The sequence below is a fragment of the Elaeis guineensis genome, chromosome 14 (genome assembly GCF_000442705.2).
Source record: "Elaeis guineensis isolate ETL-2024a chromosome 14, EG11, whole genome shotgun sequence".
NCBI classification, from domain to species: Eukaryota; Viridiplantae; Streptophyta; class Magnoliopsida; order Arecales; family Arecaceae; genus Elaeis; species Elaeis guineensis.
The window spans coordinates 54,983,742-55,127,920 of record NC_026006.2 but is presented as its reverse complement, the minus strand read 5'-3'; the positions used below and the strand labels follow the sequence as shown (position 1 = coordinate 55,127,920).

At 36.5% G+C, this 144,179-nt stretch overlaps 8 protein-coding genes and 1 long non-coding RNA gene across 13 annotated transcripts; 6 read left to right on the top strand and 3 right to left on the bottom strand.

The window, feature by feature from the left end:
• The first annotated feature begins 25,404 nt into the window (after positions 1-25,404).
• On the top strand, positions 25,405-27,331 carry LOC105057661 (protein CHLORORESPIRATORY REDUCTION 42, chloroplastic). The gene is made up of 3 exons (XM_073248803.1): positions 25,405-25,633; positions 25,998-26,441; positions 27,067-27,331. Exons 2-3 carry the CDS (start codon positions 26,167-26,169, stop codon positions 27,167-27,169), a joined length of 378 nt encoding a protein of 125 aa, XP_073104904.1. The 5' UTR covers positions 25,405-25,633; positions 25,998-26,166; the 3' UTR covers positions 27,170-27,331.
• Positions 27,332-29,702: 2,371 nt separating this feature from the next.
• LOC105057660 (acyl carrier protein 2, mitochondrial) lies at positions 29,703-33,612 on the top strand. 2 transcript variants are annotated; one of them, XM_010940333.4, is made up of 2 exons: positions 29,703-30,012; positions 33,244-33,612. In XM_010940333.4, exons 1-2 carry the CDS (start codon positions 29,806-29,808, stop codon positions 33,418-33,420), a joined length of 384 nt encoding a protein of 127 aa, XP_010938635.1. In that variant the 5' UTR covers positions 29,703-29,805; the 3' UTR covers positions 33,421-33,612. The 2 variants fall into 2 exon arrangements, with proteins under 2 accessions (XP_010938635.1, XP_010938634.1); XM_010940332.4 differs by having other exon boundaries at positions 29,717-30,027.
• Positions 33,613-53,715: 20,103 nt separating this feature from the next.
• Positions 53,716-55,140, top strand: LOC105057659 (uncharacterized). The gene is made up of 4 exons (XM_010940331.4): positions 53,716-53,866; positions 54,264-54,344; positions 54,436-54,469; positions 54,559-55,140. Exons 1-4 carry the CDS (start codon positions 53,798-53,800, stop codon positions 54,738-54,740), a joined length of 366 nt encoding a protein of 121 aa, XP_010938633.2. The 5' UTR covers positions 53,716-53,797; the 3' UTR covers positions 54,741-55,140.
• Positions 55,141-65,749: 10,609 nt separating this feature from the next.
• On the top strand, positions 65,750-77,851 carry LOC105057658 (uncharacterized). 3 transcript variants are annotated; one of them, XM_073248678.1, is made up of 6 exons: positions 65,760-65,977; positions 66,203-66,529; positions 66,962-67,090; positions 76,957-77,078; positions 77,221-77,342; positions 77,472-77,851. In XM_073248678.1, the coding sequence occupies exons 2-6, from the start codon at positions 66,388-66,390 to the stop codon at positions 77,776-77,778; spliced, it is 822 nt and encodes a 273-aa protein (XP_073104779.1). In that variant the 5' UTR covers positions 65,760-65,977; positions 66,203-66,387; the 3' UTR covers positions 77,779-77,851. The 3 variants fall into 3 exon arrangements, with proteins under 3 accessions (XP_010938632.1, XP_073104779.1, XP_029124076.1); XM_010940330.4 differs by lacking the exon at positions 66,203-66,529 and having other exon boundaries at positions 65,750-65,977; XM_029268243.2 differs by lacking the exon at positions 65,760-65,977 and having other exon boundaries at positions 66,424-66,562.
• A 3,596-nt stretch (positions 77,852-81,447) lies between these two features.
• Positions 81,448-84,585, bottom strand: LOC105057657 (uncharacterized). Its single transcript, XM_010940327.4, has 2 exons — positions 81,763-84,585; positions 81,448-81,676 (listed from the first exon to the last, which is right to left on the bottom strand). Exon 1 carries the CDS (start codon positions 84,345-84,347, stop codon positions 81,774-81,776), a length of 2,574 nt encoding a protein of 857 aa, XP_010938629.2. The 5' UTR covers positions 84,348-84,585; the 3' UTR covers positions 81,448-81,676; positions 81,763-81,773.
• A 5,155-nt stretch (positions 84,586-89,740) lies between these two features.
• Positions 89,741-92,397, bottom strand: LOC140853626 (uncharacterized). Its single transcript, XM_073248278.1, has 5 exons — positions 91,998-92,397; positions 91,628-91,721; positions 91,236-91,513; positions 90,548-90,724; positions 89,741-89,889 (listed from the first exon to the last, which is right to left on the bottom strand). Exons 1-5 carry the CDS (start codon positions 92,395-92,397, stop codon positions 89,741-89,743), a joined length of 1,098 nt encoding a protein of 365 aa, XP_073104379.1.
• Positions 92,398-95,150: 2,753 nt separating this feature from the next.
• LOC105057656 (uncharacterized) lies at positions 95,151-102,172 on the bottom strand. The gene is made up of 4 exons (XR_012136646.1): positions 101,111-102,172; positions 96,588-97,036; positions 96,330-96,439; positions 95,151-95,453 (listed from the first exon to the last, which is right to left on the bottom strand). It is a non-coding gene; the product is annotated as an uncharacterized lncRNA (long non-coding RNA).
• Positions 102,173-110,900: 8,728 nt separating this feature from the next.
• LOC105057654 (probable calcium-binding protein CML15) lies at positions 110,901-114,803 on the top strand. Of its 2 annotated transcripts, none has more exons than XM_010940326.3 (2): positions 110,901-111,631; positions 114,496-114,803. In XM_010940326.3, exon 1 carries the CDS (start codon positions 111,057-111,059, stop codon positions 111,624-111,626), a length of 570 nt encoding a protein of 189 aa, XP_010938628.1. In that variant the 5' UTR covers positions 110,901-111,056; the 3' UTR covers positions 111,627-111,631; positions 114,496-114,803. The 2 variants fall into 2 exon arrangements, with proteins under 2 accessions (XP_010938628.1, XP_010938627.1); XM_010940325.3 differs by lacking the exon at positions 114,496-114,803 and adding an exon at positions 112,687-112,947.
• A 10,370-nt stretch (positions 114,804-125,173) lies between these two features.
• On the top strand, positions 125,174-129,463 carry LOC105057653 (triacylglycerol lipase SDP1). Its single transcript, XM_029268244.2, has 4 exons — positions 125,174-126,091; positions 126,730-127,596; positions 128,033-128,176; positions 128,297-129,463. Exons 1-4 carry the CDS (start codon positions 125,540-125,542, stop codon positions 129,293-129,295), a joined length of 2,562 nt encoding a protein of 853 aa, XP_029124077.1. The 5' UTR covers positions 125,174-125,539; the 3' UTR covers positions 129,296-129,463.
• Positions 129,464-144,179: the final 14,716 nt, after the last annotated feature.

Below are 144,179 nucleotides of genomic sequence, written 5' to 3'. Positions count from 1 at the left end.
ATTGACAGATCCTCCTCAACCTTGGCAAGTTTTTTCAGGCTGACTCGAAGCTGCTCGCGCTCACCCTCGAGTTCGGCGGCAACACCGTCGCGTTCGCACCACAGACGGTGCACGGTTCGACCCTTGCGTTTGGCTTCTTTTTTGGCCGACCTTAGCTCGGACCCGAGGCGGGAGACTTCATCCACCAACTTAGCCTCCCGGTCGGCCGACTGCTTCAGGTGGTCGACCAGCATTGCCCGATCGGCTTCGGCTGCTGCCGACCTTTCTTTCCAAGCCGCCCGGACGTTTTCGAACCTCCGGTATCCGGCTTCGAGTTCCGACATGGTGTAGATCAACTGTCGACGCAAGCATTTCGTCAGAAAAATAAAGTAACAAAAATGCTAAGTAAAAAGGAGGAGAAACGAAACTTACTTCGACCATGGTCGGGGAGAATGAAGATAACATCTCGGTCACTTGCCGAGACCTTAGCGCCTCCACGTCGGCTGGGAGGAGGATTCTCTGGCACAGCCTCCTGGCCAGGTTGTGGTCGGCCAACGCCGATGCCCCTTCGGGGAACTGTGCGCTGGGCGGCACGGTGCGACTCCCCGACCTCGTGTCGTCCGCGGGGTCCATCGGGGCCTTCCCTCGATCGGCCGCCCCGACCGACGGAACCGGCAGGGAGGGGATGCTCGAGTTTGAACCGGCACCCCCCGCTGCGGCCGCAGACGCCGCCGGATGGTGTTCGGCTTCTCGAACGTCATCTGGCGCCACCCCCACCGGCGAGGCCGCCGATGTTCCTTCGGTCGCTTCTTCCACCGGCCTCTCCTCCGGATGCGCTGCCGGAGCCGCGAGCGCTATCACCGGCTCCGATTGGTCGGTCGTCGATGCTTCGACGGTCGGCGTTGCTGGAGTGGGCTTCTTCGGTGGACGCGAAGGTCCTGCCCCCGATGCCGACCTCTTACTCGCTGCGTACTGCCGAATCTCGGCGTCAGTTGGCCGCATCCTCGGAGGTGTCCCTGCGGTATCGACAGAAATATTAATCTGAGAACCGGAATAAGGACCGAATGAAAAGAGGACCGGGGGATCGGGCGATACCTAGTCGGGGGACCAAGCTCAGGCCGGCATCATAGAGAGCTTGTTCGGTAACAAGCTCCCTCTGCTTCGGAACCGACATGTCTTTAAGTCGGTGGATGTCCTCCCGGTCGTCCACCTCCACCCGACTGTTGTCGTTTGCTTCGGTTCGGGGCACGCCCCAGTGGGAAGGGAAGCCCCAAGGAGAAGGAGATGAGATGAAGAAAAACTAGTTCTTCCACCCGTGGATGGACGATGGAAGACCAGTGATGAAGGAAAGACCCTTCCGGGGGTTGAAGAGCCACCACCCTCGGGCCTTAGGGTGGGGTCGGAGCACAAAAAATGCCCGGAAGAGCGAGATGCGAGGGTTGGTCGGCAGAAGCTGACATAACAGCGCGAAGCTGATTATCAGTCGGACGGAGTTCGACGCCAGTTGCGCCGGACAGAGTCCGTAATAATCTAGCAGATTTCGGACGAACTCCGGAATCGAAAGCCGAAGACCCACGCGGAGATCTTCGACGTACAGCGCCAGTTGGCCCGGCGGAGGGTTGTTAACCCGACCGCCGGCCCCTGGGGCGGAAAGTTGAAACTGCTCCGGGATGCGGTACTGCTTCCGAAGCCGATCAACGTTCGGCCCCGAAAGCGAGGAAACCTCAACTTCCGGAGTCGATCGAGAGTCATCGGTCGGATTTCCCGACCGAGCTCCCCGAGATGGATTTTCGGCCATCGCACCAGAACCGAAGGAAAAGCAAAGAAGAAGTGGAAGCAAAGAAGAAGAGGAAGCAATGAAGAAGAGATCACAAACCGGAAATGGATCCTTTGGGGAGCGGGTGGAGAGACGACTGCCGGCGATGATGGAGAAATCGCCCGGACAGAGTCTCTGCAGCAAAAACGTCAAGAATGGGGTCTTGAGTGCGGATGGTCCTATATATATAGGGCCGTCCGACGGCCGAAATGCCCCCGCACCGACCAAGATCTCACGGATGTGCGACACGTGGCGGCCTCCGAGCCCTCCCTTCGGCCCGATGATTCGGCGCGCCCATCCCGGGATGGCCGCACCGCCTTCATTTAATGCGAGGGGCGCCGGCCCAACCACCTCCGACACGTGGCGAAAGAGGCCACGGTTCCGAATTAAAGTGTCCGCGGCGATTTGCGTTCCCGATGGGACGCCTGACAGCACCCCGCGCTCCCAGAATCGGCGCTGGGCGACGGTTTGCGTTTCCCAGAAGGCGCCGGACATCCGATCGTCTGACACCGAATCGTCCGGCACCCGACCTCCTGACACCGACTGGACGCCTGACGCCAGCGGATCACAAGGCATTCATAGGACGCCTGACATCGCATCAACCCGTGGTACGGTCGAAATTGGGCACATAGTGATTCCACTCCTTGTCGCCCAGCATCGCTGTCCAAGCAATGGCATCGGCCAGCTCATCGTCCGACTCAGGAGTGGAGGGGGGCAACTGTTGGAGAATACCGACCGACCGACCGACTGTCGGAGGGACCGACCCACCGACTGACCGACCGACGGCCGGAGGGACCGACCCACCGACCGACCGACTGCCGGAGGGACCGACCGACCGACAGACCGACCGACCGATCGACTGCCGGAGGGACTGACCAACCGACCGATCGATTGACGGCCCCTTTCCGTCCGTGGGTATGTCGATCGGGTTTCCACTCTCCGGGCCGACTGAACCAGAGAGTCTGATGACCAACTCTCGCAACATGACTCGCTGACCAACAAAGGGGCCCGAATCTCCACTCGATGCCACACAGATGGCCACCGACCTAGGGTCGGTCGACTCCTCCGATCTCCGTACAGCCGCCAGAGCTTGTCAGTCCTGACAGCAACATGCGGCACTGCCACCTAAGGGCATTATCCCGCCTAGGGCATTGTCAACCCTAGTGATTTGACAGTCCCACGACGATATGACACTTTTACGGCGACTCTGACAGTCTACAGTGAGTTGACAATTCCTCAATTGTCCGCGTCATTAATGACGGCGCCATACCACGCTCCACTATATAAATCGGAGAAGGCAACAGTGCAGGGCACCTTCACTTTGACGGGAAAACCACAGGCTTGCTCTCCCTCCCTCTCTCTCTCGATTGAGCTCTTTGTCTTCATTTCACTGTTGCCCAGTCACCTCTCTGACTTGACCGTCGGAGGGTCCCCGTCGGAGCTGCCTCCGGTCAGTGTGGACTTTCTTTTCTGCAGGCGCTCGTTCCCGGCGATCAGGCGACGAGGGGATTGGCCGCAACAGAACCCATCAAGCTAGTGTCACAACTTGTTGGCATCTATCTTTTCAAATAAGAGATCCTAGGTTCAAGCATGAGTAATAGTGAATAATCATTATATTCTCTAAAAATAATTGAATTATATCCCAAATCCTAACAATTGGGATGAAGAAAAGATTAGTACGTATTTTGCTTAGCACTAAATAATTTAATTTTGGATAATTATAATATGAACGGGTATTCCTTCTTTCTTAAAAGAAGAAGAAGATAGTTTAGATCTAGCTTGAGGGAAAAAAAAGAAAAAAGGGAGAGAATTGCTTTGGTTTAATTAGAGAGCATAGAGCATATAGATAAATAAAATAGCCATAGACCTCGGTGCTTTTCATTCTTTTATCCTTGATCCAAGGATAACATCTACTATTTATATAATTTAATAAAATTATGGGAAAACAGTATATTGCATTAGGATGATTAAATTTTGGTCAATAAAACAGCTAAAATTGAAGATTCATCATCAACTTATAGTATATATATATATTTATAATTATGCAAATGGGACAAAAAGTTTAGGAGAGACAATGAGTTGCAATAATATGATCCGTCGATGGTTCAACCATAGCTATTTGCCTTTAATACTCACTCTATTCTATTTTATTTCTTAGTATCACAACAATAATAAACCATCAATATATAAGTCCAATTTTATTTTAATATAATCTCAAAAAATTGATAGTGTGATTATTATGTTCAACTTCCAAAAACATCTCCAATCAAATAAAAGAAACTGTAAAATAGAGATAATCATTGTATTACTCTATTTTTTTTTTGGTAAAATTAAAATACAATAGGAGCAGAATTTGCGCCATACAATGTATCTCCATAACTTAATCTAACCATCTCTAAGTCCTAAGATTTCATGATACATGATAAATCCAACTCATCAACTATTCCACCATTTGTCATGGAGTGATGGATCAGAATCAACAACATCAACTCACAAATAGACGAAAGGATAAGGAAAAAAAAAAAAAAAAAAAAGGTAAAGAAAAGAAAAAGACTGTTGATAGTGATGGAAGCTAAGAGAGCATCGAAAACGCGTCTGATCAGTATCGCAGGTGCAGTGCACCGTTGCCCACCGTGATTTTTCTCTTTAATCGCCATCACGACCATCCATCAACCCGTACTTGACGTCTCAATCAAAACTTACAAATTGGTGCGTTAAGTTATACCTTTTTCCGGATAAGTCACCATGGGCGTACACCGGACAGATCTCAGCCGTTGGATGGGCCAATGATGGAGATGGCACGATGGCGATTAAGGCCAGAAAGCTTGGGTGGGATTGGAGACGTCAATCTTGACCCCGTCCAGTTGACTCCCGATCCTTCATGTGCGGCTCCGATGGTGGGGCCCACGTTGCGACCACCTGTACTCCATTATATATATATATATACAGACGTCATAAACAAAGTTTGTTTTGAAGTTTAATTTTAAACTATTGATTTGGTTTCCACACTTCTTCGTGGCATGTGCCTGAGTCCGGCCCTGAGGCTTGCAACGTGGCAACTTTGGCGGGTCCCACGCTTGCGTTCTTCGGATAACTCATGCAACAGTATTCTATGGGTTTTGCGGTGGGTGAAATTTGTCTGGTTGGATGCCGAAATATGTGATTGATTATGTAAAAATTATGTTACAGACTGCTATATCGGATTTTTTTTTTCTATATATATATATATATATATATATATATATATATATATATATATATATATATATATATATATATATATTTAATTTATATAGATATATTTTTTTAATTAATATTATAAATTTGATTTTATTAAAAAAATTGAAATTTATATTATCATTTTTCTTATCTCATTATTTTTTTTTCTTTTTTTCTTTTTGCCACATGAGTGGAGCTCACTGCCATTTTGTGTTTTTGTTCTCAAAACACCACATTAAAATTGTTGTTGGGGTAGCATCATTATGATGATCTTATTTTTACTTTTTATAGGAAAGTAATAAATAATTTACAATCAAAAGCCCTTATAATTTCTCAAATAATGTAGAAAAAAGTTATATATATATATATATATATATATATATATATATATATATATATATATATATATATATATATATATATGTATGTGTGTGTGTGTGTGTATGCGCGCACGCGCGGGCGCGGCGCGTTAAGTCTAGTTTAATTTTTATTATAATTTTAAAATAAAAATGAAAAATAAAAATGGTACCAAATGGGTCGTCCATGTTTTTTTTATATTTTTGACTGAATTATTATGATATAAAATATCACAAGACTCGATGTGGATCATTTTGACCATCATAATTTATGTTGAATAAAGTCCAAGAGTGAGATCCATTATATTGGGAGATTGAATTGCGAGCCAAATTTTTGACTTGATCACATGATCCATGATTGAGATGATCAATTTTTGAAATCAAAAGAACTTTAAAATTTATAATGTGACACCCCCAAGGGAGAGTGCGTCTTAGTGATCAAACTCAAATTTTATTGTATAGGTCTTGAGACTTTTCAATTAAATTAAAAATTTTAATTTTAGAAAAAACTTTGATTGAATATATCTTCTAATTCAAGAAGAATTTGATGGAATGATAGAAAATAAAATTGACGTGAAAATTGAGATATACATTCTATAAAATTTTAATTTTTTTCGAGTTTATTTCTACTAATTATATCTATTTTAGAAAAGCGAAACCTATTAGAACTATGGATGGAATCTGATATAAATTATGTTGCAAGGGCAAATCTCATCATTATGAATAAAGGTTATGTATTTTAATTTTATAATTATTAATGAATAAAATATATAAATTTTATTTTTAAAATTTTTAATTTCTTCTATTTTTTTAAGATAATCGGGTTGATGGAATGAGAAAAAAAGACTTCACTTTTCTTTCCATCCTTGTTTTAGAAAAAACGTTATGCTGCATTAATGTTTAGTCTCTAACCTCTTCTTTCTTCCTGCCTAAGCCCATCCCTGATGGCTGCTTCGGCAGGCTCAATCACAGCATCCTACTTCGAGCATTGCACCAATACTTAAATAGATAGAAAATTTTTTCTTCTCTCCGATCGAATCATACCATTATATACTTGATCCTATCATGTTTGCACAATAGTTTGATAGAAGTTGATACAATAGTTGTGGTTTTCTTTTGGTAGAGGATGCAATAATTAAGGATTAATTGCATAAATTTGCTCCACCCAAAAAAAAAAAAAGCATAAATTGATACTCAAAATGCAAAATCAGAATTGGTTAAGATGTTAGAGATTGAATAAAATGCACATAACTCTTGATCAAACTTTATGGTCATCAAGATGTTTCCATCCACAGCATGGGCCAACAAATTATGAGTTTCTTTATCCTCTGGAAGCAGTAGATACTGATCGGGCAATATGACTACCCTTCTCATAGGTAAACGTAATAATGCCATTATAATGTTTATAGCAACCATATATTCATAACTATTGATACTAATTAAGATCATATGTTCGTTGTGCAACCTAATGGTGACTTATATGATTTTATCTTCATTTTTTCTGCAATACTTTTATTTAAGCTCAAGATGTTGCATATTATCGTAAGAAGTCATAATAAATTATTCTAGAATGTCAAATTAGCATAATAATTGTTGTTAATTTTTTGATGAAAATAATTGTTGTTTAATTTTATGGCAATATATCACTACTTGTTTAAGCTCCTCACAGTAAATAAAAATTCTAAAATTCTATCAAAAAAATAAAAATTCTAAAAATTATTGTTATAAATTATCAATTAAAATTTTACAAGTGTACACTGCCAAAAAATTTGTAAAATCATTCTAATTATGTAACATCACTATAATTATAAGGCACGCTATGTGATGGTTACTTCCATGCTGCCATTTAGCTCTGTAGTGTATAATGATAGAGAAAAATTACATAACTAGTGCACATCATGACCGCATCGGATCAAATTTAGCCCGACCCAACTCAACATGATTTTTGTGGGGCTCAAGCTCGGGTTTTTAGTTAGTTGGGACTAGCCAATTTTCTAACCTGATTAAAATTGAGTTGGGGATAAGTTGATACTTTTTTAAGATCTAAACCTTTGAACATAATCTATACTACTAGCAAACAAAATTTATATATTATGACATTCTCTAACATTTGCATCAAAGTTTGGATAATAAAATGATATCAATTGCACTAGTATGGTAACATACACGATACACACAAAAATCAAAAATTCATTCTATAGGTCGTAATCTACCCATATGAAAGCATGAATAATTTTGTATTTATTAAATTTTGATTCTTGAATTTGGATTGTCTATTGAATCATCAATTTTTTTTTTTTTATACATGCAGGTGCTCATACCACTCTAATGTGAGAGCAGCTCATAAAGTTAGAGTATACAAGATTTCATAGGGCCGACGGGCATGTCTCATCTTGTCTCTGGACCTAATCTCGAGAATGTTCTACCATATAAGATGCAATCTAGTCTACTTTGCTCGTCTTTTGGTAAATATGCCGAATCGATACCGTAGTTGAAAGATGAAGAGCAATCTAGATGTTACGGAGCAGTGGATGGGCCTTTAGCTACTTCAAATTGTCTCAAATTCATTCAATGACGGTGGCAAAATTTTTCTCGATGAAAATTATTTCCGTCCAAATTTTTATCTGGTATAAATAATATCCGTCCAAACAATATGAAGCTCAATTTTCAAGATCGAAAGCTGAAAAAGATAAGAACCTCCTGCTGCCACCAATCTGATATTCGGCCTCAAATGATAAAGTCTGCACCATCTCTACCATCTCGGATGATAAGCAATCAATTTTAATTTTTAAGAGAGAAATCTCACAATATTCTTCCATGCAAATTCCACCAGACCTTCCAACCTAGGATGCCCTTTCCTTAGGAAAAAACAAAAAGAAAAATCAAAGTACATACTAAAATATGTTGAAAGCTGTGGCCTTGATGGAAATCAAACAGTTATCACAGTATTATAGTGGTCCAAAGTGGCCTTACCCTCCTTATAGGTGCCCTAGAACACAGGAAAGTTGCTTGCACATGGTAGGTGAGCATGACTAAAGCCTTGCGAATTCTTTATTTTCTTCTCCTCTGTGGATGATAACGATAGGATTATTAAAGCTTCCCATCAAAATACCACAGCCGTCCAGGTGTGTCAAAATCTTTTATTTTTTAATGTATATGAACATTGAACATGAAGCCATAATAATGGTAAGTGGATGAGACGACTCCAGCATACTTTAGGTATAAAATAATAATTCTTCTGCATACGCTAGGTATAAAATAATAGCCATTATAAGACCACAACTACCGTTACATAGCTGTTTTTGTTAGCATAGAATATGTAATATTGCATAAATAATCAAAATTATTTAACGTTTATTATTCATCCTAATAAAATACTACATCTGCAATGAAATGTTTATGCTCAGCCGGAAAAAATAATGATGGATCCGATGAATAATAAATTGATATAAGTGACATTAATCTCAATCTTTTTTTTTTTTCAACATTATCATCAATTATTTTGTGTCACAATGAGTGCCATGGCAGCTGATGTTTTATTCAAATTGAATTGTGCTCGTAACAACCTCTTGAAAAATTTATTGAAATCTCAATAGCCGTTAATGGTGATTAGATGGTTATCAAACCTATTTATTTTTGATAACCTTTTTTTTGTTCGAGAATGATCCCTGCTCTATTTTCTAGCATATATTTTTAGAAAAATTAATGGTGCTGTAGATTAGGTGGTGAAATTTGTAATTAATCATATAAGAACTATTTTATGAAATACCATATCGGATATTTTTATTAATTTTTTATATTTTACTCTGATGCAATTTTTTTAAAGTTGGTATAAATAAACCTATAATTTAAAAAAAAAAAGTAAAAAACTTAACACTACTTCCATGTCCGATGAACTATGGTATGGTCACTATCACTGATACGGTTCACTTTCAAGTCATCCTCTTGGCAATGGCATCCGGTGATCGTACTTCTGTCCCATTCTTCTTAAATATCAAGCAGTGACCCACCACCAGAGGCAATTAGGTGGACCTCTGATCATCACATGGAAGTTTGTTGGAATTGGAGCTCTTTTTTCGAATAATACAAAAAAAAAACTTTTTTATCAAAATATATTCAAATCAAACTTATTTATCAAAGTGATGTGAGAGGGAAAAATGCCATTTTGAATGGCGTTTTTTCCCCTGCCACGTCACCCCCCATTTCCACGGTGGCAACGTCCCAAAAGAAGAAACGCCATTTGGAATGGCGTTTTTAAAAACGCCATTTCAAATGGCGCTTTTAAAAACGTCATTTTGAATGGCATTTTTAAAAACGCCATTCAAAATGACGTTTTTCAATTTTTCCACCCAAAAATAAAGAAAAAAATCGTGGAAAAATGAAAAATTATGTTTTTTAAAATTTGAAATTAGTAAATAAATTAAAAATTTTAATTTTGATTGAATTTTAAAATATAAAGATTTGAATTTGTAATTCATTAAAAAAATTAATTTAGATTTTTTATTTCAAAATTTTTTTAAAAGATGTCCAAAAAAATCTTAAGAAATTAAAAAAAATTATCATAGAAAATAAAAAAAGAGAAAAAAATATGAAAGAAATAAAAATTTGAAATTAAATTGAAAAATATCATTCGAAATACTTGTCTTCAAAATTTTTAAGAAAATTAAAAATTATAAAATTTTTAAAAAATAAAAAAAAAGAATTATAATGTAAAAATAAAAAAGAATAAAATTTTAAAGATAAATTGAAATTAAAATATTATTTCAAATTACTTTCTCAAATAAAAAATAATAAATTAAAAAAAGATTCAAAAAAATTTTAAAAATAGGCTAAAAAAATTTTATAAAAATAAAATAAGTCTTTAAAAATGCCATTTTGTAAATTAAACTTTAGAAAAAATAATAATTTTTTAATTAAAGAAAAAGAATAGGTAATAGAATGCTAAAAAGAAAAAAATGGAAGAGAAATGAAATTATAATTTCAAATGATAACTATTTTAAAATAAATAAAAAAAAGTATCATAGGAAAATAAAAAAATAACAATAAAATAAGAATTATAATTATAAATTTTAAAGAAATTTAATTTAAATTTAAATTAAAAATTATCATTTAAATTATTATTTTCATTATTTCATTTAATTTATTTATTAAAAGATTACAAATACATAATATAAAAAATTGTAAGAAAAGTAGATTTATATTTTTTAGTCGACCCCATGAATCGACTCATGGCTAAAAGAGTTTAACGGCACGCAAAATTTTTGACTGCGACACTCTGTGAGTCGATCCCTTGACTTTCTTTCTGGTAATTTTTATTTTTTAAATTTTTTAAATAGAGGAAGAGGGAGAGAGGAGGCAGCTCACCGTCGTGCTGTCGGAGAGACGCCGGAGTAGGGAGAAAGAAGAAGAGGGAGAAGGAGAGAAGAAGGGGGGAAAGGAGAAAACGCCGTTTCCTTCGGTGTTTTTTTATTCTTTTTCTTTTTTCTAAATTTTTTAAATTTTTTTTCATAATTTGTTTAATTATTTTTTTTAATTTATTAAATTTTTTAATGAGGATAGTAATTTGAATGATAATTTTTAATTGAAATTAAAGATAATTTTTTATTTTAAATTATAATTTCTATTTTATTACCATTTTTTATCTTTTATTTACTTTTTTTATGATATATTTTTTAATTTAATTTGTAATTTTTATAATTTAAAAATATAATATTAGTTTTCTTTCATTTTTATGATATATTATGTATTCTTTTCCTTTACTTAAATTTGTAAAGGAAGAAGGAGAAGATCGAGAAGGGAGAAGGAGAAGGGAGAAGGAGGGGAAAAAGGGGTTTGGGGAGGGGAGAGAATGGCGTTTTCTCTTTTTTTTTATTTTTTATTTTTTTTAATATCTTTACTTATCTATTTATAATTATTTAATAAATAAATTTAATTAAATAATAAAAATTTTTTAAATAAAAAAATTTATTAAGAATTTATTAAGAATTTATTAAAAATTATTTATTTAAAGAATTTTTAATAAATGATGTTAAATAATTAAAAATGAAATTTAACATAATTAAAAATGAAATTTAACATAATTAAAAAGTGAAATAATTAAAAAATAAAATTAAAAATGATGTTAAATAATTAAAAATGATGTTAAATAATTATTTATTTAAAGAATTTTTAATAAATTCTTTTTTTTTTATTTTTTAAAAATTTTATAATTTTTAATTTTCTTAAAAATTTTGAAGACAGGTATTTCGAATGATGTTTTTCAATTTAATTTCAAATTTTTATTTCTTTCATATTTTTTTCTCTTTTTTTATTTTCTATGATAATTTTTTTTAATTTCTTAAGATTTTTTTGGACATCTTTTAAAAAAAAATTGAAATAAAAAATCTAAATTAATTTTTTTAATGAATTACAAATTCAAATCTTTATATTTTAAAATTCAATCAAAATTAAAATTTTTAATTTATTTACTAATTTCAAATTTTAAAAAACATAATTTTTCATTTTCCCACGATTTTTTCCTTTATTTTTGGGTGGGAAAATTGGAAAACGCCATTTTGAATGGCGTTTTTAAAAGCGCCATTTGGAATGGCGTTTTTAAAAGCGCCATTCCAAATGGCGTTTCTTCTTTTTTTTTTTTTTTTGGGACGATGCCACCGTGGAAATGGGGGGTGACGTGGCAGGGGAAAAAACGCCATTCAAAATGGCGTTTTTCCCTCTCACATCACTTTGGTAAATAAGTTTAGTTTGAATATATTTTGATAAAAAAGTTTTTTTTTGTATTATTCGAGAAAAGAGCTCTTGGAATTGCTTGTGATTGATGTGAACTTTTCACTAACCTTGGATGCCATTTCTCAGCTTTAATTTCTAAAGATATTTCATATTAGTCAAATTCTTAAAGAAAAGGTTAGATAATGGGTTAGCTGAGAGGAGGTGCTAGGGCTGAAAACGATTTGGATATATATTGATTGATCCAGTTCCGGATCCATGCAAAGTGAGATTTGGATGATTTGGATATGAATTCGGACATGGATGCTTCGAATATTTTCGAACTTGGATATGGATTGAAATATCTGCAGGGATCTGATCGGATTCTATTACATTGAATCTACTTTTCCAACAAAAAAATCTTTTAATGTATTTTTGCCGTAGGTCTCGTTTGATTCACGAAAAGAATTTTTCTTAAGAATTTTTCTTTCTAAAAAGTAACTTCTTAAAAAATTATTTTCGAAGAATATATAAGATTTTGACATATTTGATTGACCATAAAAAAATGACTTATTATAAAATAGCTTATATTTGGTTAAGCATCAATTTTTCTGAAAACTATATAAAATACTTATTATATCCTTAATAGATATAAGAACATATCTTTTTTTTACTCATAAATTTTATATAAATATTAATATTATATTTATATAAATATAAATATAATATAAATATATTATAATATAGTATTAAATTATAATAATTTATTATGTTAATATAATATTAATATATATTAATATAATAAATTTATTAATATAGATACAAAAATATAATATTAAATATAATATTATATTTGTCACGCCTCCGATACGAGATTGTGAATCGAGGGTCATGGCAACCGCCGCATACTCATAGAAAACTCTTTCCATAAGCATGCAAGGCATCTTATCATGCTATTCTAAAATAACAGCGGAATAATTAGTCAATAATTTAAATCCAAAACATAACGATCTAAATTTTTTCTTTAATATCTCAATAAATTCAACAACAATTCAAAGGCTTTGCATCAAATTCAATAAGCCTTTCAACCTAAAATAAAAGTATGAAGATTCTGCTTCTGATCACTCTTCCATTCATATCTTGTACCATCTTAATTCTTCAACATCTGTAAAAACAGTAAAATAGGAGGTAATGAGCTAGACAGCCCAGTAAGCAATGATCACCTTCAACAGATTTTATCAGGCATTTAAGTAAATAATCATTTATAGAAAATAAGCATATAGAGTTTATCAATTCGAAATCAATTTCAATTATGCAACATAATTCATGCCAAATTCATTTCTTTTTCGAAAATTCAAGTTTCTTTCGAGATTTTAATTTCTTTTGTTCTTCAATTCTTTTCGTCAACCATGAGCTATGACCATATTTTTTCTGTGGCAGGGTCATAATACCGCGTATCTGCTTGCGGTAGGCTGCGAATCATCTGGCAGCCATGTCCTTTAGAACCGCTGGTCTCACTGGCGGTTTGTCGCTGGTCTCTCTGGCGACATGTCGCTGGTCTCGCTGGCGACATAAACCCTCAGGACAATCAATTGCCAACGTATATGCCCCCATTGGTAGGGTCCTTTACATAGTCAGGTTGTCAATTCATCATGTTTCTTATATCATAATTTTTCATAAATCATATTTCATATTCTGATTTCGATAATAAAACATATAATCATGTAGTATCGAAATCAATTAATATAATACATCATGAAATCAATATGTTCAAACATGCTTCATCATAACATTTCAAATAAGATATTTTCATAACAAAATACCATTCATCCAATTCATGCATCGTTTCACAAATCATGTCAGAAAAATATATTATAATTTATCGATAAATCTAGAAAAAGTGAAACATTATTTACCTCGAAGCATTCCAATAAATCCACATAATTCTATAAATTTTCTTTCAAAAATTTTGTTCGTAGATCATATCGCGATATCCCATGATCAAACATCCACAATCCTATACAGAATCAATTTCAATAATTAGAAAGAATACGAATACCATATTTCAATGGTTTAGATTGGGTCCGATCATCTAATTTCATCTAATCAAAATCTAATTAGGACCTAAACGATCCAAAGTTTGACTATCAGATCAAATCAGATTCGAAGTGATAGGACCGAGGTTTCTTCATCGATTGCATAAAATCAAGTAGAGAGAGAAAATTAGAGGAGAGAGAAATCAATGAGGTACAATTCGAATTGATCAGGTGACACAATCCAATATTACGATTGGTCCAATATCTCGATTAGTGAAATCAACATGATCAAATCAAGTCATGGCTAGATCAAAATTATGGATGATCAAATCTAAAGATTCATGGTCTGATCAAGGTGGGTGCCAGTACGCTGTCTGACAATCATGGATCAAGGTTCTTCATTAGAATCAGATCAAGACTATTAAAAATTTTTTTTTCATTGACTAACCTTTTTAGAGAGAGAATCAATCAAGAGATAGAATATTTTAGAGAGAGAAAATTTTAGAGAGAAAAAATCCATCTTGGATTCTTCAGACAATATGATTCAACAAATCCTGATCGATCGGATCAAATTATGCTGAAATTATTATGTGAACAATTCAATAAAATCATGAGAAATAAAATCTAAAAATACCTGACCTGATCAAAGTAGATGTCGGTGTACCATCCGACGATCATAAATTAAAAATCCATCACGAGGATCATTTAAATTCATCATCATTCTTCTCAAAATTTTAGAAATCTTAGGAGAGAGAAATAATCTAGAAAGAAGATTCTAGAGAGAGAAAGTAGAGAGAGAAAATACTAGTTCAGGCTGAAGAGAGAGAGGAAAGAGAGAGAAACTCTCTTTCTCATATTTTATTATTTATATCATTATTTATTAATTAATTTAATGATTTTTTTTTCTTTTCTTTTTTCTTTTCTTTTCCTTCTTTTTCTTTTCTTTTTCTTTTCTTTTTCTTTTCTTCTTCTTTTTCTTTTCTTCTTCCCGTGGGCTTGTTTTTGACCGAAACAGGGGATCTTTGATCCCCTCATTAGTTGGCCGGCCGGCGGTGCAGCCAGTGCGGGGATGGTCGGCAATCGAAGGAGAGGTGATCCGACGGCAAGAGGAGATCAAACCGGTGGTCGGCGGTGACCACCGGCGACGAAAAAATGGCAAAAAGGAAGGTTCTTCCGCAACAAAATTCGGTGACTCCGATCGCCGACGAGTGTGCACATCGGCACAGAAAGGAAGGGGGAGGAGAGAGGAAGGGGAGGAAGCTTACCTCCGACGCCGGCGAAGCTTTTCCGATGAGAAATTGGATGGCACAGTGACGGATCTCCGTGAGAAATTTTCGATGATTGCCGCCATTTTGCCCCGAGATTCTTTGGTAGGAAGAAGGGAGAAGGGTCTCCCCTTTAAATAGAACCGGAGGAGAGGAGTTTGACTCCTCTCCGATGAGGTTTCCGACTCCGATCAGGAGCCAGTCGGGAGAAGAAGACTCCCTGTGGGAGTCTTCTTCATTTTTTTTTTTGTTTGGGCTTTGGCTGGGATTCTGGTATGGGTTGGGCCATCACATTCTTCCCCTCTAAAAGAAATTTCGTTCTCGAAATTTTTTTTGCTTGAGTCTTCATAGTTTTCTTATTTGAATCTCATCCACAAATTTTTCAATAGTCTAATTCTTGATATGAATTCATTCTTAAATCATTTCATAAGGAAAAAATCGATATATTAATATCGATCTGAAACGGAACCATTCATTTTCTTATTTATCAAGACCAACATCTTAAAGATTTTTAATATTTCAAGATTTCAAAATTATGATCTCATTTTCTGTAAAAAAAATTATGTTCAATATCTCATGACTCAAATTAAATCTATCTCTTATGAATAGAAGAAGGTCAATGTCTCTATTCTTGCTTAAGAACTTCATTCATCATCATTCATTTATTTATTTATTTATTTTAAAATATTAACCACTCTTAATTTCAACCCATCATAAGATAGGAAAACATACTTCTATGAATCATATGATGACATCCTAATCAATCAAAATTTAAAAATATTTTCTCTTATTCGTACTTTCAAAGGTTGAAGATTTATCATTTCAATCTCATTCTCGAACTTTTGATATTTTAATTCTCGATACAACTTTATCATTAAGTTATTTCATAAAGATCAATATCACCATTATTGATTGAATCAATATCACTATTTCTAGTCATCAAAATTTTCTTACTCAAACCCTCAAACTCTTAAATATTTTAATTTTTGAAGTAAATTTTATCATTAAATCATTCCATAATGAAAATCAATAACTCAAAAATTGATCCAAATCAAAACTATATTTTTCTTATAATCAAAATCAATGTCTCTATTCTAAGTAAGTATATTAATTTTCTTTATCTAAACATTAACAACTCTTAATTAATCGATTCATTATCAAATTAAATTATAAATAACTCCAATCCATCTTTTGTAGAACAATCGTCAATATCAATAGATAACCTCAATCTTTTTCATTCAGTCAGAGAAATAATAATAATAAAAAAAGTTTAAACTTTAAATTTTATTATACTCTGAAGATAAATATTTGAGTATAATAATCTAAGATCGAAATCATCATTCGATGAATAATCTCAAATTCTTCCTAATAAATAGAGAATTATAAATTTTAATTTTAAGATAGAGAAAATTTATCTCTAAATATTCTAAATCTAAAATAAAAAAAATCAAAGGTCCACTCATCCTAGAATTAGGATGCTAATTATTTTTGTAGCATAGTAGGTGGAAGCTCTACTTTTAAAAATCATATTAGGATATCTAAAATAATTTAAAATTTTAAAATATTATTCTTTCTAATATCCATGAATTTTTTGTATCAAACTATATCATTTATCATAATTTTTTAACTTAAAGAGTCAACATTCCTGACTTACTCAAAGTAATCCAGATTACCATACTTCCGCTGCGCACTCTGATCTAACAATCAAAATTTCTTAGCTTCACCAAAAAAAAAAATTGATCAAATTATTTCTTTACCTTATCAATAGAAAAGATCTAAAATTTTAAATTTCAATTGAAGTCAAAGATTAACTTTCGATTCTCATTCATATTTTTACTGATGTACAATAATCTTGATTAACCCTTGAGTCCAATATCATATTTAAAACCATCATATAGATTTACTATAATCAATATGAATCAAGTCTTAATTCTCATATCAATTCAATTCGATAATTTTCAAATCAAAATCTTTATAAGTCAAATCAATGAAAAAAAAATCCTTCGATGCTCCACCAAATTTGGACATGATCAGAATATATAAGAATTTTAAATTATTATTTTTTTCTAAAATTTCTATAATCAAAATCTTTAATATCTATCACATATCTTTTCACAACAATCATACAAGTCTCAAAAATCAAATCTCCATTTAATAGTAGATTCAATTAGGGACCTCGTTAATAAAAGTAAAAGAACTTCATATCAATTTCTAAATCCAAAAATTTTAAATTATAAATTCACATGGATCCCTTAATCTGAAATAAATATAAATCAGATATTTTATCTTAATCTAAAGATATCAATTTTTCATTAACAACCTCAACAATAAAATTAGAAAATCTCTTGATCAACTTAGATACGAAATTTTTAAATTGAAATTTCACACATATCATGTAGTCTCCAAGAGACATAATAAGATCCATTATTTAGATCTAAGAATGATGATTAAAGATTCCAGTACGATGAATATTCTACAACCTCAAAATCAATTTCATCAATAAAAAATAGGCTTCTTTGCAATATCCTCAAATATGCATTTATCCTAATATGCCACTTTATATATAATCTGCATACCAAATTCACTTTCGATAAATATTCCAATCAAGCATAAAAAAAAAACTTTCTTAGCCCATTCTGGAACAACATTTTATTATCAAATCTTTATCTTGTCAATAATAGTCAACTTCTCAACTAGAAGTAATATCATAGTATTATTCTTACATCGAATTAGAACTTACGATTCACTTGAATAACCAATGATCAAATTAATAACCATAATGCACAATAAAATTTTATATCAATCCTTTTGTGATTACTTTCGATCAAGATCTAACTAATCATATCATGATCTATAGGTTATCCATCATATTTCAACCTCCATATATCATAATCTCTGACGATCCTTTTATACATAATCTTAATGTTTAATCAAAAATTATAAATATTTCTCCCACTACAATCATCAAAGATCTACACTATAATGTCCCTGGTGTCTATCCATTTACACCAATTCTATATCTGATTCTATGTTTCATAATTCATCCACTTATGCTCTGATACCATATTAATTGTCACGCCCCCGATCCGAGATTGTGAATCGAGGGTCATGGCAACTGCCGCATACTCATAGAAAACTCTTTCCATAAGCATGCAAGGCATCTTATCATGCTATTCTAAAATAACAGCGGAATAATTAGTCAATAATTTAAATCCAAAATATAACGATCTAAATTTCTTCTTTAATATCTCAATAAATTCAACAACAATTCAAAGGCTTTGCATCAAATTCAATAAGCCTTTCAACCTAAAATAAAAGTATGAAGATTCTGCTTCTAATCACTCTTCCATTCATATCTTGTACCATCTTAATTCTTCAACATCTGTAAAAACAGTAAAATAGGAGGTAATGAGCTAGACAGCCCAGTAAGCAATGATCACCTTCAACAGATTTTATCAGGCATTTAAGTAAATAATCATTAATAGAAAATAAGCATATAGAGTTCATCAAATCGAAATCAATTTCAATTATGCAACATAATTCATGCCAAATTCATTTCTTTTTCGAAAATTCAAGTTTCTTTCGAGATTTCAATTTCTTTTGTTCTTCAATTCTTTTCGTCAATCATGAGCTATGACCACATTTTCTCTGTGGCAGGGTCATAATACTGCGTATCTGCTTGCGGTAGGCTGCGAATCATCTGGCAGCCATGTCCTTTAGAACCGCTGGTCTCGCTGGCGGTTTGTCGCTGGTCTCTCTGGCGATATGTCGCTGGTCTCGCTGGCGACATAAACCCTCAGGACAATTAATTGCCAACGTATATGCCTCCATTGGTAGGGTCCTTTACATAGTCAGGTTGTCAATTCATCATGTTTCTTATATCATAATTCTTCATAAATCATATTTCATATTCTGATTTCGATAATAAAACATATAATCATGTAGTATCGAAATCAATTAATATAATGCATCATGAAATCAATATGTTCAAACATGCTTCATCATAACATTTCAAATAAGATATTTTCATAACAAAATACCATTCATCCAATTCATGCATCGTTTCACAAATCATGTCAGAAAAATACATTATAATTTGCCGATAAATCTAGAAAAAGTGAAACATTACTTACCTTGAAGCATTCCAATAAATTCACATAATTCTATAAATTTTCTTTCAAAAATTTTGTTCGTAGATCATATCGCGATATCCCATGATCAAACATCCACAATCCTATACAGAATCAATTTCAATAATTAGAAAGAATACGAATACCATATTTCAATGGTTTAGATTGGGTCCGATCATCTAATTTCATCTAATCAAAATCTAATTAGGACCTAAACGATCTAAAGTTTGACTATCAGATCAAATCGGATTTGAAGTGATAGAACCGAGGTTTCTTCATCGATTGCATAAAATCAAGTAGAGAGAGAAAATCAAAGGAGAGAGAAATCAATGAGATACAATTCGAATTGATCAGGTGACACAATCCAATATTACGATTGGTCCAATATCTCGATTGGTGAAATCAACATGATCAAATCAAATCATGGCTAGATCGAAATTATGGATGATCAAATCTAAAGATTCATGGTCTGATCAAGGTGGGTGCCAGTACGCTGTCTGACAATCATAGATCAGGATTCTTCATTAGAATCAGATCAAGACTATTAAAAAAATTTCTTCATTGACTAACCTTTTTAGAGAGAGAATCAATCGAGAGAGAGAAAATTCATCTTGGATTCTTCAGACAATATGATTCAACAAATCCTGATCGATCAGATCAAATCATGCTGAAATTATCATGTGGACAATTCAATAAAATCATGAGAAATAAAATCTAAAAATACCTGACCTAATCAAAGTGGATGTCGGTGTACCGTCCGACGATCACAAATTAAAAATCTATCACGATGATCATTTAAATTCATCATCATTCTTCTCAAAATTTTAGAAATCTTAGGAGAGAGAAATAATCTAGAGAGAAGATTTTAGAGAGAGAAAGTAGAGAGAGAAAATACTAGTTCAAGCTGAAGAGAGAGGGAAGAGAGAGAAACTCTCTTTTTCATATTTTATTATTTATATCATTATTTATTAATTAATTTAATAATTTTTTTCTTTTCTTTTTTCTTTTTTTTTCCTTTTCTTTTCCTTCTTTTTCTTTTCTTCTTCCCATGGGCTTGTTTTTGACCGAAACAGGGGATCCCCTCATTGGTTGGCCGGCCGGTGGCGCAGCCGGTGCGGGGATGGTCGGCGGTCGAAGGAGAGGTGATCCGACGGCAAGAGGAGATCAAACCGGTGGTCGGCGGTGACCACCGGTGATGAAAAAATGATAAAAAGGAAGGTTTTTCCGCAACAAAATCCGACGACTTCGGTCACCGACGAGCGTGCACATCGGCACGGAAAGGAAGGGGGAGGAGAGAGGAAGGGGAGGAAGCTTACCTCTGACGCCGGCGAAGCTTTTCCAGCGAGAAATTGGATGGCACAGTGACGGATCTCTGTGAGGAATTTCCGACGATTGCCGCCATTTTGCTCCAGGATTCTTTGGTAGGAAGAAGGGAGAAGGGTCTCCCCTTTAAATAGAACCGGAGGAGAGGAGTTTGACTCCTCTCCGGTGAGGTTTCCGACTCCGATTAGGAGCCGGTTGGGAGAAGAAGACTCCCTGCGGGAGTCTTCTTCATTTTTTTTTTTTTGTTTGGGCTTTGGCTGGGATTCTGGCATGGATTGGGCCGTCACAATATTAATATTAATATTATATTATTAATATTATATTCATATAAATATTAAGATAATATTAATATTATATTATATTACTATTTAGTATTTTATCCTAACCATCTATTGATATTTTGCAAAATCTTAGTCATGGATTTAATGGGATATTTTGAGAAAAAAAATAACACCACTTCTTATTCCGAAAGTACCAAAATCCACCTCTCTCGTGGATTTTCACTCTCATGAAATATGAGAAGTGACTTCTCATGGAAAAAAAATTTTCTACTCTTTTTCCTCTTAAAACTCCAATCAAACAAGAGATCCCCTCTCCATTTTCTAGAAAGTACCTCTTTTCTATCCACTTTTCATCAACCAAATGAAACTTTTTTTTCTTTGCGGCGCTCTCCTTTTAACTCTACTTTGATAGCCATGTCACCACCTCCTCCATCTCCGTAGGCCACCGGCCTTAGATTCTTATGTCCACCACCCCTCCCATGTTCATCATTCATCTCACCATTCCCATGGCTCACCACTAGACCACAACCCTCCATCTCCCCACCCACAGGTGGGGTCAAGGAATTGTAAGGGGTTAATTTATTCAATTGCTAGCAGCAATAGGGTAAAATGAAATTTTAGAAGACTACATTGATCTATAATTATTATTAGATTTGAGAGCAATTATCTGACAAAATGTTATGACCGATGAACCATCCTCTCAAGGAGTGCAATGATTGATAAACAGCTGATATGTATGTGTAATTAATTGATTGAAAGTTTTTGGTAAATTTCAATTATTGTTACCATCTCTTTCCACAATGCTGGTCTTGTAGTTAATGATTTTGGATTTAAATATTTGGCATCCATTAGCAACTTATTAAGTGAAGTAGATCATCAAGATATTTTTTAGTGCTCCTGCATTTCAATCTGGAAGTTTTAGCAAATATGGATTTGGTCAATAACTATTTAACATCCATATTCATTTCGACGAAATACAAAAATTGACTAATATCTTATTTGTATCGGTGTCATTTCGAACAAATATGGACACAAATTTTAAGATTTGATCAATACTCAAATTTGAATTTGTATACCATTAGACTAATATGAATATAGATACAAAATATGAATATCTGATCCATTCTTAGCCCTAGAAGATGGTATGCATATTGAGGGCGACCAGTCATGGTTAATAATAGGCTAGTCATCATATGACTTCTTTTAACCTAGTGTTTAGGCATAGGGAAGCCAAGCTCAAAAGCAAGTTATGCTTATTTTTGCGCTCCTTCCTATGGTTTGTCGGTGACTAAAGAGCTAAAAATTCATTTTAGGTGACAATCTGATCAAAAGTAAATAAAAATAAGTTTTTAATTTTTAGTCATGACAATTGGTGTAGGCATTTTCTTTTCAAATAAATTTTTAGGCAATACTTCATGCAACCCATTTTTATGCATCACCTTCCTGGTATCAAAGAAATTGGAGAGAGGGGGAGAGAGAGGGGATTGGGGAGAAGGTAGACCAAGCTTCTTTTGGCTTCCAAGAGGGAGCTAAAAATTGAAATTTTTTGGATTTCGATGAACTGATACCTAAAGAATCGTCCTTCAAACCATTGAAAGATCATGCAGTCACATGTTGGTGCACCTTGATCCAATGTGTTTGATGTCAGAGCTCTTCTTACTTCTAACGTCTTCTTTGCAGAGTCTTTGTATCGAGTGAGAAGGGTAGAGAAAGTAGTCCGTCAAGGTGGAAGTGCAACGAGGCTTCTACACCAATACTCAGTTCCACTTTGTTTCCCTTTTATTTGTACTTTAATTTATTTTATTTTTGACTAAATTTTGATCTTTTTCTATGCCTATTTTCCATTAGCTTGTTAAAAATTAATTATAAGCCTTGTTGTGGTGTAGGTAGGAGGATATTATTAGTCCTACATTAGTCGTGAGTCGAAAGAGACTCTAACTTATATGAAATGAGATATTCTCTTTCATGTGAGGCTCTTTTAAAAGATAAAATTACGAGGCCCTCTGCCATAGTGCTAGAGGCTGAAGTGAATAATACTTGACGTATGCGAGATTGGAAACCGATCATCCGAACTATGAGTTTTTGATTGTAATATTGACGTCCATCATAAGGCCGACGTGTCTCCGATGGACTGTGGTGTATTTGCAACCTTATCCAAAGCTCCTTTTGACTGAAGAGCTATGTTGTGGTATAAATGAAAGGATATTATTAGTCCCATATTGGTTATAAGTCAAGAAGAACTCTAGCTTATATAAGACAAGATCTTCTTTCCTGTGTGAGGTATTTTTTAAAAGACAAAATAGCCCTAAATCTTAGTCCCGGAGACTACCAACAAACTATTAATCTCTTGATATTTGTTTCAGCCAAAGAAAATGCATGGGCACTCATTATGTGCACAGAAAAATCCATGAAGTCCAGATTAGAATTATTGGTTTGGCAACTTTATAAGCAACCAACTCCCGTGTGTGGAGCCAATTATGCAAGATGCACCATTAATATTCTCTTGTGCCATAGCAAAACAATTATTGGGGTGCACATAACCGGATCTCGATAGCCTTACTTTTTTTCTAAAAAAAAATCTTTTTACTCATACAACCTTTTTTTCTTTTTTGTGCTAATCAAAATCTCTGGTCCGAGAGCTCCCCACCCCATCACCAATCCTTTGGTTTTCCCCTCTCATGCATCCGCATGACGTGGTGTGCACCCGAGTGCGTATGGGTCCGAGAGAGGACGTGCATGGGAGTCTATGGTAGAGATAAAAGGGTGAAAACGGATTTCTATAAAATTTTATTATGCATCAAAATGAAAAATAATTAGTGGAATAATATTTTAATTAGGTCATTAGAGGTAAGTTCATATAGGATCTATTTATTTGAGGCTGTAAAGCTGCTAAGAGTCCAACTCCTTTGCTGTATACATTTTGCATTGCAGGAGGATGTGCATCATTAGATAGCTGCCATATCATCAATCTTGAAGATGGTAGATATCATTCATATAGAAAATAGAGATCATCATGTTGCATGTCACATTCATATATCAGACTTTGGTTCCAAATATAGTGGGCAAAGAGATGAATCACAGGCCTGATCCATTTTTAATATGGACCATGTGATAGCTATCCAAAAATATATACAACTCTTCTGATTCTAATGCAGGGAAAAGCTATTTATGCAATTAAAGATTGTCCCATAACTCCTATTAGTTAAACAAATCACTCATCCACTATCAAGCCATGTTGGGCATCCAAACTGGAACATCTCCATTTTCTCAGTTCAATTAATTATAGCATGCGGATCCTCTATTGTGCACTGCATGATGTGACGCACAGCATGCATGCCTGCACAACTATGCGATGCGTACCATGATGCATTGCATGCACATCAGAGGATCCTTATCCTTCGTTATAAGGTCTTTACCGGTTTGAAGCCATTAAGGCTATTATAATGCTTATAGCGGCCATTATATCCACAATTCCTAATAAGAATGCCATATGTTCACTTGTTCTGCAACCTAGCAATGATGCATATGGTTTCATGGTTTCATCAGACTTGCTGCGTGTACTCTAAATTAATCTCCCATGCATGATGTAGATCATAGTATAGTCAAAAGAAAATTTATTTTAAAATAAAATATATTAGTTTATTTTATGCACCCACAAACACTCGTTAAAAAAAAAATTCTATATTCAATAAATGAATATTCTAAAATATCTTTGTACAGATAATTAGTCAAAAAAAAAAAAAAACTATGGTGCAATACATGCAAACCATTGCAATTAGAAAAGCACATAACAATTACAAGACATATGATGTGAATGTTGCTATTGCGTTTCTCTTTCATAAAATTAGAAAATGGATCTAATTACTTCATTTTTGGGAGATGCGATTCTTTCATGTTTCTATTTCATAAAATTGTTCAAACAAAGAGCCCATAATTACTATTCTATCAGAGAGAGCGTGGACGTATATAGCTCTCAGACCTTCCCTCCTCTCATGATGTTGGCTAGTTTTTCCAAGAAAAAAGTAAACCAAATCAAAGGAACATGCAGATTAAATTATGATTAAATGCTACACTCATGATAAAAGTAAAGTGGCCTTATCCTCCTGAAGTAGGTGGGCATTCCAAAGCTAAGCTATGACTTCTTTAGCTTATCTCTGCCACCCATGATTACAATCGATCACATGATGATGCATGGTGATGGGAGACATTGTGAGTCCCACACGAGCATGATATCTTATTCTTGTTTGGCTTTTGACATCCCCTCCCTGAGATGGGATAAGGTGGAAGGTTCTCAATTGGCTTTGTGGGGCTCTAAGCTTAACAAAGATGGATGATATCTTTCAGAGCCTAAGGACTTCCAAGTGGCACCAGATCTGATATCTACAATGCCCATCAAATAATCTCAACCACCCATTTTTTTCCCTGACCAACTTTTCTCATCTCCTTCCCCATAGCACTGCAGAGCAGAGCACACTTTGGCCTCCCCAACCGTCATCAGAAACCTCACCTTCCCACTGATCCTGGTAAGATCGCAGCATATTAAATACCTTTTTTCTTTTTTTGGGGGGGGGGGGTAAGAACAGCATATTAAATACTTTGATAAGAGTCATTTTCTATTCAGTATAACAATTATATCATTTACTGCATGCATATTAAAGAACCCTTTGCATAATTTCTAATATTTAATATGGTGAAAGTTGGTTTCTTGTACCTGGATCAATAGTTATGGAAGCAAATTTACTATTGCTGGCTCTTAATATCTGTTCTTTTTGTCAAGCTCAAGTTCTAGCTTCACTCCATGAATCCCTTTAGTCCTCCCAATTCAATATAACTTGACTCTTTCTTGTCTATATTTAATGTGGCTTTTTCTTGTTTTTCTTCTCAAAGGTGGAATGGAAGGAGAGCAAACCAAATGAAGGAGAGAGAAAGCCTATGAGTGGTGACTGAATCAAAGTTGGACGAAATTGGACTAGCTAGCTTAGACACCAAGACCAGTCCCAATTGAAACCCATAGGCCCAACATATCTCTTTAGTTGTTCTCTCCATTCATTCCGGCATGTCTGCTTCTTACTCTATTCCATCATGGACACTCCCATCACCAATTCCTCCATTGCAGCAGCCCAAGCAATTAAACTACCAATTCAGAAGGTTTGTTCCAGTCGTTCATTGCATATCAGACTCCAAGGAAACATCAATAGGCAATGGAAATACTGATCTAAGAATAGGATCACCGATCATTGTCGTGGAGGCTCCACCGATGTTGAAGACCGCCAGCTCGATTCCTACATTGAGAGCTAACTCTGGATTAGTCAAGCCAGGTGATGTGGGAAGGTATCATGACTCATCTCTCACAAATTTTCCATCGATATTATTGAAATCATGTATAACTTGAGCAACAATATTCTTGAACTATCAGAAAAGTTTTGAATGGTAGTAATTCTATTCTTGTCATTGAGTCATTTGCAAAAATGAGTCTCCTAATTATTATCTGATAACTAAAGTACAGGTTTTATTATTTCTTCTTGAGTTATCCATGGTGAATCTAAGTAATATTTATCGATTACAAATTGATACCATTGTTATGAATGGCGATGTTTGTCCATAAGTTGTCGCTTTGGCTTGTTGTGTGATTGTTGTAGATGAACTTTTATGAATAATATATTAACAAGTTTATGTATCTATTGTTCTTTTTTTAAAAAACAAAATTGTTATCCTAACTTTTGACATCTCTTAGCATGTTATATATGGGAACCTCCCATTCCACCCAGCTGCAAATCTCCCATTAGCAAATACACCAGTTGCATGATTTATTTTAAGTTTCATCATGATTCATGCTCTCTTCAACTTATTGCTTGTAGATGGAGGGTCAACTCAATAGATATTTTCCTTTAGCATATTATGAGCAATGAACATATTAGAGATATGACAAATAAATCATGGAATTGTTATACTGCAGAATTGTAGCAAGGAAGCCTAAAGATGTATGGGCAGTTCGCTTAGCAATTGGTACCTATCTCCTGGATGGCAAGCATTTCAAACCCTTGGACATTGAAGAATGAGGACCAAGGATCAAGAGATGTGGTATCTTTTATGTTCATGATGCGCATATTGATTATGTTTTTTTTTTTTTTTTTGTTTTTTGTCTTTGTTGATTATGTATTCAAGGGAAACATTTTGTAAATATGTATAATAATGCAGTGTGTGTCTCTTATACTCTTCCATGAGACTACTTGTAATCAATGTTTAGGCCCTTTAACAGCCTTAAAAAAAAAAAAAGAAAAAAAAAACTATGTTTTTTTTCTGAAGACACTACTTGTAATCAATGTTTAGGCCCTTTAACAGCCTTTTTTTAAAAAATATATATATTTTTTTTTCTGAAGACTTTCCGTTAGTAGTTATGGAATATGCATCACCACAAAAAATAAAAATGAAAATGGACGTGTTTGGTGATTATGTTCGCGCTGGTTGCAAGTGGATTTAGTAATAATAAAAAAAACAGTAGTTCTAGCGTCCATGCAGAAATCTCTTTGCCATTGTGCCTTGGTGAACCTTGACCAGTGCTTTTTATCCTATAATTAGAAATAAGTTGCTTAACTCCAAAGCACCGTACCCCACATCTAACTCTTTGGGCCACAATCAAGTGAAGTACTGCAACAAGGTCACATGGCTCAGATTCTAGTTAGCAACGATTTTTAGGGGTGATCCCTCGGCAACTAGAATGAAAATCAAAATAAATTAAAATTAAAATAATTAATTTTTTTAAAATATTTGATTTGTAATTGGAATTAGAATCGAAATTTGAATAAAAATTTGAATCCTTGGAGAAGAATAGGGATTGAGTTATAGGTATATTAAACCATTCTCATTCTATTACGAAATCGGAATCAGAATAGGACTCCTCTTGACCAAACAGTTGAAATAGGAGTCATTCATTTTTATTCGGATTCTAGACTCCAACTCCCTCCAACCAAACACCCTCTTAATATTTTGCTCTTTTATCACCGGTGGGATCCAATTACCTAGTTGTTTTCCTACTATAATGACCAAAATATAATAAAAAAATGATTTTTCTTAAAAAAAATAGTATTCATTTGAATAGAACAATGTCTCCAATCAAATCTTTATGCTGGCTGAAAAGATAATCTTTTAATTAATCAGCAGCAGCTTGAACGAATTACAGCATTGCTTTTTATGTTACCATCAATTATTTTGCATCAATGGGTATCATAGCAGCTGATATTTTATTCCCAAACACATCCAGTCTGAGACAGAATTGGGCAGATAACAGCCTCCTGGTGAATGATCCATGTTATTGAAATCTGAACATCACTTCCACATCCAATGAACTTAGTCTGGTCAATATCACTCTCATGGTTCATTTCCAAGTCATTGTCTCTGTGATGCTATCTGATGAGTTCGCTCCTCTTTCCTATTCTTCTCCTTTCTTAAAGTCAAGCAGTTAGAATTGCTTGGGCAAAGTGTGATGTGAACTTGTTAGCTTAGCTTTCTAAAGGTAATTGCATATTATTCCAATTGTTGAAGGAAAGGTTTCAGATTATGGATAAGTTGAGAGGATGTGGTGTAGAAAGATGGGAATTAGCTAGGGTTAATAATAGGCCGAGGGTCTTTGGGCCTGCACGACTCTTTAAGGACATACCTTTGGGGCCCAAATTGGAAACCTTTGGTCAAGTGTTCGAAAGGTTCAATTAGCCCTGGTGTTGAGGGTGGAGCTGCATGAACAATTCTCGAGCTCAACTGAAAAATAAATGTGATTCAAACTTAGTTTTGAGCTACATGAACAATTCTCCGGCGCAAGCTGATCACAAACTCTTGGGTCACACTAACAGTCCTATCATTTTATTGGGCCTTAGGAAACTTACACTTTAATTAAAATTAAAAAAAACATCCAAAAAGCATTTAGATTCTAACAGCCATCGTATGATATATGGGCAATACAAAATCTATGGTATACCATTTTCGGTGATGATGGCTCTAGGATTGATGCCCCATTTGATATTTCAATGGATTGTCTACTTTGGCCTCTAGTTTATGGCATGAGGCTTTATATTTTTAACTTTTACAAGGTATTTTATGGAGAAGAGAAGGTCCCATTTCATATAAGATAGACTCTTCTATGGCTCACAATCAATATGAGACTAATAAAGTCATCCTCTTCATGACCGTCTTGTCTTTAGCTGTAATAAGTTTGAAATATAAAGAAATAGATAATAAAATATTTTAATGTAATTTTAATTTTTTATAAGTTCAACTTTTTATAATCTTTTGAAGATGAAGATAATTTAAGAAAAAAAATATATGTATGTATGTCATCAAATCATTTTAATGGTTTATTCGTGAATACTTTGAATTTGGCTCAAAAAAAAAAAGAAAGAAGAAGCAGCAGCAGCAGCAGCAGCTAGCTTATGATTGGCTCAAGTACAGAGTAAGCTGAACTTGCGCTAGGCTTGGCTTAGTTGAGTTCAACCCATTTAGACGATCTTTATCCGTCAGTTGACTTCCATGGGCTTTCTCTGGCCCAGCCCACGAAAAAAGGGGAGAGAGAAAAAGGGCAACCGCTGCTCCGCCGGAACACCAGAACCGAACTCGAAAGGGTTTCTCACTCTCCCCGTCTGTCGCAGACTTGTTTCTTCCCTCCGCTGTAAAACACGAGGAAGAGATCTCTCACAAAGCTCCAATGGCGGCTGCGGCGGCGAGAAGCGCTCTCCTGAAGTACCTCAGGGTGACGGTGGCATCTCCGGCGCCTCTTTGGCCGGTGGTCCCCCTCTCCTTCTCCCAGCTCCTCCTCCGCCGCCGCGGCTTCTCCGACGAGGCTAGGGGAACCTTCCTCGACAAGTCTGAGGTTGCCGATCGGATCATCACCGTCGTCAAGAACTTCCAGAAGGTCGATCCCTCCAAGGTGGTCTCAATCTCAAGTCCCCCAATTCCCTCGGAAGTCTAGGGTTTCTCTGATTCGAGTGTGAGCTTGGAAATTAGGGTTCATTAAGGGTTTATTTCATTGCTGAAACTCTAAGGAACCGTTTTATTCTCATATTCTACGTGCTTCGGCATTTAGAATTTTCCGAATTATCATCATTCGTCACATGATTGGCATTTCATGTTGTGTGTTTTAATGGTACGTCACATTAATTTTTTTATCTATGTGTTTGTTTTGCTACATAAAGTTGGTTTGAATCCACAACCCCAAACTATATGATCCCGTTGGCGTCTTTCGATTGAGTCGTTTTTGCTGATTCGATGGTGCTTTCATTCTTTTCCCGCTTGATTAAAAAAAGTGTCTTTTATTGTTTTCTTGTGATTCTTATTAGTAGTGTGGTGTTTACTTGATCAACTAATAATTTTGAGAAGTGCTATTAAAATTATAAATATAGCATCGAAGCTAACATTTAAATTTTAATCTATATGCATCTATCCATAGTGATGTACATAATTTCTTACCGTTCTAATTTCGTGTACCCTGGTCTTGTTTCAAAGCATAGGCAGCAGGCGGTGAAGTAATATTTAATTGAAAGAAAGTAGTTAGAAAACTGAAATAGCTTGAAATCTGTTGGAATGGCTTTGTTCGCAATTATACTGATGCTGATTATGAATATGGTTTGATAATATCCCATGGGCATTCCTAGAACACTAGTTCTGTCTGTGACTTTTAGAATAGATAACTAACTCAGCATCCACAGAAGTAGGTCTTGTTGCCTTGGTGTCTTTCTAATCAAAGTTCTTAGATCTTAGCCCCAGTTTGTTATTCATTACCTCAATCTGTATCTGCCCTTATCCTTGATGTATTACTGTTAGCCCATGGGTAAAAATAGATGCAGTACCTCAACTTTGTCGGTGCTCTGTTCCCTGTCTTTCACATTTGTGTTATTTGCTGTACTTTTTTCATTCTGTGTTCTAGTTATTCACTAAATTAATCACATTCCTGGCAAACATATGATGTTATGATCCATTACAAAACTAGTACTATGTTGTGCATAATTTAATGATTAAAAAGCTGGATAAATCCTGCAACCCCTCAAATTTTATGTGAATGCTTCAAGGGCTTGCATGTTTATCATATCATCTTCCAACACCCCCCCCCCCCCCCTTCTCTTCTTTGAGAATATTGCTAGTAGATTATGCTCATTACTTTAATGCTCAATGTTAAGGGAAACATAGATTCCTTTGTATTTTTTCCCCTTTCCTTCTTCAAGCTGGAGCCTACCAGCATTACTTAATAGCGTATGAGCCATATTAGAAGGATTTTCTGAGTTGTTAGCATTGTGACTCTTACTTCAAAATTGCACCCTGAATGCATGTATTCATCTGTTGTGTGATTAAGTTTCTGTATGCATGAGCTTATGTAGGTCTTCCACAATCCTAAACCATAGCCTTTGGTGAAACATTGCATCACTTAGCCTCAAGAATTTGGGGAAACAACATGAACTTATCCTAATTAAATATACTAGGGAAGAGAATCGACAATGAAATGTAACATGAGATCATCTGATTCCTGCATTAATGCAAGTACAAATCACATTGTTTTGACTTAATTCAAGGAAAATAATTTTTGGTTCTTATTTGAATTTTTTAACTAAAGATTAGCATTCTAATGCCTTGATAAGAGGTTGTATCTATGTGCACTTTACTGTTTTTCCTCTTCTCCTGCAGGTTTGATGTTTCTTCATGTTCATTCCTAGTTTTTTCCTCAGATTTCGAAATACTATTTGTTACATTCTTAAGGCTGTACACAAATCTCTCCTTGGGAAGAGTTGATGCCTGAGTTCTAATTTTGGTTTTCTTGCCAGGATGTTGCTTATAGAAGGTCATTATATTGAAAATAAAAAAAAAATAATGCACGATCATGTGATTAAAAAAAAAAAATCTAGATTTATGATGTGCATAGGCAATTGATGAAAACAAAATCTAGACAAAAGCAGATTTATCTGCCTTGTTGGCATATATTGAACATGTGTGATACTGTATAATTAAGAGTGACTGGTCGATAGCATATGCCAAAGGACGATCTCCATATTGTCACAAAGATGCATGGAGCAGTAATACATGTATTAGCTGTGACACCACAATGAAATTTTTACCTGAGCCTGCATGAGCATTCAGCCTTTAAGCCCTCATCATATATGAGTATTATAAATGGATTATTGATTCAGGAAGGACCATATTGTATTTAATTCACAAATGATGTATCGTTGCTTGACAGGACAAATTTAATGTCCAAAAAAATTAATTTATCAAGGTTAATGGATCATAGGTTTAGAACAAAAACAACGTATATGGCTTGTGAATAGAGAGGAATATTTATACATACTAGCTACTTAAAATGTATGCTTCAATCATGATCAAAAGAAGTTTTAAACAGTATTAGATGAGGCTAGAGGAAATGCATGTTGGGTATCCTGCAAGCTTGGTGGACTTCTGAGAACAAATATTATGAGGACCACAATATGGGCCATATGAATGTGTGGAAATAAAAAGAACATAGAACATAAAACAGCATAACATGATAAGTTGTAGTGATATCAAGAAGGATGTGACTAAAGGGTATTAAACCAGAGTTGCGTTGATAACAGAGCAGAAGAGTGTCGACATTTACGTCAGAGTGATGTTTGGCCAATATTCTTTAGAAATTATACTTATTCCGCATGATGTGGATTACCTAAAAATTTGAAAATGCTGTGGCATTGTTAAGATGTTGCTTCATAAGCTGTAATTTTTGTAAGAAGCAACACATATATTGAGGTGATATGTTTATTGTCATAAAATAAAGTATTTAGAATATGCTTGTTTGAAATATTACATTGCCCACCAAGGGGTGGTACTTGCTGTTTTGACCAGCTCAAGTATTGCCCTGTGGTATTTTGCAAGACTTTGGCTGCAATGGCATGTTGGGAAATGTTCATCATCATTGTCAGCATCATTACTATCATTAGTCAACAATTGCGAGTCACAAATGATGGGCAATGTAATAAAATTATTGTAGACAAATAAAATTATATTGGTTCTTAATTCATGAATGCCAAAATTTTGTAATATTATGGGCCATACTTGACACTGTAAATTGATATACTCCTAATGAGATCTAAAATTAAAGTGGTCTGATATTGTGATCTTTGTGCAGGTCACTCCAAATGCTCATTTCCACAAGGACCTTGGTCTGGACAGTTTGGACACCGTAGAGATTGTCATGGCCCTAGAAGAAGAATTTGGGTTTGAGATCCCAGACAACGAAGCAGACAAGATTGATTCCGTTAATGTAGCTGTTGACTTTATTGCTTCACATCCTCAGGCAAAATGAGACAATGTTTGCGTTGCTTTTGTTTGTCTGCTTTTTTAAAACTCTCTGCAGGCTGTTTTTTCCCTACAAATTCAGTTTGAGCTCGAAATTAGACTCTTTTCTTGATCTATTCATAGCAGCTTAGTGCATTGGCGCTCCTGTGACTAACACTATCAATTATGGTATTTTAATCTGAAGATATTATGGGGACAATGTTGAGTTGTTTTGGGTTTTTTGCATGCTTCTGGAGGTAACATAAATTTTTCTGACTTGTCTGGAGACATTGTATGAGTTGGATAAATCCAACTCCTTGATAATACCATTGGTGCTATATATGGCAAGGCATTTGTACGATCCTTTCCATCAGATACATAGAATATGTTATTGAAATTTCCTGTTTTTTTTCATAGAAAAAGGGGAACAATCCCTTTATATTTGATTTGAATATTCTTCCAGCATGAAGATGCTCCTCTTGGTAAGCCCTAATGGCTGTTCGGCATAGTCAGTTGGTTAAGAAAATTCTTTGTACACCGCTTGTGGTGTAGAAAATCCGACGTAAAGTGTATCATCTCATTCGATTGTATGTCTGTAGTTTTATTTTTTCGTTTAAAATTTTGAATGATGAAAATATTTTTTTTAAAAAGAAAATTATGACATTCTATGTTAATATTATGATATTCTGTATTGAAATTATGATTTTTTGTATGGGATGCCATAATTTATTCACAGAATGTCATAAAGAGAAAAGGATATTTTTGTCATTGAATATAAATTTTTCAATGACGAAAATGCTCTTTCCTTTTTATGACATATCGTGAAAAAATTATGATATTCGAAGTCATAATTTTAACGTAGGATGGCATAATATGAGTAAGATGTTATAATATCAATACTCAGTTATAATTTTTTTTAAAGATGAGATATTTTTATCATTCAAAATTTCAAACAAAAAAATAAAATTGTGGATATTAAATGCGTGTTGAAAAATGATGGTTACGTAGTTCAATAAAATGAAGGGGTATATTTTATATTAAATTTTTTATATCGCGGATGGTGTACAAAGAATTTCACGGATCGATTAAAGTTGCTTAAAGTGGCAGTAGAAACTATATAACCTTCTCTTCCCCTTTAGACTATTTCATATGGCCTATTACACGGTTGTGAACACCTAACATTTCCCTCTCACTGACATATGGGATCTGCATGGGGTAAAGGGTTTACAAGGCTGCCTTCTTCCCGTTTCACGTTTGGGGAATGGTGGGGAATTTGCGGCCTATGTGGCTAATCGTACAGAAATAATGTTATGAACTTCTAATTTTATGGCTTCGACCCAGTTCGTTAATATTTTACCAGTTTTTTACCAAAAAAAAAAAATTTACCGGTTGGTTTTCATGGATGTGTTTACTTAAGGATGATATAATATATTCAATTTTGCTGAAATAAAATTTTCAAAAAAAAAAAGCGAAAACTTTGCTTCTACTTTCTGTTTTTTAGACTTAATCATGCAAAAATCGAATTTTCAATTTTATTTTGAATTTTAATTGAATATAATTAGATCATTAAACTTTTAAATTAGTTCAATTTAGATTTTAATTATGAATTTCAGATTTTGATTATAAATTTTGTCTGATTATCATAACGAAATTGTCATGTAATATCACGTGATATGCTTGTGTGGTAGAAGGAGATGATGCTTATGTGACATCGTGGGATACTGTTGTAGCAGTTGGATGAAATTTATAATTAAGATGTAAATTGAATTAATTTAAAAATTAGATGATCTGATTGTGCTAAATTTAAGTTTAAGATAAAATTAAAATTTTTAAAATATTTTAAGATTTATTTCTGTGATTAAGTCTTTTCTTCTTGTAATGGAGAGCGACAGAGGGGGGGAAGGTAGCGGGCAATTGGTACCAATACTCACCCAAGAATCTACAGAGAACTTCGAACCCCGGACGACATCCTTCGGTCCTCCAGAGCATCCAGTAAACTCATCTGAGCGGCGGAGCACTTTAAGAGCCCAGATTGACCCAAGGCCCGTTTCTCCACATTTTGCCTCCGCTTTCCAAGCTACATGCTAGCGGTGACATGACAACGACCATAAAATGGAAAATCTACAAGAATAAATGAATGCTCTAGCCTCAATGCTGGCCATAAACAACATTGGAAAGTGAAATTCTTTATGTACTATGGACAGGCATAGAAAATCCGATAGGGAGCGTATTACTTTATGTGCTTGGTCTGCATAATCACTATTTTTCAATGCATGTCTGTAATTTTATTTTTTAATTTAAAAATTTTAAATGATAAAAATATCTTTATTTTTTATAAAAAATTATGATATTTTATGTCTATATTATATCCTGCACGTAGAAAATCATAATTTTGATACAGGATATCATAATATGCCACAAAATATCATAATTTTTTTTAAAGAACAGAGATATTTTTATCATTTAAAATTTTTAAACGAAAAAAATAGAACTATAGACATTAAATGCGCATTGAAAAATAGTTGGACAAAAATATTATTTCTATATTATGACATCCTAGATCATATTATGACATCCTACATGCAAAAAATTATAATTTGATGCGGGATGCCATAATATGCCACAGGATGTCATAATTTTCTGGGTCCTGTATGTACGAAGTTATAATATGCCACAGGATGTCATAATTTTTTCAAAGAACAAGAATATTTTTGTCATGCAAAATTTTTAAACGAAAAAAATAAAATTATAGATATTAAATGTGAGTTAAAAAGTGATGATTATATAGATCAATTATATCAAGCGATGTGCTCTACGTCAGATTTTCTACACCGTCTGTGATACTAAAAAAATTTCTCAAATTGAAAACTGTGATATCCTAGCAACTTGGATCAAGCCCAAAAGGTGAGCAGCAAGAATTTTAAAAGCATTGGAAAAAAAAGAGCTCATCGAGTCAGAATTCAATCGAGGCTGCCAGGGGCTATTCTTCACTCTTATTTAATGACACCGATCCCAAAATCCTCCGCCCCTCGAAGCACCAATGATCACTGGCCGCCGCTGCCTCTTTTCTTCCCTTCTTTTTGGAAGCCATTGTTGGGTTCACCAAGCCGGCAATGGAAACTCACCGACGATGATGTGGAAGGCCCTAATTCCTCTATCTTTTTCCTTTCGGACCTTTCTGCTCCTCTTTCAATTCATCACGGTCTAAAACCCGACACGATGTCGCTAGATTATTCTCGAAAGACCCAAGCCATGTTAGTCCCTATTTTTCTTTGAGTTTTCATGATTTCCTTCCTTTTTCCACCATCTTTGCCGTTGACTGCTGGTGGTAGATCTTTCGACAGTGCCACTATTGCCAACCACAACCATGACTAGTGGGAGGCCCTCAACTCCAGAGGAAGAAGGGGTATCTAATCCCTTGTTTTGCCAAAAAAAAAAAAAAAAAAATTTCTCTCTCTGCCCATTTTTCTCTATAATCTCTCTCTATTTTCTTTCTCCATTTTTCTATCTATGAAATTTTTCTCTCTAAATTATCTCTCTTAAGATTTTCTAAATTTTTAAAAAAAAATTATCCTAATGATTTTGATTGACCCCGATGAAAAGGATCATGATCCATGGGTATCGGATAGGATGCCACTTCCCATCTCGGTAAGTCGGGTATTGTCAGATTTCATCATCAAGTATATCCTAGCATCTTAAATAACTCTTCTTTTGTAGTTCATCCATTGGATACCGTTGACTAGATTGATGGAGATGTCGCTATCCATTGGCTAGTCCCATGAAAATGTCGAGACTTAGTATTTTTATTCTAAAAATAATTATGAAGCAAATCTGATAAAATATAATTTTTGAATATTAGGCTCCGAGAGAAATTTTCTGAAATAATTGGATCGTTGGTTGGTTTCACACGCAAGGTAAATACTGTTAACCTTTTTCTAGATTTCTCAAAAAATATTTTCTACCATGATTTATGAAATTGATATATTATATTTTTAATTACTAAATATATCTTTTTTTAATATTAAATGATTTATCATTGAAAGTATTAAATTTGATATGGATTGTACTTGATTGATTTTGTTGTGACATAGTTTTTATGAGTTATTTGATTTGGATTATAAAATATATCTTTGAGATTTTGATTCACAGCTAGACTATGTTTCGGTAGTAAATGCTGGTACTTTAATATTTTGTCAGTGAAGTGTTAAATATTAATATTTCGATATTCTATCAATGGGGTGGTAAATATTGATAATTTGATATCCTACTAGTAGAGCAATTAAACATTGGTAATTTGACTCCTGTTAATAAAAATTGTAGGTTGATACTTTGATACCGCACCATTGAATGTCATATAGTGGCACTTCAATTGAATTTATGGTTGTTGAGATAAACATTATATTTTGAAAAAAATTGATTTATGAATGAAATTTGAATTTTGAAAAGATTGAATTTGTATGCATCTTATTTTGATTAGAACTATATATTTTGAATCGAGTTTTAATTGATGTATCATGCATACTAATTTTCAGTATACTATTATTATTTAATTTATCTAGCTAAAGTATTCATTGTTTATTGGACTATTTAGTTCATTACTTTCTATTTTTATCATTTTTATAAATTCAAAGATCTAGCTTAACTCAGGAATCATTATGGAAAAGTGATTAGAAATAAAATTTGATATATTTATTTTAAAATAAAATTTATTAAACTTTGATGCAAGACTTTAAAATATTATTTTGTAAAATATTTGATCTAGTTATTTAAATTAAGTTGAATATTAATTTACTGATCATTTATCTCGCTATTTATTTTATAATAATATGAAAAGATGCCTTACATACTTGTGGATAAGTTTGCTATAAGTATATGATGGTTGCTATGACTTCTGACTTGAATCAGGGGCACGACAGAATCAATGAATAAAGATAAGAGATTGAATTCATAATATTGAGAACAGCAAAGTATAAAATATTAGGAACCTAGCGAGAAAAGATAAATATTTGGTTATGTCTAAAAGTTTCATGACTCATGGAATAATTAAAAACAAAAAGATTTCTTTAGCACAACGAGCACAAGCATCATCTCCAATTAGACACTCAGGTCATTTAAGCCATCTAGCTATGTCTAAGCTAGATCGAATGGGGTATCAAGGAACCCTCTCATATCATTATCAGATCGGTACATCGAGGATTTTTGGAAGAATGAAGAGCTTTTTTTTTTTTGGTTGCCGGGAAGGCTTCGCAGACAGAACCGGATGTTATCATCCAAATATATACATGTATATAAAAGTTTATAGATAAATTATATTTATAGTCTCTAAACTAAGTCGAATTTTTTAAAGTGGTCTATAAACTACAAAATCCTAAATTTAAATCTCCAAACTATCTGAACCCCTTTAATATTGTCCTTGTGGTGGATTCTGACCATTTTTTCTCATCGAAAATCTGATGTGGCAAAATTTGATACCAACATGGATAAAATTTGTTGCAGACGTGATAAAAATAATATTTTATTATTATTTTTTTCGTTCTTCTTCTTCTCTCATGCTCGTATGAATCACAAAGCACTCCAAAAAAAAGAATGAAGAAGACTCCTCTAAGGAGTCTTCTTTTTCCTCCCGACCGACCCCTTCGGCCGCACCCCCGCTCACCCCGGTGCACCCCCTTGCCTGCCCCACCGCACCACCTCCGGCCGCACCCCCGCCTACCCTGGTGTCGGTGGGTTGCGCATCGGTGCCCCCCCTCCCCCCCGGCGCACTGGTGCCCCTCGTGGCCTTGCCCCGCCCCCATGTGCCCCCGCAGTTCCACTCCCCCGATGTACCCCGCCCCCCCCCAACCGGCTCAATAGGATAGAAGGCTTGGAGTGGTGGAATAGGGAAGCTTAGATGATTGCTAGGGTTTTGTGTTGGATATTTCTTTTTTTTTTTCATTTTTTTTTCATTTTCAGAGATCTATAGAAGGAAAGCACTTGAGAGAGGCCAGAGGAGAAGGCCGACACTGGTGACGATGGGGATCGAGGGCGACAGCACAGACCGACGGGAGGTGATGGCGAGGAGAGCAAAGATGGGCAGTAGGGGTGGAGAAAGGAGGCACGCGATCGAGGGGGCGAGGGCCGGAGGTTCTCTGTCGATTGAGGATGTTGGCGATGGTGGGAAGGGGGCTTGACGGGAGGTGAGGGAGAAAGAAGAGGGGGCGGCGGTGGAGGAGAGGGGTGGTCGATCTAGAAGCGGGGCGGCACAGGGCGGGGCTGGGGGGCGCCAGCACACAACCCACCAGTATCGGAGCGGGCGGGTGCACTAGAGTGGGGCAAAAGCCTCGAGCGTTAGAGAGGGGGGCCGAAGGGGCGGGCCGGTGTGGGGGGGTGGCGAGCCAGTGGGGGGGGCGAGGACAGAGAGAAGAAGAAGAATGAAAAAATTAAAAATAATAATAAAATATTATTTTTTATCACATCTGCATCGGATTTTGTTATGTCAGCATCGGATTTTGCCACATCATAATTTTGATGAGAGAAAACAGCCAGAATCCAATCTAGAGGCAACATTAAAGGGGTTCAGATAGTTGGGAGACTTAAGTTTAAAATTTTATATTTTATAAATTATTTAAAAAAAATCCAACTTAGTTTAAGGATTATGAATATAATTTATCAAAATTTATTCATTATCCAAATGGAGCAATTAATCTTGTAAAGGCCAAAGAGAGAATTAAGGGACTCCCAAAGAAATCTTGTAATAATAAATTCAGACTGGGTTCTCCACACGGACGTGGGGCCACAAGTTGGGCTGAGGCCGGGCCATGCATCAGCTTGAGGCCAGCACAAATTTATTTGTATTTTATGAAGCCCAAATCCGACTCATTCGAGTATCTGATAGATGGGTTTTGTCATAAGAGCGATTCTTTGTGCACCGCGCGCGGTGTAAAATTCAGCACCACGCGTGGTGATTGGTCACCACAGGGGGGGAAGGATTCGGCGAAAGTTTTTTTTTTCCACCAGGTAGCTCATTCTGCACCGCGCGCAGTGCAATAAAAATTTTGCTTATTATAATATCTCTCTTCACAAATTTCAGGATGAAAATAATTGATTTGTATGTAAAACAATAATGGATAAACTTAATGACTAAGCGACAAAAGGGTTAATTGTTAATGGATGAATATAAAAATTAACGTAATGATCTATTTGATCCATATTCGATCATTATATCTTTGGTCGGCCTGAGTTCATTCCTAGCCAAGCATTCATTCAGATATAGAAAAAACTTCTATTTCCTCTTTTTTTCTGAATTAGATTGCTAGTGTTTACTATTAAGATTTTTCTTATATAGAGAAACTAATAGTATAGCTGGCTGAATGAATTATTATATAACCAAAATTTAATATTAAAAAGTTTTATGGTATATCTTTATCATCCATTATTAGATATTTTATTTATTAATTTTTATTTACATTCATTTGATTTTAACTTATTTGATTAAAAAAAGTAGTATTCGCTTTATCTCAACTTTTTTCGGGCTATGATGGCAGAGTTCATTACCTACGTAAATTTAAAAAAAATTATTTATCAAAATAATATATTTTTTAACTTATTCATAAAAGTAATGCAAATCTATAAAACGTCATTTGAAATGATGTTTTATAGCGTTCACATCACCACCCTCTCTACTACACGTGGACGATCAAAAAAAAAAAATTAAAGTCGTCATTTGAAATGATATTTTTGAAAACGCTATTTCAAATGGCGACTTTAATTATTTACTTCCCAAAAAAAAATAAAAAAATAAAAATTATAATTTTAAAATAAAAAAAAATAAAAATATTAATTTGATTCAAATAAAAATCATCATTTCAAATTAATATCTTCATTTCAAATTATTTTTTAAAAAAATATCCCAAAAAAATGGGTCTAAAAAAATAAAAAATACAATAAAAAAAGAAAAAAAAAGGGAAAAGAATAGGAAAAAAATAAAAATTATAATTCTAAATTTAAAAAAAAAATAAAAATTTTAATTTTAATTCAAATAAAAATCATCATTTCCAATTACAATCCCTATTTCAAATTATTTTTTTTAAAAATATCAGAAAAAAGAAAAAAATACCTCAAAAAAATAAAAAAAATAAAAAACACCATAAAAAAAGGGAAAAATGGGAAAAAATGAAAAAAATAAAAATTATAATTCTAAATTTTTTAAAAAAATAAAAATTTTAATTTTAATTCAAATAAAAAAAATAATTCCAAATTACTTTCCCCATTTTAAATTAATTTTTTAAAAAAATACCCCAAAAAAGAAAAAAAAGCCTGAAAAAATGACATAAAAACAGGGAAAAAATGATAAAAAAATGGAAAAAAAATTAATATTAAAATTAAAATTTTAAATTATAAAAAAAATAAAATTTTAATTTGAATACAAAAAAATCACCGTTTCAAATTACTTTCTCCATTACCAATTAATTTTTTAATAAAATACCCCAAAAAAGAGAAAAAGTATCTCAAAAAAAATAAAAAAATAAAAAATAACATAAAAATGAGAAAAATGAGAAAAAATGGGAAAAAAATAAAATTAAAATTTTAAATTATAAAGAAATAAAAATTTGAATTTGAATTCAAAAAAATAACCATTTCAAATTACTTTCTCCATTTCAAATTTATTTTTTTAATAAAATATCCTAAATAAGAAAAAAATACCTCAAAAAAATAAAAAAACAAAAAATTGGAAAAATAGAAAAAAATGGGAAAAAAATAAGAATTATAATTTTAAATTTTTGAAAAAATAAAAATTTTAACTTTAATTCAAATAAAAATTACCATTTCAAATTACTATCCCCATTTCAAATTTATTTTTTTAAAAAATATCCCACAAAAAAGAAAAAAATACCTCAAAAAACTAAAAAATAAAAAAATGCAATATAAAAAGGAAAAAATGAAAAAAAATAAAAATTGTAATTTGAATTTTTAAAAGAAATAAAAATTTTAATTTTAATTCAAATAAAAGTATCCATTTTAAATTACTATCCCCATTTCAAATTAATTTTTTTAAAAATAAATCCCAAAAAAAAGAAAAAAATACCTCAAAAAAAATAAAAAAATAAAAATACCATGAAAAAGGGAAAAAATGGAAAAAAAATGGGGGAAAAAATAAAAATTATAATTTAGAATTAAAAAATATAAATTTTAATTTTAATTCAAATAAAAATCACCTTTTCAAATTACTATTTTCATATCAAATTATTTTTTAAAAAAAATATCCCAAAAAAAATACCTTAAAAAAAATTAAAAAATGCCATAGGAAATGGTGTTTTTAAAAACACCATTTCCCATGACATTTTACCTGGTTAAGACCCAAAAAAAAAAGGAAAAAGCAGAACCAGAACTCACCTTGGCGGTGAGCTCTGGCATTCCCTCCGGCGTCTTCCTTCTTCTCTCCGACCGCACGACGGCAAGCTCCGATGGTGGTGAGCTCCCTCTTCTCTCTTTCCTCTTCCTCTCTCTCTCCCTCTTCTCTCCCCTCTTCTCTCCTTTTCCTTGGCCCGCTGGCGATAGCCGACCGGCAGTGGACTCGCACGCCCCCCCATGTCGTTGGCCCGTCGGTGGGCCGGCGACAGCCATCCCTCCCCTTCCCTGGGTCGGCCGCCCCTCCACGTGCCCTTCCCCCTTTCTTGATCGGCGGTGGCCCTGCGATGGCCGACCGACGGTGTGTCGGTGGATGCCCCAGACGGCGGTGCCGCATGCCACCCCCCTCCACATCCTTGGCCCCATGGCGGGGAGGCGGCGGCCGCCCCTTCCCCACTCGCCCCCCCTCGTCGGCCCTCCCCACTCGTCGGCAGACGGTGGCCGGCCGGTGGTGGCCCCCAGCAGCGGCCTCGTGCGGCCTTACGGCGGCCCTCAGGGGCGGCCCCACGCGGCCCCCCGAAGATGGCCCCTCGGCAGCCCCACACGGCCCTACAGCGATCGACCGATGCCCCCCCGGCGGCGGCCCCGCATGGCCCTATGGTGGTCGATCGATGGCCCCCCCGGCGGCGGCCCCATACGGCCCTACTGCAGTCGACCGACAGCGGCCTTATGGCAGCCTCCCGACGGCGGCCCCCAGCGACGACCCCACGCGGCCCTGCGGCGGCAGCCCTGCGCGGCCTTGTGGCGGCTGACCGACGGCGGCCCTACAGCGGCCCCCCAGTGGCGGCCCTATTGCTGCTGACAGACGATGGCCCCCCCGACGGCGGCCCCACGCGGCCCTACGACGGTCGGCCGGTGGCAGCCTTGCGCCCCCCCACGTCCTTGGCCCGTTGGAGGCACTGTGGTCGCCGCAACCCCCCCCCCCACTCCCCTTTTCCTTGGCCCGATGCGGCCCTGCGGCGGCTGGTCAGCAATGGCCATGTAGCGGCTGACCGACAGTGGGCCCCCGACGGTGGCCCCGTGCACCCCCCACCTCCTATTTTAGTTTTTTTTATTTTTTATTTTTATCTCATTATTTTTTATTTTTTATTTTTGTCTCATTAGATTCGGATTTGATTTAAAATTTGATTCGACTCTAATTTAAGAATTTTAAAATATGTTGCATTTTATGGAACCGTCGACCCATCAGTTGACCAATGTAGGATATTCTATGGTATCCATATAAAATACATATTTGATTATATATTTTTGTATGGACATCATAAAATATATATATTGGTCAATTGATTGTCCAGTTTGGACAGTTTGGGAATTGCATTTAATTCTATAGGTAATTACATTATTTGAACGATATGCAGAGGGTTCGAGAAAAATTTCGGACAGTATTTTTCTTTAGTTCTCCTCACACATTTTCAGCCATGTGGGGAGAACTAAGAAAAAATACTGTCGAAATTTCTATCGGTCTCTATTGCGTATTGTTTGATTAATGTAATTAACCTATAGAATTAATACAATTTTTAAATGGGATAGGACCTATCTGTACCTATTTGTTGATGATATAATGCATTTATCATGTAAATCTTTTGAAATGATAAAATAATTACTAATACTAAATTTTTTGATTTTGATTTTATCATAGATTTCTCTGAGAAAATGGTCAGTACTCGAATTCGTGTACTATTGTATTATGATGGCATGATACAGAATGATGAAACTGGTGTGTAGTACAGTCATCCTACAAATTGGATGATTAGAGTATCTTCATCATTATCACGTCAAGAATTATTGGACCATTTATACAGCAGTATTCCTGTAGACAAAGAAAAATATGAAATAAAATTGAAATGAAGATCTCCTAATATGTCTGGACAGTTAATGCAGAACAAGTATATCTTAGTTCCAATTGATGACGATGAAGATGTGGAAGAAATGCTGACCTTTCCTTTGAAACATTCAGAATGTCGATTTTTAGAATTATATATTGAAAAGGAAGATGTACTGAGCTTTGGATACTATAGTCGGCTTTTAACCCAAGCGGACAATATTGTTGGGCCTTCCTTGCCTTTCGTAACTCCTATGGTACAAATCGATAGTGTTGGGGCCATATTTGTAGAACAACATTCTACTACTACCGGTCCTAGTTGTCCAATTATTCAAAGTCCTATGGTGACTTCTCATGTATCTTCTGCTATGGTGACTTCTTCTTTGGTAGAAGTAGTGGTAAGTGCGGGAGACGACACTCATATAGGGAATGATGACTGGGTAGGCGGTGGAATAAATTCTGATAATCTAGGCTTTGAGTCAGATGAAAGCGGAGATGAGGACTATTGGATGGATGAGGACAGTAGCAGTCATGATGATGATGGTGAAGATGAGGATGATGATGAAGATGTTCAGCCTAATATTATTATGGAAGAACCTCAACCTCATTTGTACGAACCCCCATAATTTTTTAACGATATAAATTTAGATGATGGCGGTTGTGTTAGTACTTGTCGAAGATTGAACTCTGACTATTAGTTTTGGGACTCCTCGATGATTGAATTTTCTAAAGGTCTAATGTTTGAGAGTAAAGATTATGTAAGGAGAACTGTTGATCTTTATCATATTATGAAGCATTGGATATACAATATAATTCAGTCACATTCAAAGTTGTGGTTCATATGATGCGCATCATCAAATAATGTTCAAAATTATAAATGGAGGCTTCGAGCTGCATTGTTGAAAAAATATGGATATTTTCAAATCACAAGATATGAGGGTCCTCACACTTGTTTGTTTATAGGGTTGAGTCGAGACCACAAACATATCAGTGGAAGGATGATTGGCACACTAGTCTGACATATTGTTGAGAAAGATCCCGGTGTTAGAGTTGAAGTTATTGTGACAACCGTTAATGATCAATTTCAATATACAGTGTCATACAGGAAAGCATAGTGTGGAAAGCAGAAAGCATTGGATGATATTTATGGAGAATGGGAGCCGTCTTATGCTAAATTACCCTATTATATGGCTGCACTTCAATATGCAAATCTCGGTACAGTTGTTTCATAGAATTTTTTTCAAACTATGAATTCCAATGTTCAAATTTTAAATTATATTTTCTGGACTTTCAAACCATCCATCCAGAGTTTTAGACACTGTCGTCCTGTAATCAGCATTGATGGCGCACTTGTATGAAAAGTTTAAAGGTAAGATGTTAATTGCAACAGAAATTGATGCAGAGAATGGGATATTTTCATTAGCATATGCAATTGTGGATGAGGAGACGACTGCAAGTTGGAGTTGGTTTCTTTTCCAGCTCAGAACACATATCGTCAAAGATAGAAATAAAATATGCTTAATTTCTGACAGACATCCAGGTATATTAAATGCCATCGCAGATGAGTCTATTGGATGGAGTCTGCCATATACCTATCATCGATACTGCTTAAGATATATCTGTAGTAATTTCAACACTCATTTTAAAAATGTGTAGCTAAAAAGAGCAGTATGGCAAGCAGGAAGCACTCATCAAGTTCGCAAGTTCAACTTTATCATGGGTAGGATCAGAACAGTGAATGAAGAAGCTTGGAGCTGATTGTCTGAGTTAGAAAAAAAGAAGTGGACGTTGGCACATGATGATGGCCTGCGCTATGGTGTCTTAACTACAAATTTGTCGGAGATTTTTAACAGTATTTTATGAGGAGCTAGAAATGTGTCAATTACAGCTTGTATTTCAATGACATTTTACCGTCTTGTGAAATACTTTAATACGAGGCATGTCCAAGCCTTAAGATATGTACAGGAGAATCCAAATAATCTTTTTACTCCTTATGTTGCAATTAAGATTGCTGAAAATAAAATTAAAGCTAACCAGCACCAAGTAACAGCATTCAACCTTCAAAGAGGCATATATGAAGTGCTTACGAGGAAAGCAAGCGCGAGGTTACGAGGTAGAAAAAATTCTCATACTGTTACTTTAACTGAAAAAAAATATTCTTGTGGAAAGTGAAGCATGTATAAATATCCATGTTCATATATTTGAGCTGTGTGCCAAAAAATTACGGTACATTTTAGTGGATTTGTGGATGATGTATATACAATTACAGCATATATGAATGCTTGGAGTGGCGAGTTTAATCCATTACCACATGAACATTATTGGATGCATACACGTATGTTCAAATGTATTTCTGATCATCATCATTTGAGATCCAAGCAGAAAGGCAGACCAAAGTCAACAAGACTGCGAAATGAAATGGATGATAGGCAAACAAGAAGTAAGAATCACTGTGGCATTTGTAAGGAACAGGGTCATGATCGTCGTCGCTATCCTAGGATACTTCAACACACTTCAACTTCAAGCAGTGGAAGAAATTCAAGACTCCGAAGATGTATTTTTAATATTATTTTATATATTTATGTGGGATGTTATTTTATGTATTTATGTGGGATTGTATTTTCAATATTATTTTCTATCCGAAGATGAACTGTATTGTATGTTTAAGTTATATTATATGACAATATTGTGTTTAAAATATATTTCTCATAAAATAAATGGCTATCATATTTTAGATTCATTAGCATGCTATAGCTTATGATCCGCAGTATCCAGCCCTCGAGATATGAGTATTCTTACATTATAGGAGCACCATCGGTCACAGACTATTTTAGATGGCGACGTAAGCATTCCAATGCTACTCTTACTATTAATATTTTTTTAAAATCATATATATCATCTAATTATTATATCTTATTGCATGAGTCCAGACATCTTAGACTACGACGATCCGATGTTGACTTCTGAAGGACAGAGCATATCCCACTTAGAGTGGTGGATTATTTGCGATATCTTAGATTCTATGGAGTGTATTGGATTGGTCGCATACAGATGGACGTTGGTCTTATTACTGCCTTGCTTGAAAGATGACGTCCAAAGACACACACGTTTCATCTTTCATTCGGTGAGACGACCATCACGTTATAGGATGTCAGCATTCTTACTGGACTATCGGTTGATGACAATCCAGTTATCGGAGTTGATCCCATGCTTACCATTCCGGAGTGGCAGGCTTTATGCTTACGATTGCTAAGGTTTGAGCCCAACGTCCAGTTTTTCGATCATTCACGACTTAGGATAGAGTGTTTGGATGATCATTATCGATATTTTCACATTAGGGATGATGCACCAGAGGAGATGGTGCAGCAGTATGTTAGGGGTCAGGTGCTACGGTTGCTAGGTGGTGTTCTATTACCTGATACTTTATCGAACAAGATGAAGTTGATGTTTTTGCCATTATTGGAGGATTTAGAGTTCATTCGTAGGCTCAGTTGGGGCAGTGCAGTATTAGCTTACCTGTACAGGACTATGTGCTGGGATTCTTATGCCGACCAAAGTGAGATTGGTGGTTATCTTGTATTACTACAGGTATGTGAATTAAAAATTTATATTTTTAATATTTTTAAAAATTTAATATTGTAGCTTTGATTTGATATATCAGGTATGATTTTTTTAAAATTTACAGATTTGGACATGGAAGAGGATGCCGACTATTAGTCCATTACGGCGATAGTTGCTCGAGATGCCACCAGAGTAGCATGACTTTGATATTCCATTCAGACTAGACGGACCATTGGGATATAGGTATACAAAATTTGCTTCATTTACTTGAAATTTAGTATTATTTTAGATCCAAAAAAAATTATTTAATATGAGTAGACTGTCAAGCATATGGAACGTTGCATTCAACGTTCATCATGTATCGACGAGAGTGGCATGGGTTTATAGGTGCCAGCTGGATACATTAGTTGATACATATAGACAGATAAATTTTATTTATTTACAAATATCATTTTACAATATTCATAATCTATTAAAATTTTAGCTAACTAATTTTTTTTTATTTTAACTCTGCTATATACACATGAGATATTAGCTATATTGTCACAGATGTGTACAGTTGGACATGACATATGGATTGCTAGGGTGCTACTTATTTGTTTTGATGTGGTAGAGTGGCATCTTTCCGATCGTGTCCTGCGGCAGTTTGGTCAGATTCAGGGCATCCCAGAGCAGTTTGATACCAGCTAGAGACTTCATCGTATTGATCGATGAGGGAGAGCTCGTATTGATTGGCGTATCGACATGTAAAGTACATCGATATTTAGAATACACGTCGAGATCACATTGTTCATGGTGATCTCATTTTGAGAGGCCGTCCATATACTGAGGACTACATGATTTGATTTTTTAGCATTACAGTGCGAGTCATTAGACAGTCTCGGTATGCAATTCTAGGATATGAGGGTGAGAGTTATGCTGTGCGTCTTTTAGTAAGACCATGAAAATTATATTTTATATCAATATCTTTACTGCTAATAATTAAGATTAAAAAATAGTTTATATTGTTTATGTTATATTTATATTTTATATTTTATAATATATTGCTAATTTTATTTTTATTATGTGGACTGATTTTATGTCGGATCTTATGTTGGATGCTCATCGTGCTTTATCTATGACTGATGAGGATGAGCGGATTCGGATACTACGTGAGATAGAGAGAATAAGTTCGAAAATATTGGTGGTGATTGGTGTTGACCTAGATAGCTGTGCACCTTGGTATGGAGCAGCCGATGCTCCAGATATGAGATATACGCCTCATCATATGTTTCATATATACCATCACCGTATATTCCACAGATGTCATCTCTATACGCTGCACAGATACCTCCACCTTTTGATCCACAGATGGTAGCACCTTCTTCCTACATCTCTCACATGACATCACTGGGTACCAGTTAGCCACATGAGTATGATACTTTCTTTTCAGGTCCATCCGTATATCCAGATGAGAGGGTTGAGGGGGTCGCTGAGTCCATAGATGATCCGACAGTATCAGTTATTCCTGAGCAGCATAACTAGCAGACCTCTACTGATATAGAGGAGGAGCCATCACAGCAGATATAGGAGCAACCGTTGAGGACCTTCCTGAGAAGGTCCAAGCGACTACGGGTACTACGACGTCCTCGTGGAATTTAGTACTTTTTAAATTTGTACTTAGTATTTTTAAAACTTTTATTGTACTATTTTTTATACACTTGACATTTTTATTCTATTTTATATTATTAATTGTTGATTCTATTTTATATTATTTAATTTCAAGTGATCGGATATTATGCTTTGTGGACATGGATACATATAGTCTCATGTGTCTCAGAACATCATGGGAGAAAAAGTTATACTAAAAGGGCTATAAAAATTATAATATAAATAATAATAATATGTCAGGTAATTTAATTACATTTCTTGAAATATCTAAAAATAAGCTAAATCAGACAAGTCGGTGGGAACCAGCAAAGTTCAAACCGATTTTTTGATAAATGAGATGAATCGGACCACACTGGTACATCTCGATCTGGTACGAATACGAACAGTTACGTACGGTGCGGTATGGGCTGGTATAGGTCGGTAAGGCTTCGGTACATTATGGTGCTTTTACCAACCGCTCGGTGCGATGCGGTTTGGGCTACTATAAGTCGGTACGAGATGATACGGATTGATTTTTTATTTTTTATCTTTTTTTTAAATTTATTTGAATTAAAATTAAAATTTTTATTTTATTTTTTTTGAATTAAAATTTATTTTAATTAAATTTAAAATTTTTATTTTTTTTAAAATTCATAATTATAATTATAATTATAATTTTTATTTATTTATTTATTTTTTTATTTTTAAAATTTAAAATTTATATTTTTTTATTTTTTTATATTTAAGCCCATTTTTGAAAACACCATTTCAAGTGATCGGATATTATGCTTTATAGACGTGGATACACATAGTCTCATGTGTCTCATATGTCTTAGAATTAAAATTTTTATTTTTTTAAAAAATTTAAAATTATAATTATAATTTTTTTTATTTTTTTAATTTATTTTTTTGGGGTACTTTTTCTCTTTTTTGGGATATTTTATTAAAAAAATTAATTTGAAATGGAAAAAGTAATTTGAAATGGTGATTTTTTTAAATTCAAATTCAAATTTTTATTTTTTTATAATTTAAAATTTTAATTTTAATTTTTTTCTCATTTTTTACCATTTTTTCTTATTTTTTACCATTTTTTCTTATTTTTATCTTATTTTTTTTATTTTTTAGGTATTTTTTTGGGATATTTTTTAAAAAAATTAATTTGAAATGGGAAAAGTAATTTGAAATGGTATTTTTTATTTGAATTAAAATTAAAATTTTTATTTTTTTTTTAAATTTAAAATTAAAATTTTTATTTTTTTCTAATTTTTTTAATTAGGATATTTTTTTAAAAAAATTAATTTGAAATGGGGATACTAATTTGAAATGGTGATTTTTATTTGAATTAAAATTAATTTTTTTAAAAAAATTTAAAATTATAATTTTTATTTTTTTCTATTTTTATTTTTTTATGGTATTTTTTATTTTTTTTATTTCTTAAAAAAATTAATTTGAAATAGGGATTGTAATTGGAAATGATGATTTTTATTTGAATTAAAATTAAAATTTTTATTTTTTTAAATTTAGGATTATAATTTTTATTTTTTTGCATTCTTTTTTATTTTTTTATGATATTTTTTATTTTTTTATTTTTTAGACCTATTTTTTGGGATATTTTTTTAAAAAAATAATTTAAAATGGAGATACTAATTTGAAATGATGATTTTTATTTGAATCAAAATTAAAATTTTTATTTTTTTATAAATTTAAAATTATAATTTTTATTTTTTTTTATTTTTTTATTTTTTTTGGAGAAGTAAATAATTAAAGTTACCATTAGAAATGACGTTTTTGAAAACACTATTTTAAATGGCGTTTTTGAAAATGCTATTTGAAATGATGTTTTTAAAAATACCATTTCAAATGGTGACTTTAAATTTTTTTTTTTTTGATCATCTATATGGAGTAGAGAGAGTGGTGACGTGGACACTATAAAACGTCATTTCAAATAACGTTTTATAAATTTATATTATTTTTATAAATAAATTAAAAAATATATTATTTTCATAAATAATTTTTTAAAAAATTATTTAGATAATAAATACTATGATGTCAATAATTGCTTGATTTTTTGTACCAAGAATTGATGGAAGAACGAACCACCAAACTCCAAGGGGCCGTCACGAGACGCTACAAACAAGCCCACACCAAACACCCCTACAACAAGGGCCCTAAAACTCTCAAGTCCCCCTATCCTTTCTGCATGGCCGACACGTGAGCACTCCACCCTTGCGTGAACACCAATTACACGCACAATGTCCATCAACCCGGAATTTTGTGGTGGATGTAGAAAAATAAGGGGTGGGATTGGGGAAGATTCCTAAACTTCACGGGAGACTGATACCCTCACACACGAAGACAAAGGTGGAGAGCGACAGGAGCATGTATCACTCTATCCAGCCTTGTCCTCTTTTGGGGCCACAGTTTTGGGCTTCATATGCCAGGTTCCACCCACGGCGGCCACAAGTTAGCTAAAAATGATGTTGAAGTGCAGATGGGAACATGTGAGAGCACATGCTATGGCTCCCCCACAGTCTCTCCATGCACATGGATGGCGTCCATGGGTTTTTTATCTCTAGCGTCCAAACATCAGCATGCATTGCTCTTCTTGCTGCAGTTTTATGGCTTTAGATCATCTACTTCTAACTAGTAACTATAACCTCATATTTGATTGTACAAAGAAATAATACTAACTCTCTTGTGCTAAATGTTCATTTGACCCATGAAAATCTTCTGCGTTCCAAAAATATTATATATAATTGTATCAAGAACCATAATATTTTGTTGAAGACTTACATATATTAAAACAATTTACGATGAAAGTATTTTGATTATGAATTTTTTTTTTGTAGCAATATATAGGTCACGTGATCTCTAGAGCTATTTTTTTAATGATAAAATAGATGTTCAAACAACATTATTACGAGTCATAGATATTTTAGCAAAGAATATCAATACTGTTACAAAATATTGAATATTTTATGATAAATTATTATTTTCGCCATCTATGACTTTTCGTGACTGAGCATTCGCACCATCTATATATATATATATATATATATATATGGATTTGCATATATATATATATATATATATATATATATATATATATATGGATTTGCATAGAACTTATTGAATTGGCCGGCCAAACTATTTCTTGGTGATACAAGAAATGCTCCTATATGTACAATCTTCAGGTACTATAATGCAGATTCCTGTCTTCTCTTGTGCATCACATGAACTCACTCAACTTCAATTCAGCTTGTTTTCTTACCGTGGCTCACGGGTCATCCTTAGCTTCTGAAGCCAGTTTCAATGCAGTGCTTGTTTTTTTTTCCGGTTGGGAATGCATTGCTTGCTCACGGGATATACATCGGGCAGTGTGTCGATATATTTGTCCCAAGAATTTAAATGACCACAATCTATTATGGATTGGGAAAACAATTAACTCGAGATGGGCAATTTAATTGAAGACACTAAGAACCTGAACAACTAAAAAATTGACAAAGATTAGAATATAATAAAGACCTAAAAGATTAAAACTTATGGCTCCTTGGATGGAGCCCAGGTGTCCAGGACCACAACATGGAACTCTTACCACTAAACTACAACATCAACCATACTTATGGTTGGAAAGAATATATTAAGCTACTAATCAAAGGATATCTATTATAACTTAACTAAGAAGTATAAGAACAGAATAGCCAATTGGGTCCACCATATACATTTCACAAGAAACAGGTGGCTTTTCTTCTGTCCCTGCAAAGCCACCAGAGGAACCGGCCAAAAACTACCAACTGCTCTCTCTCTCTCTCTCTCTCTCTCCCATCCAACTCCACAACTGTAGCATTATTGCATCCTTTTTTATGATTTGATGATGGGTACTGTCTTTTTGTGCATAGAGCCAAAACCAACGGTCTATATAAACCCCAGTTTCCTCACCAATTTTCCTCAGCCTGGAGAACGCAAGGCTTTCTAATCCCAGCATTGTTCCTTCTTTAGCTCGGCCATGGCAAGCAAAATGCGTATTGTGGTTCTAAGCTTTGTCTTCATGCTCCTCCTATCCATTGAAGGCCAGGTCTCTCTCTCTCTCTAAACGTTAGAATTATTAACCATCCATAGGGTGTCAGTGGAGATCCATGTCCATTACATGGATTGTATTGGTTTGTTTCACAGTACCATGATCTTTGAGTTAAACATCCATTTCAGCAAAGCGTGGTAATGCTCAATGATATGTGATATTTCATATGATCCATAGAATTGGAAGTTTAAGTTACTGAAAAATGGATTTAAAATCTTAGTTGTTCATATAATTGGGGCCTTGCCATAGCAGAATGGATCATCAAATGTGTATCAACTGTCCTATGTTCTAGCAAGTAGTTAATAACGCATAACACATGCATGATTGTCTCCACAATAATAGCAGTATATATAAAGACCATGGAAGCATAACAATGGCTGCATTGTGAATGCAGGCTAATCACCATTCTCCAAGTCCAGCTGCCCAACCAGCAAACACTCCAAGCCCAACTCCTCAACCCATCAAATTTCCTTTGGTGAGGTTCCACTGAACCCTTCTCTTCCCATCTTTGTATTTCACTTGAAATTTTCCTAGCCAACTATAACTCCATCATGCTTGAATTGCAGTATGGAACAACTCAAGGAAGCCTCCAACCCCAAGGTAAGAACATTTTCTTACCCATTTTAACTTCACTCTTTCTTCATCTCACTTCTTTCACTAAGAATTATGCGGTCATGATCCTTCTGCAGAATGCCCAGGCCGTTGCACATCTCGATGCTCGGCGACTGCCTACAAGAAGCCATGCATGTTCTTCTGCCAGAAGTGCTGCGCCAAGTGCCTCTGTGTGCCTCCTGGCACGTATGGGAACAAGCAGTTCTGCCCTTGCTACAACAATTGGAAGACCAAGAGAGGGGGACCAAAGTGCCCATGATGGATGATCTATTCCTTCTTTATGGACTCTCTCTGTCTTTGGAGTGCCATGTAGCTATCTAGCTTTTGGCTGAGCCATGTTGTAGTTATGGTCCAAACTTTAGACACCCGAGCCTATTAGTTGGACAAGGTTGGGCTGGAGCCAGGTTCCACAGTATTGTTATGATGGTTTAAAGGGTACTTATTGTATATATCTTAGTTGTTCTGCTTCTTGGCCATTCCCTAGGCTTTGTCATGATGGATACGGTGTAACTGAGTTTTGAAGTGGATCGAGGACATTGAGATCAAAATTAGGTGGGTTTAAAAGCGTGAAGTAATATTTCTCTCCTGAACTTGGCTTAACCCGCAGCTTGTTTCGGTCTTCTAAGGAATGATTCATGATAAATGTTCTTTTCTATGCATCATAAGTTCAAAATAAAACTCATTTATTCCCACAAGAAGAACTAAAAGCTTGTTTTAAATCTGATAAACCATGTGAGAAAGTAAGATGCTTCACCTCTTTGGTTTCTCAGAGAGTGATAAAATTATCATTTTCAATAGAAAACAAAGTAAACAGAAAATAGAAGTAGGAATTTTCTGTTATTTGATTGCACTTATAAAAGAGAATGTTGTGGAGGAGGGCCTTTGCTCTAGTTTAGTAATGCAACATATTTTATTCGACATTTAAAAAAAAAAACAATCAGATTGAGCTTTTTCTATGTTTCGGACGTTCAAGAACTATGGAACCTATAACTGATTGATACCTTCTTGCATAAAAAATAAGTTAAACGTATTATCAATTTCAACACACATAAACATTATACATACATATCTATAAATATATATGCGTGTGTGTGTGTGTGTGTGTATGTATGTAGGTATGTATACGTATATGTATATGTATATGGGCTTTAGGTGACCAGTCAGCATTTAATTAATAGTTTAATAAGAGTAATGTCAATTACCTTCAATGTATCTTCAACCTCTTTCATGTGATCGGTTTGGGCTATTTAATTCTATTGCCTACGTGTCTCTCTGCTCAAAAGAGGAGAGCACTTAAGTTATATTTAGCAGTTCTCAGAAAGATTACTAGTTATTCTGACTTCATGTTAACTACAACCCAAATTTTAATATATGACAGCAGAATGCTCTAATTTCCTCAAGAACTAGTTTTTTTGATGATAATGGAGGCTAAGGAATCGCCACCAGTCCTTTATTGAAAAAAGAATAAATGAGAAGGTTTAAAGATTCTGAAAGTTACAAAAACTGAGCACTCAGGAAAAAAAAAAATACAAATCCTAAAAAAGTTACAGAAGATGAACAGTAGTACGTTTGATCGCTGTCCAAACTTTTCCAAAGTCAGCAACCTCCTCAAGAACTAATTGCATCGAAACATTCGTTACAAGGACAGAAGCAATGCAGGATCTACAACTATATCTCTAGGTAGAGGAATGTCATACCATGAAGATAAAAGCAGCACAAAATTTACTGTTTGTGACCAAGCAGGGATAGATGATGGTCTAGAGGAGGGTCCGACAGTGCAAAAAAATTATCCTAAAACTGTGTAGCCAGTTGTAATCCCTATGAAACTACAATGAACTTATTGACAACAATATGTTCCCTTTTCATGGTGAAGCGTTTTCAGTAAGAATCTCACTACTGTTTTTACATTACACTAGATTAGTGGGAAGCTAATCAACTTGCATAACAGTTCATAATAATAACAACACTTTCACAAAACCATGTTTTTAAGAAAAATAATCTAGAAATTTATGTTCAATTTTCCATGGAATATTAAGACTTGTCCATCCTACAGCCAGTTTCAAAATCCGAGAAGAAAGAAGTCACCTTCTGCATTATTTCCACCCAAATATCTTTCAAAGAGCACCAAGTATCAGCTGATCACTTGTGGATGTAGAATGAACCATGAGATTGACAAGCTCATATTTGGTCCATTTGTTCTGAGATGCTGGCCATCCGAAAACTCCACCTCTACTTATAGTCAGCTACAGATTGCATGTGCCTGCAAGAGTGAAAAAAGAAAACAATTTGATCATGCCTCAATCCTTATCAGAGGTTCTTCTTGCTCTTTTGCTTCTGAAGTCTCTTGCTTTCGTCTTCCGATGGCTTTCTTCATCTGGAAGCTGGTAGTTCATCAGTATCTTCATTCTTCTGTTCAACATTGCAAGGAGAGACAACTTCACCTATTTGATGATCATCATCTTGGACTTGGTTTCTATTAGTTTCTTTTTGTCTGTTTCCGTTCAACGTGGCCTCCACCCTAAACCCTCCACATGGCCTCCAACCTTTAAAAAAATATTAAAATTTTAAAATGAAAACCGCATGTTGAAGATGTGATTTCAGAATTAAAACCATATCTTCAACATGCGGTTTTATATATTTTCTGTTCAAAAATGAATCATTTACGGTATTTAAAAAGTACCATAAGATGCTGTGCATGCTTCAGAAATGTCCATCAAAAAATGAGTGACCGCGCACGCATTAAAATACTAAGAAAAAAAATAGATAAACATCAGAAGTATTTGAATAGTTTAGATAAACATCACATAATTGTCCTTTTTTTGATGGACATCTCAATATATACACAGCACCGTGTGGTACTTTTTGAGTACCGTAGAGAATCCCGTTCTTTTCCATTTCCTCCCTCCTCACACGATCTGCGTCAAATTGAAACTGCATTTTGAACATGCGGTTTTAAGTGAAATTAAAACTACATCTTGAACATGCGGTTTTAATTCTTTTATTTTTCACCCCGTGATCATTTTTTCCTTCAGTCGTTCCCTTCATGATCAACCTCCTCCCCACCCGACAAGTTCATTTGGTCCCCTTCTCCTCCTCCTCATCCTTTGACCGGTCTCCTTCTCCTCTTGCCACCGGTGTCTGCTCCTCCCCGATCGGCCTCTGCCTCTTGTGATCGATCTTTTTCCCCTTTCTCTTGTTGTGGCCCCTCCTGACCGACTTTTTTTCCTTTCGTCATGGTCCCTTCCCACTCTGAGCAACCTCTATATATTATTCTTTTACCGATCTCCACAAGCAAATCGATTCAATAGCTTCAAAAAGAGGTGGTATGTCGAAAGCAAAGAAAGCTCGTATAGAAAAAGAAAAACAATCGGCATGTAGGTACGAAGAAGGTTTATTTTTGAATAATGAATATGGAGAAAAGTTTAGATATAATTATTCTCGTAGAAAAGTTGTGGGAGGGAGGATAGTGGACCTAGATCAACTTGATGATTTTTAAATTAGATTTTTATTTAAAAGAATGGGTTGGTTATCAATGATTACTCTCTAACAAGCCAACCTATCCTACGCTAATGAAGTATTTTTATAGCAATTTTAGTTTTGACAGACCAAATTGTTCTATTTCGTCTTATGTCAAAGGAAAGATTATTAAGTTTGACTCTAGTATGCTTGATCAAATATTGGGCATTCTGTCAGATAGTGATGAGTATTTAGCATTACTCATTGAAATCATCGAGTTTTAAAATATCTTCCCTCTGCCAGAAATATTTATGAGGATAATAGTTTAGTTGGTACCGCCAAACCTAGTGCATATGCATTACCTTTGTTGAATCATTTCATTTATCATATTTTTACATTTAATTTTCTATCTAGAGGGGATCATAGAGATAATGTATTATTCCTAGATATTTATCTCCTGCAAATGATACTTTCAGGTGGTAGGGTTAATTTGTCATATATGATGACCCATTATATGAATGAGTGCTTTCAATGTGCAAAATCTTGTTGACCCTATGGAGCTATCATAACTATCATCTTCGAGGCATTTGATGTCCGTATCAGTGATGATGATGAAATTATGAAGCTTAAACCCACTGATATCTTAAATGCTAACAAATATCTTAAATCATATGATCCACTACTCATTTGAAAATGCTAACAAATATCTTAACTTAGATCAATACAAATAAGTTCGGTACAATCTCGAATATGACAGTAACATAAAAAAAAAGTAATACATATATGTGGCAGTAATACATATAAGTTATGTCCCACATGGAGGCCATCTCCTCATCCGTATAGGTTATTTTCGACCATGTGTTGGTTCTGATTCACTTGATCCTACATCATCCTCCATATAATGATAACTATGTGCAACTCCTTCACCAATATAGTCAACATGATATAAAGGACCCTCGTCGGTCACTTCCACCGCATGCTCAAAACACACAGCTATCTCTGAAACATAGGAGAACTGACTCACATCCTCATGTATATATGCGACTGATGAGATGTACGGAGTGTATGAAGGAAACTCTGCCATTGAGACTGGAGAGGTAATACGTCGTTGACTACCTCATCTGTGCCGAGCTGGAGGACATGGTCCATCTGATGCCGGATGTCCAAAAGCTGATGGAGTCTCTTGACTTGTCTGGGGATCAGGAGGATGGACACGCATGGAGATGTGACTATGTTGGTCGACAGCATCTAGCATGGATGTGCAAATATCCTGCATAGCGTGCGAGGATGTGGATATCGACTTTGGATAAGCAAGATGATGTATCCTCGCCAAGTTGTCACTCTGACATAGCAGAGAATCAACTGGTGTTCGATATAAATAAAAGTAATAAGGATCCATGAATTGTATTGAAATTAAGTTAATAAGCATACTAGATAATCAAACGTAACACCACTGCGACCAATGAAACGTCGAGTGATGCATCGGTACCACTGCATATACATATCATTGAAGTCCATGGTACCATCAACTGGAGGCCCATCTATAACATAGTCTCGACGGCTCTCCCATAAATGGAGGAAATGCTGATGAGTAATATCCCAATCCTGATCGACACATCCTCTGAGGTCAATCCCATGTAGTCTGGCATCCGTATCACAATCGTCTAGAATGGGCTGCTGGATTTCAAACTACGGCAACACTCTATCAAGAAAATGCCACTCTACAATATAGAAACAAATGAGCGGCACTCATCTACACTATATATCTTGTCCGTCAAAGTAGTAATCAGGTAGCTCCACCATGACATCGATAGTATATGGCTGCCATATTATTTATGAATGAAAAAGATGAAGTATAAGTAATTAACATAAACTTATGGAAATAACTTCTAATAAAAATGAGATACAGATGTAATGCTTACCTAATCTGTAGTCTGTCGATCGAGATGGTATCGATATGCAATGAGTACATGGGTTGATACATCTCTGATCGAAAAAAATCTCTCCATCTGTACATATAATAACAAACATCTATTGGACATGATTTATATATACCTATAAAGATTATTCAATCTTATTGCGTACCTCATACTTAATGGACTAGTTGGCAATGCACCACCATCAGGTAGATCCATAATAGGATCTGCAGCAAGCTGATCTAATCTATGTGGTGCTATAAAAGAAAACCTATCCCATGCCCGCAACTGCAATAATATCAAGGATTTGGCTATTTCATGTGCATCTTTTCAGCTTTCCCTATACATCTCTCTATATAACCATGCAAGGCCGGCACTGCCCCAACTATAGTGTCCCGCAGTTTCAAAGTTCTCAAGTAAAGGTAAAAGTATAATATGCACTATATTATTAGATTTTTCATAAAATAGACATCCGCCCATGAGTTGTAGAATGTATACCCTAGCATAACACCATATCGTAAAGTCACCGGCATTGGAGGATAACTTAGTAAATTGCTCTCTCAATCAGACTGCACTGAGCCATGACCCCTGAAGTCTACACGGAGGTGGGACAACGCCTAATAGATTCAGACAAATTTGATGCCAATTTTGTCGTGCACTGCCTATCACTGGTAGTCCATCAATGGGCAATCCGAGCTGGATAGCAACATCCTGCAATGTGATGGTGCACTTCCCCCAAGGTAGATGAAACATATAAGTCTCTGACCGCTATCGCTCTACGAATGCTGTGATCAAGTGCCAGTCAAACTGTATGAATCCAACATGATTTAATCCATAGAATCCGGCCTGGCGTAGATATGGCACAATGCATCCGTCCACTCATGTCGACCTGTGCAATGCTAGCTCCCTCCAACGATAGGTGAGAAACTACGACTCCTTGCAATAATAAGTGAAAAATATCAATACTAAAATTAATTGAATATAATGAACCTTTTAAAGAAGATATTAATGATATAAATACGTACCTCACCATCTCATACTATCGATAATCGATGATCAGCCTGGTCATGTAATACAGAATCATTTGCAGGCCTTGGATCCATGTATACGATATGCTGCAAGTATTGGACAATGGTTAGTAAAAATATTTTATAAATATATTCATTTTAATAACTTTGATTGGTCGCATTGTAATAAAACTTTTATCACAACTCAACTTAATAAAATATATGTATGTTTGACATGTAAGTGTCTATCTTAATGAAATAGTTTTAGTACACTTCTACTTGATACAACATTATAATTGCATTGTTTTACGGTAGATATCATTCTCTATTTATTGTTCTTGGACATGTTCGTCTGTCATGGCCTACCTCTCCATAGACTCAACGTATAGCATGGTTGCTGGATTCCCTCCAATCCATTTCATTTTGTAGCCTTAAGGAGCATGGTCTATCCTTTCGTCATAACCGTTCTTGCACAGGTATGATGATATACTCATTGTGGCTTCGTGACCAATATTCTTGATATAGTATGAGATGAAATTAACCAATACACTCATTGTCCCTATCTGTTCTCCGATTTGCATTGTCATTCCTAAATCCCGATCACCTACTTCAAAATTATCTCGGTCACGAATATCTTCGATGTCTTCTAAGGCTTGCACCTTTAGGTACAACTCTGCACTGAATAAACATGGATGAAAATTTATCATTGAAAAGATTATCTCCATATCATCGTTATCGATAATCGGAATAGCTTATACTTGATTACTGATGGTTGCACAACTTGTAGATATCTATATATTATTATTATTTTATTTTATTTTCTATCAACACGAAAGACTTTGTAAAATTTATCCTCCAACTCCTCATATTTTATTCCATTTTTAATTTTAATAGCCTTTTATGGTCGCCCAATGTACTCAATGCCATACGGTCCATTAACTATCGAACCATTAAGATAACATAAGGCTGTGATAATTTCTGTCACTACATACACAATAAAAAGAGTAAATTTAGCTCGCTATCAAATAAATGTATATAAATTACAAATAAACTTGCATATGCCCATTCTAGAAGGTTTACATGTATACATACATGCACACTTGTATATGTAGATAAATACATACATCATATACTTACATAAATAGACTTGTATGTATATGTACATACATGCAAACATACATGTATGTATACATGCATACATATATCCATTATTAATCTGCTAAAACTAAAAAAATTACTTACTTTAATATGCTAAAATAAAAACCTAATTTCTAATAAAATGTGGTATATCCAATGATAATTTAAATAACTTACTAATATATTTTAATTATGAGCATTGCATAGATTATTGTAGTGTTGACTATTAAAAAAAAGTTTTGACTAAAAACGATATAAATAGAGCATTCATCTTAATTAAGCCTTAATCCAACAACATTACCAAAGAGCCCTAAAATTGGCATCATCAAAGAGTTAAGATGGAAACATTGCACAAAATTTTTTTTTATGAACTCCTACATGAATATTAATCCAACTACATGTATTTGAGTTTAAGCTACACTATAATTTAAATCAACAAGTAACATGCAATTTCAAAAAAATCATTCTCATAGATAAGTATTAAAGCATAATTAAAAAAAATAATTAACTTACCTACAGTTAAAATATCAAAAGAGAGATGGTGGCGTCGATCGGAGGTGGTGGCTCAATGGGAGAAGGGGGGTGATCCGGGAGGGGGGGCCGGTTGTGCTCAACGAAGGAAGGGGGGGTGGCCACGGCAAGAGGGAGGGGAATGGGGCCGGTCACGAGTGGAGAAGGAGGCCGACCGGGGAGGGCTGAGGTTGGTCGTGTGATGGGAAGAGCCCGGTCGAGGAGGTGGACACCGATCATAGGATGGGGAGAAAGCTAGTCGAGGAGGCGGATGCCGGTCGTGAGGAGAGGGATCCAAGGTTGTCGGGTGGGGAGGAGATCGATCACAAGTGGGGGACCATGGGGAGGACCGTAGGGTGGGGAGGGGACCATAAGTGGGGAGGACTATTTGCAGGGTGGGGAGGAGACTATTGGGGGAGAAATATGAAATTGCATGTGGAAGATGCGGTTTCAAGCTGCGGTTTCAACTTGAAACCGCATCTTCAACATGCGGTTTCTATTTTCGAATTGTAATATTTTTTTAAAGATCGTAGGCCACATGGAGAAGAAATCGCATGTTGGACATGCGGTTTTGGAATGGCTTTCCGATCAGCAAAATTACCATAGATTGAGAAATAAGTTGGGTTTGGAGGTATATTTGTAATTAAGTTTTAAAAAATAATTAAAAAATCTAATAAATTGTAAGGAATTCAGTTTAGGATAGTTCAAAAATTAAACTATTTGGATTGATTGACCATTCTTCTAAAATAAGCTTCAGTCAGAAGTTGGACTCGGCGAAGTCCTTGACTTCAAAACAGGCCTGGCATGTTGAGAACTTGCATAGGTTTCTAATATCATGATGATTAATTTGTGAAATTTGATCAATAATAAACACATAAAACAACATCAACATGCTAGAGTAGACTATAAAGCTAACACACTGACAATCTTGTATAAGCTCTATAAAAACTTTACTTAAAAAAAAAAAGCTAACATATTATCAATTTGAATCCAGCCTATTTATTAAACAGATAAATCGATTTGACCTACTTAACCTATTTATTAAAAATCAAATTAGGTTAAATGGGATAATAGGTTATGTGGATTTTTAATAGATTAAATACGTCAGATTAAAGGGGTCAAAAATAGATTAAGTATATTTTAAATAAGTTAAACAAATTTTAAACGGATTAAACAGATTAAATGGATTAAATGAGTTATTTTATTTAATCCAATTTGAATATTAAATGGATTAAATAGATCAAATATTTAAAATCTAAATTCGATCTAAATATTAAACAGATTAAACTGATCGATCTGTTTATGATCCAAATTCATTTAGCCTGAATCCAAACATGTTTATGATAGATCGAATATGGTCGGATTGATGGATTAGGTCATATTTTGCTGGCTTTATTCATGGATCTAATAATTAAGTATTTTGAGTAGCTTCATAGAGTTTTAAATTCCAATCTATATATTAGTTGGTAAAAATAACTCTTTAGTTGATGAGCAATTATTCAAGTAAATTATATTGTCATTTTTTTACATTATTTACTATTTTTAGTTGTGTAATGAATAATAGTTATTGTAACACCGATTGCTTGATTTTAAATATGAATAGATAATTCTAAGCAAATAAATATCTACTAATATCAATTTTTAAAATATTTAACTAAACAACCCTGGCTAAGTTTATTTTTGAAAGTAGTTTGGCTATTTTTTTATAAAAAGACTAAAATATTTAACAAATAAAATTTCAATTAGATTACTACCACTTGGCTAGGAATCTAGATGCAATTGAATTTTGTAAAAGTTGAATGGAGCAAGCACACAATGCTATCATATATTTTTATCATCTTTGGATGTCTAAGACTTGCCGGCTCATACGTCAATCATATCCATATTGAATTACTAGTATGTAAACCGTGTCTTGCGGTGAGATTTAACAGAAATAAAAAAAATAAAATATTTTATCAACATATAAATTTTTTATACAATATAACATATAGTATTTTTATTAATTAATGAATCTATATACATACTAATTTTCATCTTTGATAATCTTTTCATTTAAACTGAAAATATAAATATCACAAAATTTTATAAAGTATCACTGAATTAAAAAGGTTCTCTAATAAAAAATGATTAAAAATAATAATATTTATAATTAAATTATCTTCAATGTAATCTTTTTATCTTTATTCCATCATTTTGAATACATATTATAAATAAAATCCAATGACATTCTTTTTGAATCGAAGCAAGATCAAAACTCCTGAGCATAAAATACATATAAGTCTTTATTATAGAATACAAACATACAAATAACATAAATGCATCAATGCCATAAAAAAATATATAACAAGACTAAAAAGAAAATGAAATACTTGCAATAACCTTTGTTTCATATAAACATGATACATAAAATCATTTTATTTTATTTTTTTCAATATTAATCCAATCCTAAACAGACCTTTAGTTAAACCAACAATATATTTAATCTGGATTCGAAAAATAAACAAACTCGATATTAATCCAAACTTGATTATTAATTTTTTTAACCTAACCTATACGATGTTACTGATCCATCCCAATATGTCTTAACCAGATCCAAACTTATATATAGATTATCTATTAGTAAATCTTAAAATCAATCAACAAATACAATCGATAACTTTAAATTTATTTTTTAATTATCAATTTTTAAATCAAATATGTATATATATATATATATATATATATATATATATATATATATATATATATATATTAATTTTATATAATCGAAATGGTCAACTTTATTTATGTTGAGTTTTGGATGTTTTTCAGACAATATATAATAAATTTCAATATTTTTATATATTTTAATATAAAATTTTAAATTTAATTTTAAAAATAAATTTTTTCGATGAGTTAACCCAATCTATTTTATTTTTTAATTTTTTGATATTTTTTATTTATATATAATAAATCAAAATATTTTACATATTTATATATAAATTTTAAAAATTTATATTAAAATATAATATATAGATTTAAAAATGTAATGGATCAATCTTGCTACAATGGGCTGTAGTCAGACGGTTATTTTGGGATATTCAATCTATTATAAATTTTAATAAAATTTGTTAAGTAATGTCGTATAGACTTTAAAATTAATTTAAAATTTAATGTTAAAATTCATTTGGATCTCTCAGTAATCCGACTTGATTATCAAGAGGACGAGAGAATTTGACCCCTGAACCTTTAAATACTACTCGGCTCCAAGTCTCCCAGCCGATTTAACGGAGGGAAAGGAAATATCCAACGCAAGAGACCAGCCATCGTCCAAGCTTCCCTATTGGGCCGCTCCAACCCTCCCACCCGATTGAACTGTTGAGGACGGAAAAACCAGAGGAAAAACCCGGGGAAAATTTAGGAAAAATCAACGGAAAAAAAAGGAAAAATCAACGGAAGAAAAAAAATGGAAATACGGAAAAAATCTAAAGGTATCGCCTTTCCCCACATAGATTGATATTTTTTTTCTTTTCATTTCGTTTTCTTTTTCGGAGATCTGTGGGGAAGGAGGACACCGGAGAGAGATCGGAGGGGTTTCTTAAGTTCCGTTTGGGGTTTTATCTGAGGCATATGGGTTTTGTGGGAGTTGTTGCGCTGTGAGTTTGTCCCTCGAGGTTTTGAGAGCTTAATCTTGGTAGAAGCATGATATTTTGTAGGGTTTGGGGATTTTTCATCGAAAGGATTCTTCTTTGGCTGCAAAATTTTCAATTCATGAGGCTCTGTTATCATGATAACGATGTGGGGTCTAGCTGATGGGGATCGCCGGCGGGTGGCATTTTCGGTGGAGGTGATGGGGGCTGCTGCATAAGAAGAGTTCAGAACCCAAACGGCATCCTCTCCGATGCCTCCATCGTTGCCATGGACGACCATTCCGTCTTCGCCATGCTCCCTATGGTCAAGGGCATCGGCGCCTCGTCCGTCCACATGTTCATATGATCTTCTCTCTCCACTGCCCACCGTCCGATGTGCTCCTATAACACGTGGTGCGCTGAGAGTCATGTGGAGTCTCCTTTAGGGTATAGATAAAAAGTTTTCAAAGTAGTGCATATTGCAAAATAATTAGTTTTAGGTAGATTTTGTTTAAATCTATGGATCATATTTTCATCCTTCTTAGATTAGCCTTAGTTGCACAAATTGTGCTGACCTTTTTTTCTTACACCAAATATGTTGATTGAAAAGCTTGGTTATGTAGTGCACAATTTATTTTTCTTTGTTCTTTTTAAATTTTTTGTGGGTTGTCTCCTGTTATTTCTTAGTTTCGAGTTATATAAACGACATAAGCATGTAAACATCTGCAAAGTACAATATGTTATATGTAAATATCTGCTACTTTTCTGGGAAGATATACATTTTATCACAATCATTATGGTATTATGTAATTTGTATTATATTTAGATTTGGGTTTTGTGGTGCAGGGATTGGAATGGCAGATGGTAGACATGATGAACTTGCGGACCTCGGAGGTCTGACTACATCAATAGGGCAACTAAACATTGAAAATGCTTCAGTGCTGTCTATTAGGAGAGATCAAAATGATCGACAAGGTATGAGTTCATGGTCCTGCTAATACTTTATGAAATCAAATGCCTGACTGCTATCTTGTTGATTATTATTATTATGATGATGATGATGATGATTATATCTTGGTCTTGGTCTGTTATGTCGTAGAGGATATTATAATGGCTCGTAATGGTTTTCAAAATTTAATTGTTGTACTCTGTGGGCCAAAATGGCATCCTTTTGAACTTTTCTTCTTGTCATGTAAAGGTGGTTATCATCAAGAGTTGGTTCTTTGTGAATCTAGGAACAGATTTAGCACATATCAAATGATTATTTCCACTTGTTATAATGTATGTTATCCAAAATCCTTTGGCACTTTATTGTTGTAATTGTCTAACCTCTCTCCTTCAAGTTTTTCTTTTTCTATCTATATAAGAAATCCTTTGGTGACTTTTTAGTTTATATAGGTTTGCTAAAGTATTGATCTTTTATTCTAGCAAATGAAAAACCATTGAAAGTTTAGCATCCTGCTCCTGTTGGGATAACAGATTCACTTGCAATATTAGTGTTAATATATGGTGTCATTCAAATTTAAGAAAATATAATCATACTCTAGATTAGCTTTAGAATATCTTACCGTCCTGAAAATCAGGTAGCTACACATGCCAAGGGATGTTTGAATCGTCTTTACTTAAGGTTTGCTTGAGTTGCTATGGTGAGCCTGTGGAGGTTGTCACCCCCTGTCAGATGTTCTGCTTATGCATTTTTTTTTAGTAGCATACCAAGTGATTTATATTGCATACTTTCGATCCACATTCTTTAAGTGAGCCTAAAATTTGCGGAAGTATACCTTAGATGAGGCCCCCCAAAAAAACTTCGTAATTTACATGATAACACATAAGCATATCCAAGTCGACATGTTTAATTGAGACACTTATGCCGGGCAAGCATGTTCGAGATGACAAAGATAATTCCACGCATGATGGATAGCATGGTTCTCTAACACATAATAGATTGCTTGAAATTAGTGATTTTGTCATATATTATGTATGCTACATATGTTTAATCAATACATGGTGTGCAATGATGCCCCTATGTTATCCGGAACTTCAAATGTCTCAAATAATGATCTATTCTGTTAGTACACAAATGTCGTATCTTTTTCCTTTTTTACTTGGATATAGCACAGGTAGGCTTCCTTTGCCACTTTATTTGAGTCAACCCATGATATTACCATCTCTTATTACAATTGGCAAATCTAGCAACAGAAAATGAAGGGCCTCCAAACTCAAAGGAGCCCAATCGGTGAGAATAGTTTTAAAGTCAACTTACTAACTACACCGGAAAGCTTGTGTGCTATTATTTGTCTCTTATTTGAGGTCCTACAAACACTAATCAATCTGTTTTATATGGGAGCCAACCTTGTGTCTTAGAATTTCCTTTGTGCGGAGATATTGTGGTTTAGGCAAATGCATTGAGGTTATCCTTAGTTAATTTTAGCACCATTGAAAAGTAAATACTAGAATTTGACTTTTAGTTTTAGTTTCATTATCTGACTTATATCATTTTTTAGAAAAAGTGAAGTTGTTATTACTAATTATAAGTAGCCAGATGCAATTTCAGGAGCTAAGGGAATGTCTGATTTTTAGGTGCTCAGCCACTTTTTTAACCCACTGAAAACCTTTCTCATCACTGTTGCTCATTTGTTAAATCAATGGCATATATACTTAATGGCTGCTTATAAATACATAGACACTGTTGGTGCAGAATTCCGCCGACGCCGGAGAAGCTGGAGTCGAGGGGATCGCATCCGCCGTCGGGACCTGTAAGGAAAGTCTAAACCGGAGTTGGGGGTGCTCCGGCAAGATCCTCCGACGCTCAAGTCAGTACTCTGCCTCAACAGAAATGGAGCACTCGAATGAGATTTTAGCAGAGTTTCGAGATAGAGTTTAGAGCCTAGAGAAGAACGTATCTGGGGGTCCTTTTATATAGACGAAGAGCGTAACTGATCGACAGCGACATCTGTAACCGTCTGGTAGTGGACCGTTCGTGGCTATGCGGGGTTTGTTGCGGAGAGTAGTGGCATCAGTGGGCCGTTCAGAGCTACGTGGAGTTTGTTATGGAGAGTGAAGTGGTGTCCGTTGTCGCGACTTGCCAGAGAGTGGTGGGGCCACGTAGAATCTGTTACAGAGAGTGGAGTGGGGTAGTGGCCATTGTCGTGACTTGTTAGAGAGTTTGGACCTGACGGCTGAAGCTCGGCTGGGACGTCTGATGGAGCGGCATGGCTCTCTGTCTCAGCAATTTGAGAGGAGTTCGGATGTTTTCGAGGTTGCTGATGGGTTAACTGTTGTTGGACGTCGTTGGTGCTGCAAATGGAAGTCATCTGCTGTAGAAGCTCGGACGAGAACTGCCTGTTGGAGAAGTCTGGCAGGAGTCCGATTGCTGGAGAAGTTCGTCTGGAATTTGTATGATGTAGAAACTTATCTGAAGAATTGTCTGCTGGAGAGGCCTGATTGCATAAGGAATCCGACTGAAGGTCGGCCGATAGAAGAGTCCGGAAGGCATTGTGGAAGTTCGTCTGCTGGAGGAATCTGAAGGATCCTGTGGAAGTCCGGTTGGCGTTGTTGAATGTTGATGGCTGGAGAGGTACGGAAGGCACTGGAGGCGATCGGTCGTTGTAGAAATTCAGCTGCTGGAGCCCGTCTGCTGTAGAAGTTTGTCCGAAATCCATCCGCTATGGAAGTTCAGACGGAGTCCGGTTCTTGTAGAAGTCCGGATGGAGACCGCTTATTGAAGAAGCTCGGCTGAAGGCCGTCTGTAATAGAAGTTCGGAAGGAATTCGTTTACAGTAGAAGCTCGGATGGAATTCGCTTACAGTAAAGGTCTGCTTGCAGCAGAAATTCGGAGTGGACTGCCTGAAATTCGGAAAGCGGTCGACCATCGTAGAAACTCGGATGGATTCTGATCACTATAGAAGTCCTGCTATCGAAGAAGCTCAATCATTGACGAAGTTCGGAGTAAAGTCGTTCGTGGCTGGGAGAAGTCTGGAAGAGATTCGGAGAATAGTCGATCACTGTAGAGAATCGGCTGAAAATGAAGTTCAGAGAGCATTTGGAGCAGTCCGGTAGATGAATGGAGAAGCTCATGATTGAAGAAGTCCGGATGGTATTATGGAAGCTTGGACGGTCGGGGGAGTTCGGAAAGACGCTACACAAGGTTGGAAGCCGGAAGAGCCCTGGAAGGGTCGGCCTTTTACGAACTTCGGCTGGGGTTATTTTGTACCCAACATCAGTCTCCCTACTTTCGAGTTCGGGTTCCGAACGAAGGAAGTACAGAAATTTTCACAGCCGAAGTTGCCTCCTTCGATTTTCATACTCGGTTGTTTCCAGATATTTTGGCGTTTGGCGCATTGGTGCTGGAGCCTTTTCAAATCAAGGCGATCCAAAAAGATTTTTTCGGAATTCTCGTCGGAGCGTTGCTCTAGGTATGACGCAATAATGGTTCTGTCAGTTGCTAGCCACTTTTAGCCTCCTGCTATGGTGAGTGGGACACGTGGCGAGTGTAGATCGGCCGGAGGAGATCCGCAATCATTACTGCACCGGGTCCTGTTGCCTATTTAAATCCGCTCCCCTCCTCCAAGGATTTTACTTCGCCTGAGAGTCCTGCTGGTGCCCTTCTTCTTCTCCGAGAGTTTCATCCCTCTCGGCCTTAGGTGTTCTTCGAGTCGATCCCCATCTCTGCATTTCTGCACCTCTCGGACCAACCTAGGTTAGTTCCAGAACTCTCCTCTTCTTTTTTTTTCTCTTCTCTGCTGTTTTTCTTTCGTTTTTCCTCCTCTACATTCCGCCTGTTCAGTTTTTCGCAAGCACCCCATCTCTTATTTTTTTTTAATTTTTTCGGGATTTTTAGAGTTTTTACTTGATTTAAAATGTCCTCCAACACTTCCTCCTCTAGCAGTTCTAGGAGTTCGTCCGTTCCAGTCCCACAAAATCCTAGCTCTGTAGAAGAACCTCGCCTGGTCTTTGTATCAGACACCATCCCCAGCTCTCTGACTTCGGAGGAACTCTCACTGATTAGGATTTAGTACGGGATTCCTCCGGAGTACAAGCTGGAGCTTCCCGGGCCAACTGGCCGGGCTAGTGCTCCTCCTGGCTGCTTCTGTTTATACCAAGAAGCTTTCCACGTCGGACTTCGACTTCCGCTTCTGCCTTTTGTCATCGCTCTCTTCCGTTTTTTAAACATTTCTTTAGTTTCTGTAGCGTCGAACTCCTTTAGATTTCTGATAGAGTTTCTTTTCCTCTGTCGCCTAGCTGAAGTCCAGTCAACCCTTTCTTTGTTTAGGAATTTCTATACTTTCAAGCGTCACCCTTCGGCAAAGGACTGGTGGTGACTGGTGTTAAGAAAGAAAGAACTGGAAGAAGAAGTCGAAAACTTAAAGCAATCTTCGATGATGGCTGGAATCGAGAGTTCGAAGTCTGAAGAAGCCGAGCTTCCTTAGAGCTTCTTTACCTTTTATTCTATGTATTCTTTCTTTTTCTTGTCGTTTTTCTTTTTTGGCCTTCAAATGCTTTGTAACGTACACTTCACTAATGAAATGAAAAGGAAATTTTTCATTACCTTATCCATTCTTGCATTAAGTTGTCGTTTACCGAACTTCTTTTGTCTTTTGTTTTGTTCGATGTCGACGTTGTTTGAAGGTTCCTGATCGTCGCCGTGTTGATTCGCCCTTAGGGACTGGAGATTTTCGACAAGGGTGTTCTTCCTCGTTGAGACGAGGTCCCTTGAGTCTTGACCTTCAAAGGCTTTGTAATGCACACTTTACTAATGAAATGAAAAGAAATTTTTCTCATTACCTCATCTATTCTTGCTTTGAGTTGTTGTTTATCGAGCTTCTTTTATCTTTTGTCATGTTCGATGTCGATGTTGTTTGAAGGTTCCTGGTCGTCGCCGTGTTGACTTGCCTTTTTTGTTCATGACCGTAGGTCTTTTCGAGGCCATTTGAGTTTGACGCTTCCTTTCGGTGCTCGAGCTTGGGGATTCGAACTTTTCGTTACTTTGAGGAAGTTGATTTTTTTCGGCTTGTGTTGAGTTCCCTCTTAGAGACTGAGGGTTTTTGATAAGAGTCTCCTTCGTTGAGACGAGGTCCCTTGTGTCTTTGATGTAGTTTGTTTTTTCCTTATCACTGGTGTAGTTCGTCGTTTTTCCTTTTTATCTTTCTTTTTTTTTATATTTGGGCGAGGGTTTTCTCTATGCTTTTAGCAGGGTTGTAGGGATGTAGAGGAGCCGTTGAGGAGGCTTTTCTCGTCATCCGATCTTGAACGATCAGGTCTTCGTTTGTGTTAGGACGAGGTTCTCCTCCTGTTCTCGACACAGTCAATTTCAGCTCATGCTAGGACGAGATTTTTCTCCTGTTCTTAATAGGGCTGTGGGGGCACGTAAGGGCCGTTACAAGGGCCTCTCCTTCTATCCGGTCTCTAAATAACCGGACCTTCGACTTTGCTCATGTTAGGACGAGGTTCTCCTCCTGTTCCTAATATGACTGTGGGGGCATATAAGGGCCGTTGTAAGAGTCTCTCCCCCCATCCGGTCTTTAAATAATCGGACCTTCGACTTTGCTCATGTTAGGACGAGATTCTCCTTCTGTTTCTAACATGGTTGTGGGGGCACATAAGGGCCGTTGTAAGGGCCTCTCCTCCCATCCGGTCTTTAAATAATCGGACCTTCGACTTTACTCATGTTAGGACGAGGTTCTCTTCCTGTTCCTAACATGGCTGTGGGGGCACATAAGGGCCGTTGTAAGGGCCTCTCCCCCCATCCGGTCTTTAAATAACCGGCCTTCGACTTTGCTCATGTTAGGACGAGGTTCTCCTTCTGTTCCTAACATGGCTGTGGGGGCACATAAGGACCGTTGTAAGGACCTCTCCCCCCATCCGGTCTTTAAATAATCGGACCTTCGACTTTGCTTATGTTAGGACGAGGTTCTCCTCCTGTTCCTAATATGGTTGTGGGGGCACATAAGGGCCGTTGTAAGGGCCTCTCCCCCATCCGGTCTTTAAATAATCGGGCCTTCGACTTTGCTCATGTTAGGACGAGGTTCTTCTCCTGTTCCTAACACGCTTAGTTTCGATTGTCGGAAGGAGTTACTCCCTGTCGTTATGTGCTCATGCCAAAAAAAAAGATATGCAAATATGAAAGAAACTTTTATTTAAGGCAAAGTTATTGGTAATACATTCGTAAATTTTTTGAATCCCATAGCCGCGGAAGGTCTGCTCTCCGTCGGGGTCCTTTAGAGATGGAGTTGATGATCTCAATTGGAGGTCGATCTTCACGCTGCTCCTCCCTCCTTGGCGGCTCCGACTGTGGCAGAGTCGATCGATCTTCCCTACTTTCAGGTCGGCGTCGAATGAATCTGTCGAGCCGACCTTGTCTGATGAGCTCCTCGATCTCGTCTCGGAGCTGAATGCACTCCTCCGTGTCGTGGCCGTGGTCACGATGATAGAGGCAGAACTTGTTAGGATTGCACTTCTCGGGGTGTGTGCACATCCTTTCCAGCATTGGCAGCTGCTCCCTGACCTCTATCAGCACTTGGGTTTTCGATGCGTTGAGAGGGGCGTAGCTGCGGAATCTTCCTGGGGGAGAGCCCCGCCGAACTCTGCGGTTCGGGCTTCTCTGCCTACGAGTTCGGGGAGGAGTCTGGACACATTTGTGTCCGGAGGGAGTTCGAGAACGTGGCCGAGCTTCACTCGGCTCTTTTTCAACTGCGGGCTTGCTGGAGTCTCCCGCCTGCCGCTCCTTTGCAACCTCCTCGTCCTTCATCTTGAAGGCTTCTTCTGTTCGGGCATATCCTTCGGTTCGAGCCAGCAAATCAGCGAAGTCCCTGGGATACTTCTTTTCTAGGAAAAACAGAAGATCGTTCTTTTGAAGATTGCCCTTCAGGGCGGCCATTGCAACCGATTGGTCCAAGTTCCGGACCTCCAACGCGGTGACGTTAAAACGGTTGACGTAAGCTCGGATGGATTCTCCCTCCTTTTACTTGATGTTGATGAGGGACTCCGAACCTCTCCGGAGACGCCGGCTGCTGACGAAATGAGCAACGAACTGGTGGCTCATCTGATCAAAGGAGAAGATAGTACTCGGTTTCAGTGCCGAGTACTCTGCTCCCTTCAAGGTAGACGGAAAAGCTCAGCACAGGATGGCGTCTGGCGTGCCATGGAGCAGCATCATTGTCCGGAAGGCCTCCAGGTGGTCAACCGGATCCGAGGTCCCATCGTAGCTCTCGAATTGGGAGAGTTTGAAGTTCGGCGAGATTGGTTCCTGCATGAACATTTGAGAGAAAGGAGGGTCAGTGCAGATGTCCTCACCGTAAGCAGTGGGAGCATGGCGGAGCTCTTCGATCCGCCGGTTCATCTCCCGGAATCTTTGATCCAGGAGGTCCTCTCGACTGCGAGTCTCGAGGATCTTCTGGTGGAACGGAGGTAGGGACTCTCCGGGGGTGGAATCGTGATCGGATAGTGGGCTCTCCGTCTTCTGCTTCCCCTTTCCGGGGAAGACAGGGCGACTTGCCCAAGTGGCCCGCCCAGTCACCGGATTCTGGAACTCCGGCGATGCTTTTTCCAACCGCACTGATGCCTGCGGCTGCTGCTGCATGGCCTGCACTGCTTCGATGAGGCCCCTGACCTGCTGAACCAGCAAGTCAAACTGCTCCATACCGACTGCCATTGCCGGAGGAGGAGCCTGGGAAACTGGAGACGAGATCAGAGCTTGTGGATCTCGCTGAGATCTGGCCGCGGAGACCGTGGATCGCCTGGTGGATGCCTTTTGGGGAGGCATCAGGTGGAGATCTGGCAGGAGAAGGAGAAGATGTCGGAGAAGATGACCGGAGACAGTCTCGTTGAGCACTCCTTTAAGAACAAAGGTACTGCGAAGACACAAGCCCCTTCCTCTAGCGCCAATTCTGTTGGTACAGAATTCCGTCGACATCGGAGAAGCTGGAGTCGAGGGGATCGCATTCGCCGTCGGGACCTGCAAGGAAAGTCTAAACCGGAGTTGGAGGTGCTCCGGCAAGACCCTCCGACGCTTAAGTCAGTACTCTGCCTCAACAGAAATGGAGCACTCGAATGGGATTTTAGCAGAATTTCGAGATAGAGTTTAGAGCCTAGAGAAGAACGTATCTGGGGGTCCCTTTATATAGACGAAGAGCGTAACTGATCGACAGTGACGTCTGTAACCGTCTGGTAGTGGGTCGTTCGTGGCCACGCGGAGTTTGTTGCAGAGAGTAGTGGCGTCAGTGGGTCGTTCAGAGCCACGTGGAGTTTGTTATGGAGAGTGGAGTGGTGTCCGTTGTCGCGACTTGCCAGAGAGTGGTGGGGTCACGTGGAATCTGTTACAGAGAGTGGAGTGGGGTAGTGGCCATTGTCGTTACTTGTCAGAGAGTTCGGGCCTGACGGCTGAAGCTCGGTTGGGACGTCTGATGGAGCGGAATGGCTCTCTGTCTCAGCAATCTGAGAGGAGCTCGGATGTTTTCGAGATTGCTGACGGGTTAACTGTTGTTGGGCGCTGTTGGTGCTGCAAATGGAAGTCATCTGCTGTAGAAGCTCGGACGAGAACTGTCTGTTGGAGAAGTTCGGCAGGAGTCCGATTGCTGGAGAAGTTCGTCTGGAATTTATATGATGTAGAAGTTTGTCTGAAGAATTGTTTGCTGGAGAGGCTCGATTGCACAAGGAATCCGGCTGAAGGTCGGTCGATAGAAGAGTCCGGAAGGCGTTGTGGAAGTTCGTCCGCTGGAGGAGTTTGGAGGATCCTGTGGAAGTCCGGTTGGCGTTGTTGAAGGTTGATGGCTGGAGAGGTACGGAAGGCACTGGAGGCGATCGGCCGTTGTAGAAATCTAGCTGCTGGAGCCCGTCCGCTGTAGAAGTTCGTCCGGAATCTATCCGCTATGGAAGTTCAGACGGAGTCTGGTTCTTGTAGAAGTCCGGATGGAGATCGCTTATCGAAGAAGCTTGGCTGAAGTCCGCCTGTAATAGAAGTTTGGAAGGAATTCGTTTACAGTAGAAGCTCGGATGGAATTCGCTTACAGTAGAGGTCCGCTTGCAACAGAAGTTCGGAGTGGACTGCTTGTGGTAGAAGTTCGGCTGAAATTCGGAAGGCAGTCGACCACCGTAGAAACTCGGATGGAGTCTGGTCACTGTAGAAGTCCTGCTGCCGAAGAAGCTCGGTCATTGACGAAGTTCGGAGTAAAGTCGATCGTGGCTGGGAGAAGTCTGGAAGAGATTCGGAGAATAGTCGATCACTGTAGAGAATCGGCTGAAAGTGAAGTTCAGAGAGCGTTTGGAGCAGTCCGGTAGATAAATGGAGAAACTCATGATTGGAGAAGTCCGGATGGTATTATGGAAGCTCGGACGGTTAGGGGAGTTCGGAAAGACGCCATACAAGGTTGGAAGCCGGAAGAGTCCTGGAAGGGTCGGTCTTTTACGAACTTCGGCTGGGGTTATTTTGTACCCAACAGACACACACACATGATATATATGCACATACACACATATACATATAATATTGTATAATTGGATATTTCATTGTTTTTTCATGTACTGTGGAAGGACTAGATGTAGCATATGGTATCTATGGTTGAAAATAGATAATATATATATATATATATATGTATATATTCTATGATTTTGGGAGAATAAGAGTATTATTGTGTGGGTTATCTTGTGTATGTTCTAGTTTCCAATGGTCATCCAGTCAGTAATTTCAAATTTGTTGCACCCTGCAATGTTCTGTCCTCTCTATGCTCTTGCTTTCTATAGGTTTTAAAGAGTTTCCTTGGAGTTTGAAATCTATAAAAGCATCTATTATAGTTGATTCAGAAGGAAATAACTAGATCTGTTGACTTAGCATGTTTTTGTTTCAGATGATGGAACTGATGATTTTTGGTGTGAAGATGATTTTTCTAATGACATTTTAGATGATGGCTCAAGTCATGCATCCGTATTAAACAGAGAAGGGAGGTTCAGGCATAATAAAAATCATACAGTATCCTTTAAGATTGTGCCAAATCATTTACTTATCTTTGTCTACTAGCTTAAGTATGCAGAATTTTTTAATTCATTGCTGATTTTTATCTTCTCGAAAATTTTTGAATCATGACACTTTGGATAACTTGACAAAATTTTGGATGGGATATCGAGATGGTATAACAGCAGGCAAGGAAGCTTCTGCACAAGAGGGTTTTAATGTTGGCTTTAGGCAATCTGTGCATGTTGGTTATAGGTGGGGCCTTGTCAGGGGCATTACTAGGTAAAAGGAAATTTTCTGCTATGAGTCCTTATGCATATGCATGAATATGTCAAGTCATTTTTGAAATCTATTGATTCATACTGATTGCCCTTCTTTCTTTTAAAATTTTCTTGGTAATTACAAGCACAGTGCGCTCGCTGGCCTCTCAGATTCCGCTAAGGAAAAGTTGGTGAAGCAGTTTGAGAATAGAGATAGGTTTCAGAATTTGGATAAATCTGTGCAAGCAATATCTGCAAATGATGCTCTCAAAATGTATTATAATAGCATCTTACAGAATGAATCCGTGCAATCCCATGATCATCCAGAAGGAGATCTGCAAGCAGCATCCTTGACAGATGAAGATTCAATCTCCAATAAGTTAGAGAGTCTGTATAACGACCTTATTTCTCTTCTCCATGATACTCCAGAAATTAATGTAACTGCAATTAAGACCTGAGTTGGTTGAATGACCTTCCCGTTAAAGGAATGGTCTGGTATTATATGAATGAACAAATAGCATGTATTCCTTATATTGTGGCTTATCGGTTACATTTCACCGCAAAACTGTTACCATGCTGTTCTGTGCTAGTGCATTATAGACTGGAATGCTGTAATCTGTAGAGATATGCTTTTTGTTGTTTTACTATAGCTGCTTCTTCCTTGCAAGTCATGACAACAAATGTTATGACCAAACCAATCCAGTCTAGTTTTCTTCAATATTTTACCTGTTATTGTATCTTATGCAATCCATATTTTATATAGTTATTGCTTTTGGTTAAAGAGGGACTGGTTTTGTAAATCAGATGTTTATTTTGAGAGGCAATATCTAGATGGACAGGTTTTTGTCCTGATGCTGCTAAATCATGATATGAAACCATTTAAGTGCAAAAATTACAAAATCTACTTCTTCTGCTTATGTTTCTTTTTTGGCATGGAAATGCTATCTTGGGCCGTTCTCTTCAAGACATTGATACTTGGATCAGATTCACATCTGTTTTTCTAAAAAACTCAATTGCTTCTGTGCTCTGAAGAAGCCAACTCTGGGTAGATCTCTTGTGTTTGGTTGTACTACAGAATCACATTTTGTTCGTATTATGCACATCATCAGCTGGCTGGTAAATGTCTATATGACATATCAAATTAGACATCCACATTGTGGATCATAATTTACGATGTTCACAACACCTATAAACAATAATAATGTTTCTGGGTCTCCTTTGCATCAAATGTTTTTAGTTTATGCTTTACAGGCATTCAGTTCTACAATGATTCAAGTCTATCAGATTGTGTTCCCAAGCATTTTACAATATGAAGTTTGTTTGATGTTGTGAATTTTCCATCTTAAGTTAGCAGCATACATTTTAAAACACAAACTCATGGGTATCATTCATTTCATGTGTGGCCTTGATAGATAGGTAACCTCAAAAAAATGTGATTTTTTAAGGTACTTTAAATATTAACAATTATAATTAGTAGTTTAAATACTGTAATTTAATTGGTTCAAGCATTGCTACTTTTCTTTCTCATCATTTTACTGCAATTGTCTATAAAGTCAATTTTGCTGCTATTATAAGGAGTAAATGTGCCTGCCAATGTTCATCATCATTTTAGATCAGGACCTCAAACTTTATCACATGCCTAGCTTAGCAAACAGGTAGGAAAAGAGTAGCTTTATTGTATGGGAGTACCTAGACCGTGAAAAATACTTGATGGAATCAATCATATTCATATGTTTACCTCACATATATAACTAGCTGTCATGAGTATGAAATAAATCAATATCTTGTATGCATATATGGAAATTCAAGTTCACAGATTACATACCTTTTGTCACATGATTCGTGTAAACTCATTGTTAATTTGAAAAGCATTTTATTTTTGATATTTGAGTGTGAATCGTGTGAAGTTCCAGTTGGCATGTGAACGTCTGAATAATTAATTTCTAGTTTCCCAATATGTTTCTGGGTCCAGCTCCTATAATTTTCTAGTTAAGTGACCGCGTTACTTCCGCTCCTTTGGGACTTCTGGAGTTCCCTTTGTGACTCCGTCATCGTGGTTGTCTGGCATATCTTCCGGAAGGCGAACAGTATGGCAGATTAAGTTGCATCATATGTTGTTGAGCACACCGGAATCTAGACCTGATGACAGGGCAAGGTTTGCCTAATGGCCCTGCAGGATCTTTTGTTTTTTGACTTTTTGAATTGTACTCACAGTAGAAAGTGGCTGCATTACTCTTATAATCCTATAATGCAGAAAATCTTATAGGTTCTCAGATGCCTCAAGTGCTCTTACAATAGTAACATTTATCTCCAAGTTGTCATTTGAAATCTGCTGATGTCTTTTTAGAGTTTACAGAATGAATGGAAACCTGAGAATATAGTTTCATGTGGATATAATAAATTAACTAATTCTGTTTAGAACTCTCTTTTTTCTTTTGTTTCTCATCTAGTAGGTAGTTTCAAATCTCTCAAGAATTTTCCAATGTTGTCAAACCCAAGATAGATTGTTCCAATGCTTTTGTGTATGTTACCTAACATACTCTATTGTTTTGATTTTTTTATTGAAACAGTACTTTCTTGCAAACATGTTTAGGTTTCTATTTGTATCCAAAACTCTTGCTGCACAGAAACTGCTTTTAGAAATCTTCCAAACATGCCCATGGGATAGGTTTGTCAACTGGTGCTCATTCTTTGGATGGTCCAATTCCTTTGTGTTTGTAATCACTTTGTTCGTCTATCAACTCAAGAGGTTCATAGCTGGTATGCCTTTGTATAAACGCCTGATTCCTATGTCCACTAAGTCATGCTGTTTTTAGACTCCGAATCAGACCATTTACCTGACTAGCAGATGGCAGCGAAGTCCAAAAATATTAGAAATAGTTGTTTACATGTTCTTATTATGGTACGGTCGTTGCTCTCTTTTGTTCATGCTGTTGATTTTCTTCTCTATTGCTATAATATGGAACATCCATATGACATTCTTCAGGATAATGTGGTGATTAAGCATCTCTTATGACAATCAAAGTTGCAAGAACTTCTTCAGTTCAACTTCGTAGGTAAGCTAATATGTCTCATGATCCTAATCGTCTTTTGGCTATTGAACCTGTCTATTATGATCTTCTGGGACCCTTTTCACCTTTATGTCAGACAAAATAAAGGTATTTATTTTCATAGGATGCTTCTGAATTGGAAGTCTTGAGGGGCCATGCCATTTGGATGTTCTAATATGTATCATATTACATCAAACATCTTTTAGAGTTGTTGAATTGTGCTACGTTTTTTCTCTTAATACTGCATTATCTGGGTGCTATGTTCCTTTGCCTAGCTAGAGGAATCATTACTCCTACATTTGGAGCTTAGCGCTTTGTTAGGTTGTGGAGTACAGAATAGGTGGAAAAGCATTACCTGTTGTACAGTAAAGACACTCTAGTGGCTGATCTTCTGTTGACAAGAGTCCAAATAATTATTCTTGCATAGAAGTCACGCTACATACGTGTACAGTATAAGCTGAAGATAAGAATGATATAAGTTTATATACAATGATTTATGCAGACTTTGGATTCTAAAAACATACAGCCGATGCATAAGGAAATATCTTATGCTGCGAAAAACTTCATAATATTTTGTTTAGCAGAGTATGCATCACGGTATATGTGCATTACATGTCATGTTTCTGTAAAATCTGCTATATTTCTTCAGAATTTCAGTTGAAAATTTCTATAACCAAATATATTTTTGGTCATTTGCAAAATTTGAGTGATCTGATGATTTATTAGCTCGCAGAGCTCTCAGAGCATTTGTAATGACTGTTTTTCGTCTCTTGGGTGATGGAATGGCTGGCAAGTTTTTCCCCCTTCCCTTTGCATATAATCCTGACAAGGAGCTTGGTGAACATGTAGTTTGTAAATCATATAAAACTGAATGAAGTTATATTAAAGAGTAGTTTGTCTAAAATAACTGGAAAGCATTTGTATGTATAATTCTAAATATCTCCATTTAGTGCTTAGTTTTGATCTTTACAAGAACTGAAGGTATAATCTACTTGAAGAAATCAAATATAACCTTTTCTTCTAAACAACGCACCCTCCGATTATTCTACTTAATTACAATATCAGACAACATTATGATTAAGATCAAATTAGTTAGGAATTAGGATCACACTGCTCAAGTTACAGGATACTTATTTACATTTCTTTTGCTATATTGTTACTTGCTTCTGTTATCTTCATCATGCCTGCATGATAAATAACTACAGTTGCTACAGAACATTCTCTATCCTTGTATCTGTTCCATTTGGCTAAGATTGCAGTGATCCTTTGTTACATTTTAACAATGGAGTACAGCTTCAAGCAAAACCTGCAATAAACAAGCGAAAAAAATAAGAGTGTAAAGGTTCTGCTAAAATTCATGATAAAGATAATGAAGCCACCAATGGTATTTACCTCCAAGGTCATCAACTGCATGCTTGCATAGGCCTTGCATGATCAAAGCCTTGACTGGTATGCTGCTCTGCTTTCTCACACGTAGGTGTCGGCATTACAGTCTCAAACGCTTCCACAAGCAGTGCTACTTTCCTCTTCCGGTCTGGAGCCAATTTTGTTACTGCCTGTTGGAGTGCATGATCGATCATCCATTCCTCTGCATTCTTTCTTTCATCCATCTCCTGATGCCTGAGATCAACCTTTTCTGCTTCTGGATCAGGTTCAATTGGGAGAAAGTTTGGTGCTCGTGGGTTGAATTCTTTCATTTGTTCCTCTTCATCAGCTCTTTTCTTTCTCACTATGCTTATTTTTGCCTTTTGCTTACCAGTTGCCTCAGTAGCAGCTTGGTTGGAGAGTGCTGCTGCAGTGACGATGATTCTATCTTCTTCAAGGCCTTCTGTGCCACCTGTGAGGCAAATCTCCAAATTATCCTTAATCTGCACTACATGTTCTATTTTGTACCAGTCTTGTTCTTCTCCTGTCTCATTGACTTCCTCCTGATGCTTTTTTTGTGACTTCTCTCGGTTGTCTTCTTGATCAACCTCATCTGATAGATCATTCAGAGAGTGGTGGATTTTAAGAAGAATGCTTGCTTCTTCAGTTGTATCATCATGTTTGTAGACTTTGATCTCCATTCCTGTTTTGATATGATCGGCTTCTGTTGCACCATTTTCTTTCTCAGTGGATCCTTTGTTAGAACCACAAAGGTTGGTGTTGGATGAGGAGCTGACATCTTCAACTTCTTCATTCCCATCATCCTCTTCTTTGATGTCAACATGGAAGATTGTTTGCTCTGCATTTCCATTGTCTGAGATATTGTTTGCTTCCAGATAAACTGCTTCAGATGCTTCACCTTTACCATTCTGTTTGCTGAGATCATGTTTCATTGCGCTGCCTTCTTCTGTTCCCTTGGAGGCCTCTAAATGACCCAGAAAACTCACACTGGAGCTGTTCTCTTTGGTAAAAGGAGGGTCACCCAGATGATTTTCCTTCAATATTTCGGCTTCAAGTGGTTTGGAAATTAGAAAATCAGTACTCTGATATTGAACATTGTCATCACAGCTCACAGAATTAATTGCAGAACTTTCTCTCTCCTCATCAGAGGAAACATCATTTCTCTCAGAACTAATGCCTTCAGAAGCTGTCAGATGATCATGCTCAGCAACTTCTTCGTATGCTTCATAAGATGGCTCTACATCAGATTCAGCTATCTTACATGCAACTGAAGCAGTCTTTGCATTAAGAGATAGTCCATTGCCAGGATCATCATTTTCGAACAAATGCTTGAATAGTGGACCAAAACCATCATCAGTGGACTCAGAGCAATCAGTCTTGTTACAAGGAAATGTGTCTATATCCTCCTCCAAATTCATCTCACTGGCCTCAAAAGGCACCTTGATTGCACTGTCTGCAAAACCTTCACTCTCTTTGACCAATCCATCCATGACTTGGCATTCTAAATTCAATTCTGCATCATCTTTTCGAACCAAACTAGTGGAATTCCCTTCCTCATCTTCATCTTCCTGATCACAATTTACATACTCTCGAACACTCATCATAACATCCATTTCTTCGATTGAAAGGTCACTATTCTGGTTTAGATCTTCTTCAAAGCTAGTAACCGAACTATATTCATGAATCTCATCCATGAGATTCCTTCCATCATCTTCTTCGCACTTGGCATCCACCCTATCACCTCCAGTAAATTCTAAGCTTTTCAGAACTTCAGGACTTTTTGTGTCATCCTTTTCTTGATGGCTTCCTTCATCACAGTTAAATGGTTCTACATTCTGTTTATGTGGTTTAGCATAGATTTCGACAAAGAAATCATTGGCTACTTCTTCCATAAGAACCTCTAATGCAGTTGGGGCCCTACTAAGAACTGCTTGTCCTGTATCTACCTCCTTTTCATCCTTCCCTAGACCTTTCTTTCTGAATAAAGACACCCCTTTTACCTTCATGCTCTTCTGGGTTTTGAGCAGCTTCCTCCTTGATGACAAGAAGCACTTCAGAGGGGGCAAAGGCTCATGTCTATGGCCATTCAGAGAGCAATATGTGTAAGGGCAGACCTTCATGGTTGAAGTCCCTTCGGCTTCGGTCCCTCCTTGATTGAGTTCCAAAGCCTTAGGAAACTTGGAATCCTTAAGAGTTGATGAGCAGGTGGCCCTGTTCACATATAGCTTGGGAGAAAAAAGAGCAACTCCTATGCTCTTTTTCATCCAAGGCCTTCCTTGTTTCAGACTAGGTTTCCTTTTCAAAACTTTCACATGTTTAAGGCCAGAGCCATCAGGGCAAGAAGTGTAGGGCTTTGAGCAATTCAAATTACTCAAATTTCTTGGCTTTCTAACCCTATCACTAGTGGTTGGGGAATGGTTCATTACCTTGAATTTCTCCTTCCTTACATCTGAACTGCATGTGGGCTTCATATAATTTGGCAACTGATCTGATGCCTTGGTAGCTGATGACCTCTTGTGCATGGTAGGCTGGTTGAATTGCACCTGCTCACTTGCTAAGTCTGAGATCTTGGCGCATATCACCTTCTTCATCTTCTTCTTGGTACCACCTCCTCCCTTGCTTCTTGAATCTTGTTGCCGATAAGAAGATGGATTCCTCTCATGTCTCACAGGATTTTATTTTGATTTGGTTTGAGAGCCAAGCTTCTTGGGTGCTTTTCTTTGAACCATGGTGGAAGGAATAGGAGACTTGGGTGGGATTGGGGAGTTAGTATGAGAAGGTTTGGATTGATCTGAGGGTTTCCTTGGAACAGAAGGAGTGCAGGCAAAGAAGTCTTGTTGCTGGGAGATGAAGGTGTTCAAAGGAAAAAGTTCAGCAGTCCAAAAGAGACTTCAGAGTGGGTGGGTTATTTTCTTTGATTTTTCTACTGGGTGGATCTGATTGAGGTGGCCAAAGTTGAATTTGGCCGAGATAAGAGGATACGATGTCAGCACCCACTTTTCATGGTGGTGATGGGGTCTAAACGTTAGCTTCTGGATGCTGCTTTGGATCCTCCAGTTCTTATCGTGGGTTGCGACGGGAGTCCCAATGTTTGGCCTCTCAGAAGCGGTTGCATAAGGTGGGGCCCCTTCATTCTATTAGATTATCAATTCAATCTACCCACATAAACACAAAATTATCAACTATAAATATTATCCGGATCAAAATAAATTTTCAGTATACCATATCAAAATATGAGGAAAGAGTGTGTGAAAAGCACTATGTTATTCAAACACTAAAAGAATCATAAAAAAATTTATTAAAAATAGAGAGAGAAAATAAAAAATACAAATCATTGATGGTTGCTCATTATTTATTTCATTTTTATTGTATATAGTTGAGAATATGGATTGACATCAGAAATTTGGATGGATAGATATATAAGCTGTTATTTTATCGTGATTTTGTCACTAAGTATTATATTATGACCTATAAAACTGTTAATTACATTCTTGCAATTAAAATCTATTCATCTGAATTAAATTGAAATTCAACAAATTATTGATGGTTATTTATCATTCATTCTACTGCCACTGTATGTAGCTCAAAATTTGATTTGACACCAGAAATTTAGATAGATAAGCTATTATTCTGCCATGGGTTTACCCCTCGAATTTCATGAATTTATTATTTACAATGGTTAGATATTATTTAATTTTTTTTATATTTATCAATAATTAATTATATAAAATAATAAATTATACAATCTAGGTCCCTAGGTGTGGGTACAAAACTAGTATATTTGCAAGTAGACGTTTAATGCGGTGGGCCTGCTCTTTTCTTCTTTTTTTTTTTTTTTCATTTTTAATGAGGAACAGACGTTGGAATTAATACTCTTTCCATGCAGAGAGAGAGAAATACGAGTAGATTTTCATGTAGATTTAATGAGATCTGGATCGAGTGATGGGATTCTACAGCAATGTTCCGATATGATCTATTAATTTTAAATTATCTATCTATTAAAAATCATATAATTTAGAAATTTTTATCATTGCAATAAGGATTATATATATATATATATATATTATTTAGATTATTTGATTTTTTTTGACTATTTGATGTTTGGGTTAATTTTTTAAACTATATAATTTATGGTATGTAAGCAGTTTAGATGTTGTAAGTCACATCCAGCAATTTGAAAGATAAATATGGGATTGTATCACCCAATATTGAACTGATTGGATTTGCCAAGTCCAGATGTATTTACGCTCTCTCTCTCTCTCTCTACATAGGAAAGAGTTTTTTTTTTAAATCAATATTTATAATAAAAAATATTAAAATATTAAAATACTAACCGTTAAAAATGCCTTGTCTTTATGCATGCACAGGGGCATGCCTCCACATGGATACACCTGGCGTTCTATCGCATGGTATTTTGGCTTACCGTTAGCAGCCAGTGCTGTACCATTCTCGGTGACAAAAGACTTTATGGAAGCTTGCAATTGCTCGTCAAAACCAAAGGGGGTCATTGACAAAGGGACTTTCTTTGTTTCTTTAAAGCTATTTTACGGACAAGAAAAAATGGTAGGGGAACCAAACAATCCAACCCAACCCAATCCAACCCAACCTCCGGTATCACATGAAATCCTTCACCCTCTCAAAAAGTAACAAGGTGTGACTGATGAAGTAGTCATTGGCAATAGCTAATCCATACTGCCCTTTCATTGAGATAGCAAATGGTGATGGGATTGGGGCTCCAATCACAAATTAAATGTTTAGCCAACTACCCCACCTATCCTTACTCCATGCAAGCAATTTCTCTATCAGAAGTAGTAATGATCCATCTACCATGCAATGACAATTCATATGGTCAGCCACCCCTTGCATCACAAACAATCTTGAACACTGGGGATGAATTGACGGGTTTCCTTTTTAAGATGATTTTCTTTTACTGGTAACAATGGCTAAAAGGTAGGCAGGCAGTAAGTAGTATAATTCACATTGGTATAAATATCAAAACTGGACCTCATTTCATGCCTCATATATAGCATTGATGGGAGAGCCTTCGGGGTCACAGCTTTGGCTCAAAAGCTTCCTTGACAGGAAGCAACTTTCCAGCAGCACTAGTGAAAACTCAAGCAACCAATCCTTTTTTTGCATTGAACTGCCTTGGTAAAAGGTAGCCAAACACTTTGTTGGTGGATTGCCTCCTCGATGGGCATGGATCTAAACCAAGCTCCCTTTAATCACTGTCCCTTCAATATTATAAACAGTAAAAATAAAATTATATAGGTATATAATCAGACTAGAATCAGATCGGCTGGATTTAAATTCAAATTTGATCATGTCAAAATTTTATAATATGGGTCATATATCAATGTTTCAAGCCATAGAAAATCAGATGATTTGAAAATCCCTAGCCTATGCAGCATGAAGTAATCAAAATTTAAATAGCTTAAATAAAATTGAATTAGATATATTTTTTGATCAATGCATAGACTAGGGATCTTTAAATCATATAATTTTTGATATGCAGATAGTAAATCATATCTAACGGTTTGGATCATCGATGTAAAACCCCCATTATTCAGTTTTCATCTTATTAGATCTGAATCCAAATCTGATCGATCTTATATAAGTCTATCCCCTCTCCTCCAATACACACATATATACCGAGCATCTCAAAAACATGATATCCTTACATCCCAATGAGTATTCGTCAATTTCAAATTTTCATGCAGAGAGAGTTCAGCCTTCTCTCTGGTTTGTGTTTGAATTGAATAGAACCAGTGCACTTCCCTGCTGTCCTATGATATATGGACTACAAGTTTCTACACTAGATCTCTCTAGTAACCAGAGAGGATCCAAAGTCGTTTAAACCATGGAAAGGTGACAGTCTCTGTTGACACATCAATTAAAATTTCAATCAGGCTTCCCGATTCAGAATCTTTTATGGTGTGCAATTTGTACTGTGAATGCTGTGCAGCACTCAATGGCTGCCAATAAAAGATGGACTACTATTAATAGCAATGTGCTGTGGTGCGTATGACACATAAAACCATTTCATTTGACAGTTGTTCATCTATTGGTGAAGGCTATCGAGAATATTCTGCGATGCAAATTGAGGATTTATGCTCATGCTTTCCTTGCTCAATTGAATTGTAACGAAAGAAGATTCCTCGAGTTATGAGGAGGAAGAGTAACCAACCATCTGCCACCGATGGAGCTAACGGTGGGCGATTGTGATGGGACCAAAGGTCACCACGAGTTGGGCCCTACCAAACCGACCACCGTTTTCTCTTAGTTTGGTTCGCAGGAAGTGGAAGGAAAAAAAAAAAAAAAATGGTCAACAGGAAGTGAAAAAAAAAAAAAATCTCATCCAGTTAGAGTTTTCAAAAGTAAGAGATTGAAAAAGTATTTTCATAAGAATAAAACATCAGCACTTTATCGGAAAGAAAAATTTATGTATGACATAGATTTTTGGCTTCCTTAAGAAATAAAAATTAGAGGTTTTTTTTTTTTAAATATTCTTTTAAGTCATTAAAAAATTTATGATTGAAATAAATATTTTCTTTATTATAATATCTCAAATCTTTATTCATCAAAATTCTACAGTCAAAAATATTCTTAATCATCATAATTTTTTGTTTAAATATATATATATAAAGAGAGAGAGAATTAGATCGATAGGATTTGAACTTAAATTCGGTTAGATCAAAACTCTATAATAGAGGTCCTATATCAATGATCCAAATCATTGAATATGATCTATCATCTTAAAATTATTTGCATATAAAAAAAATCATATAATTTAAAGATTCCTAGCTTATACATCAAATAGTCAAAAATTGAGCAATCTAAATAAAATTGAATTAGATATTTTTTTTGATTACTTGATGCATAGTTGGGAACCTTCAAATTATATGTTTAGATCATCAATATAAAACCTCTATTGTCTAGTTTTGATCCGATCAGATCTGAATCCCAATTTGATCGACGTTACCATGTCTGCTTCACATAAATATATATATATATATATATATATATAGAGAGAGAGAGAGAGAGATGATATATACCACCACTAAACTAAGATTTATGTGCATAAATCTCTATATTGAATCGGGCATCTCAAAAACATATATCTTTCCACACCAATGAGCAGGGGATGGTTAGTCAATTTTAAATTTTCATGCAGAACGCTGCAACCGCGCACAATCAGTTAAAAGAGAGTTAGCGTGAACCAGTGCACTTCCTGCTGTCCTTTGATGTATGAACTACAAGTTACCACACTAGATCTCTCTAGCAACTAGAGAGGATCCAGACTCCTTTAAACCATGGAAAGGTGACGGTCTTTGTTAACACATCTATTTCGGCCGTGTGTGATTTGTACGGTAAATACTGTAGCATTTAATGGCTGCCAATAAGAGATGGACCACTACTAATAGCGATGCGCTATTCTGTGTATGACACATAAAATCATTATATTTGACAGTTGTTCGTCTCGGGATGATGGCTATCAAAAATAGCTTGCAATACAAATTGTGCACCATGGAGGATTTATGCTAAAGTTATTAAATTCGATCCAGATCTTGACCCGGATAAGGCACCGAATTAGTGGGTCAACGGTCCAATCGTCGGGTCAACGATTGAATCGGCGGGTCAATGTACAAACTATAAAATCTAAAATTTAATAACCTGTTTATATCCAGAAATACAATAATAGTCCTGATAATATATATTCCAATGCTACAAGTATCAAAATACAAATGAAACAAAACTGTAATCCTATAAATACAAATAATTAGACTAAAATATTGATGAATATAAAGATTTTATGGCATAAAGTTATAAATGCATAATAACTAGTAGTTTAAAACATAACCATCCACATCTGCTAGCAAAATGAAAAGTTTTAACAAACAAGTACATAATAATGTTCGACATTTCACTTCAATATCTTTAAAAAAAAAGTTAAAAGTGATAAACAAGTACACAACATAAAAATTCAAGCTAATGAACTGAAATTTATGTCAATATTTGCAAAAACATCTTCTTGAGTTGCAATATTCTCATCTCCTCCATCTTCTCTTCTATTCGCATCATTTCCATCATTTTCACCATCATCACCGTCCAAATCTTCCAAGTTCGATATATCTACAAAATCACAAATTTAACAAAAAATTAAAAAAAAAATCATATGTAATAAAATTGTAATAATATTTTATTCATAAACTATATAATAAAATAATTCGCTCACCATTATTATTATTTTCTTGAATAGAACATGATGCCAATTCACGGTGAAAAGTTTCTAATTCCTCACTAGTTAACTCCGATGGCTCATCGACTAATATCCATGCATCATTATCACCAAATAATTCAAAGTCAATAGGATCATAGTTGCGACCCTTGAAATAAAACATGTATTTAATATTTGTTAGTTTGAAAATTAAATAACAAGAAATAAATACAAGCAATTGGATATCATTCATAATAAAATTACCTTTGTTGTAGTCTCAAATTATAATGCACAAATACTAGATCATTAAGCCTTTGATGCTCTAACATATTTCTCTTTTTAGAATGAATATGTTCGAAGATGCTCCAATTTCTCTCGCATCCGGATGCACTACAAGTTTGGCTTAAAACACGAATAGCTAACTTTTGCAAATTAGGTGCACAACTTTCATAGGTGACCCACCATTCATCTAGATAAAAAATATTGTATTTGTTAAAATAGAATGTAATTGAAAAAACTTTATATCAATGAAACTAATGAAAGCTTAAGAACATAACTAAGGAACAAGCTTACCTGGAGCCAAGCGACTTCGATCATTTATAGCCGATGAGCATCCAAAGTCATTTTCTGCATTTCTAAATAACCTCATCTCATTAGTTAAGTTCCCCTGCAAGATTGGATTACCAAATGAATATCTCTCTATGACATCTAAGAGTCCAGAAACACTACGAGGATGTTTATCCATAAGTTCTGAGTCATATTGAAAACAGGGATTCAACTAAAACCCAGCTGCATGAAGATTTTGGTGTAATTGCAAATCCCATCGAGAATCAACTATTCTCAAATAAGGTTCAACTACAATCTTTCTCCTTCTAAATCTCTTGATCATTTTATTTCTAGCTTGATGCATAGCAATGATACAAGTAACCTATTGAAGGTCTATCATCACTATCAACAATCCTCAAAACTCGAATTAAAGGCTCTGTTAGTTTAACAATGGTTGCACATTCATTCCAAAAAAGAAAATTAAGCACGTCATCGACGAGCTTTTTTCCTTTACTATCCTTAGCATAAGCTGAAGTTGTCCACTCTCTAGAAGTCACCATTGCTCTTAATGCATCTTTGTGGTCCAATATGCTTTGTAAAGCAATAAAATTAGTAGCAAAACGTGTAGGTGCCGGACGAATTATCTCCTTTCCACCAGTAAATTTTTTCATCAAATATAAAGGATAACAATGATTATAAATATATTTTGTGATACCTGCAGCATGGGCTACGGTGTTCTTCACTGAAACTAACTTGCCAATGTCTTGCATGATGAGATTAAGACAATGAGCTGCACAAGGTGACCAAAAAAGTGTAGAAAAATCTTGCTCCAACTTTTTACCGGCAGCAACATAGTTTGCAGCATTATCAGTCACTATATGAACCATATTTTCAAAACCAACGGACATGACAATTTCTTTGAACAACTTGTACAACATATCAGCTGTCTTTGAGGTATCTGAAGCATCCATGCTTTTCAAAAATATGGTCCCTCTAGGACAATAAACTAAAAAATTAATCAAAATTCTCCTACACTGATCTGTCCATCCATCAGTCATGATTGTGCATCTTGTTTTCTTCCATGTGGCACGAAAGCTTTCAACATACTTTTTCACCTCATCAACATTCTTGGTTAACAAATAACCACGAACAGAATGAAAATTTGGAGCTTTGTAATCAGGTCCCATACTAGCTATGGCATCTATCATGCACCGATAATACTTAGAATTGACAACATTAAATGGCACACATGCATCTATCATCTATTTTGCCACTGTAAGATCACACCTTTCAACTGCTTCTTTGTTTTGCAACAAGCTTTTTATAGTTGGTTGAGCACCAGGAGTTGTTCTTGGCATGAAATAATTTCCAATTGTTCCTAGTTATTTTCTTTTTCCACCTTCTATATTTTTACCTCTTGTATTACCCGTAGACTTATTTGATGAGGGAGGAATTTCTTATATGTCATCATCTTCACCTAATTGCCTATAATATACTTGTTCCTCATGTTCCTTATGCCTTGCACTAAAGGGATTGTAATCTTCACCCATTTTCTTTGTTCTTTTCTTCTTCTCACTAATAGCTTGAATATTTTGTATCATTTGATGGCGAATATCCGCCAGCATCTTGCGACATGGTTCTACTTCTCCTTTTACTCCTGCAAGATGTTGTTTGAAGCGATTGATCCCACCACCAGCAAATGACTTTCCACAATACAAGCATGCCAACTTCATCCTTTTGGTATTACCACTAAGTTTAGGAGCTTCTCTACAATGATTCCATACAGGATCACTTTTACCTCTAACCTCAGTTATTTGAGTGGATGAAGTATTACTTGAATCATCCATGGATGGCATACTTCCCTCAACAGAGGCCATTTTGATAATCTGCAAAGAAAATTAAATTAAGCTATAATTTATAAGTAGAAGATAAAATAAATAAATAACAAGATCAAGTCATCGACATCTTCTTTCATTTCTATCCAATTTTTTTTTTCCTATGATCCTATAGAGTCAAACTCACAGTGATCACAGATTACAGAAATTAAAAAAATAATATTTAATATTTACTGTATCAATCAGCATAGCATCATTAAAAAAAAAATTCTTCATGTTCACGGGTGTTTACTGTACTGTGGTGTCTAGTGTTACTGTGACACTGCAGTCAGTCACACAGTATTTAAAAAAAAAAAAAAAAATTTGCCGTGTCCGCAGACAGTCACACACTCACACTGTCACAGCATTTAAAAAAAAAAATTTTTTTTTCGCCTTGTCCATGGTTGTATACGGAGGAGGAGGAGGAGGAGGAGGTGGAAGGGGGAGGAAGGCAGACGACCATATGGAGGAGGAGGAGGAGGAGGATGCGAAGGGGGGAGGGAGCCGAGCGGAGGAGGCAGAGGGGGGAGCGTACGGAGGAGGAGGAGGAGGCGGAGGGGGGAGGGAACGGAGTGGAGGAGGAGGCCGAAGGGGGAGGGGGTCGAGCGTATGGAGGAGGAGAAGGAGGCGGCGGAGGGGGGAGGGAGCCGAGAGAGGAGGAGGCAGAGGGGGAAGGGGGCAGAGGGGGGAGGGAGTCGAGTGTACGGAGGAGGAGGAGATGGCAGAGGGGGGAAGGAGCCGACGGAGGAGGAGGCAGAGGGGGGAGGGAGTCGAGCGGAGGAAGAGGAGGCGGACGGTGGATTCCCGGACGACGGAGGAGGAGGAGGTGGAAGACGGTCGAGCGGAAAAGAAAGAGGCAGAGGGAGGTCCGGAGGGGAGGGGGCTGATTCCTGGGAGGAAGCGGACGGAGGGGCTGATTCCTGGGTCCTATTCGCTGCCGGACTCCAGAGATTTGGAAAAAAAAAAAAAGAGTTAGATAACAGATTACTCACCGGAGACGGAGAAGACTTGGTTCTCCTCCTTCGCTGCCGCTGCTGATTTCGTCGCCGAGGGAAGATGGGCTGAGGCTGGGGTTTGAGCTCGAAAACAAAGACAGACGAAGGGACGACGGGAAGTTGAACTATCGATCTCGAAGATCAGAAGATTTTAATTTTTAATGTTACGGCTCAACCGAGTTAGATCGGATCAGACGGTTCACAGTTCAATCGATCGATTCATATGGTTTTAATCAAATTTTAAATATAAATGGTTTAATTAGATAATGAGTACGATCTTCTGACCGGGTCACCAGGTTTAATAACACTGATTTATGCTCATCTCTTCCTTGCTCAATTGAATTGTAACGAAAGAAGGCTCCTCGAGTTACAAGGAGGCAATGACCAATCTATGGAGCTGACGGCTGGTGATTGTGATGGGACCAAAAAATCCCCATAAGTTGGGCCCCACCAAACCGACCAAAGGATCTTTCGTTCTCTCTCGAGACTCTTTGTTTTGCAGGAGCGAAATCCTTTGTGCACAGCACGCGGTGCAGAAAACCGTACAACATAGTGATTGGGTCACGCACAGGATCGCGACGAGCGGCGTAGAAAAATTTTTTTTTTTTGTTGACTCTACACGTAATCTAATCATCATGCATGGGAATTTTGCTTTGCAGAAAATCAAGAGAGAAAAATGTGATCCACAGAAATTAAATTTTTTTTTTATTTGATTGAAATTTTCAAAAAAAAAATTGAAAAGATGTTTTCATAGCAATAAAATTTTAAAATTTTATCGGAAAGAAAAATTCAAATATAATATAAATTTGAATTTTCTCATAAAATAAAAATTAATTTTTTTTAAAAAAATATTTTTTAAATTATTAAAATATCTATAATTGTAATAAATATTTCCTCCATCACAATATTTCAAATCTTCAATCATCATGATCTATAGCCAAAAATATCTTTAGCTATTATAATTTTTTTTATTTATAAATGATGATAACATGTAGAATACGCTAAGACATTCTCTCTTATTAAGGATATAATGAGTATTTAATATAATTTTTTTAAAAAATAGATAATGCTCAATCAAATATAAAATATTTTAAAATAAATTATTTTTTAAAATTAATTAAATATATCAAAATTATAATCTCAGGTATTATATTCTCACAAATTAACTTCTCAAAAATAAACTTGCAGGAAATAAAAATTCTTCCTTATCATTTCAAATAGGAAACTGAGCCGAAAAAAAAAAAACACCCCAGCTTTTTCTTGCTATCAGTGTGATGGATGGCTACAATATGTCCTATTTTCCAAAAAAGAATGAATAATTCATCATTTTCATACTCACAGAATTATTCTGTATTTTATCTGGCCGTTCATGATCAAAAAACTGTTCATAAAAATCAACTTTTATAAATAAATCGTTAAACATGCTGATTGTTAGAGCTGCAAAGAATACGGATGGACGGACGTGGCGGATCGGAAAACAAATAAAACAAACCGGTAGATTGGTTGAGGTTGAGAAAATATATAGATAGATTCATAGAAATGTAAAAAGAGAAACCCCAAATCTAACGGTTTACCCTATGCCTCTCTACTCATCTGAAACGAAATTTCTTCTTTCTAATTTATATCATTAAAGTATTCCATTGCATGTTCGAAGTGTCAGCACCGTCTTTATTTCCCTCAGTTTGAATACCATTAAAAAAAAAAAATCCTAAACTTTTAATGCATTTTCTTTTAAATTTTTTTTCTTGATTGGGACAGAAATTAACTATAAAAATTCTTAAATAATTATATATTCAAATTTTTCTGTATTAGTTTCAAGTTTACCAAATTGTTTGAATCTCGAACTTTTGAATTCCACCAAATCATTCTCAAATGAAATGCCAAACTTGGACTATGGTTCGGCTTCCCCCATGGCTCCACATTGAATGCACGGTGGTTTTGGGCAAAGTTAGATGTCCCCCAGTTTGTTTTCAAAACTGTATGCAACAATCTCGTGTACTAATTTTGAACCTCAAGATGGCCTCCCTGGTGAATCTGGTTGGGTCCATATGCTCTTCAAATCACCTGAAAATATCAGACAGCATTAATCTCCAATCATTAAAAAAAAATCACAGTATAATTTTATGTTGTGCACATAGCACTTGTGCATGAGTATCAAAATCTATATCTTGTTTGCATCTTGATTCATGATTAATGGTTGGTGCTATATGAGACTATTAAATGGTCCGATGATCGTCTGAGCCTGACCGACTTAGCTTACACCTGCATACATTTGAATTTTGCAAACAGTGATATGAGGACATGTTATCTGATTGAATCTTGAATATTTGTAATTCAGAATGGTTATAAAGAGAATATTATTCGAATGGGAGCTTGACAAGGCTTTTTATTTTTTATTGAAAAAAATTATAGTCAATACAGATATTAACCTGTTAAGTCATAGGTGGATGGTAATAAGGAAAGATAGGTGAACTAAAGAGTATTAAAAATATATAAATTGATAAATCCAACCCACCAAGCCTCCAAGCAATTCACTGTTCAAAAGAGATTCTCTTTTGGGATGCTTCTATATTGTTTATCTTGTACTAGCATTAATGATTTAGAACAATTTATGCAAAGAACACATGTAAATCTAAATAATTGATGATATTAAATTATATAAATTAATAACAGTGAATTTCTCCATTTATGAAGGATTTCACTTTGCTGTGACCAAAATGGCTAGCCCACGATATTCTAGCTCAAATATCGCCTGTTAGGCAAGGAACATCAATTTTTCAATCCCTTGTATGGTTGATATGCATGCAAAGCTTGCATCCTTTCCTACAGCTTGACATTATCAAAACATTATTCGTAATTTTCACTACCTATAATCATGATAAAAATCAATACCATAAGAAAAAGAAAAAGCCAAGAAGAGCATTTGGTTAGCAGCATTACCAATGCTCTGTTTGGTTCGAAGAAGGCTATCTAAAAATAAGCCATTTCTGTCCACAAAATTGAAATAGAATCACTACCAAGATGAACTCGAATTTTACTGCAATTTTTTCCTGCAATGATGATTTAGGATAACTAAGTCAAATAGATCTGACCATGAAATGATAAACTGGAGAATTAGTTTATTCTCTCTCTCTTGTAACAAGAGTTTGGATTGGAAAGCTTCTAATGCCAGAGAATAAAAGTTAATTGAGAGTTTACCAAACAAGAGCGCTGACAGCATTGTGGAAGACATTCTAGCCTTCAATGATAAGACCAAAGGAATCCAAGGACCATGGCCTGCATAGGATTCCATGGTATAACTTTCAACAAGAACATGTAATAGCTGGAATAGAACACCATGCCCCTCCTATTGTGGAAGACGGTTGTCTTTTCTTGAGGGTTATTTGATGGGGGCCACCAACACAATCATCATGGAGAAGTCCCTATCACAGGCGTGCACCATAATGCAGTATGGCATCATTTGCAGGACCCATATTTTTTCATGCTTTACAATGTTAATGTTGTGAAATAGGTTCCAGTGACGTGGAGATTAGCCTTCTAGTGCTGCCACAAGTTGCTGCTCTATTTCATACTCGGTTCGCCATCTTACGTGGCAGTCAGAGATTGGTGCATCAGGTGGAACTGGGCCTATTCACTGAGCACCATATCTGATCAGAAATGGAGCACAAAATATGAGGCACCTTAGCATTTCTCACATAAAAGTAAGGGTAAGGGTAAAGATCCAATAAAAAACCTTTTAGACCAATTGCAATGAAAGAACAATGAGAAAATGATCATGCTGAGTAAAATTATGGCAATTAGTAGTCCATCAAACTTGAACTTGCTAATTGGATGCAAAAAATAATCGAATATAATTGTAGAAGGCAAACAACAAGCTACAAGGGCAACCATTTAAGAATGAAAATAATGAAAGAAGAAAGAAAAGGAAAACCCACGTCCGACCATTTGTGTGACATCACCAGAACATAACTGGACAACTATAAAACCTCCCTTATGGCCACATAGCATGCATACGTATCTATTCTATTGTTAAACTCCTGAGGGTGTTGATGAAGCTATGCCCGAGGTGTTGTCCCTGCACACCATGTGTATTGCACATGGCAAACTTCTGTAATTACCATTAAAACCACATCACTAAGTTGATTTTATCAAAATGCTCCTTTTGCTGATTCTGTATGGATTTCGATTCACCATGTTGATCAGAGTTGTGAAGGAATTGTGATCTCAAATATGAAACCAGATGGCAGAAATGATTGGTGGTTGCTCAATCCAGTACCTGCTTAGCTTCCAATGCTAAACAACATTGCTGATCAAATTGATGGGCCTAGAATGACTATGACCCTATAGATAAGTTCCAGAGTCCATTTTAGTCCATAACCATAATGGATAAAACATATTCTGCATCTTATTAACTTTCAGCATGTAATGAGGGCTTCTACAAGTCATCCAAAATCCAAGGCAAATTTCTTATAGAAGAGAATTTCACTCCAGATAATTGAAGCTACAGGTGCAAGTTTGTAGAGGCAAGTGGGAGCCAATCTTCAGCTAATGTCAACGAACAAAGGATGTCTCATGTCTTGTACCTTGTTGATTAGAAGACATGGGATTAAGTAAAGGATTGGGGAAAATAGTCTTTCACATGTAATGCTGCTAGACTGCATTTCACTATATTCACTATTATCTTCATATATAGGAGCGGTCAATCAACATGAGTTTTAATAACATGTGGCACAGAAATGAATAATTAATCATATATATGAACAAAGAATAGCAGGTTTCTTTTGGACATCTAATCAGCACATTGTAGGAATTAAAGCCCAAAGGATTTTCTTACAGCAATAAATAGCAAGAAAAATATGGGAGACATAAGAAATATGATATATGAAAGGCCCCGTCTTAGTGCACCTTCATGTTTTTACTCAGGTTCAGAAGTGTAGTTATTCTTATTTTTCTACAAATACATCAAAATACACTTCATAGCCACTTCTCTGTGACAAGGATGAGCTTGTGACTTTCATCATTTCCATAGCCTGAAGTAGAAAAATAAGTTAGACGATATGAATATCTGAATTTTTTATTTCTTGATTTATTGCTGAACATTAATAACCCTCCTGTGTGGATTCAAGAAACTGACAACATGTAAATAAATTATGGTTTAGAAACACAAAGAGAAATGTCATATAAAAATGTCTAGCTCTTACAGTGGCACCTTTTATCTTAGGCTTAAGATGCTCTGCCCAACGAAACAACTTTAAGTGGATCTGTTATCATTAGAATATTATGCTCAGTGAAAGAAAATCCAATCTTTATATCTAAATTACTTAGTAACTAATCTAGTTTATTTGCCACTTTTGTCTCAGACAAAATAACTTTCAGGCTTGTATTTAACTGATGTATTTCAAAAGCAGGTTTACTTGGAATATAAACACATATTAAAAAGTTTCAAAAGAAAAAGAAAAAAAGAAGTAATGCATCATACCCTTTCAACATTCAAATGAATTCTCATTAGCGGTCTTATATTATCAATGTTCACATTCTACATGAAAGGATGACCCTTAAAACCATAAAGGTAACACAATTATATTTATTCCATGGTTTATGCCACAAAAAGCAACACATCTTAACTTGTTTCGCAAATTTCATATAACTAACATTTTCATAGACTCATTGAGAAGGCATTGAACATTTGAATGTCAGTACCTCAACAAACAATTTGCAATGGTTCTCTAGCTAGACTTAATCAGAGTCCAACAATTGGAGCTTCAAAAATTGTCCAAAGGTCCTCCAGTTTGGGAAAATATTAAGGGCTTCTCCTTGTTGTTGCCTAAGTGTCAAGTTTAGATGGTGAGATCTTTACTGGCATGCTGTCCATAGAAATAGTACAGAAGTATCTCCTTTAGCATTTTTCCATTGTCTGATACCAGCTAACTTAACTCTGCTTTTCTTTAAGGATGAAACACTCTATCACAGTCTACCATGCATGGGTTACGAGCACTGATCTTATCAACATATTGAGTCATAGGCTCAAAGGTGGGGATGAGGCAATATGTTTTAACATTCTAAAAAAGGTAAAAGATGTAATTTCCAGTCCAAACTAGTTCACATTGAAGGCCTTTTTATTTTCTTTCAATTAGGGAACAGGTTGCTCAATCAGTCAGGCAATACTATGATGTACCTTGATATGTCTATTGACTTTTCATTCTACCTGTCAGCAGATGGGACTGGTAAACAATATAGGCCTTCCTTATTTTTGTCATGTACAATAAAAATATTGCAACTGAAAGGAAGAGAATGCAAACTGAAAACAGGTCAACCACAGTCGTTGACAAAAAGGAGCAGTCTAGAAAAAATGCAAACGAATTCATTCTTCTTCAATCTTCACCAGCAAGCTACTACAAATTGCCCTTAACTACCATCGCACATGCCTAGACATTAAACAAATTTTTGTTGACACTGCTAAGTACTAACTAAAAAAAAGTGTCTGATGATCATCCAGATCAATGACCTTGGCATGCATAGACCTCTAACAACATGCATTATAGCTCCTTGCCATTGTCTGCCAGGCTCTTGTGCAAATTTATAAAAGGCTCGAAACTGAAAGATTTTCAGGAATCCTATATTTCACATCCTAAGGACCTAAGCTCTTCCCCTGGAAACTAAGGGCTATTCGGTGATTGTTCATTATTAACTATAAAGCCTCTTTCATCAACTTACTCGACAAATGTCACCATATCCTTATACTATTAACAAACTTCTACCAATATCTCACACGAGATTCTCATACAGTAGGACTGATCCTTGTTTGTAGATTTCTAGTTCAAGTATTGTGAAAACACCTTTTTCATGCAGATAATTAATTGGCTGGTCTTTTATAAACAGCACAGATTCTTGAAAAATTTAATCATGTAAGCTTTGTACAAAATTATGCAGGAAAACGAATTATTAATGATTTTTTAGTACTTTGTCCATATATAAATGTGGACCAGCAAAATGACCTAAGATCACCTTTCTAATATCTAGTCATTCGAAAGCTTTATGGCAATATAATTTGATAAATATAGCATATTGCAACATGCTGGAGCATTTTCTTCTTCTTTTTTCTTTGAGTCTTCAACGCTATGCTGCACTTAATCCCATGGAATCAACATGGGAATTTCCTCTAACTATTAAGTAATATGTGGTCCTTAGCCCTCCAAAATCGCACAGTTGTTACTTAATTTCTGCAGATTTGACCTAACTAGCGAAATTTAACCCCCCAAAAAAAAAAGAAAAACTACAGCATCAAAAACACCCAGGAGAAAAATGCATGGATACATTCTCCTTCTGTATGCAAGTAAAAGAATGGTGGCAGACCACCCTAAATCCTAGATCAAGCATTTCCAAATATTCTTATCAAATATTTCTGGTTCAAAAACTTGATTTGTATTGAATAACATATCGATACCAGATTGCAAAACAACGAACTGCATTATAAAATCTTACTCCTCCTAATGCAACAAAACTTTCAACATTAACACGAGAATCAAAATGACACCTTGCGGATCAAAAACTTTTTTTTTAAAGATCCCTTCAAAACTGATAACAATCTTCATCAATAATAAAAAATATAGGAATCATAGTCTTTCATCTGACACCAATTAATCGACAACCATCATGAAGCAAAGAATTCTCATTACAATGTCAACTAAACTAGAATTCATGCGACAGGTTTCAAAGAATACCAGAATAGCTCGGCTTCCCGGCGGCAGCATTCCCGTCCCCAACCCAAGCTCTTTTGTTCTTTTTATACTCCTTGGTTTTCTCAAAGGCGAGCTTAACGGCTTGTGGGATGTCAGAGTCCGAATCGGCAGTCTCTTTAGCACCACCATTGGACTGGGGGACTAGGTTTTGCTCCGGGATTGGGCTCAAATTCTTCTTCTTCTTGTCCTTCTTGTAGCCTCGGCCTTGGCGAAGGCGAGCTTCACCGAGTCGGGCGCTTCCTCGCCGGAAGAACAGAGGACGGGTCTCAAGGATTTGAGTCTTCTCGGTGGGAAGAAGAGGGATTTCTTATCAAAAAAAAAAAAAGGAAGAGGGATTTAGTAGAAGCCGGGGAGGGAGCGATGAGCCGTTGGGAGCGAAAGCCCAAGTGGAAGGAGGAACGGAAGCCATTGTAGGCTAGAGAAGAGATCGGTTATAGGTAGGGCTGGAAACGGGCCAGGCCAAACCCCCATGTTGTGAGCCCAGCCCAAAATATTCGTTTTGGATTTCAGACCGGACTTAGATCCGAAAATATTTTAAAATTTAAGATCCGAATCCGATCCAAATCCAATCAGACTGGACCAAGCTCAAGATCCAGCCTGAACCCCCTCCCTCTCCCTCTATTTCTCTCTCCTCTTTCTCTCTCTCTCCCTCACACACAACTTCCATCGCCCCTATCTCCTCTAACATAGCAAAGCTATATAGATCATGACAGTCATAGGAGCAGCAAGGAGGACAAGCCTTGCTCTCATAGAAGTAATGGCAAAGGCTGACAAGTAGAGGAGCTCCGCCTCCTGATGGCGGAAAGCCACGATGGATTCGGAGAGGAGCCATTCGAGCGATGACATCATGCTCTCCCACGATGGCCAGCTCTTCTTCCCATCATCCTCCATCATCGCTTTCAGGGGATTGTAAAAGACGATGGTAGGGGCAGAGAAGATGATGAAAAAGATGCTCACCATGTCAACATCGTGTGGGGCAGCGATGGCCCAATGGTGAAAGAAGTCGTGGAGTAGGAAGTCAGGAGATTTTTCGATGAGAAAATTCTTGATGGGATCCCGAAAGAAGTCATAGGTATTCTTGAGGAGTGGGACCTTATTGGCAAGGATGTCGACGGTGGCCTAGGCTTGGTCAAGGAGGCCATTGGACCTGCATTCGGGCTCGAGTCCAGATCGGGTTAATGATAAGCCCAAGCCTGGCTTGACAATGAAATGTGCTTATTATCTCAGTCCAAATCCGACTTAATTTTGTTCGGACCTAGCCCAACTCGTGGTTGGGCTAGCTTGAGCCCATTTCCAGCCCTCATTATAGGGTTTTAAAAAAACATGGGATAGGGAAGGATGGAGGGACCATTCAACCCGAAATCAGAGAGATTTTGGAGGGATTTAGAAGATGGTTGTAACGTAGGTCCAACATTTAATTGTAAGAATTAATTTATAAGGACTTGTTCTTTGATGGATAAATATTAAAGAAAAGTTGGTCAATTTTTTCATTGACCAACTTATTCATATTTTCATATTTTTTTAGATGGATAAATTATTTTCTTATGGCTGGTATTTATATTTAAAATAGAATAAAGCCTCATCTATCTAAAAGATGAAAAAATCATTTTTCCATCACTAAAAAAAATAATCTTTTTATTTCATTCCTAATATACCCCTAACCCGATAGTAATAATATAATACTATCTTATATATAATATAATATAATCATTGGATAATAATATTTTGTTATTTTAACATAATATATTATTATAATTTGTAGTATAATATCTTATTTTATTATTATAGTATAATATTAATATCTTATATCTTTTATTATACTAAAATATAATAAATATTAGAATGCATTATTTAATATATATTAATATTATATATTATATTATAATATATATTTTATTTTATTTTTTATAATATAATTTATTATATTATATTATATATGACATATCTTATCTACATTTATGAATATATATTATATTATATATTATTACATACAAAATATAATATATTATATATTATTACATACAAAATATAATATTATATATATATATATATATATATATATATATATATAAAGGATGTTATGGAAAATATGGATTCATCTTAGCAACTTATTCGCAAAACTAGTAATACAAAAGAATATGAACAACAAATTTTTGAATAATTTTTTAATATATAAAAAATATAAGTAAATTATTTTTTTATCTAAGTATTATTTGATAAATATTTATCTAAAAAAATAAAGATTTTTAAGTAAACTTTTTATCCTCAAAAGAATGAATCCTAAGTAATGAGGTATGCTGTGAAGTAGCCGATTCTGACCGTATGTGTTAGCTTTATATATCTTAAAATCTTTTGTTTAAGCTTCAAGCCAAGTATGTATTGTTTTAAAAAGATTTTTTTTTTAAAAAAAAATTTCAGAACAATAAACATCTAATAACACTATCCACAAATGCTTTTACAAGAATAGTCAAAAAGATTTTCAAGGAAAAACTAAAAAATCTAGCTTTTAAGTTCCCTTTGTTTTTTCCTTTGGCTCCCAAAGGCATCTCTCTCTCTCTCTCTCTCTTTTAAGGGAATTTGTGGCATGTCAAGCTCCAATAAAATTCTTCTCTTTGCATCTAATTAAACCATATATTCCACCATTTATACGGGCCCATCAATTGCTTTAAGTTTCATTCTTGTGAATGTACTTTTTAGATGGAATATGTAACATGCTAGCTACAGCATTGCATAGAGTGATAGGTAGATATCTAATATCCATTTTTTATAGCTAGGGATACTGGGGTAAAGTAGAAGCAATGCCAAACATGCTCAAAATAGGAAGGGTCCACTTTGATAGGTTGGATCAGGATAACAACAGATGGAACTTTGACCTTTATAGGACCTAACAACATATTGGGTCAAGACCCTTCTACCCATACCAATCCATGTGTTGCTCCTAATAATCTGGTCTTTTCTATTTGACTACAACTTAGGATCTGTTTGGCTAAACTTTTAAAATGCCAAAAAATATTTTCTGACTCTCAGAAAATACTTTAGAGTTATACAGTGATATTTGATAAATATATCGAGAAGTTATTTTGGCTTTGTCAGAAAGCGAAAAAAATTTATCTGGAGAAACTGTATTTTGAAGCTTTCTCCAAAAGTGCTTTCTGGCTAATATCCGAAAGCTATTTTGCTTTCTTCAAAGCACTTTGTCAATATGGTTACCAAATAGCCAATAATTTTTTATAAAAGCTCTACTTCCAAATGTTCTTCTCCAAAGCTCTATTTCCACGAGCTTCAAAAGTTTTACTGTCAATAGCAATCCCAAATAAGGTCATAGTTTAGTTTGTAAGGCTTGATCCTTGAGTCATTGAACGTAATTTGTCTAACCCAATTCTTACAACACCTAGTGACTGACTCATTTGTAATATAAATTGAACAACTAATGTTAGAAAAGGAGATTGGCTCTATAAACAACTACCATCAGAAATTAATCATGGAATGATAGGCAATAAAACCTCATATCAAAAAAGTGGAAGGTACAAGAAAAGAAGGTTCAAGTGGTAGAGTGGAGTCCCAAGAGGGGTTGCAAGCCAAATAGACCGGCTCCATCTATCTGCCATTGCAGCGATGGAGATTATTGAAAGAAAGAAAGAGGAACCAATTGTTTCCATGTCTACTAATTTTTAATTTGAGTGTGAATTTTCACATGACAAGAAATGGATGCAGTTTATGTTGGTGTTTCAGAGGGAATTAAAAACTCAAAATTTTCTCTAACCAATTTCAACCAAAACCTAACTTTATGTTTTGTTTAGTCTTACATTGGAAAAATGAAAAGCTAGGAAGGGGTTTATTTTGAAAAACCCTTCACTTGGGTCTTGTGAACTTTTGTGATGAATCTATTTGGTCTAACTCATATGATTGCACCGCATCTCTTATCGTTAATCATGTGATTAATATCTTTTTCTCATCAGTTTTTTTTCGTTGCCTACTTATTACGTGTTCTTAGGCCTATAAATTGAGCTCTTTATTAGGAGTTAGAGTAAGCAAGGAAGTGTCTCTCTCTTTTTCTAATCTGATTTATTTTCTCTTTTAAATCTTCATCTTCCAATCTTCTTTTAAGTTTTCTTAATCTATTTTTTTGATCTTTCATCTGCTGGGCTGAAGCTCTATCATTCTCTTCATAATCGTGTCTGCAAGAGAGGTCACTAATTGCATTTTGGGATAGAATTCTAGAGTTTGATTGTGCACGAGGATTGAAAATCATCTTAAGATAGTACATTACACATCTTTGGTCTGTAAATTTTTAAATTAATTTAATATTAATTTTACATAAATATTTGGTTATTAGTTTAATTAGATTGCAATCGATTTTCGTGGGAAATAAATTTCATCACGCATTCCTAACAGTTTATTTCATTGAAATAGGTGTAAGAAATAGTGCAAAAGTAATATAGCATATGTCATGATCTTATAAAATATTTAGATCTTAGGTTTCCAAGTTCGGTTGGATCCGCTTTGTTATGCATGCTTCATGCATTTATTCCACATGCATTCATAGGTACATATTGTCTGAAAGTACAAGATATTGTCTAACATAAAATTCTTGCTGCACTAAGAAAGCAAATATGCCTGCCACTGAATTTTACACTGCTAAGGTTGAAATGTTAGGCCAGCCACACTAAATATTTCGCAAAACCTCTCCTCATCCTTCTTATTTTTGTCATCTACCCTGCTTGTTTGAGTCCCTGCCTAATATGTACATGGAGTGCTTGGGTCAGAGCAATGTTATGTATGATGCCTAATCATGCTTGACAATGTGAATTCCACTTTAGAAATTGTGCCAATGCTCTTTTGAAAAGGAGAAAAATAAATGTGGATAGAGAAGTTCAGATGGAGACCACCAAGTCTAGTAAATGCTGAGAAAGTCTTCTTTTCAATCACAACCATTCATCTATATATGACCTCTTAAATTTGGTGACACATTTCCTATTGTCAACTTCACCAACAATTGTGAGGTAATATCATGGAAGGAGTCCTCCAATAAAATTATCAATGTGGGACAAAATTTAGCTAGTTTTAAGTGCTTGATGGGTCCGAACACAACGATTTCTAAACCCTCAGACCAGCTCAACCTCTATAGGCATGTCTCATTATATAATGACAGCCGAAAAAGACTTTTAAGTCAAGGAAGTTTTATAGTCATCATGAAGGCATTAAAATTTATGATAACCATAACAAAAGAACAGATGATACGAGAATTTCCATGGAAAATGTGATATTCTTATGGTTTCTGGACTTCTGGGTCCTACGTGATAATTGGGTCTATTGACTACTAAAGATTTCAGTTTTCCAAATCTGATTGCTAGCTAGTTTATATGGGACAGTGTAAGAAGGCTAGCATTGTGTGACAACCTGAAGCAATGTTTTGGTAGTCCTCACATTTTATGGCAGAGTTGCTGATAAATTTAAGCTTTGGACTGGAGGATGTCAAGAGTAAGTAGATAATGAACTGAGGAATGTATAGGTGTAAAAGAGTAATTGTGATTGTTTACTAATCATGTCTTTTTTAGTTTCAAATCCTGCCAAAATTAATCATAATGGAATGAGATGAGCTCTTACAATGGTAAAACACAGTATTAATTGGAAGGTATAGCTTTGATTTTAGTTAGTGGAACAGTGGTGGTTGAAGGTGGAGTGGTAGACTAGGCAGGTTGCCAATTTTTATTTGATTTTATAGGTTCTTCGAGCAAATTGGGCTACGTCTTACCATGGATATGTCTTAGTTTATTACATGTTATGGAATAAGTTTGGGCTAAATTTGTGCGGTTTGGGCACACTAGATTTTACTTGTGCAATTTTGTGGTTTATGGGATCAACTGAACCAATTTTAGTTTGATGTATCTTGGATTATGAGATTGAAGTTTAGCGGGCTTAATTGCACAGTAATTGAACCTGCTTTGGTTATAAATTGGTGCTACCATTATACAATATGGCCTCAATTTATTATATACATGTTTCCTTCGATTAGTGCCACTCTTACACATATTGTATATATGTTTCTTAATTTCTAGCATAGTCAATCCTAAACTTCAAAATTCACAAAACTCACCCGATCACTCAGCTATAAATGGTAAACATGTCGTTATCTAGTTTGCAAATCTTATTACATGAAGAATATTTTCTTGTGTAATAGCATTAAGTGGATATAGTTTAGATGGTTATAATTCTAGAATTGGTAACAAATTTGTTACTGCTGAAATCTAGATTGTGGTTGGATAAGACTAGAGCAGTGGCGCACCCTCGGAAGAAAAACCTACAAGCAAATCCTGATCGAAATTATCTCCGACAGAGATTCTCTGACGCTCAAGTCATATTACAGAGAAACAGAAGAGAAGTGTAAAAAAGATTATGATCGCGTATCTTGGGAGGTCTCCTGTAAGTTTTTTTGTAGGTTAAAGTTGTGTAATTAATCTAGAGAGATCATGGGGCAATTCAAGTGTGATGAGATTGATGGGGTGCTTATTGCACCTATCTTTTCCATTTCAAAATCAACTGAAAGTTGTGGGTGCTTTTGAATTTTGAAATAAAATGTAGATGGGATCGGTCCCATCCTTTTAGCTGAGGGTTTGGCTTAATTTGATGGAAGAGGGTGCTAAGGAGAAGAAACGACTAAGTTGGATCTTATCCGATGGAGTGAAGTCTGAGGATGGCTAATGCATATTTTCGATCCAAGTCAGAATTCGGCATGTTCAAATATTCTACAATCTACCATCTGTGTTAGAGGCTAGTCGTCATGGGGACAGAAGTAAGCTTGATGCCAAAATCATAAATAGCCGATCCTAAGAATTCTGCACAGGATGATAGTCCAGATCCTAGGATCATCATAGGCTGAAGCTAAGATTGGATCATGTGATCATACCTAATAGTCCATATCTAGCCACTGATCTATGTCTTCAGCCCCAGGAGGAATATCCTCCCAACAAAATTTATTGCTCAACACCTTGAAGATACATACATACATATATATATATATATATATATATATATATATATATATATATATATATATATATATATATATATATATATATATATAGTTTACAACTCTTTTCAAAGAACAAAAATATATATAACTTAACCACTTTAAAATGCAAGGAAAGAACTCCTATCTATACCACCATCCCATAGATTCAACCAAACAAGCAAGAAAACCATTGAAGCAAGTTTCATCATATCCTATTTCATCTTAAGCAAGTCGTTCTTGTAGTCCTCTCTCCACCGGATGTCAAACCATTCAAGCAAGGCAATCTTGTCAATTGGGCATACATCAAATACATTGGAAACTAAATCCTAGTTCTTGATCATTTTAACTACACGTGTACTGCTTTAGCTTCTCTCTTTGATGATAATATAATTAGACATACATGTTCATGGCTGTTTCCAAGGGGGCAGGTCATGTGAGATTCTCAATAAGATATCAAAGATGTATTTGGCTCACAACCAAAATCAAATCGAGAGGAGGATTCCTCCTTTCCAATCAAATAGTTGGAACGGCAGCTATTCATTTCCATTCCTATTCCAAAATCCAACTCTCTTCAACCAAACAAGCCCCAAGTCTTAATCATAAAGGAAGGTCATTTTGATTTCTAATATTATGATCACCAAACCTATGTATAGGTGCATAGGAATCTACATGCAAATCTTGCTCCTCTCCAATAAATGTATATGAGAGATGCAAGCATGGGCTGCAGGCCATTTAACAAAAGCATGTGGCTCGTTAGGTCTGAGTCCTTTTTCTGTCAATCCTACAATTTGACAATGGATTGTTCTCCGTGGATTTCACAAAAATCCAATGAATCTTGTCCCCTTGGGAGGACTCTAAGATCCAATAATGTGAACGTCCACCGACTTAATATCTTCTCTCACGGATCCAGAGACTTTCAAAGAAAGAAGAAAACGGTCGCATTCTTTCCCTTCCTTCACGCGTCTACCATGACATGATGCACCCTCCCATGATTCATGACAGGTCACATGACCCATCATGCGAGGATCCTACCATCACTTCATTTTAGTATTATTTTGCCATACATAGACAACTACAGCCTGGACCTTGGCTCGCCCTCAAGTGTGGTTCACTGGAGTTGTGGGCCCACAAAAATCCAAGGAATCACCCAAACTTGTGGCTCTCAACACGCAACGCTGGCCGGGCCCCACCATTGTGAGCGAGTTTAGTGGGCTGCGCTACTCCGAACCATTAAATCCCAGCAAGCCCTGTTCACGTTTCACGCGTTCGTGGCTCTTAACACTTGGCGAACCTTTAACCACTTGCGTCCCTTTAAAATATGACGAAACTGCGTCGAAACAGAGACGATAATATCCATCCGAATCACGCAGCTGTTCACTTTCTGGTAGATACGTGTGGCATGAAAAGAAGCACATTTCCAAGCCAACTACCATGTATGGATACCAGCAAAAGGTGACTATTGGCGTGCTGAGGCTGTCTCTGGACCCAACTAATCACAGTTCAAAAGTCACCCTTAAGGAAAGAACATGGGCAGCACTCCTAATCAAATTTGAAAATTTATATCAGCAAAAAAAAAAAAAAATCAACTTTGAAAATTTAAGGCCCACCCATGTTCATGCCAATTCAACATCAGAGATGTCAAACAATTACGCTCCATTGGCAGCTATAGATTCTGAACCAATCATTTTAATCACAAAATCAATACCACCTCTAGTGCCATAAGCACATTGTTATCGAAAATAACCGAAGCTTGGGGTGAGGTCTCCCAAGTGCAACATGAACCGAAAAAGAGTCCCTAATATCCTTACTTTGATAAAAGGTTCTATGGTAATAGGGTGGTGTAGAATTTCAGATGATGGCATAACTGCTCATATTTTTTTAATAATTAATTATGTTGTGAAACTATTTTTCAAATGGATCAAATCTATCTCCTATGACCCTAACTTATTTTGTGATAGGATGGTTGCATGCAAGGCTGCGATAACCTTTCAATACATGTCCCAATGATAATCACCTCCAAAAGTGGTTTAACAATCTTTAATTCTTAATAATTAGCAAAATAGGTGGAAGACTTGAAAAATCAATCAATTATTATTTTTGTAGAAAAAGAGGTTTTTTGTTAAAAAATATGCATATTTAGGGATCTATGCATCATTCTATCTTTTGAATTTAAGCATGAGCTAAGAGTTATTTTTTTTTTCAAAAGATACCTAATATATATATATATATATTAATTAAATTGATTAGATTTTAATTCAAATTCAATGAGATAAAAATTTTATAATAGAAATCTACATCAATGATTCGAACTGTTTAATATGATATACGATCTCAAAATTACTTACACATAAAAAATCATATGATTTAGAGGTCTCGTCTATACATTAAATAATCAAAAATTAGACATCATAAATAAAATTGAATTAGATATATTTTTTTATCATAAAAATTTTTAAATTATATAATTTTTTATATTTAAATAATTTTAAATTAATAAATTATATTTAATAATTTAAAATATATAATTTTTATTTTTTATTTACGAATTTAAACTCAAATTTGGTCGTGTCGTCAAAGCCTCCACCTATAGAGAGAGAGATTGGGCTCTAATCATCGGACTTCAATCCAAATCCGATCATATCACGCCCGTCCAAGCAACACGCATCCAGAGGCATCCACGATCAACTCATGGAGTCCTTTCCCAACTGAGAAAGGAATCTTCTGTCCTCTTCCTCCACCCCACTCCTATAAATCCGCGCCGAATTTAGATCTCCCCAACTGAAAAACAAACCGAATCTCCCCAAATTTTCTGCCTATTTCGCCCAACAAGGAATAGAATCCGATCCCTCCCCAACTCTTTCTTCTATCTTCTTCCTCTTGTGCCCCCGGATCTCGAACTTCCCTTCTTCATCCCCGATGGGCAGCATCCGGTCCCTCTTCCGCCGCCGCCGAGGCCGCTCCAAGTCCACCCCGGCGACCGCCTCAACGCCTACCTCCCCCACCGCAGGCGGCGGGGCCGGCGCCGCTGCAGCGGTGGACGAGGTGGAGCGGGTGTTCAAGAAGTTCGACTCGAACGGGGACGGGAAGATCTCGTCGGCGGAGCTGGCGGCGATCTTCCAGAACCTGGGCCACCCTGCCACGGAGGAGGAGCTGCAGCGGATGATGGGGGAGGCGGACGCCGACGGCGACGGCTTCATCAGCCTGGACGAGTTTGTCGACCTCAACGTGCGCACCGTCGACGATTCCGCGGCCCTCGAGGACCTCCGCCACGCCTTCTCCGTCTTCGACCTCGACCGCAACGGCGCCATCTCCGCCGACGAGCTCGCCCGCGTCCTCCGTAGCATCGGGGAAGGGGCCTCCGTCACGCAGTGCAAGCGGATGATCGAGGGCGTCGACCGTGACGGCGACGGCCTCGTCTCCTTCGAGGAGTTCAAGCTCATGATGGCCAATGGATCCGGCTTCCCACTGGCCAACAAGATCGAGTGATTAGGGTTTGAATTCGGAATTCTTTTCCTCCTCCTCCCTCTCCGTCTCACTTTATTCCTCTTACACGTTTTTGGGCAACTTTTGGGGGTTTCTTTGATCTGGGTTCTGTGGTTTCTTGGTGTGGGTTTGGGTTGGGGTGGTGTTGGTCTCTGATAACCGTCTGATCTTGATCCGGCCGTTGAGAAGAAAGGGAGCTGGATGCTTATCACCAATGGGATTAATTGTACATAACTTGGAGATCTTCTCGTTCTCTTTTATGCAATCGAGATCGGTTTCAGCTAATTATGCCTTTTTTTCCTTTAGAGATAAATTAATATTATTTCGTTATTGATGCTGTTGGCTTGGTCGGTCTCATAAAAATTTTCTGCAAATTATTGGGACAGCCATTACCAAAAAATATATATATATTGGGACAGCCCTTTAATTGATTGGTTATCAATGTGGCATGTTATATTATAATAATAGCCAAACTTGTTGCATATTCTTAATAATATTTTTGTCGCAAAAGAATGATTGATCTTGGATCGGGACATCATCTATTGTATCACATCTTAAGCAATCCAAGCTCGTCATTTGTCATGCTGCATAGTTCTTGAAGCAATGGTTGTGCAATTTATCGATGGATCCAAGGAAGGTGGATCCTTCTTCCATGAAAGATACCATCCTTATTTTCTACGCAATGATATGATGCGACAGTTATTGTATGATTTGTTTTTCAGTCTTGTTTAATTGCAGGAATAATTTACTGTTTTTATTTTATCCTTGTCATGATATGTTAATCAAAATTATGATTTTAAAATAACAGCAATTTTAACATATTGACAGCAATTGTATCGGTTCCCTTGGACTGTTAATTAATTCTGGTATAAATACGAGTTCTTATGCTATGGGAGTATATAATATGTATTTCATATAGTAATATTTTCAAATATTAGGAGGTTTTTGTTAAATATGTCAATAGTGATTTCATGAAACATACTTTTATATTTCTTTTATTAACTCTTTTGCTATCATCGTAAAACTAATAATGGCCTTTTTAATGATGATTATTTTATTGTAGGAGAGATTCAATCAAGAGCATGGATCCATTGTGGTGCACTGCATCGTGCGCACCGTCTATCACATGATAGATAGCCACAAACGGATGCAGAGTTGTATGATGCATACCGTATGCGACTATATGTAGCCGTTCATCATACGATGGATGATGCGTATGATGCACCATATTGTGCGGTGCATTATAGGCTCTCTAATCAAACACTAGATGGAAAATGCTTTTTTTTTTTCAGCAATGAGGATTTTTGGGTGATGTTATGAGATAGTTATGGCTTGGTCCGATCAATTTATTCATGTCAAGTCCGACTGTAACAGCTATATAAAGCATCTACATATATTTTTGAGGTGAAATAAAAATATTATTCCTAAAAGTATTGAGCTCGTGACTGGGCTAGTCCTGATTTTTTTTAGGTCCGAGGTTAAATGAAAAAAATGAGATCTTCTCTATTAAAAATTAACATATTTTAAATATTAATTATTATTAAAAAATTAATCTACGTACAATAATTTTTTATAGATATATTTATTAAGCAGCATGTAAAATCCATCATTGATCTATTTAATTATTACTCTTATTATGATATTATAAAAAATCATTCTTGCATCCTATTGGAACATCAATGTAGAACTGGGGTGATCGAGAAACTAAAGGTAATATAAATAATACAAAATGTCGACTCATTATTCATTCTTTATCAATGACTAATTTTGGATAAATCAGATCACTGTTGGGCCGACAAAGAATGAGTCCGGGATTGCTACATTTTAGATTATTTATTTTTTCACTCAAAGTTTGCTTCAAGTCTTGTGAATGTTTTTGCCTCGTTGCAAGAAATGCTACTCGAGAACTTCATTTCTTTCCTTTCCTGGAAAGCCTTTGTTGCAATGTTGTACAAAGTTACAAGCAGTTCCTTCGTGAGCAAGGAAAAAATAGTGGACTTGCAAATTTGGTTAGTAACCGGGGAATTGGAGGCCCCCATGCCAACTTGTCCTCGGAGATTTGGATTTTTGTCTTAAGGCAAATTTTTTGTGCACCGGTGGTGTAGAAAATCTGATATGAAGCGCATTGTCTTATCTAATTGATCCATGTAGCCATCATTTTGCAACGCCATTTAATGTCAAATCGATTTTTTTGTTTAAAAATTTTATATGATTAAAATATTCCTATTCTTTGATAAAATTATGACATCTTATGTTTATATTATGACATCCTGCATATAAAAAGTCATAATTTTTGTCCACGGGATGTCATAATATAACGTAAGATTTTTTATCTATAGGATGTCATAATATGCGTAGAATGTTATAATTTTTTTCAAAAAATTGGAGTATTTTCGTCATTCAAAATTTTCAAACGAGAAAGTAAAATTGCAGGCATTAAATACGCATTAAAAAGTAGTTGGATAAAAATGTCTCTTCCATATTATGATATCTTAGGCCATATTACGATATCCTAAGCTATAATATACTGTAGAATGTTATAATTTTTTTCAAAGGATGAAGATATTTTCGTCGTATAAAATTTTTAAATGAAAAAATTGAGTAAATGAATGTTGAAAAGCAGTGACTATGTGGATCAATCGGACAAGATGATACACTCCACGTTGAATTTTCTACGCCGCCTGCAGTGCACAAAGAATTTCTCTTTGTCTGAAGTAATAATAGTTTTTATCGTGGTTCATTTTGTTCTTGCATTCCTTAACTAATGGGTGCCTCCTTTTACTCTCGCATGTTACCAAATACCTTAATATTAATAAAATTGTAAATATTCTCTGCTTTCTTAGTTCCTAACTTCTATTTTATTATGGTACAGTTGGCCAACTATCCTTTGACATGCTAGATTTACCAAAAATAAGGTGGCTCTCCCTACCAAGAATGGTAGGGGACACAAACATGAGAATTTTCCTGGAGCTTCTATCACAATAAGCATACAAGATGAGGAAGGGCTTCAATTTTCCCATGACGACCGACGTTGCCCTTTGGCGCAATCGATCGAGGCTCCAGTTAGTTTTGATTTAACCTTTATTCGTTTAAATCTACTAAGCTGGAAATTGTAATGAATTTAACTAAATTGTATGTTTAAGTTGACATTAATCCTAATTTTGTATCTTAAGCCAAGAATTATGTCAGTATGTTTATCTGAATATGCCATTGGGTTTAGAGGCTTGGAACCCCACATTGGCTTTAATTCTCGAACAAAATAGACAGAGTTGTAGTCTGTAAGACCCTGAGGCCGATCTAATTTCCAAACTAGGCCTAATCCGCTGACCGGCCTAGCTTTGAGATGGGCCAAGCCCATTTCTCATGGGCTAGCAGGAGCATTGCACGTGCTTTGTGGAGAGGAAGACTCAATTGAACTCTGATATCAACTCCGAATCCATTGGAAGGAGTCTTAGGCCTCGGCCCTAAGAATCGGCCTATAAAGGCCCTCTAACTTTTCCTCTAAGCATTGCTTAAATCTTCCATCAAATTGCCTACAAAATCCATGGGATCTATTGAGTTTGTCCATTGAGTATTTCCAGTAAGCCACCATCAATTAACCGAAGTCGAGGTATCAATTTTATATTCTTCTTCATCTTTTCTTTTCCAAACCTTAAGAAGCCTTCAACGATTAAATCGAGTTGTCAGTCATTAGATTTTTTGGTAGACTGAGCCTCTCATATTTCTTTTTTCTGCCAGACCGGTTGTCATCGTCGGGTTACAGCCGTGGAAGGTGTTCGGCCTAAGCTTTTATTTTTCCTATTTTTTATGGAAAAGGAGGGAGAAAGCCAGAGAAAGAGAGAGAGAGAGAGAGAGAGAGAGAGAGGATAATTAAAATAAATTGCTCTCTTCTTTTTTTCTTTCTCTTCTGCACAAACTTTCTCTTTATCTTTTTTTTTTTTTTTTTATCTCTCTAGATACCCTAAGGATCAATGGAGGATCTAGAATTTAGATAAATCTCGCTAATTGAATGACTCTAAAAAGGGCCATTGTAATGTTACAATAGGCTATCTTCATTTTTCCACCATCCATAATAGTCTATGATTGTTATGTTGATCTTGATTATGTAGAGGTACAATTATCTATACAAAATATCGAGTGGAATATCTTGATCTAAAGTTCATGGATCGAAGGATTAATCGATTACTATACTTGAATCTTAAACTAGTAGAGATAAGAATCTCGTGACATAATCATATGTATATATATTTTTGTACCATACATGATGATTTCTCACTTTATGTTGAATATATATATATATATATATATATATATATATATATATATATATATATATATATATATATATATCACATATTAACTATTTTGATTGTTGATAATAACATATCAGATATTTTGAAACTGAGCAAGAAATATAATGCTGTTGCTCCTAGATTGATTTTGATGACTACAAAACAGTTTGAAGGGACACAAATATTTTTTATTTGAAAAAAACCTTGTGCTCTACAGGGGCAAAATCATAATTTCATCAAAACTCTGATTTGATAGCATCATCGTGTAGAACAAATGATATGTAATCTATTGGTGAAAGTTTCATGGTTTTTGGACTTATATTTTTGGAGTTATGAAGGTTTGAAGTTCATGAGTCGACTCATGAGTCAACTCATGAAACTATGAGCTGATTGGCACGCAAAGATTAGCCATGGCACGCTGGTTTTCTGGCTTGGCACGACCTGTGAGTCGACTCATGAGTCGACCCACAAGGCATGAGTCGACTCATGAGTTGACTTCTGCTGTTTTGGGCCAAGAAAATTCAGAAACCAAATCTCTGGACTTTGCAACAGAGGTCGACTCATGAGTCGACCCCTGAGGCATGAGTCGACTCATGAGTCGACTCATATGACGGGATTTGCCTGTAACGGCTAGTTTTTGGCCAGATTTGGTTGCTTTTTAATGCTGCTTTTTGTGCTCTAACGGCTCTTTTTCTGCCTAGTTTGTTTTCCCTTGTCTCTTAAGGCTATAAAAGGTTTCAAAAGGTGGAAAACAAAAAGGAGAGAGATCCAAATATCCAAGAGGCATTCAAGTGATTTGAAAAGAGAAAATCAAGAGCATTCAAGAGGGCATTCAAGTGCATTCAAGAGAAGGTTTTTCAAGCCAATTACTCAACATCATACAAGAGCTCATTTAAAAGCCTTCAAGAAGCCATCAATCAAGCTCACCAACTCCTCAAGCATTTACTTCATCTCTCATCCACTTTGAGGAAATCCAAGAGGGGCTTCTTCATTTGAGTAAAGCGTATTTATTGTTATATTCGCTCACTTAAGGAGCTATTCTTGTACTTATTTGTGCTCTAAACTGATTTTATCTTGTGAGTAATTGTTTTTATTTTGGAGGGTTTCCAAAACAAGGAAAGGTTGATCCGAACCTGAAATCGGAATGTATTGGGTCGGCTTGTACCCGAAAAACAAGTGGACTAGCTTGGGATAGCTAGTGTCGGAGTTTTCGACGGTTGTATTCGGGTTGAATACAAAGTATAGTGGATTGAAATTCCCAAGTAGGAGCTTGGGGAGTGGATGTAGGTGCAAGGTTGGCACCGAACCACTATAAATCATTGTGTTTGTGGCATGCTTTATTGTTTCTCTTTAATTCTCCATTATATCCTTGCATTCTTATTTTAAGTAATTAATCTCAAACTAAAGTCTCTCTCCTCATTCATCAAGCTTTTGATATATAATTTTTACAAGTAATTAGTTAAGCCTAAAATTTTTAAAACCCAATTCACCCCCCCTCTTGGGTTGCATAGCTGGGCAACAAATGCGATATTATTAAATAGTTTATGGGTTGTGTAATAGGATTTGAATGAGTCATAATATGTATTGCCAATCACAAACTGAATCATAACATCTTGGATTACCAATCATAAGCCAAGTTTGCCATCATAGACTGAAGTACAAAAAATTTGATTTGCCATTGCGGTCGATGTTAGAAAATATCTCAAGATTCGATCTACAAGAAGTTCAGAACGAGGTCCAGAATGACAAACGAAGTCCAACGAGATCAAGATCAGCCCAAACGGAGTTCAGATGAAGAAGTTACGCTCGAAGAAAATTTGCATGAAGATAGAAGTAGCGATGAGCCGGTGGAGGCCGCGGCAGAGCGAGTGCGCATGGCGATTTGTGGGCTGGCCACGAGCACGTAGACGTGTGGGCGCGCGTGGTGCTCGGCCCAGCACGCAGACGCATGGGCGCGCATGGTGGGCAGCCCCGCCCAGGCAAGCGCGCGCGCTGGCGCGGCCCAAGCCCAGGCGGGCACGTGCAGGCGCGGCCCATGCGGATCCTCACCCGATCCACTCATGGTGCATGGACCAGCAGTCCATGGAGACCTGCATGGACCGGGCGGATATTTTTTCTGGATTTCTCACGGTCCACGATGGATCGGAGTGGTTTCACGGGCATTTCCTAGGTCTTTTGCACTATCGGATGGTGGCGGTTGATCCTGTGCTATGATCTGATGGTTGGGAAGGAGACGTGGGTGATCTGAGACTTGATGAGCGTGATCCAATGGCCAGGAGAGCGAGTGACAGTGATCAAACGACCTGGCATTGATTAGGACTCCTGTGCAGAAGGGTTTTAAGCCCATGGGCTGTTTGACTGTGAAAAAAAAAGAGGTCTCTACAGCCGTAGAGCGGCGGCAGACCGAGACAAGATCTCAGTAGGTCTCGGTAGGAGATCGTGAGAGGAGTCTCGGTAGAAACCAAGAGAAGGTCCTGGTAGAAGGGGCTCGAGAACATCTCAGGATGGTGCAGACGTCGAGGCAGAGAATGCTGGAGTGCCGCAGTAGCGCATCTCTGATGGCACGGGACTGAGAGAGGCCCTGTGGTGCAGTAGCCGAGGGAGATATCTCAAAAAAATAACCGAGAGTGTCCTGAGTTCGGCCAGATGGAGTGGTCATGATAGGTAGGGATAGGCTAGGAGCGCCAGGGCCATCTCAAGGAGTTCGAGAGCAGATCTCAGGGAGAGCTGGGGGTCTCAGAGAGCATCAGAGGCATCATACAATCAGAAGTGTCCTGAAACGGTGGGATTGCCTAAGGACAGGTTGGGACATGATATAGCAGCTGAGAGTCTCACAAGGTGTCTCGAGGTGTCGAGGATCCTGAATCGATAAATCTATAAGGGAGCTTTCTTGAAATTTTTTGAGAGCATTATATAGGTGAGTACTTCTGGATTCTGAGAGAGGTTTGCGCATTGAGAGTATCTCCTCTGTATTTTGTTCTCTCTCATGAGTGGAGCATTGCATGTCCCGTGGATGTAGGCACTTGGGCCGAACCACGTACATCTTGTGTGTTTGTTTGTCTTCTTCTTTCTGCTACAATAGATGATGCCAGATCTCCTAGGGCAATCTTGGATGGGTGATCTGTGTTCTACAGTTATCGGATCTATCCCAACAGTTGAAGCACAGATCTCCTAGGGCAATCTTGGATGGGTGATCCGTGTTCTACAGTTATCGGATCTATCCCAACAGTCGAAGCACAGATATCTTGGTTTGCCATTATGAGTCGAAGCGTGGATATTTTGGTTTGCTTTCATGGATCGAAGTACAGGTATTATGATTTGCCACCACAAGTTGAAGCGTGATTGATAGTTTACAAGTTACAGGTCGAAGCATGACTACGATTAGTTCAAAACTAAAAGACAACTATTGATTTAGATTATGTTAATGAAACATAAATGATAAATCATGTGAATCCACTGGTGATATTTATGATGGAATTGTGATAATACACGACTTATGATATATGTTTATATAATAGTCAAGTTATACTGGATGCTCTGTGAAAAGGAAGACTGACTCTGACATATTCTTCGATTCTATTGGAAGGAGTCTTAGGTCTCGGCCCTAAGAATCGGCCTATCAAAAGCCCTCTAACTTTTTCTCTGAGCATTGCCCAAATCTTCAGTCAAATCATCTGCAAAATCCATTGGATTTATTGAGCTTTTTCATTGAGTGTTTCCAGTGAGCCACCATCAACTAATCACCAAAGTCGAGGTATCAATCTTATATTCTTCTTCATCTTTTCTTTTTCGAACCTTAAGAAGTCTTTGACAATCGGATCGAGTCGTCGGCCATTAGATTTCTTGATAGACTGAGCCTCTCATGTTTCTTTCTTTTGCCAGACTGGCTGTCATTGTCGGGTCATGGCAGTGGAAGGTGGTCGGCCTAAGATTTTATTTTTTTCTATTTTTTATGAAAAATGAGAAAACCAAAAAGAGAGAGAGAGAAGATAATTAAGATAAATTACTCTCTTCTTTTTTCTCTTTTTTTTTTCTTTTCTCTCTCTTCTATACAAACTCTCTCTTTGTTTTCTTTATCTCTCTAGATACCCTATGCATCAATGGAGGATCCAGAATCTAGACAAATCTGGTTAATTGGTTGACCCTAAGAAGGGCCCTAGACTTATAATGTTACGATAAGCTATCTTAATTTTTCCACCATCCATGATAGCCTATAATTGTTATGTTGATCTTGACTATATAAAGGTACAATTGTCTACGCAAGGTATCCAGCAGAATATCTTGACTTGAAGTTCATGGATCCAGAGATTAATTGATTACTATATTTGAGTTTTAAACTAGTAGAGATAAGAATTTCTTTACATAATCATATGTATATATATATATATATATATATATATATTTATACTATACATGATGATTTCTGATTTTATATTGAATATATAATTTTTTATTATATATATATATATACATGTTGACTATTTTAGTTGTTGGTAATGATATTAGATATTTTGAAACTGAGTAAGAAATATAATATAAAATTATTGAATGGTTTATTGGTTGTACAAGAGGATTTGAATGAGTCATAATATGTACTGTCAATCACAAACTGAATCCTAACATCTAAGATTGCAAGTCATAAGCCAAGTTTGCCATCATGGATCGGAGCATGAAAAATTTGATTTGCCACTGCAGGTCAAAGCACAGATATCTTGGTTTGCCAGTATAAATCGAAGCGTGTATATCTTGGTTTGCTACCATGGATCAAAGTATAGATATTATGGTTTGCCATTACGGATTAAAGTGCGGTTTATAGTTTACTAATTATAGGTTGAAATATGACTGTGGTTATTCCAAAACTAAAAGACAACTACTGATTTAGATCATGTTAATGAAACATGAATGATAAATCATATGAACCCATTGGTGATATTCATGATGGATTTGCGATAATACATGACTTGTGATATATGTTTATATAACCGTTAAGTAATATTGGATGCCTAATATGATATCTCATGATTTATGTTTGCTTTTTAATACTGCTCATTTATTATTTTTGAGTTAAATTACTATATTGGTATGAGTATGTAGGAATTTTTACTGGGCTGCAAAGCTCACATCTTTAATTCTTTCTTTCCTTTTAGAGCTGTAGGATGCATAGCATTAGTTGGGTTGGGTATGAAGTTCGAGTACCAAAATTATTAGTTAATTAATTGATTCAATTTTTGATAACCAATGAATATTTGAATACTTATAATTGAATAAGTTTATTTGACTATGATGAATCTGTTTGTTGGCATATTTGGTTATTTATTATTAAATTTTTGGAGATAAATTATGTTTATCTTAAACCTTGCATGATCTTTAAGGTTCATGTGGCAGTGTTATGTGGTCGATCTAGATGATAAATTTGAGACATAATATTAGTTAATTAATTAGTTCAATTTTTGATAACTGATGAATATTTGAATACTTGTAACTGAATAAGTTTATTTGACTACGATGAATCTATTTGTTGGCATATTTGATTATTTATTATTGAATTTTTGGAGATGTTCATCTTAAACATTGCATGATCTCTAAGGTTCATGTGGTCATGTTATGTGGTCGATCTGGATGATAAATTGGGGTGTGATATAGTCATTCCTTCAAAAACTTTAGCTGAAAATGATTTGAAATTGAATATTTCTTGCTTCTTGTTCATGTATAGTGTTAGCAAATGATCCATCACATAGTGAAGCCACGGTTTTTTGTAGTGTTTGCTTGTTGCATGACAAAATATTAGAGTTTTAGTTTAGTACATATTTTATTTATGGTGACCATTTGGTTTGTTGAGGGAGGGAGAGGGACTGGCCAAATTGGCAAAAGAGGGTCGCGAGGTCATAAGAAAGCAAGAGATAAGGGATAGCATATTGGAAGAGATGATCATCAGTCAAGCCGCAAATCTAAACTATATTCATTTTTGATCGGGCTTTAAGTTAGTTCTATTTAAAATTTGATATTTTTTATGCCCAAACTTAGTCCATCATTGCTGATTAGGTTTAGATTTAGATGGGATTCTATTTTATCAAGTCTAGCTTAAACTTGGATAAATTTTGCACATACTTCCCATTTTCAACTCAATAATTAAGGTGTAATTGGCCACCATCAATCTACAAAGAGAGATGTATACTGTTCTTTTACAAAGGAAAATGAATTACATATCCTTAGAATACCCTAATCTGGTTATTTGTGAACCTGTGGGGAAATGGATGATAAAAATCTTCATGAACCACCTACCCTATGCATTGGTGTACAAATTCCTGATGCTCGTTCTAGGTATACTAAGAGGTACTCCCGGGCCCTTTTCAAAACTATGGACAGTTAAGAGAAGAAAATGTACTAAAGTAAAATAAAATAATAAAAATTATTATAATGACAAACAATAAATGTTTATGCTGTTAATATATTGTGAGAACTTGTACAGATATATATATTTAGCCTCACATCAATTATTTGCTGGAAAGATCTTAGATATTTATATAAGAATGAATCCAAAAAATATCTTCCGACTAATTTTTTTAGATGAGGTCCTGTGTTGTTATAAATGGTATCATAGTGGATCCAATTCATAACTCATATGAACCAGAAGATACTAAAGTATGAGTTTATTGGATTGATCATGAATCAATCGTGGTGTTTATAAATGAATGTATGGATTTCGATCTTTAATCAGTAAGGACATCAGAATTTAAAAGGAGGAGTATGCGAGGATCCCTACAGACATGTATTTAACCTCACATCGATTATTCATTGGAAAGGTCTTAAGTAATTATACAGGATCAAAAAAATTTAAATAATATCTTACAACTAATTTTTTTAGATGAAATGTTAAATTATTACATAAATATATTTTTTTTTAAAACCATTGAATGATAATAAATTTGAACTTTTGGCTGCTCAGAAGAATAAAGCGCTAAACTATTACGGATGCATTTTGTGAGGAATAATGCTGGGATAACTTGCAAGCAACGTTGCGGAAGGGTGAATTGAGTGCAAAGTGTATTTGTCTCGTTAACTAATTTTCGGTGAATACTTTTACTTAATAAAAATCTTGGTGAGTGCTCAATGGCAGCTCAAGGCAACTTCAGGACATCTGCACAAAAATCTCTTGAAAAGTAGGAGTGGTTGAACACCTAGCGATGCGAATGTTCAATGTAAGAATATTTTACCCCCATTCCCTTCTCTTTTTCTTTTGCTTGTTTTCCTCTCATCCCATGCCAATAAAGTCTATGCTAAAGTTTTTTTTTTTGATGAAAAAGGTCTATGCTAAAGTTAGTGAGGCCATTTTTTTCTCCCTTTTCCACTCCTTTCTTGGTACATGGGTTTCACTTAGGTTGGGTGTAGAGGCCAGCATAATCTGATCCATTGTATTGCCAGTATTTAGCTCCAAACTTGTACCATCTACATGTTTAATTCACATATTTAGTTAAACCAAATTCTATAATCTACTACCTCGATGGACCCCATCATGCCATTTTTTTTATGCTCTACAACAACTATTAACCAAGAAGAGATTACCATAAAGATAAATTTGAATTGGTAATATCTTTAGACCAATAAATTGGTCAGTAAATTCAATTGTGAACTTCACTAATGACAAGTCCTAAATGGAAACTATAATTGCTTTTATGCTTGCCTCCATGGTGAGATTCCAATCATGCTGTTTTGACTTAGAAAAGTAAGGTCATGCTACTACCTCTAGCTATGTTGGAGATTGCTCACTATATTGTTTAATTTTGTGACCTTTGTATTGCTCAAAAGCTGTGATTAACATGTGTCTGTTACAAGTTAGCTCCTAAATGTTCTATATTCATATTAAATATGATTGTACATGGATCAAAGATTAGGAGAGAAATTTAGATGCCATGAAGTTAGTGGATATTTGATGAAGTAAAACAATGCCCTAAACCTATCCTTTATCGAGATAGATGATCACCAACCAGATAACTTCGGATGACTAGTGATGAAGGTGGTCTAGGACATCCGATCTGATCTACACTTGATGCATAATCTAGATATTCCTATATCCCAATCTATCGAATAGAGGTCTTAAATCAAGACTTGAATTTTCAATATAATTGATCATACCTTCTATATAGGATCTCCCAAAATCAGTTATAATCCATAAGGTGGAGCTCATATTCAAGTCAAATAGACAAAGTAAAACAAGAATAACAATTAAAAAACTTAAAATTTAGGGAGGTTTATGGCTGGAATGAGAATGAATTATAACAGGAATTCAAATGGTCATGTGCTATTGGTTCATCATTCGGATTGAAATTAAAATAAAATTGAAATATGAGAAGATAATAAAAATTAGATTTGAAGAGATTAGGACATTCTCATTTCTCTTTGAATTAGAATGAAAATATTGAAACTCTTTCAATTAAAATAGCTAGATTGAAAGTCATCTATTTTTAATTTTATTTCAAATTCTAATATCCTCCGATTAAATATAATTTTAATTGAAATAAATAATTAAATAAAGCTATTCAGATTACAATATTATAATAAATTACACAAATAGAATGGCGCAGCTACAATTCAACGCCCCTTGGAATTGCATCCTCCCAAATAAAAATAACATTATGCCGGTACAAATCACGCACTGCTGCAGATCTCTACAACAATCACACTGTATCTTGACCTAAAATATTTTGGACAGCTGAATCCGATTCAACTTACCTGCCAAAAAAAGCCATCACAGCTAATAAAATCCAATCCAAATATCCAATTTAATCCACCTTATCCAACATATCCTCATCCTCTTTCCTATTCTTTAGTATTTCACATCTCCTCTTCCTCTCTTCCTTGAACTGCGGGTGTCCCCCCTCTTCCCCGTTCACATATTGACAAGAAAGCGGTCGTTTTCGGTTCCCCACCTCTCCTTCTCTCTCTACACCTTTTTTTCTTGTTTTTTCTTCAGCTCAGCAGAAGTCGTTGGGTTGCGCGATCTTTAGCTTCCTCCAGCAATCTTCGGGAACTTCTTCCATACACGCAAAGCCTCTCTCTCTCTCTCTCTCTTTCGTCACCTAACATCGAAGGATTCACCATCTCTCATCCCTTTGCTTTCTTTCCTTGTGAACTGAGATTTCGGATGGGCGTCGCTTTAATTAGGTCTGTTTTCTCCTCTTTGCTATTCAATGCCTTCATAAATCCCCACCGATTTTTTGGTTAAAGGTCGAATCTTTTGTCGATTCCGTGCAAGAGATTCCGGTGTGTCGAAGGAAGGGAGGTGATCTCTCTTTCTCTTTCGTCAGTGCCCCTCTTTCCCCCTTCCTTCGGTTTTCCGAACTCTTTGTCGGGGCTTGCTTCAATCGCCAGCCTATCGGTCTTCGTGGAAATCTACGTGTTTTCCCCTTCTTTTTGACCCGCAACGTTCCTTGGTTCGCCTTGTGGATAAAGGTCCCTCTTTTCGAAGCAGTCGCACGCTCTTGGATCCAGTTTTGCAGGAAAGCTGAGATTTTGCTGCGGCGTTCCAAGTGTATGTGAATTGGCCGAAAAAGCCCGATTTTTCCAACTTAGTGCCGGAAAGTTTTGATATCTTCCCGATTTCTGGTTAGTTTCCGGGAGGGGGAGATGGATATCAGCAACGAAGCCAATGTTGATCCGTTCTCCATCGGCCCCTCGACGATCATCGGCCGCACGATCGCATTCCGGATCCTGTTCTGCCGCACGATGCTGGAGCTCCGGCGGCAGATTGCTCGGGCCCTCCTGGCCTTCCTCGGTAGGCTGAGGAATGGTGTAATTCCGGCGTTGTCCTGGTTCCACCCCAGGAACACCCAGGGGATCCTGGTGGTTGTCACCCTCATTGCCCTCCTCTTGAGGCAGCTCACCAATGTGCAATCGCGGGCGGAGTCGGCCTACCGCCGCAAGTTCTGGTACAACATGATGAGGAGTGCCTTGACCTACGAGGAATGGGCCCATGCAGCCAAGATGCTTGACAAGGAGACGCAGAAGATAAATGAGTCTGAATATTATGATGAGGAGCTGGTGAGGAACAAGCTCCAGGAGCTTCGGCGCCGCAGGGAGGAAGGATCATTAAGGGACATAGTTTTCTATATGCGTGCTGATCTGGTGAGGAATTTGGGTAATATGTGTAATCCACAGCTCCACAAGGGGAGACTTCAGGTAGTCGTCCTCTTGGATAACCTTCTTTTGCTTGCATTTTGTTAGCTTTGCTGATTAGTCCTGCTTTTATGCTTTGGTTGTTTCTCGCCTATCATATATGATAACATGACTCTGATAATCTGTCCTGCTTCTGTTTGCATGCTTGGCTGTTTATATTTTTTGTCTTATCTCCTCACAACACTTTTCTGGATGCCATGATTGCCAGTCTGAATTGAGGATTATTTGCCTTGGATAGAAGTTCATAATTTAGAAAGAATTTTATCAAAATTCAGTTAAACATTGAGTTTGGGAAAAAGAAAAGAAAGAACCAAGATATAGCTATATTAACATAAAATTAAAACATCAACTTTTGGCAAACTCTGAAGAAGATATCTATCATTGTGGGAAATAATCCCAAGGCAGCCATGAGTTGTTTAAGTAAGCAGCGAGATATCCAAACTAAGTGAACTTATCCTTTTGTTATGTGGAGACAACAGTAGGAAGTGCTATTATTAGAAAAGTAAGGGAATGATTGTATTTTCTTCTTTTATTATTTGGGAGAAAAAAAAAAAATCATCTCCAGCTTTCATACAAATGTACTTGTGCAGTGCACCATCAAAATTGGATTAAAAAGAAATGCAAATTTGTGTGTGATGCAGGTGCCCAAACTCATAAAGGAATACATTGATGAGGTCTCTACCCAACTGAAAATGGTCTGCAATTCAGAATCTGAGGAGTTGCTATTGGAAGAGAAGCTTGCGTTCATGCAAGAAACAAGGCATGCCTTTGGCAGGACAGCACTGCTCTTAAGTGGTGGTGCATCATTGGGAGCATTCCATGTGGGTGTGGTAAAAACGTTAGTAGAGAACAAGCTTCTGCCACGCATAATTGCTGGGTCCAGTGTAGGCTCCATCATGTGTGCAATTGTTGCTACTCGAACATGGCCTGAACTTGAGAGCTTCATGGAGGGTTCTTTGCAGTCCTTGCAGTTCTTTGATAATATGGGTGGAATCTTGGAGGTCGTTAAGAGGGTTATGACATATGGTGCAGTCCATGAGATTGGGCAGTTGCAGAAGATGTTGAGGCACCTCACAAGCAATTTGACATTTCAAGAAGCTTATGATATGACTGGTCGAGTTCTGGGTATAACAGTTTGCTCTCCTAGAAAACATGAGCCACCGAGATGCCTTAACTACTTGACATCACCGAATGTTGTTATATGGAGTGCTGTTACTGCTTCTTGTGCATTTCCTGGCCTCTTTGAGGCTCAAGAGTTGATGGCAAAGGATAGATTTGGTGATATTGTTCCCTTCCATGCACCCTTTTTTGAGGAACCGGAGAAGGTTTCAAGAACTTCATCCCGCCGATGGAGAGATGGAAGTTTGGAGAGTGATTTGCCGATTATGCAGTTGAAGGAGTTGTTTAATGTGAACCATTTCATTGTCAGCCAAGCTAATCCTCACATTGCTCCCCTGCTAAGACTGAAGGAACTTGTGAGAGCTTATGGAGGCAATTTTGCTGCCAAGGTAGTTTTTCATGTACTTAAAGCTGTTATCATCTTTCCTCGTGTCGACTCATTCTTGGATGCTACATTTTAGGAGTCTTACCATGCAGCAGAATTTTTATTATTTCAGTACTCTATCATACAGTGTTCCATGATTTTGAAACCTCTTGAATGAGTAGACCTGTGTCTAAGGGTGATGACCACGTGCAAGTACAAATGTTTCAAAGATATAAAGATTTGATAATTCTATGTTCCAAAAAGTATGTTGCATGTTCTAAACAATCAATTGTTTATAACTTTATATTGTTATTAAAGTCTTTATGCTTGAATCCGTTAATCTCATAACTTCTGGATGGAGTCTTTTTCTTTTATCTAGTTCAGTAATTATGATCTGGTTATTGTTATCAAATAGCTTACTTATCATCAACATCTTCTTCTTTTTTCTATGTTCAAAATAGCTTGCTCATCTTGCTGAGATGGAGGTGAAACATAGATGCAATCAAATTCTAGAACTTGGTTTTCCATTGGGAGGAATTGCTAAACTGTTTGCTCAAGAGTGGGAGGGGGACGTGACGGTTGTAATGCCTGCTACTCTTGCTCAGGTACCTGATACTCATTCTTTCTTTCTTTATATTTGTCCATTATGGACTGCTATTTCATTTTTGGATTTTTTATATGTTGGATTGATTTGCTGCTCTTTTTCTTTACTGTTCTACCATTAGTATTCAAAGATTATACAAAACCCATCATATGCGGAGCTTCAAAAGGCTACCAATCAGGGAAGGAGGTGTTCTTGGGAGAAGCTGTCTGCCATAAAGGCAAACTGCGCCATTGAAATTGTTTTAGATGAATGTGTTGCCCTTCTTAATCACATGCGAAGGCTAAAGAGGAGTGCTATGAGGGCTGCTGCTTCCCATGGGCTCACAAGCACAGTCAAGATCAGTCCATCTAGAAGGATTCCTTCATGGAATCAGATCTCGAGAGAGGACTCAGTGGGCTCCACTGAAGAAGATGCTTTTGCAGATGCCCTTGCTTCAATCCACCAAGGGTCTGGTCATGTGGGGAGCTCATCAAACAAGAATATGCACACTCAGCGAACCTTGCGTGATGGAAGTGATAGTGAATCGGAAAGCATAGAACTTAATTCTTGGACAAGATCAGGTGGTCCTCTTATGAGGACCGCTTCTGCAGACACATTTATTAAGTATGTTCAGAACCTTGATTTTGAGTCTGAGCCAAACAGGAATTGGTCAATAGAAGATGAAACTGAACATTCAGCTACACAATCCAACTCCTCATTGGTTCAAATGGGTAGCGGGGAGCAATGCTCTAACAACTCTACAGTACAAACTTCTGATAGAAATTCAGAAAATACAGATACCGATACACTTGAGCTAGGTAACAGAATTACAACAACTGCTTCTAGTAGCATTATGGTTTCCGAAGGTCACTTGTTGCAGCCAGAAACGATCCACAATGGAATCGTATTTAACACAGTGAAAAAAGAAGCTCTTAATTTGGGGAAGATGAATAGTGACTTTGAGCAACATCAAGTCTCTTCGCCAGATGTGGTTGCAGAGACTGTACATATTGAAAGTTGCATTGCCAGCACGGCTTCTGAATGCGAGGATGATGAAGCCAAATCGAGCTGCATTGATGAAACAACGCCACATTGTGATAAAACTGGAAGTATGGATGGGAATAAGATGATTGAAAAATGAGATCAATGTCATTTGAGGGGTCAGATTGAACCACATGGGTACATGCAGGGTTGGCATCCATTTTACATCTGCCCTGTTATTTTCGGCAGCAGCATTTCCATTTATGATAGGGTTATGTGCCAGCCTATCATCTGATGGCCTCTCAGAGTGGTAGTTAATTTGAAATGAAGGCTCAGCTGCAACAATTTCTTTGGCATTGTACAGTCATTTCTTCTGAATTTTCCATGTACAGAGAATAGATCACCTCGTTCTTTAGCCCTATTAATGGTGTTTGCTCAGTCAAATGGATCATAGCTTGCAAATGTGACTCGAGCATTTTTCAATATGAAGATATCAAAGAACCTTGCTTTCATCACTTCTTGCTGTAACATTTAAACTTGGCTTGCATATTATACTTTCATAACTGTGCCTTTCTTCATCCATCAGCAGCATTTTTATATATTGCAATCAGCTATGCTTATTTTGCAGAAATTTCATGCAGTCGAACTCTTCTTAGGAAGCCATGTTATAGCAAACTCAAATGTATAATTGTATGTCAAGCTACATCAACAAAGTATGATTTGGTCTTTTATGGGGCAGTCTGTTGTCTTATTAGATGTTATGAAGCACCCAGTTCATTAGAGACCATGGTAGTTTGATCTAGAAGCCTTTGTTCTCTGTTGTAAGAGCGTACTAAACTGCAGTGACCTTAACCTTTATGTATATGACCACAGAACTAGAGCTACTCTGCCTTTCATCTACTTGTTATGCATGGCAAATTAGCATTAGTTGCATAAGCTCATAGTTGATGGATGGATGAAGCAACAACCGACCAACTCTAGAAAGATTTTCAAAAAAACTAGAATAACAAAGAAACATCATGATAAAAACCGATCTCAGCATCTATCCTTATTATTCCTGCAACACCATCATCACCCTTTTCTTCTCTTCATCTTTTCTCTTATCTCTTCTGTTCTCACTTTTTTTCTCTCTTCCAAAGATGTGCAAGTTTTATTTCAGCGTTAGTGCAGTGCAGGAACAGGAGACTTAACAGTGGATATCTTTCTTCCAATTGCACTGTAAGATGTCATTTTTTCCTTATCCCTTGTTGGAATCTTTATCATTTTCCTTGTCTTCCATTACGGTGCATGCTATTTTAGGCTGTGTAAATCTGTATTATACCAATAGTGCTGATAATTGGATGATCTTAATGAAGTTCTCATTGACAATACATGTAGTGACTCCTTTTAGAGGTATAAATTTCTGGGTTCTTCTGTGGTTGTGAGAGTGTGTCTTCTTTCCCTTTTTTTTTTTTTGTGTGTGTGTGTGTGTGTGTGTGTTGGGGTGGGGGGGGTGGGTGTGTGACTTATTTACAGTAGCAAAAAATCCTTATGAAATTACCAAACAATTTTAAGGATGCTAATATTTTGGTTTTGGGTGGCATAATCTACATGCAGCATAAGACTAGCTAGGACATGAACTATCACTTGAAATGCCTGAATGAAACTCACTCACTTTGTGACCCGAGCCTAGTCTTTGTTAGAAGTGTAAAGATACTCCTAGATTTCAAGAAATGATTCTTTTCAAAATACATTTCAAAAATCGAACTTCATTAATTAAATCCTGTGATAATCTCATGATAAGCTAGAAAAGAGAGAGCTCATATAATGGTAAGAGTTTCTGTATATACTTTATGCTGTAAATAACATACCAATTTCTTTCTATGTCTGCATATGTCTATCAGTAACTAATCAAGTAAGAATTTGATATCAAGGAATAAATTGATATTCATCCACCACTCTCAATTAATCAATGGATGGGTTGGATTTACCGAGTCTATTTAAGTCATAACATTTAATCAACTCAGTTTAAAATTTCATCAAAATTTTGTCAAAATTTCTAAAATGTATGTTATGGATGACACTGCTAAGGAATTTAACCTCTTAGCTTCACTAGATACTCTTTTCATTTTTCTGACCATAAAAGGCTGCACCTAGTTGCGAAAATCTACATATTAAGTGTACAAAATACCAGAAAAAACTAGCCAGCAAGAGAAATCTTTTTGGTCAGAACACTACAATGAGGAAGGGAAGGAAAGCAGAGTCACACTTTCCAGAGAAACTTGGCATCAAACTGCCAAATAGAATTCCAAAAATAGACAGGAAAAAAAAAATCTCAAACTAACTTAGCTCCTGGTGACATCTAAAAAAGTTACTTTCCCAACAGAAAAGGAAGAAAAAGGAAAAAGGAACCCTTGCCCCTCTATGAATCATGTGGAGAAAAAGTATGGCACCTGGAAAATATTCACCACTTATTAGCGGGCATATGAAACAATAGCCACCAGAAAGGAGATCACAGGCACAAATAGCTGCACTAAAGTTCATAGGAAGTAAGTGCAAAATAAAGAAAACAAACAAAAGTAAGAACAAGAGAATTGAGTATAGTGGTGCCCGGATTTTTGGTAGAACAAAGCAGAGAGATCCATTAGATGAAAGCAGATAGGTTTTTGAGTACTTCCTCCTAGTCTAAAACATATATGGTTTAAAATTCATATGCTTAAGGATAAGAGAGATCGGAAGACCGACTTCAATTGTCAGACATAAAGGGTATTCAAATTCATATGTTTGCCAAGTGCAACAAATTGGATGATGTAGCTTAGCTGCTTGGTACCTCTCCAAGTGCAAGAAATTGTAGATCTTGAATCTGAGTGCAGGCATATCTGTTGTATTTCAAAAAAAAAAAAAATTAGTATATATAGAAAGCCTTTGGATAAAAGATACTATTTCTATGGTAAACAAATGTAATGTTATTTAGTATCATGATGGGATAAAACAAATAAAGGGATTGATAAACCATTGTTACAAGGGAGGATTATATCACTTCCTGCACTAGCCAACCATCATGATTTTTCTCAGTGAAACTAGTTAAAACCATATATTGTGGAGTAACCGCATAGTTAGTCCCATATCAATTATCAATTAAGGAAGAGTCTGATTTATATAAAATAGGATTTTCTCTCTCTTGTAAGGCATTTTTTAAAAGGTAAAATTGTGAGGCTCCGTGTCATAACAGCCAGAGATTAGGACGGATAATACTTCATACGTGCGGGGATAGAGACTAATTCATCCGAGTCATAAGTCATTGGCCGTAATATTTACATCATCTGTGGGAATCAGCCTGTGATATAATGGCTAGAAGCTAGAGCGGATAATACCTCATGAGTATGAAAGCAAAGACAAACCTATCTGACCCACGAGCTCTTGATCAGAATACTATATATTATAAAAGTAATTAATAGTGGGAGAACCACCTATTGGAGTTTCTCACGTTGGGCAGCTTAGAAACGTCTCTTTAAAGTTCAAGGATGGGTACATGACTCACAAGAGAATAGGGGTGATAATTGTAAACGACAACTCAATACGCATAGCGTGACGTATGTGGTTATACTATTTTCCTTGTTTACTTTTTCTCTACAACCGACGCGTAATTGAAAGTATAATATGCAGCTTAGTCTTCCCATTAGAGATGACCAACACATTATATCCTTTTTATCAGAAAAATGATCATAGAAGGTATTGCTTTGAAGTCTCATTTGGTAGGAGAATAAAGAAATGAAAATAAGTATCATAAATCATAACAAATGGTTTATTTTCTCTTTAGAGGAACTTGATAAAATGATAGAGGTTGATAATTTAAATGGAAGAAAGAAATTTACACATGATTCCATGATGAGGCGCACATGGTCTTCTAGAGGCAAGAGCCATCTTGCGAATTTAACTATCATACATGTCATGGCACCCACAAAACTATACTCCAAAGCACCATTGGTTTGGGAACAAAGAATGGATAAGGCTTGGAATAAATCTTGTGTCTATTGAAATAATTTTCTAAAAATAGAGATAAGTTAAAAATAGTTATGGTAGTCAAACTTACCTTCATTAGATACAACTATTGAGAGTAAAATCTGTGCTTGGCTTAAAGATGCTATTTGTGCTCATCTCCTTTTTCAAGGCATAAAATTATCTATATCCAAATGTTAATCTACAAACATAGCCAAAGACAAATAGAACTAACTTGCAGTATATCTGTTCTAATAGGAATAGCTGTCTCAACACTTCACTTATTCCCAAACTACTAGAGGTCTGCATAATCCATAGTAATGTTGATTCCTTAGGAATTTGAAAAAAAAAAATTCTCTATGATATTTAAAAAATATCATAAAATATTGTGCATGATTAGATTTTCACCATCATAAAATGGATGACCGTCCAAACTATCCAAATATTTCTATATTATATATATATATATATATATTATATTTTTTTCTAACACGTGCGACTCAATATGCGTAGCCGTCCATTTTAAAATGGACAACGTCCAATCATGTATAGCATCTTACGGTACTTTTTGAATACTACAGAGAATCTGTGTCCAAAAAAAAAAATTTCATACTTGGGTTCATAATCTCGCACTATTCCGTGACTAGGTTAGTTATAGGGGTGTTCATAATTCAGTTTTAGATCGAACATCGGTCCAAACTAAACAAAAAAATCGAATCAAAACCAAATCGAATATAGTTTGGTTTGGTTTTCGGTTTTCAGTTTCAAAATTTTCGATTTTCGGTTTGGTTAAAAATCGAAAAATCCAAAAATCGAATCGAAAATCGAAACCATAATATAAATTTATATTGTTTACTATTTTAAGAAATTATTGGTTATATGAATAGATGATTAGATATTAAATTTGGTCTATTGTTATAATTTACTGTGATACTTGATTGCTTATTTATATTGTAGATAATGTGATTTTTGATATGTTATATTTTATTTATTATCAATTTATTATTTATTAATTATCAATATATTATTATTTATTAATTATTAATTTTTAATATAAAAAAATTATCAAACAACAAATTCATATGATCCTGAATTTAATCAAATATAACGTAACAAACTAACAATGAATCGATAATAATTATTTGAATATATTATATTAAAAATAAATAATTGAAAATAAAAAAAATTATAAAAAAATTAAATAACTGAATCGAGTTGAACCGAAATTTTTGGTTCGATTTTGTTTCGATTTTTTTCTTATTCGAATCGATTTTTGATTTTTTTTATTATTTAATTTTTAGATTGAATTGGATCAGTTAAAATTGAATGAACAGTCCTACTTAGTTGTATATTTTAATGCTCATTTTTACTATCAAATGCATGTGAGGAAGGCCAAGGATATGTCTTAGCTAGCATGCATGTGCCTCATATCTAGGAACCATGTGGAGTATCTTTTATTTATTCCCGTTCTTTCGTGCGTTGCAGATGGTGCGTGGTCTTTGCGTTTGAGGGTTGACGGTTGCCTTCAAGGAATCCCTATTTTGAGTTTTTGACCCGACCCAACAGTATATGCCAGAACTCTGAAGAATAAATTTGGAGAACTCTTTCTCGACGTTTTGGCTAAAGTCAAGTATGATATCCTATTTTTTATAAATTTAAGATATATTTGATTAAAAAAAATTAGACTCTAGAATAGAAAAAAAAAAAAGAGTGATCCTCGTTCTAACTATTCGGTTGGACGGTGTCTCATTTTTATTTCAATTTCAAAAATATAATAAAATTATTTTAAATTTTTAAAATTTATTTTTTATTTTTTTATATTTAAATTTTATTTCGATTTTAATTTCAATCATAAATTAAATATGTTAGATATGACTATTCTGCTTGTCATTATAGTACATTCCGATTTTGATTAATGAACTAAATGCACTCTTAGTGTTTGAAATTATAATGGAATTAAACCCCAGTAGCCCAGCAAAAGTCCAATTTGAGTATATGCTAGACTATAATCTGGGCAGATTTTGTTTTTGTTTTTTTTTTTTTTTTTTAATACAGTGACAATATGTCGCGACTAGAACTTGAAGTCCGAGATTTCTGCAAGGACAACTCTTTAGATAAAAGATGCGGGCCCTTCAAACTAGGTCTTGTTGGCAATAGATCAAGATTCTCCAACACAATTTTTCTTTTTATTTAAAAATATTCATAATTTTTGGAAAAATAAAGGATATTCAAGCCACATCACACAAAAAAACTCAGCGTGATCCGACTGGGCAAACAAATGTGATTATAACATGCAAGTTTGTGCAAATTATATTGAACTCTAAATTATTTGTTGCCTAGCCTCTTTGGCGACAAATCTACAACATGATTCACTTACTAATATGCGTATTTGTATACCATGTAATACATCCTAGACCAATTGCTGAACATCCTCAACCAAGAGCCTAATCCTCCGAGGAACTCGCTCACCTCCAAGGGGCCATTTGATTGGGATAATTTAGAATAAAAAATAATTTTTATATTATATTATTATATTTGATACAAAGAAGGAAGGAAAGAGATAGTAAAAAAATTGATGAGTCACGTGCTTATTTTTTGAAAAGAGAAGATAAAATAAATATCATAAAAAATTTGATATTTGATAAATTTTTGAATGGCAGTAATCCATACTTAATAAAAATACTTCCAATAAAACTATAAATATAATTATTGAATTTATTCTGATGTCGTTCTAAATTCATTCAATAAAGAATTTTTGTAAAAAAAATTAAGATGGAGATAGTATTATGTAAACCGCTATGTAATTATAGTTATTACATAAAAACTAATTAGAGAGGACAATACTATTCTATTATTAAAAAAATATTTTATGTTCAAAGATATATTTGTAAATTTGGCCACGTTCCTATATAGATTTACTTCCAACTAAACGTAGTAATCTTTTTTTCAATATCATTTTTTGAAATAATTTTACCATCAATCAAACATAATAAAAGTTATTTTTCTCCACAATTATTTTTTTAGATTAATAATTTTCAGAAATCATCAAATTATCTTGTAATCTAAATTTAGGGATGAAAAAATTGATCCGATCCGATGGATATGCACCCTACCCAAACCTGATCAATCCGAAAAATAGGATTTGACCGAGTTTGGGTTCGGATTTGAATAAAACTGAAAAACTGTATGAGTATGGATAGGGTATGGATAGTGTTGTTTTCTACCTAAATCCAAACTCGATCCAAACCTATGAATATGGATAGTACCCGAATCCATATCCGAATATATATGTTTATAATTCTGTTTTGATAATTCTGTTTTGGTTGATAATATGCATAAAATTATTTTGATTATTTATATATTCTATGTTAAATTATAATTATATTTTGTTTGATCCCTATAAATCTGGATTTATAAATTATATTGTATGTTGGATTGAAAATTTTATTTTGATTGATAATATACATAAAATTATTTTATTTTTTTTGATATGAAATAAGTATGAGACGGATATGGAACGGATATGAAGAAATGGATTATTCGTGGATATCTCCAAACCGTATGGAAATGGATATCTCTTTTTTTATCTGATTGGGTATCGAATAAGATTTGAATATAAGATATTAAATTCAGATTTGAAGATGAATAGTATAATATCTGATTCAAACTCTATCCATTATCATATTTAGATAATCTGATATATCCCAATCAAACAGATCTTAAATGAATTTATTTATGAACAAGAATAAGCTGGACCTGAGGTGTTATAGCCCAAGCCCAACAAATCTCAGCCCACCAAAGCCCAAAACAAAAAAAAAAAAAATAGAGGATTCAAATCGGGAAGAAGACTCCCGATAGGAGTCTTCTTCTCCGGCGAGACCCAGGCGAGATCGGAATCCTAGGACCCCTCGGAGTCCTAGGGTCCTCTATAAGAAGACTTCCCATTTCCCTTGAGACCGAACATCGGCCTCCTCCCTCTCTCTTTCTCTCCGTCTTTCTCGATCGAAGCCGCGGACACCGTTCGGTTTCTCGCCGTGATTGCTCGCCGGTGAGGTCACCGGAGGCCGAGGTTAGTTTCCTTTTTCTTCCTCTCTTCCTTCCCCTTCCTTCCGTGCTCTTGTGCGCGGCTGCCGGCGACGAGAGTCGTCGATTTTCGATCGGAAAAAGGAACCTCTGTTTTGGTCTCTTTCCCATGGATTTTCCGGCGCCGGCGATCGAAATTGACTGCCGGCAATGCTCCTTTGTGACCGGGGGAATGGCCCCCTCTGCCGCCGGCCTCCACCGTGGTGGCCGTGGCCTGAACGGCCCGGCACAAGGAGGGGACCGTCGTCCCCTGTTCGGCCTGGAAGAAGCCCAAGAAAAAAAAAAGAAAAAGAAAAGAAAAGAAAAGAAAAAAATAAAATAAAAATAAAAATAAATATATATATAAATAAATAAATAAATAAGAAAATAATAATAATAATAATAATAATAAATGAGAGAGAGAGTTTCTCTCTCTTCTCTCTCTTCTTTCAGTCTGAACCCTGACTTTCTCTCTCTATTTTCTCTTTCTAAAATTTTTTCTCTCTAGGTTGTTTCTCTCTCTTGATGGATTTCTCTCTCTCTAAAGTTATTCCTTTAGGATTAGCGTAGTGGAAGGCTTCATCTGATGATTTTGATCGAGTTTAGGGAAGAGTCTGATTTTAAGTGAGGTTTTGATTTTCGGATTTGTTAGATTTAATTTTGAATTAAAATTTATGTAAAAATATAATTTTGGATAATAGGCACGGAAGAATCTCCTAGAAGTTAGTCGATCTGTTCATTCAGTGCTCCGTGAAAGGTAAGTAATGAATCATCTTCTCGAGATATTCCATATTTATTCTGAAAATAAATAATTATTCTCTGAAATTATGCATGATTTATGAAATTATGTTTTGAAAGAAAAGTACTTTTGAAATATTATGGTACGTCAATTTATGCACATGTTCAGTGAAAAATTATGATATATTATGGTACAAAGTATTTTGATATAGATCGGATTTATGCTCTCAGCCTAACTATGTTTCAGTGGGCTCCGCCAATGGGGATTATACGTTGGTACTCAGTGGACCCTGCCAGTAGGGGTTGTGCGCTGGTATTTGTGGATCTTGCCAGTGGGGGTTGTGCGCTGGTGTTTGTGGATCCTGCCAGTGGGGGTTGTGCGCTGGTATTCTGTGGACCCCGCCAATGGGGGTTAAACGTTGGTCATAGTCGAGGCTGTTGAGTTACGAGTGTTTTGAATCAAATCGAATTTATGATTATATTATATATGAATATTTGAAAATATTAGATTTCCATTAAATCAGCATGAAATATATTTTTATGTTTATTTGCAGCATTGTTCTTGAAAATTATAAAATATCTAGTTGAGATATTTGTTACTTACTGGGCTGTCTAGCTCATTACCTTTCTTTCTATTTTTCAGATTCAGATAATTAATTTCGAGCGTGGGAAGAAATATTAGGACAGAGCTTTTAGAGGCGAGATTTAGCATTGTCAACTTCATTGAACTTAGATCTATTATTTTATTTTTAGTAAAAATTTATTGGATGTAAGACATTTGATTTAATTACTTGAATTAAAGTTGAATAATAATTATTTGAATTTTTTTCCGCTGTGATGTATTGATATTGTGATGAGATGCCTTGCATGCTTATGGAGAAAGTTCTTCATAAGTATGCGGCGGTTGCCGCGACCTCCTGCTCGCAATCTCGGGCTGGGGACGTGACAATTAATATGGTATCAGAGCATAAGTGGATAAATTATGACACATAGAATTTGACATAGTATGAGTGTAGGTGGGTAAACATTAGGAATATTGGGACGTTAGAGTATGAGCATCATAATAAACCCATCCTAACAAATAGATAAATGAATCTAATAAGGTTTTACTACTACAAGGTTACCATGCCTCCCCGTAGAATGACAAGAACTACTCAAGGAATTGCAAGAGAGACATCACAACCACGGGATGGTAGCACTCCCCATCTGACCAGTGGCACCCCTCAGGAGGAGGGAGTCGTAGATCCTAATGGGAGTGCTTCGAGAGCATGTCAAGAACCAGATATGGCTCAGTTAATGCAGACCCTAATCAGGATGGTACAAGCGCAACAACAAATACAGCAGTAAATGTTTGAACAACAGCAGATACAACGAGATACACAACAACATCAGCATCCACCACCACAACATGGAGAGCAACCAGTACAACGGAACAACATTTCAGAATTTAAAAAGCTTGCTCCTCCAGCTTTCAAGGGGACTACTGAACCTTTGGAAGCTGACAACTGGATAATGGAGATGGAGAAGGCTTTCGCTGTCCAAGAGTGTCTTGATGAAGAAAAGATTCGATATGCAGCTTATTTACTACAAGGAGAAGCATACAACTGGTGTCAGCGACTACAGCGCAAGCATGAACAAGACGGCGAAATACTTACCTGAGAAAGATTTCGGATTGCATTCTATGATCAGTATTTTCCTCGGAGTATAAGGATCCAGAAAGAGCAAGAGTTTATTTATTTGAAGCAAAAGGGTATGAGTGTGACTGAATATGAAGCAAAATTTACAGAGTTAGCAAAATTTGCTCTGAGATTAGTGGATGGTGAGCAAGAACGTGTTCACAAGTTCGAGATGGGACTGAGAACTGAAATTCGAAAATAAGTGGTTCCATATGATTTGACAACTTATACAGATGTGGTAAACAAAGCACTGATAATTGAAAGAGAAGTCAATGAAGAATGCATGAAAAGGAAAAGAAGGCAAAGAAAGAGAGCACAATCAAATGATACACAAGGGCAGAATAATAAAAACATCAAAAGATCAGCTAAGGGAGCAGTAGACAATAAGACTCAACAGATTGATGGTGAGCCATGCTCCAGATGTGGCAAAAATCATGCAGACAAGGATTGCTATTGAATTACAGGTGCTTGTTTTAAATGTGGTCAGATGGATCATAAAATTGCTAGCTGCCTGCTAAATACTGAAAATCAAGTTAGCCAAAGAACTCATGAAGGACAACATAAGGGTGGTGGACAGATTTCTAAAAATCAGGGAAGAGTTTATGCGCTTACTCAACAGAATGCACAAGTTTTCAAATCACTGGTGACAGGTATGAAAAATTTCGAAGACGAAATTTCTTTTTAGGGGTGAAGAATGTTATAGCCCAAGCCCAACAAATCTCAGCCCACCAAAGCCCAAAAAAAAAAAAACAGAGGATTCAAATCGGGAAGAAGACTCCCGATAGGAGTCTTCTTCTCCGACGAGACCCAGGCGAGATCGGAATCCTAGGACCCCTCGGAGTCCTAGGGTCCTCTATAAGAAGACCTCCCCTTTCCCTTGAGACCGAACATCGGCCTCCTCCCTCTCTCTTTCTCTCCGTCTTTCTCGATCGAAGCCGCGGACATCGTTCGGTTTCTCACCGTGATTGCTCGTCGGTGAGGTCACCGGAGGCCGAGGTTAGTTCCTTTTTCTTCCTCTCTTCCTTCCCCTTCCTTCCGTGCTCTTGTGCGCGGCTGCCGGCGACGAGAGTCGCCGATTTCCGGTCGGAAAAAGGGACCTCTGTTTTGATCTCTTTCCTGTGGATTTTCCGGCGCCGGCGATCGAAATTGACCACCGGCAATGCTTCTCTGTGACCGGGGGAATGGCCCCCCTCTGCCGCCGGCCTCCACCGCGGCGGCCGTGGCCTGAACGGCCCGGCACAAGGAGGGGACCGTCGTCCCCTGTTCGGCCTGGAAGAAGCCCAAGAAAAAAAAAAAAAGAAAAGAAAAGAAAAGAAAAAAATAAAATAAAAATAAAAATAAATATATATATATATATATATATTTATATAAATAAATAAATAAATAAATAAGAAAATAATAATAATAATAATAATAATGATGAGAGAGAGAGTTTCTCTCTCTTCTCTCTCTTCTTTCAGTCTAAACCCTGACTTTCTCTCTCTGAAATTGGACTTTCTCTCTCTACTTTCTCTCTCTAGAATTTTCTCTCTCTAGATTGTTTCTCTCTCTCTTGATGGATTTCTCTCTCTCTAAAGTTATTCCTCTAGGATTAGCATAGTGGAAGGCTTCATTTGATGATTTTGATCGAGTTTAGGGAAGAGTCTGATTTTAAGTGAGGTTTTGATTTTGAGATTTGTTAGATTTAATTTTGAATTAAAATTTATGTAAAAATATAATTTTGGATAATAGGCACGGAAGAATCTCCTAGAAGTTAGTCGATCTGTTCATTCAGTGCTCCGTGAAAGGTAAGTAATGAATCATCTTCTCGAGATATTCCATATTTATTCTGAAAATAAATAATTATTCTCTGAAATTATGTTTTGAAAGAAAAGTACTTTTGAAATATTATGGTACGTCAATTTATGCACATGTTCAGTAAAAAATTATGATATATTATGGTACAAAGTATTTTGATACAGATCGGATTTATGCTCTCAGCCTAACTATGTTTCAGTGGGCCCCGCCAATGGGGATTATACGTTGGTACTCAGTGGACCCTGCCAGTGGGGGTTGTGCGCTGGTATTTGTGGACCCTGCCAGTGGGGGTTGTGCGCTGGTGTTTGTGGACCCTGCCAGTGGGAGTTGTGCGCTGGTATTCTGTAGATCCCGCCAATGGAGGTTAAACGTTGGTCATAGTCGAGGCTGTTGAGTTACGAGTGTTTTGAATCGAATCAGATTTATGATTATATTATATATGAATATTTGAAAATATTGGATTTTCATTAAATCAGCATGAAATATATTTTTATGTTTATTTGCAGCATTGTTTTTGAAAATTATAAAATATCTAGTTGAGATATTTGTTACTTACTGGACTGTCTAGCTCATTACCTTTCTTTCTATTTTTCAGATTCAGATAATTAATTTCGAGCGTGGGAAGAAATATTGAGACAGAGCTTTTAGAGGCGAGATTTAACATTATTTAACATTATCAACTTCATTGAACTTAGATCTATTATTTTATTTTTAGTAAAAATTTATTGGATGTAAGACATTTAATTTAATTACTTGAATTAAAGTTGAATAATAATTATTTGAATTTTTTTTTGCTGTGATGCATTGATATTATGATGAGATACCTTACATGCTTACGGAGAGAGTTCTTCATAAGTATGCGGTGATTATCGCGATCTCCTGCTCGCAATCTCGGACTGATGACGTGATATGAGGTTTGTGAAAGCTTACCCATGTGTGGATAGATTATCAAGTTGTTGCGGCCAATCGCCTCTCCGCCCGATCGCCGGGAAGCGTGCACCTGCAAAAGGAAGTCCGCACTGACCGGAGGCGGCTCCGGCGGGGACCCTCCGACGGTCAAGTCAGAGAGGTGACTGGGCAACAGTGAAATGCAGACAGAGAGCTCTGAGAAGGAGAGAGGGAGAGGAGAGGGAGGAGCGAGCCTGCGTATGTGGGAGAGACGGGCGGATCGACCCCCTGTACTGTTGCCTTCCCCGGTCTATATATAGCGGAGCTAGGTATGGCGCCGTCATTAATGGCGCGGGCAAGTGAGGAACTGTCAACTCACTGTAGACTGTCAGAGCCGCCGTGGAAATGTCATGTCGCCGTGTGGCCGTCTAATCACCAGGGTTGACCTCGCTCTCGGCGGGACAATACCCCTGGAGAACTGTGCCGCATGTCCGTGTCAGAGCTGACAGGGTCCGGCGGCTGTACGGCGATGGGAGGAGGCGGCCGACCCTTGGTCGGTGGCCAGCAGAGTGGCGTCGGGTTCCTCCGTCAGTCGGCGAGTTTCATGTGAGTCGGCCTCTGGGTCTGGTCGGTCGGGAGGGATACGCCCGACATACCTCCAGTTGGCGATTGGGCTATTGAAAAGCCGTCAGTAGCGTCTGTTAGTCGGTCACTCCCGGCTTTCAGTTGGAGACGGTCGGTCGGGCCGCCAACCGGTCGGGCCCTCCGATAGTCGGTCGGTCGGAGATGGTCGGTCGGGCCGCCAGCCGGTCGGGCCCTCCGATAGTCGGTCGGTCGGTCGGTCGGAGACGGTCGGTCGGAGATGGTCGGTCGGGCCGCCAGCCGGTCGGGCCCTCCGATAGTCGGTCGGTCGGTCGGTCGGAGACGGTCGGTCGGGCCGCCAGCCGGTCGGGCCCTCCGAAAGTCGGTCGGTCGGTATCCCCCAACAGTTGCCCCCCTCCACTCCTAAGTCGGGTGATGAGCTGGCGACTAGGAGTGGATTTGTCGTACGCGAGGATCCGACCGTACCGCCGATTGATACGGTGTCCGGCGCCTTGTAAATGTCGAGAGGTTTACCGGCGCCCGACATCCAGTCGGCGCCAGGCGTCTCGTCCCATCAGCATCAGGTGCCGGTCGGCGCCGGACGTCCCGCCGTGCCGGATGCCCCGCTGGTGTCAGCGATAAAACCGGTGCCAGGTGTCATGTCCCATCGGAAAGTGGAACCGTCGTGTCCCATCGGGAAGTGGAACCGTCATTCCCGCCGTTCCCTCGGGAACTCCAAAAGTCGCATCCCGTCGGGAAGACAAAACGTCGCGTCCCGCCGCGACACGTGGCGTGTGGCCATCGGCTCGCGTTCGGTGGAGCGGATGGAGGCGACGTGGCGCAATCTGAAGGGGGGTGCGTCGAACCGTCGGACCGTTGGACGGTCCTGATGATGCCACGCGGCGAAATCTGGGGAGTCTTTGCCGTGCGTGCCTTCATCTCGACCGTTGGGGAGCACTATATATACAAAGTTACCCCCACATGGTTTTTACCCCTCTCATTTTTACAGTCGAGACTCTGCCCGCTTGAGCCTCCGCTCCAGGTACTTCTCCGCTCTGTCTCCCATTTGCGACTCTTTCCTTCCAAGGGCGAGAGTAGCCTTCCTCTTTCTTTTTCCTTTCTTCCTTGCCATTTCTTTGAGCTCATGGCTAGGACGTCCCCACGAGGTAGTCGGTCGGGAGAGCCGACCGAAGACACTCGGTCGTCCCCGGAGGTGGAGGCTTCTTCACTTTCGGGGCCGAACGTTGATCGGCTCCGGGAGCAGTACTGCGTCCCGGAGCAGATTCGGCTGTTCGCCCCTGGCGCCGATGGTCGGGTTAATAG

Bases quoted from the DNA above. Each gene is read 5' to 3' on its own strand.
- LOC105057661 (XM_073248803.1), top strand. From the start codon at position 26,167: ATGTCTGCTTCTTACTCTATTCCATCATGGACACTCCCATCACCAATT. The intron at 26,442-27,066 runs GTATCATGACTC...GTTATACTGCAG, and splicing joins AAGCCAGGTGATGTGGGAAG to AATTGTAGCAAGGAAGCCTA.
- LOC105057660 (XM_010940332.4), top strand. From the start codon at position 29,806: ATGGCGGCTGCGGCGGCGAGAAGCGCTCTCCTGAAGTACCTCAGGGTG. The intron at 30,028-33,243 runs GTGGTCTCAATC...ATCTTTGTGCAG, and splicing joins AGAAGGTCGATCCCTCCAAG to GTCACTCCAAATGCTCATTT.
- LOC105057659 (XM_010940331.4), top strand. From the start codon at position 53,798: ATGGCAAGCAAAATGCGTATTGTGGTTCTAAGCTTTGTCTTCATGCTC. The intron at 53,867-54,263 runs GTCTCTCTCTCT...TTGTGAATGCAG, and splicing joins TCCTATCCATTGAAGGCCAG to GCTAATCACCATTCTCCAAG. The intron at 54,470-54,558 runs GTAAGAACATTT...ATCCTTCTGCAG, and splicing joins AGGAAGCCTCCAACCCCAAG to AATGCCCAGGCCGTTGCACA.
- LOC105057658 (XM_073248678.1), top strand. From the start codon at position 66,388: ATGCCTCCATCGTTGCCATGGACGACCATTCCGTCTTCGCCATGCTCC. The intron at 66,530-66,961 runs GTGCGCTGAGAG...TTTGTGGTGCAG, and splicing joins ATGTGCTCCTATAACACGTG to GGATTGGAATGGCAGATGGT. The intron at 77,343-77,471 runs GTAAAAGGAAAT...TTACAAGCACAG, and splicing joins CTTGTCAGGGGCATTACTAG to TGCGCTCGCTGGCCTCTCAG.
- LOC105057657 (XM_010940327.4), bottom strand. From the start codon at position 84,347: ATGAAGAAGGTGATATGCGCCAAGATCTCAGACTTAGCAAGTGAGCAG.
- LOC140853626 (XM_073248278.1), bottom strand. From the start codon at position 92,397: ATGGCCTCTGTTGAGGGAAGTATGCCATCCATGGATGATTCAAGTAAT. The intron at 91,722-91,997 runs GTGAAGATGATG...GGTGCATGATAG, and splicing joins AGTATATTATAGGCAATTAG to ATGCCATAGCTAGTATGGGA. The intron at 89,890-90,547 runs GTAAGCTTGTTC...GTGATTTTGTAG, and splicing joins TCGAAGTCGCTTGGCTCCAG to ATATATCGAACTTGGAAGAT.
- LOC105057654 (XM_010940326.3), top strand. From the start codon at position 111,057: ATGGGCAGCATCCGGTCCCTCTTCCGCCGCCGCCGAGGCCGCTCCAAG.
- LOC105057653 (XM_029268244.2), top strand. From the start codon at position 125,540: ATGGATATCAGCAACGAAGCCAATGTTGATCCGTTCTCCATCGGCCCC. The intron at 126,092-126,729 runs GTAGTCGTCCTC...TGTGTGATGCAG, and splicing joins TCCACAAGGGGAGACTTCAG to GTGCCCAAACTCATAAAGGA. The intron at 128,177-128,296 runs GTACCTGATACT...TTCTACCATTAG, and splicing joins TGCCTGCTACTCTTGCTCAG to TATTCAAAGATTATACAAAA.